Source organism: Setaria italica, chromosome V (genome assembly GCF_000263155.2).
Source record: "Setaria italica strain Yugu1 chromosome V, Setaria_italica_v2.0, whole genome shotgun sequence".
Taxonomy (NCBI): Eukaryota; Viridiplantae; Streptophyta; class Magnoliopsida; order Poales; family Poaceae; genus Setaria; species Setaria italica.
The window spans coordinates 16,080,813-16,207,642 of record NC_028454.1 but is presented as its reverse complement, the minus strand read 5'-3'; the positions used below and the strand labels follow the sequence as shown (position 1 = coordinate 16,207,642).

Sequence of the window (126,830 nt, the reverse complement as noted above, 5' to 3'; positions counted from 1 at the left end):
GGTAATAAGCAATTAATTAAGATGATGAAAGCATATATGCGAAACCATGAAAAGGATGATTTACCGGCAGGAAGACCACCTAACAAAATAAGAAAGAATGTGAAAATATCTTCTATATTTTTCCCTTAAACATTGATCTGTATCCAGAAAGTGTCCAAAGTTCGGTGTGTGTTAAATGTTGGGTGGCATTTTCATTCTAAAGTGGGACATGATAATGCGATGGTAAAATGTTCTTCTCTCGCAAAAAGGGCTAAAAACAAAAAAGCCTGTTTATAGTTCTATATTTTGGGAACGTGATGAATAAGCAAGAGTCCAATTCATTTCAGTTAACTACTGTTTACTGACTATCCTAGTCCCAGACAGTGGCATTCACAAGCAAGCAAGCAAGCAATCCATCCATCTAACTCAGCTGGGATTTTTCTTCCTCCATGCTTGGATTTGGATTATAATGGATCAAATAAAAACAGAGAAAAGGAGCGCAGTAACAAAGTTTATGCAGGGTTTTAACTCTAAAAATTGCAGCGAGATTTATTTCAGTTAATTCCATTTCAAAAAAAAGATTTATTTCAGCTAATGTACTCCCCATCTTTCTCTTATCATTGATTGGATACTGAACTGAAGAAAGAACAGAAGAATGGTACGAATAGAGAAGGTACCTTGAAGTTGGACGAGGCGGCTACCGAGCAGTCGGCGACCGCGAGGATCTCGGAGGCGTTCCCCCTGACGACGGCGGGGCGGAGCGCGAGGAGCTCGAGGCAGGCCTCCATCCGGAACCCGGAGGCGGCGGCGGCGACGGGGTCGAGCACCCAGGGCCGGCCGGACGAGGCCGCGGCGCGCATCGAGGGGAGCCAGTCCTCGGAGAGCGTGCCGACGTTGACGTACACGGCGTCGCAGCGCGGGGTGAAGTCGGGCACCTCGCGGAGGGAGTGGACCATCGCCGGGGACGCCCCCGCGGCAAGGAGCGCGTTGGCGGCGATGTCCATGGAGACGAGGTTGGTGATGCACTGCACCAGCGGCGCCCGCGCGCGGACGGCCGAGAGGAGCGACCACGCGCGGCGGCCCCACCACGCTGGGTCCCTCTCCGCCTTCGCGGCGTCGTCCATGGCGGCGGTCGCCGGCGGCAAGGGAGGCCGTTTTGTTTTGTTTTTTCTCGCTTTCGATTTCGGGCGGATCGGGAAGACCGAAGATACTCGTACAAAGGACGATGGACGCGCGCGGGCCGCGCGTTGAAATCCGGGACCTGGCTTGGCCGCTGGCGCTAGGTGATCCGTCCGATCGTCTCACTCCTCGGCAGTACTATTGAGTATTCCCTCCGTTCCGAATCGCAGTTCGTTCCAACTTTTTTTTTTTCAAATCTTTTTATATTTATCAAAATTATAGAGAATATTATAAAATTTTTAGCACCAAATAAATATATATTTAATAAAGAATCTAATAATATTTATTTTGTATATTATATAAATTTGGTCAAATTTGAAATGTTTTAACTTTACATGAAAGTTGTAATGACTTCTAATTTGGAACAGAGGGAATATTCACTAAGCCGACCTTCATTATCTACCCTAACGTCTTGCAATAATGTTAGTGTCGGATTTAGTGACCGGCAGTCCACCAGGGTTACCCAGGCAGTAGATTTGTAGGCGGGGAAATCATGAGACCAAGAACTCGAGTGGTAACATAGGGGCGCAAGGTTTAGACAGATTCGAACCTCCGAAGAGTAATACCCTTACGTCATGTGGATTGATTGCTCATCGCACGTGGGATGAGTTACCCTTGGGGGCACCCCTAGGCTGACAGCCTAGGGTTACAATCGGATAGGATCTAATCCTAGTCGGTTATTACATGGAAAGCAATCTGAGTCGGTTTACAACAAGTATCCCATAATATCCGGGTAGAGTCCATTTGTTCGGCCTCCAGACTTGTGCTCCACATATCTTTATACCTTGACCTACATGGCATGGTCAGGCGGGCCCACTTGTCAGGGCCGACCAGTATCTTGGTCGGTGGGGATCCATGGGTACCCTTATCCACAGTTAGGATTTTCCACTTTCACATACAACAAACATATTTATTCTTTCAATTAACTTATATTAGGCTAAAATTGTGCTACTATTCACTTTGCCTACAATCATGCATTTGATCTTAGCTTGTAGAAGCACTTATGCTCACAGAAGTAGTACCATTTTATGATAGGCTCTTGGCAATATTCTCGAAATAAACTTTGAATCAAACTTTGAATCAGGATTTTTCATTGAGTTTTATGTTTCTTATAATAATACTGAAAGTACGAGAGTACGAGGTTATGAGAGCGTTATACCATTTCATGATAGGCTCTTGGCAATGTTCTCGAAATAAACTTTGAATCAAAATTTTTCATTGAGTTATATGTTTCTTATAATAATACTAAAAGTATGAGAGTATGAGGTTATAAGAGCGTCTTCAGCGTATCCCCGTTCCCAATCCAACCATCATGTTAGGAGAATTGATGAAAAAATAGTGCACATGCATACTCCCTTACATTTCCCTTTTCCCAATAATTATCGGGACAAACTAATAATTCACCTCAACTCTCCCTAAATAGGAGAGAAGTTGTGACTCTCCCAATATGATAGTTGGATTGGAATGGGATTATTAGAAAACTGCAAAAGCAACTCTTCCAATGACAATCAAATGAATATTAGGATATCCTTACTAACTAGTTATTTAAAAATATTTATTAGGGGATGGCTGGAGATGCTCTAATATGATTTCTCAAAATAGTATTAACATACTATGATGCACTTGCTTGGGGAGAGGTGGATAAACTTGAAGTCGAACTTCCTCACGTCCTTGGTGAAACACCCGGGTTCTCTAGTGATGTGAGGCTTGGGTTGGGGATTTCTTGAGGTTCTTTTCCTTCCTCTATTTTAGTTCTTTGCTTAGGGTTGAGAGAGGTACTGAGATGAGAGTGAGCCCCGTTTAGGTGGGCTTAGGTGGGCTGATTGAACGGCTTGTACAAAGGGCTAGGACCATGAAAGCCCTCTTAAAATTTAAAATTTCAACCAGGGATGCATTTATGTAAAGAGCTAGGGGTTGAAGAAGATGAGCCTAGCGGGCCCCTGCGCTTTGGTTCTGGATCCGCCAGTGGAGCTAAGGTATATTTCATCTTTTTTTTTCTGGATCTGCCAGGGGAGCTAAGGTATATTTCATCTTTTTTTTCTATGAGTATTTTATAGATCTTATGATTTACAACTAGCAAAACCTTGAGAAAAAGGTGATTTAGTGAACAATGCAAGACCCTCTGTTTGTAATGTCAAATACATTGGCTTTAGAATCAATGAATACTTTTCTTTTTTTCATTTGGCCTTTGTCCCTTTCTGTGTCGTCATAGTGGAACTCCGAAGATCAATTTGTTATGTAGACTTATTATGTGCGATGATGATAAGCTAAAGTGGAGAAACGTGATTAGACTAAGGGAATGAGGGGAGAATGGAAGGTGAGATTGTAGTCCACCAAAGTAGTGGATGGTAGTCAATGGTAGATAGAGAGAGGTAGAAGAAAAGGTGAAGTTGCACCTCCAACAAACAATCGTATCGTGGCAAACTTCAATACCATGCTGTGTAGTCTAGTGTGGTTCTATTACAATAAGGACCCGTTTGTTCCGCAGGAATTGAAACCCATTCTAGGAATTACATTCTAGACATTGAATTCCATAAAAAATGAATTACTCAGAATTTCTCAGAATTTGATTCAATTCAATTTTTTTAATTTGGGTGTTGATGGAATTCTTCTCTATGAATTAAATTCCATATCCTGTTTGGATAACCCAGATATCTGATGGTGCCTGAGACACCTCACGCACGAAGTCCGATCCGATAATTGGCACTAAACTGCCAAATCGCGTGGCTTTTGCTGTCTCCCTGAGCTCTGCAAGCCTCATCTTCCCGCAACCATAAAATTAAATCAAATCGCCAGAATAAATTCCCACTTATACCTAACCAATCACAAAACGCACGAACAATCCAAGCCCAGTAGTACAACACCAGATCCAGATCAACAATGGAATACTATCGTCATTTTAGGCCTGGAATTGTGTCGCAGGTAAGGAAATTAGCTCGTAGAAATTGCTAGAACGACGATTTCCAATTCCATGCAGAGCCAAACAGGTCGGCCCAGGAAAACAATTTCAATTCAGCCTAATTCCTGCCAAACAAACGGACCCTAAGAGTAATTACTAACGGTGAAATGGTAAAATTTAGGTAATAATATGGTACTGTGTGTAGTCTAGTGTGGTTCTATTACAATAAGAGTAATTACTACAAACGGTGAAATGGTAAAATTTAGGTAATAATATGCTACTGAATATTAAGCAGAGAGAGAGCTATTTAATTAAATGACCTTTTTAGTATTTTTAATCTTATATTATATGAGTTGAATAAACAATATGATAATTATAGTACGTTCTCCAATACTTATAATTGCCACAGCTTGTTCCGTGCTTGGAAGTATAGTACATGCTTCACAATTATGTAGCGGCTAAGACTATTCCCAGTACAAAGTTTCAACGTGTGATTACTAAGAGTGACTCATTATTAAAAGAGTTTTGAAACCATGAATGAAACAAGACGTTCCAATGCTAAGTTTCATTTCATAGCTTTATAGATGAGCCATTATATTTAATTAATATGAACTTAATTGGATGAAATTGGATGAGATGAAACTTTCTACCTTCAATGCTAATTTCAACAAGTTTCTAAGTCTTTTTTTTTTAAGGGAACAAGTTTCTAAGTCTTGGAAACAATGTAACCCAAGTTTCATCTAGATGAAACATATTCCTTCTCTCTTTTTATGAATTGTTTACCATGTCATCAATTTTGTTTACGTGCTACCTTATTTGATAAGATTGAAACCTCTATAAAAACTTCCACTGGGATTAGTGTAAATGTGTCGTGCGTGCGTGGTATCATGGTGCATGGTTCACTACGTGTTTTGCTACTGTATTATTGTAATTTTAATTTTGGGCTTCCGTCACGATGCATGAACAATAATATGATAATAAGCTAAACATAAATAAAGCGGGAAAAAGAAAATATAAAGCTAAAGAAAGACACGGAAATATAGCAAGGAATAAACATCCGCCGCCGCCGCGACCGACCACCGACCGATTCCTCGCATTTTCGCCTGCGCTTCCTTTCTTGCCGTGCCCCCTACTCCCCTCGACTCGAGTCCTCCCTCTTCCCGTCTCACGGTTCTTCACCCACTCCCCCACTTCCCTCCGCCTTAAACCCACGCAATCCATCGGAGGAATCCATCTCCGCCCCCGGCGACGCCTCCCAAACCCTAGCCACCCCGCCGGCTCCGCCACCGCGCGCCAATGCCCCACCCCCGAACCCTAGCAACAATATCGTCCTCCTAGCTCTTCCACAGCCGTCGCCGAACAGTATTTGCCCGAAGATGGCGGCCGACCCCGCCGCTGCGGCCGCTGCCTCGGCGGCGGCTGCGATCTCCGCCGTGATGGACTGGCGCTCCACCCCAGACGCCCGCGCCGCCGCCTTCGCCTACCTCGAATCGGTCCGTGCTCCTCCGTTCCCCCCGACCGTCACCCTCCTCATCCTCTTTGGGCCTCGCCCCCCGTGTCTGCTTTTGGTTTGCTCTCGCCGCGGTACCGCGGTGCGGTGCGGAGCGCTTGGTTGGTTGATGCCCGCTTGTCGTGGCTGGATTTTTGCCTAATCCATGAACTGTTGTTTCACGGGCTTTTTGGTTCGATATGCAAATGTTGAAGTGGATGTGACACTAGTGCGCATTTGGTTCTACCTAGTTATTTCTGTGTTGCTGTTCATCACTTGAGTTAGTGCCTAATGGCGAATGCCGCTCCAACTAGAAAAGATCGTTCTCATTATGTGTGCACATGCCTGCTGCTATAAAAAAAATCCCATGATGCCCCATTTCTCCTAAATGCAATGTGGATGGTGTGCTGACAAGGCTCGCTAATTGCAGGTTAAGAGCGGAGACGTCCGAGCTTTGGCAAGCACATCATTTCTCTTGGTACGGAAGGATCAGACATCAGAGATCCGCTTGCATGGGTTCAAGATGTTGCAGGTGAAGCTTGAACCTTATCTCTGTCTTGTGATTTTATTGATCAGTATTGTGCTGATTGCTTTAGCAAGTAGTAGCATCTAATTTTTGAACTCTCCAGTTGTTCTTTGCTGCAGCGTTAGTTTAGGTGCACTAATTTCCGTTGAGGTCCATTCTCAATTTCACAAAGCTCCATTAGCTATAACAAATTTGAGGAACTTCTGTTGCTTCAAGTAAATAGTGGACATCTTAGCATTCATTTTTTCCTTAGTGGAGGCAAAGCATTCCATTCTCTTTCCGTATTGAATTTGTCGAACACCACCATGTTGTTTTCTTTCCAAGTGATTAATATAGTTGTTAGAGGAAAAGAGCATGGCACGGTGCTTTGATTTTATCTGGCTGCTTTTTGATAAGTTATCTTGTATAAAGTGAGAATGAAAAATCAGGAAGATGCAAACAGTTTTGCTGAAAACTGTATAATGACAAGTTTAGATTCAAAATGACCTTATATATACTGGAGTCCTGGAAATTTCTTTAATATGCAAGAGCATAGCTATTGTTAACTTTCAGTGTTATCAAATAACATATTCCAATATCTCCCAATAGTTTCCAATGGCATACTTTATTAGCTTTTTATTGTAATTTCTGATGGTGTATTGCGAATGCCTTTATTGCTATCCTGCTACGTATTTGGCAACTATAGCTTCTTACTTACCTTGCCAAATATTACCTCTGCTGGTCAAGTTATGTTGATCACTAGATAATGGTGTTTATGTTGATTAATGTGATCTTTACTGTCATGTTACATTGATTACTGTTGTTTTTTCAGGAAAATATATTTTCTTTATCTGTAGCTATCACTGTATTGTACTCCTTCCATAGGCTGTTGCCTATGTTGCTGTGCTCACTGTATCTCACCATAGCCTACCCTTCCATCTATCACTCGGATTACAATTTTTGCACACATGGAGTCGACTCCCTGGAATTCGAGTTGGCTTAATTCTAACTAACTGGGTTACAACAGGAAATAGGCACCGATCTATTACACCCAAAAAATATCAAGAAGTATTTTCGAATGATCAGCTCAGTAGTGGAGTGTGAGGGAAAAATAAAAGAGGACCACTGGAGCAAACCAAAAGCAGTAGCAACAAGTCAACAACAATTTTATTCCCAAATAAGTTGGGGGTAGGATAAAGATGAATCCCAACACGTGCAACAAAAAAAAAAGGAAATAAGTAAACTAACAGTTGGTAAAAAGGGAAAAAAAAGAGGTATTAGTAATAGTAATAATAATGATGAATTGGGACTGGCAGTCTAGGTGATAGGTCGGGCATGTGGATTGCTGTTTTCCATTCACTCCTACCCAACATTTGCTCTTTTGGTATATTCCAGTTTCCAATCTTTCTCTAAGTCTCTCTACTGCCTCCTCCCATGTCAGGTGTCAGGTTTGGCCAACTCTTGCCTCTTCTCACATTACTCATGCCTTAGGATGCCTCCATGCTTTTGTTGCCTCCGGAGACCCCTATTGAATATGTCCAAACTATCCCAACCGATGTTTCAATTGTTGCCACCCCTACTGCATCACATATATTGTTGATTCAAACTAGATTCACCCTAGTATGACCACAAATCTACTGCAACATGCGCATCTCTCCTACTGTTACTTGCCGGATACACAGCTGTTTAGTACATCAACATTCTGCGCCACAGAACATCGCAGGTCTAATTGTCGTTATTGAACTTATCCCTTAGCTTTAGTAGTCACTAAAATATCACACAGATTTTTATAGAGCTGGAACTATATCTTGTTGGCATCCATGACTCTCTTTGCTGGATCAATTGATGATTTCTTAATGATCTTTTCAGCACCTTGTGAGATTGAGGTGGGAGGAGCTCAGTGCTTCAGAGCGGAATGAATTTGCTAATTTGACCATTAATTTGATATCAGATGTTGTTGGCCCTGATGAGGTGTGGGCCTTGAAGAGTCAGACAGCTGCTTTAGTAGCAGAGGTTCATCATCTTACCTTTATTCTTTTTGCTTCTGTTGAAACTAATTAGCCGCAGGCAGTTACAACAACCTGTACTTTGAATCTTTTTCCTTAGCAGATATCTTCTCTTTGTAGGTAGTTAGAAGGGAGGGAGTTGCTTTGTGGAACACCATACTCCCATCTATTGTTTCTCTCTCTAACAGTGGTCCTATCGAGGTAATGTTTCTTATCAGCCTTGCAGATTTAAATCTGTTCTACCATCTTACAGGTTGAATTGCATTTTGGAATCCTTTTGTGTTAGGCTGAGTTAGTTGCCATGATTCTAAGGTGGCTTCCAGAGGATATCACTGTTCATAATGAAGATTTGGAGGGTAACTATCCTTTTGTTTTAATTTCTTATCTATTTCCAGGACTTACTTGAAACTGCAATAATTCCAAGTTTAAACCATAAAATTACAAGAGCAGAAAACCTTTTCTCTTCTATGAAGTTATGTTCTTACTGTTAAAGTATCTGTTTTCATCAATAGGTGATAGACGGAGATCTCTGTTACGCGGCCTTACTGAGTCACTGCCACAAATTCTGCCACTGTTGTATTCCGTAAGTTTGCCTTTACGCCTTTACTGTGCCCAAAAGACACATTGGTTTGTCTGGTTTCATGATATTCCAAAACATACTAACGTGAGCATCGTGTATGTCTTATCTTGTAGCTACTTGAGAAACATTTTGTTGCTGCTTTAAGTGAGCACTCGAAGCAGCAAATGAACTTGGCTAAACAACATGCAGGGACAGTGACAGCGGTTCTAAATGCTGTCAATGCATATGCTGAATGGGCTCCTGTGACAGATCTAGCCAAATATGGTTTAATTCATGGGTATGTTTACTGGAGTATATGGTATGCCAAGTTTTTGATGGGATTCTCTCACTTGTCTCATTAGTTATTTTGTTTGTTTTGCAGATGTGGATCCTTGCTTTCTTACAGTGATTTTCGCCTCCATGCTTGCGAGTTTTTTAAAGTAATATGTCAGAGGTACAGAGGGACTTTATGTACTTTTTAACTAAAAGTTCATTTCACTGGTAGTCTTTCCGTTTTCTGATATGTTCTTGGTTTGTGTGGTGCTCTGTCACAGAAAAAGACCTGTGGATGTTGCAGTTTCTGAGTATGATGCTGCAATGTGCAACATTTTCCAGGTGTTGATGAACATTTCACAACAATTTTTGACCAGACCTGGCATGCAGCCTAGTTCTATTGATGAAAGCGAGTATGAGTTTGCAACATGTGTTTGTGAGACAATGGTTGCTCTAGGGTCTTCTAACATGCAATGCATACTAGCTGATGGAGCTAGAACTTTCCAGTTCTTGCAACAAGTGAGCATTTCCAAATACACTTCTCATACTTTTTGAAGAGTAAATAATTGCTTGTACTGCTGGACAGCATCTTCCCTTCTAATTTGTTCTAGGGCTAGTTGGCATCAAGGGATTCAAAATAAATATCTCTGGGTTTGTTGAAATGTTGTGAAAGACTACCTTTTTTTGGTTTGATGTTAATTTCACAATTAAAACTTGAGAATATAGCCCACAAAACTGAGTTTGACAAGAAAGTGCTTCTGCTGTAGTTGCAATATCATATACTCTATGTGGTCGTGTACTCATTGTGGTGTTGTGCTTGAATTCCACATGTGCCATCCTTTTTTTTTTGCCATTTTTTATTTGGAAATGCAAAATAAGTGCAGCTGACGTAGGAATGTAGGATTCAACCCACTCCCTGACGCATGCTTAATATCTAGCCACCAGGACAGCTGTATTTGTGTGTAACTCTTTTATCATTGAGACGTTAACTCTTGAAAATATAAAATTAAAACGAATAAAACTTTCTGGTTGGTTATATCAGCACCCCAGAGAAGTCCTTTTATCACTGAATGTTTGTTCCCTGGCTCGTCAGTACGTGTAGTGGTCACTAATAAGGTGATGTCATATATCTATTGCCTGTGGGCAATGCCCGATAGCCTGTGTAACTACATGACTGTTGGATATGCTTATCGAAATTCATGCTAGTCCTAAAATTTCGCTAATGTGATGATTTCCATGTGTTAGAATTTGGTCCCTTACCTTTTACTATTCCTTGCAGATGTTGGAGTATTACAAACATTACAAAATCGCGCTTCATTTCCAGTCTTTATTATTTTGGCTGGTAATCTCCTAATCTTTGTTTGCATAGTTGAAATGCATGCCATATAATTTCGTAACTTGAGACAGTTAACCCAAACTTTGCGTAGGTGGTATTGAGAGAACCATCGAAAGCTAAGTCTGTTGCGCGTGTTTCTGGTGACAACTTTGCTGCTGGTAATTCTGCATCCACTGGTGACTTATCAACAGAAAAGGAGAAGAAAGGGGTATCAGTATTTGTTACTGATGAAATATACAGTACAATATTGGATGTTTCTTTCAAAAGAATGCTCAAGAACAGTGGAAGTGCATCTTCCGGGTTGTTAGAACTATGGAGCGAAGAACTTGAGGGGAAAAGTGACTTCTGCAACTACCGCACCAAATTGGTATGTCTTGTTTCCTCTTGACTTCTATACGCAGCAGTTGCCCTTGATCCTTGTTTATGTTTGAAGGTTATTTGTGGTTGCCCTTGTCCATCAATATATCCTGCCATCCCCAGTCTCCGTTGGTCTTGGAGTTTGATTTCATGATGCAAAGCTAAGCAAGAATAGGAGCATGGCTAGTTATTTATAGTACATTTCTTTTTCCTTGAATTGGTGATTCTTTACCTTGATTTGTACAGCATGCAGTTGCCTACTGTGTTCTCCTTTCTTGCAAGTTTTGATTGTGTGATCTATCATAGCGGTGAAACTTTTTGTGTAGTAAACAGTTGGGAGGGTATGTATATAGAAGGCTATTTACAGTACCTTTTTAGGACCAATGATGGCCTCTTTTTGTTCACAACACAGTCAACTGTGTCTTTATGCATTTACTACTTAACAACTATTTTTTAATTCTTCCTGCAGTTGGATCTAATTAAAGTCATTGCTTCGCAAAGACCTGTGATTGCTGCGGCAAGCATCGTTCAGAGAATAAATATTGTTTTTGGAGATGCTAATCAAGCAACTAAATCCCCCCAGGTTGGATTAGCTGCATATGTTTAACACATCAACTTAATGATTTCTCTTTCCATTTTGGACTTTTGGTCAAAGAAGGTTAACCTCTGCACATTAAATTTTTTATTCCAGTATCTTGATGCTATGGAAGGGGCTCAACTGGGACTTGAAGCAGTTGTCAGTGCTATATTTGATGGCTCAGTTGATTGTGGAAAGACTGATTTGGAGATGAAATCCCAACTGCACAAGATTTTTGAAGGTTTCACTCAACCTAACTTTATTTTGGACTAACTACTGTGGTCTACAGTGTGCTAAGTTCCCTTGTGCTTTTCACCAGGCTTACTTCAGCAGCTTCTTTCTTTAAAGTGGACGGAACCTAACCTTGCGGTTATTCATGGTCATTATTTGGATGCTTTGGGTCCTTTCTTGAGACATTATCCAGATGCAGTTGCCAGTGTTGTTAATAAGCTTTTTGAACTGTTGACGTCTCTCCCCATCACATTTCAGGTACATCTATCTTTTTACTTCAGTAAATACCATAGTACTGTGATTCTGTGTGAAGTAGTAAGGCTGGGGATTCATATCAGTTCAACCAATCAATTCCAGTGATGTTGCTGTTTTTTTTGGATAAAGGATGTTGTTGTGTAAGTCTCGTAATTGTTAGTTTCTTTTGTGAATGAATGCCTATCGAAGGATCCTGCCATGCCAATCATGTGCGATGGCTGCAGGCAGTAGTAGGTATGCGCAGCCATGCTGCAACTTGTTCTCTAGTTGGTTGAATGACATAGGCTGTAGTAGTGGCAGTAGTTAGAGTATGGTCTCCACTATAGCAAGTATGGCAAATACCATTTTGTACCGTGAACCATGTAGCATTCTTTGCAAAAAGTTGTAAAGAAGGGGCAGCTGTGGAGGTAATCTAGCAGTACTACATTCACCTGTGTTCATCAGTTCCCTAGAGCTCAAAATGAGCATTGGTAACAGTTGCAGAAATGAAAAACTGATGCCAATTTGAGCTGGGCATATCTTTGTATACACAATTATTCCATGCTGTTTTTTTTAATATTCTGTTCGCTGAATTTGAATTATTTGGTTGCCATATTATACAAGTTTGTGTTTACACTTGTCATTTCTACCATTTACTGTATGGTTGTCTTGGCAGGATCCATCAAACAATTCTCGCTTAGCAAGGTTACAGATATGCTCATCATTCATTCGTATATCTAGAGCTGCTGATAAAGCACTTCTGCCTCACATGAAGGTCAGGCTCAGCTCATAATTGATTGCCACTTTAATCATTTGTTGTTTCTTTTATTCTGTGGTAAAATAAAACTGTGGATTTAAACATGCCTAGAATGACCATTATTGGACCCGTCTTATCTGGAATCTCAGTTCATATTTTAAATTTAAAGTTCAGAATTTTTCGATATACATGGCTGGGGTTTGTGATTCGGTACCTTGCCAGAGTTTGCTACCCTTGTAATTGCTTTGTGGCCTTGTAAAGAATTCTAAATAGTAAATACATGCAGGTCATGTTACATTGAATCTTCTAGTCATATCCAATTACCATTCCCTTTGAACTACAAATTATGGCTATTGATTTATGAAACAAGGCAAGAAAAGCATAAATAATAAACTTTGGTTACTGGGTGTGGCAACTTGCATTCTTGAGTTGAAAAGGATCTGAATAAATCAGAATGCAGCTATGTTTTAGGGCTGGTTCTAATTTTCCATGCATCATGCTTTGATGTTTCTTTCACCATTGTTTATATGGTCATTTGGTTGCTTAAAATGCCTTTCAAATGGCACAGAACATTGCTGATACCATGGCTTACCTTCAAGGAGAGGGTCGCTTACTACGTGGTGAACATAATCATCTATGTGAAGCGTTTCTTGTGATGGCATCCTCTGCTGGGTATTTGGCCACTAAACCTTTTAGAATTTATGCCTACAGCCTTCAACAAGTATTTTTGGTGTTCTTCTATTATAATTTGTATTTTTGTTTGTTTCCATAGGATTCAACAGCAACAGGAAGTCCTTGCCTGGTTACTTGAACCTCTAAACAAACTGTGGACTCAAGTGGAATGGCAAACTGCATACTTATCTGACCCTACCGGTTTGACAAACATGTTTGCTGATAGCCAATTTATGTGGTCAATTTATCACACAGTTACATTCTTTGAAAAGGCCCTGAAGAGGAGTGGAACCAAAAAGTCTACCGCAACTCCACAAGCACCCACCACAACAGCAGCACCTGGCTATCTGCATCCAATGTCTTCACATCTAGCATGGATTCTGCCCCCTCTCTTAAGGGTATGTTTGGCAGTTCTTGATTGTCAGTTGAGATAATACTAATAAGAACTACAAGAATGGAAGTTATATGATATTACTGAATCCTGTTATAATCATTATGTTGTTACTTGTTCTGCACTGGCTAAGCTGATAAATAACTAGCGTTTTAGCTGCCCTTTATTAATCTGATTTTCAATTTTCAGCTGCTGCGATGCATACATGCCCTTTGGGCTGAGCCGTTTGCTCAGTCTCAGACGGGGGAAATCAAAGCAGCAAAAAGCATGACTGTTGCGGAGCAGGCTAGCCTTCTAGGAGAGACAGGTAAACTTACCAAAGGCCAGGTTGCTCCTGCTGATGGATTGCTGGATGTTCAAAGAGATGGAGAATCTAAGGAAAATAACATAAAAAACTGGTTGCGCGGGATCCGAGACAGCGGGTAAGAATTATGAACTGATATTGTCACTGGAGAATACTTGTGCCGAAAATGGAACCAAGCCATGGAAAATTTTCTTTTTATTGTTAGTCTAACAACATTAGCAGCAACATGGGTGATCTGTGATTAGAGTGGGATCTGATTGTGTTTGGTTGGGAGCCTCACTAGTCTCGCGAGATATTGTTAGCGCCCCAACTATTTGACTATTATCTGTATATTTACTAACTCAGCATCACCCTTGCATAGTTGGTAATAGGGCTGAGCAATACAGTTTCCACCAAACCTTCTAGATAAAATTTGTGAATGAATCTAGCAGGCAGTGAAGGAAATTAAGCAGCTGCAACTATCGAACAATTTGGACCAAAACCGTCGCAGCGCTGATGAACACCCCTTGTTGGTAATGATCCATCCTTTTGCAGCAAATTTGTGGGCAAAAGCTCATTGTGGCAAAAACCTTCATCAAGTGTTACTGTGGAATCCTTCATGTCAGATTCATTCCCATCAATCTACTCTACTGCACGGTCTTGGTTGAGTAACACAACAGAAGGTCCATGCCACACATCATACTATATTTGGTTAAGCTACAGCATAAACAAGATTAGTATAACTGATTATTCAAACAACTAACAAGCTACTGAAGCACAAACTCGGTAGAGGCGGAAAAGGTTTTATAGTAACAATGGAAAGAGTAAGTTGACAAAATTTTGGAAGCAGAACTTGTTTCTAAATCAAATGCTGCAGTACCAATTTTACCAAATACTTGGTACATGATGTGGCTATAATCCAAACGACCTTCTTTCACCTGATTTTTCCCTGGTTTTGGTGGCGGCAAAGTTTTGGTGGGGCAATTTGCGGTTCAAACCAAACATAACCTTGTTCTACACTATTCATGTCATATAAATATCTGAACCCTTGGTCAATTTGAGATATTCTTATACTCCCTGCAAGTGTATAAATGTACGTAATCGACACTTCGATGACCAGAAACAATCGTATACTGCAGTTCACAATTGTTAAGATACAATCTCTCCTGTTTGTTGTAATATTTTTTGACACAAGTAAATAATGTCATGCCACAGGTACAATGTTTTAGGATTGGCAGCTACTCTTGGGGAAGCATTCTTTCGATGTGCAGAGGCTTCCTCCGTCACCCTTGCTCTTATGGAGAATGTGCAAGTTATGGAGTTTCGACATTTGCGCCAACTTATCCACCTTGTTATTATTCCATTTGTTAAACATTGCCCTGCTGATCTATGGCAAGTGTGGCTAGTGAACCTTTTGCAGCCATTAGTTGTTCACTGTCAGCAAGCTCTTCACTATTCATGGTCCAGTCTTCTTCATGAGGGCCGGGCTAAGGTTCCAGACAACATTGGTAATCTTTCTGGGTCAGAACTGAAGGTAGAGGTCATGGAAGAGAAGTTGCTACGTGACTTGACTCGCGAAGTGTGTTCTGTGCTTTGGGCTTTAGCATCACCAGGCTTGAATAGTGGACTTCCATCCTTGGAACAACTTGGACCTTCCAACCGGATGGATTCTTTAAAGAATCTGGAGTCTTTTGCTTCAAGTTCTCTCACTGGGTAACACAAAAATTTCTAGCACCTTAAGTGATTTAGATAACATTGTATTTGAAGAATTTCCGTTTTAACGTGTTTGATGTTTTATAGCTCTTTTTACAAGAACTGGTGTCTGATAAATTGATTACTCTGACCCATTTATTTACCTTGCTTTCTTTGCTGTATCTGCATATTATAGCTGCAACCTTATACCTGCACCTCGTAGCAGTTACTAAAAGAAATAGAGTGCCATTAAAATGAGGCTTGGACAGTTTGGGAAGAAATATGCAAATTGTGGACTTTGGTCCATGGAGTTCTAAAACATCAATTTTTTAATACAGCAGATGGTGTATGATTAACATTGCAAAAGACTGTTGAGGACAAATCTAGTGCTGTTGTTTTCATATGTATTTTGATAGCCTTAACCTTAACTGTGATTACATTTTACTTCCTCCGTTTCAAATTGTAAGTCGTTTTGGCTTTTTTAGATACATATGTTTTGCTATGTATCTAGACATAACCTATATGTAGATGCATAGTAAAAGATATGTATCTAGAAAAGCCAAAACGATCTACAATTTGGGACGGAGGGACTACAAGTTTGTTCGCATGAAGTCTAAAGTATCGATAAAAAAAGTTAAGCATCTTGGAACTCATCAAATAACAAATGAAGACTTTTTTTTTTCTTTCACAGATTTCTTATGCTTCATGTTGGCACAGCCCTTCCTGCATTGAGGATATCAGTTGAAGTGTTCAGTTGGACAGATAGTGATGCTGTGACTAAAGTTATCCCCTTTTGTGGTGCACTTATTCACCTCGCTGTTGCTTCAAACCAGGCTGAGTTGAGGCAGTTTGTTGCAAAGGATTTATTTTCTTCTATAATACAGGGTTTAGCTGTTGAATCAAATTCAGTCATGAGCGCTGAACTTGTTGGGCTTTGTCGGGAGATATATGTCTATCTGTCTGATAGAGATCCTGCACCTAGGCAGGTAATTTTATGGGTATAGTTGATATGATATGATAATATACTTGCTCTGAAGTTTTATGCTATTCAGGAAAATATGTTCATGTCAATTTTGATTGCTATAAATAATTTCTTCTAGTTTAAAGTTAGAAATAACTATGCCACATGTTGGTGTAGTACTTTCTATGGACATTGATTTTTTTGAATAAAGCCTAAGGACATTGATACATTCAATGATGTGTATCATGTTAATTTTGTTTTTGGTGTGTTATTTTGAACTGTTTCTCTTTTACATGAATATTTATATCTTCAATGTTATGTACTGTTTTAGATTTTTGTATCATTGCCTAAGTGGTAATGTACTATTCCTTATTTATTTGCACTTGTTACCAAATGATTGCTGATATATTTTTTCATAACTTCGTAGCATGCTAATATTTAACTTTGGTCTTTCATGCATCGGACTCTATAATAGGCTAATAGCTGTGGTTTGTTGCTCCAAATCTCAAGTTGCACACACGAGCAAGTTTGACTCTAGTATGTGGTTCATTCATGACCACATTATTTGTAGCACTTGTTGCAATAATCTCTAGGCCTATTAGTGATCCACTTTTTTGTCTACATATCAATTTTTCATTAACTTTGGATAGTGTTATCATTTTTGCCATTGTTGTTTCATCATAATCATAATGATCATCACCATTTTAACTTTTGCTAGTTTCTTTATGTTTTTTTAGAAATAGTTAATATTGGTAGATTTTTCATATGTAAAAGGGCCATGTTTTAGCTACTCACCACATGTTGATACTGAAGTTTCAAGGACTATAAGTATGCAAGTGAACAAATGCTTGGGCAAAGTTTCCGCATCGTTATATGAAATATCATTACCAGAGTCAATAGAGATAATTGACAAGCACAACCTCCACTGATTGCTATTTTAGCAGTAGGATGCAAATCTTAGACATAATTCTTTGACCTGGTCAGTTATGTGCACATGGACTAAATTTGAAGTGCTTCACTTGTAGGTTCTTCTTTCCCTCCCACACATCAAGCAGGAAGATTTGCTAGCGTTTGATGACTCGTTGAGTAAAACTGCTAGTCCTAAAGAGCAAAAGCAACATATGCGAAGCTTACTTCTGCTGGCTACAGGGAACAAATTAAGAGCTCTTGCTGCTCAGAAAACAACTAATGTGATTACTAATGTTACAAGTGAGCAAACTGCCTCTCTTTTTGCCCTTTTATTTTCATTATTGTGTATTGTACCATCAGGTCCATGAAAGCTGGGTCTAAATGCACATGGTTACATTCTTCCACACACTAGATTTATTTTTCGTAGCTTCTATTGAGTTTAATCTGTTGCTCGCCATAAAGATGGTTGTTTTCGTGTCAAACTAAAATCTGTTCCCTTCGGCCAACTTTGGGCGTTGATACAATGTCTGACACATAGTTAACTCTTACAAGTCTAATTGCTTCCGTATATTGTTTTTAAAGCTTAAAATTTGTTTGAGTCGTTCTAGGACATGTAAAATGGGGTGGCAGTAGTACGAGGACTAGGGGTTTTTGTTTCCGCTGATAATCTTGTGACTTGCATGTTTATTTCCATGTAGATTGAAGCTTCAAATGCAGTGTTAAGATATTGAATGATCAATGCTGATTTGAAGTTTTACAATATCCCACATTAACACACATTGCTTCTTTTACTTGCAGCTCGAAATAGGAGCTCTGCTGCACACCATGGATCAATTGCCGAAGAAGATGGCCAAATTGGATTGGCCGCACTATCATCAACATGACCTGCTAAAGTTTTTGGGCGTGTAAAAAAGGTAGCAGAATATAGAAATGAATCCTAATGTGGTAACTATTGGAGGATGACAGATTCTTGCAGCGTCATTATGTGAGGATGAATGCATGATGAGATGTACGGCTATACCCTATACCCTTCCGTCATGAGCAACTGACCGATTCTTTGGTTTTGACGGTTTTGTTTTCGTATGTAACCTTGCATCTGCGTGTGGGTTTGGGGAGATGGTGAAAGTGTATATGTAATTACTTGTAGTTCACAGTTATTACATACTAATAGTAATATCCTTGCCCTGTGGTGTATCAGCCTGCGTTAATTTTCAGGCTCATCAGGCTGCACCGATCTTGTTACAGACATGGTTGGTACCCGTAGATATAATTAAGCATTCTTTGCATCCAAGAATTTTTCATAGGAGTTTATGGGAATTTTTATTCTCTAGAAACAAAGGAATTTGGTAGACACTTGTAGAGAATTGGCCTTTAATTCCGGATGGTAGGGTGCATATCTCCTGAAAATTCATCCAGGATAAACCAATCGGGATAAACGTGGGGGGTCTTTAGTCCCGGGTCTTTCAACCGCGGGTCTTTCAATCGGGAGTAAAGGTTACCCTTTTCCGGTTGGTGTCACCAATCGGGATTAAAGGGCCTGCCACGTCAGGTGCGGGACAGGTCCTTTACTCCCGGTTGGTAAAAGCAATCGGGAGTAAAGGGTGCTCTTTTCAATCCCGGTTGGGTTTCCCAACTGGGAGTAAAGGGTTACCCTTTAGTCCTGGTTGGATTTCCCAACCGGGACTAAATGGTGCCCTGCATGGCACCCTGCCTGTCGCCTGAAATTTTTATGCATGCATCACGTACGTAGTACCGCGGTTCTTTTGTTAACCTTTAGTAGTTGAGATTGTTTTAGAATGAAATCAACTAGTATTTAAACGAATGAAATTTGTAATTATACAATTACTATATATATACACAATTCATATACACAATTCAACTAGTAAAAATCGATCATAATTAGCGCCTATTATATATACAAATAAATCAAAGTATATATCTACAATCTTCCCGTCGAGGTGTTGCTGATCGGAGCGTCTAATTGTCGTCCATCGTAATAAAATTCTCCTTTTGGATTTACCACCCCGTCCATTAGGAATCCAATGAGATCTTCACATATTGCCGCTACTCTTTCTTCCTTCAAGAGTCCTTGTTGAATATTTAACATCTATAATTTGGAAATTTATGAATGTTACACGAACAAATAAATATAAGGAGCTAGAAAATAATTAACTACTAATAGTTTTATTTTACGTACTTTAAAGTTGTGCGGCGTCATCTTTAGTCCCTTGGGTCCCATAAAACTGTATATGTGCTCACAGATGTAGTAGCCACATAGATTATTCCCGGGTTCCTGTCTTAAGCACTGAAGTGCGGAAAAAAATAAGTTATGAAATATTCGTGTTATACAATGTAATAAATGTGCAGACTTCATACGTACCGGGAAGTCTGTGTTCCATGTAAGTTTTTCTTTGAATGGACCTTTGTGTGTCCTTATGAATTGTTTCCATGCGCTGCAGATTAGAATAATGAATGATATAGTGTAACAGGGACAAAATTTAGGAGACAAACTTTTGCATAGAGATAAAGGTCCAGAATTATTACAAGCCTAGCATGTCTTGGTACTCCACCGGATCTTTCCTCAACGAATCGAAGACAGTGACGTGGCTTCTTTCAGGCTCAATTATAATAAGGATCCAGTGGAAGCTGCGTACGTAAAATGTTCATGCATATCAGAGCTAACTAACATGTAGAGATAAGAAAAAAGACAACGAAAGTAGACGGTATACACACACTTACTTGAAGTTGTATGGAAGTAGTATGAAATCCTTGAATGTTTGTTTGTCTAGAAAATTGTATACTTCCACCAAGGTTTGTTCCGACGCTAATTGTATCTGTTTTTGGTTAACTACAGATGGATCCATGAAGCCTATATGTAGGTACGCCTCTCGTCGGCACGTCTGAATTAGCATCCTACATAAAATGGAAGACGAAGTTAGTACGGTGACGCACGCCAAAATTTACATGTAGAGATAAACGGACACTTGCAGAACCCAAGCGCTGATCAGAGAGACATCCAGGGCATCATGATGGTACACTTCGTATATATCCTTGAAGTCTAGCCACAACACTTTCTCGCCTTCGCCGTAAAAATCTATCGATTTTACCTTCAGGCCGAGCATCTCCCTCGAGTCGGCGGATGCCATCATGTACCATTGATGGAATGCGTACATCTTTGTTGATAGCTTCCGTACCAGATTGGGCCTTACAAGAGGTTTGCCTAGCTCATAAGGCCATCTCGGCTCAGGGGTGGTGCAGTTGACGTCTCAACTTGCCCTAAGCATTCATCAAGTCCCAGACCTGTTTCTTGCATGAATTTCAATACTTGTGCTTGTTGATCCAAGGGCATTGTTTCTACCCTTTGAGCGTCTTTTTTTGATAAATGGCTAAGGTCGGGGACAGCACCACTGGAAGATGACTTTCCTTTCCTTTTGTCCTTTTCACTAGCCTTTACTAAAGCCCGTTCATAGTTTGATAAGAGTGGTATCCTTTTCTTGGCTCCTTCTTCCATCTTGATAAAAAAGTTTAAATCTCTTCGATTTACTAGAGGTGGCTCCATCTCCCTTGCTTTTTTTTTTCTTCGGCTTGTTTCTTGAACCACTCACTGGCCTCTCATTGGATTTCTGCCCACTGTTCCACATGAGTCATTGCCTCCCAGCGTTCCTTATGAGTCACTTCAGGCTCCTTTGTTTTCTTCTTTCTCTGTCTTTGCTTGGGAGGCGGTGCTCGTGACTTCTTTAGTAGTGCTGCAGGTTCCTTCATGGGGGCGGCTCTTGGTGCCGGCGACGGTGATCGGGGAGGGGGTGTTGTTATTGTCGTCATCGCTCCCACCACCAGGATGTGGTCGAGATGGAGACCTTGATATAGCAGGAAGCGACGGTCCTAGAGCAGGTTGTGCAGGAGATGACGGTCTTGAGCTATGAGGAGAAGGTCGCTGCTGGGGATCTACGGGGAGCGGTCTTGAGCTCTGAGGAGATGGCTCCGTGCCGGGAATAATGATGTAGCGTTTTCGCCATAGAATGATCCCATGAAATGCATCTGCCAGTGTCTTTTCCCCGTCACCTCCCGGGAGGTCGAGCTCTAGGCCTTCATATTGGCTATCAACAATTTGCTCTAAGCGGACGTTGGCGTAGCCAGGTGGAATCTCCATGCCATGACTGCTCTGCCCCACCAGGGTTGCTAACGCACTCCCGTACGCTACCTGTACATATAGCAGAAGTAAACATGTTATTAAACTCCGATCACGAGGCATGGATCAATTGATAAGATTGCATAAATATTATGTATAAGTATATCTTAATAGTGAGGTTGCCGACCGGTGCATGCAGCTCACATGTGGTGCGTTGCGTGATGGCATCCACGGGGAACCGTTGCTCCTCCACGGGTAACCTGGGCGTCTGCACATCGGGGACCCCTGTAGAAGCACAACTGCTCAAGAGGCGTTGAGAAGGGTGGGCGTAGTTTGGATTCGGCAATGCTCCAGATTGGGCCAACTCCACAACTGCGTGGGCCACTCCACGATTGATTTCCTCCAACATTCTTTGTTCTTGTGCTTGCACTTTGGATTCTAGCATCTGCCGCCAGCTCTCCTCGGTCTGTTCCTTTCTTTACTTGCGGCTTCTGTACGATGCGCTGTTGCCTCGGAAAGCAAACTTCCACGGAATGACCCCGAACCCTCGGCAACGTCCTGGGTGCTCGGGATTACCGAGGGCCAATGTGAGCTCATCATTCTCTCGATCCACCTTCAACCTCCCAGCCTTAGAATCTTTAATGTTCTTCATAAGACGTTCAGCCTTCTCACGTATTGTGTCATTGAAAATCAACGTACCATCCTCTTGGCTCAGGGAGCCTCCATGAGCGTAATACCAATTTTTTGATCATTCAGGCCATTCAATAGTTGTAGGTATGATTCCCCGTTCGATCAGATCTTGTTCCATCTTCCTCCATTTTGGAATTGCTGTGCCATAACCACCTCGCCCCAGATGATGATGGTAGCCCTTCTGACTAGCATTTGTAGTGTTGGTCAGGATCTTTTTCACACCGTCTTCACTCCTCTTATATTCAACAAATGCCTCCCAGTGGTCCCTCAACTTTGGCCACGTGTTGAAGTCTGGAGTTCGGCCCTTCTTAATGTAGTGGGCATCCAGCATCTTCTTGAATGTCTGGAATTGTGTAGCCATCTTCTTCAGCGTCCACGCTTTCACATCCTTTTCAAAATATACTTTGGGGAATGTGAAATGTCTCTTGAGGTCTTCCCACAACATATTCTTTTCTATCTCCGGGAGGGCGTACGGATTAGTGCTTCTGCCCTTCCATTCTCTGATGCTGATAGGCACGTTGTCCTGGACGATTGCCCCGATCTGACTCACGTACTTCTTTGCTACTTTCTTGGGAGCAACTGGCCTGCCCTCTTCTATCACTTCCGTGATGGCAAGCCTCCCTTCCATCACCTTTGTACGACCTCGGGTCTTCTGCCCTTGCGTCGATCCAGAGGGCTAACAGTTCAAGATTCGTTAATTAGTACGTAGTAGTAATGGTGGTGTGAAATAATACAAGATTTGTTATATATACCTCGCCGGAACCTTCCGCCACGGCAAGGTGTTGCTTGGGCTCATGCTCTTCATTCCCATCGGCGGACATGTTGAGGAACATGTCCGCCTGGGTGCCCTCTTCATCGGTGTACGATAGTGGAAGGTTGTCGCCACTACCATCACCAACGATTATCTGCTCCATGAGATACCTTGCGGTCTCGTCGTCTGCCATTTCAACTATTGATTGAAACATACATGGAATCATACATGACAGTCATAGAAATCGCCTTAGTTATATATACATAAGAGTATATACATGAAATCATAAAATAACATGAATCCCACAAAGTCTGGAATGTTTATACAAATTTCAACAAACTAGTAGTACTTTGTACGAATTTCTACCAAATTTCTACTAATTTATACATATTTATTGGAATTTCTAGCAAATTGCTACTAATTCCTACTAATTTTACAACAACATGAATCCCACAAAGTCTGGAATGTTTATACAAATTTCAACAAATTAGTAGTACTTTGTACGAATTTCTACCAAATTTCTACTAATTTATACATATTTATTGGAATTTCTAGCAAATTACTACTAATTCCTACTAATTTTACAATAATATGAATCCCACAAAGTCCGGAATGTTTATTACAAATTTCAACAAATTAGTAGTACTTTGTACGAATTTCTACCAAATTTCTACTAATTTATAGATATTTATTGGAATTTCTAGCAAATTACTACTAATTATTACTAATTCCTACTAATTTGATTTTCTAACTAATTACTACTAATTCGTTCCCGGCGACGTGCCGGCGGACCTCGCGCGGTCGACGGTGCCTAGGTTGGGATGGCGGCGGCCGGGGCGGCGGGATGGCGGAGGCGGGGACGGAGCGAAGCAAACGCCGGGCAGAGGCGGCCGACGACGAGGGGCGACGAGGCGGCGACAAGGGCGGAGGCGGCGACGAGGCCCCGCGATGGAGGTGGTCGGCGGCAACGAGGTCAAGGGGTCGGGGCACGACGGAGGAGGATCGAGGCGGGCTGGGGCGATGGAGGAGGAGGCTGCTGGGCGCGGGCGAGGCGGTTGGGCGGCGGGACGACAATGGCTGGGGCAATGAGGGACGACGACGGCGGCGGCCGGCGAGGGAGGCGGACGGGCGGCGACAGAGCAGAGCGCGGGATCTTGGTGAAATTTTGGCTAAGTGTAACTGGCATGGGGGGTAGAAGAGGCTACAGTGCCTTTTATCCCCCCTTTTATCCCGGTTCGTAATGGCACCCGGGACTAAAGGACCTTTTGTCCCGGGTCCCATTACCAACCGGGATAAAGGGGGGGGGCCTTTTATCCCGGTTGGTGATGGGACCCAGGACAAAAGGGTACGTTCACCAAGCGGGACTGGGAGCGTACCCTTTTATCCCGGGTGCCACCACCAACCAGGATAAAAGGGGTGGCCCTTTTATCCCGGTTGCCAAACCCTTTTATCCCGGTTGCAGTTTGCAACTGGGATAGGGGGGGGGGGCTTTTGTCCCGGTTGCTGTTGGCACCCGGGACAAAAGGGCCTTTTCCCATTTTTCGTCTCCCACCTGCTTTTTGGAAATGGATTTTATTTATGTTTTCATTGCATTTCAGGATGAAAAACAAAACCTTCACATATTTTGTACATGCAAAAATATATTTAATTAGTGAGTATATTGACAATAAGTATGATTTAGTCATTAATTCTATACCAGTTCATTGAGCCTCTAAAATATTTATTTTACTGCATCGCTGTGATCAAGAAATTATTCAATTAAATAATTTCAACGCGCAAAAAAATCCATGTATGTACGTGGTTAACATTGTTCATGTTTATCTAATAAATCTTCACCTAACAAATTTAAGAACACATGAAATCATACATAGGGTAAATTAAAAATTGTATCAAGTATTACACAAAGGTCATGTAAATTTAGCGCATTACAATACAACGTTGTAAAATTTCTTCTTTATGAAAGTTCCTTGATTATGATCGCGGCGTAAGTACGGAGTCTCTTCTTTGGTTAACAGGATGCTTGGATCAACTTCAACTGCGAATGGAGGCATGCCATCAAACTGATCATAATCATCTGATTGGTCTGTTTTATCCTCGACTCCCACGATTTTTCTTTTACCTGGATGAACTATGTGGCACTTTGGCTCCCATGTCTCTTTTGGATTTCTCTTGAGTTTGCTACACATGTCCTTCACATAGAACACCTGATGCACATCATTGGTAAGTACGAATGGGTCATCACTGTATCCAGTCTTGCTCAGATCTACTATTGTCATTCTGTACTGATCTTTGGTTACGGCAGTTAGCTTCACCCAATTGCAAAGAAATAGAGGGATGTACAGCAGTCCGTATTCGAGTTCCCATATCTCCTGTATGAAACCATAATACGACTCCTTACTATTATTTCTATCCATGGCATCTATGCGGACACCACTATTCTGGTTCGTGCTTTTCTGGTCCCGGGCTCTCGTGTAAAATGTATAACCATTTATCTCATAGCCTTGGAATTTCACGATTGTACCCAGGCAAGCTGTGGGTGAATCTTCGAGTTAACCATAAGTTGTTGGCGCAACCAGGAGAGAAAAGTTTTCATGTGATGACGGGTAAGCCAAGCATCGAATTTGGTCGGGTTTTTGGAAACTACCATCTGCCTGTGCTGCTCGATATACGGAGACACAAAGGATGACTGTTGTAGAACAGTGTAGTGTGCCTTGTCGAATAAATCAGTATCATTGCTGAAACTTGATTTCCTTCCAAGGGTGCCCATTCCTCAGAGCCTCCCCTCATGGCGTGAAGTTGGAACACCAATCGAGTCAATTGAATCAATAAAATCAACACAAAACTCGATCACCTCCTCTGTTCCATATCCCTTGGCGATGCTTCCTTCTGGACGGGCACGATTAAGAACATAGTTTTTTAGGACTGCAATGAACCTCTCAAAAGGCCACATATTCTACAGGTATACAGGTCCAAGAATACCAATCTCTTTTACTAGGTGAACCAGTAAGTGCGTCATAATATTGAAGAAGGATGGTGGAAATAACAACTCAAAACTGACAAGACATTGCACCATATCATTCTGTAGCTTTGATAGCTTGGATGGATTGATTGTCTTCTACGAAATCGCATTGAGAAACGCGTATAGCTTTATGAGCGGCAACCGGACATTTTCTGGTAGAACACCCCTCAGTGCAACCGGAAGCAATTGGGTCATCAACATGTGGCAATCATGGGCCTTGAGATTTGTAAACTTCTTTTGTTTCATATTTATTATTCCCTTTATATTCGAGGAGTACCCAGACGGGACCTTCATACTATCAAGCATTCAAACATGGTATCCTTCTCTTCCTTACTAAGAGTGTAACTGGCAGGACGTAAGTAGTGCTGTCCATTATCTCTCTTTTCCGAATGTAGGTCATCTCGTTGCCCCATGACTTTCAGGTCCTGCCATGCTTCCAATGTATCTTTCGAGGTCCAATAAACAACCATGAAGCCTAGCACATTCACGCAAAGATTCTTCGTCAGGTGCATCACGTCTATTGCGTTGCGAACCTCTGGGATTTCCCAATAAGGTACCTCCCAAAATATTGACTTTTTCTTCCACATGGGTGCACGTCCATTATCATCATTCAGAACAGGTTGGCTACCATGACCCTTTCCAAAGACTACATTTACATCCTGTCGTTGTCAAGATCAGCGGATCAAGACTTAGACTAGTAAATTTCTTTTATGCGCGTGAGCCTCAGATGGTGGCGTGGGAGACACAGATTTAGACTGGTTCGGGCAAAGGAAGCCCTACGTCCAGTATCGAGGATGCTCGTGTTGCCCACGCGGGGGTTCTGTAGTAGGGGGTTACAGATTGGCGAGAGAGGGACAGGTCCCAAGTCTCTTTGGTTTTTGCGCTCTCAGGGAGAGTTGTAGTGTACTATGGTGTGTGGGAGAAGAAGCTGAATGAGCGATCCTCCGATCTCCCCGTCTGTTTTTCGATCTCCCGATCCCTTTTCCCCGGTCTTGGGTTCCTCCTTTTATATCGCAAGGGGATGGCCGGAGTTACAATTGGGATCGGGTAAAGAGGATGGTAAAGAGTAAAGCGTAGAAAGGTAAAAGGTATGGCAGGAAGGAGGGGCCAGATCCTAGGCGTTCGTTGCCTCTGCCGGCCCTTGACGAGTGTTGGCGTGCATGCCGGAGGAGGAATTCGCCCTGTGCCAAGTGTTGTTACCCCCTGCATATAGCTACTTCGATGCTCGTAGGTAGCAGGCCATGATGAGGGTGCTCCGTCGTTACCCCAGCGTCTGTTAGGGAGGACGGTGGATGCCGCTGCTCAGGCGATGGCTGCTGAGAGGGAGAGCGTCACATCTGCGCTGCTGGGTGCGCGGGTCCCTAGGGTGTGCGGGACCCGAGGACAGGCCGCTCTCTCCTTTGCCCCGGTCGGCGCAGGCCATGAGTACCCTGCGGCGAATGGGAGCCGGCCACCGGCACTGTAGCCTGCACGGGACGGTCGTGCACGGGTACTTGCGCCAGGTTGCGTGAGGGGCGCGGTCGCCCTGTCTTCTGCCAAATCTGCGGCGCATTTATGGCAAGGCCGACGGGGGAACCCGCAAGATTTGTCTGTCTTGCCCATGTGGACCGCATCCGAGGGGGTTCCCGGCCCCGTGGGCCCCAGTGCGCCCGACCCCTCCACTTGGGGTCGGTCGAGGCGGAAACCTTGAGGAGGGAGGTCGGGCGCCCCCGACCCTGGGGTCGTGGTCGGGCGAGGCGGAAACCTTGCGGAGGGGGGTCGGGCGCTCCCGATCCTGGCGCCTAGGTCGGGCGAGGCGGAGATTTGATCATGCTTAGGTGGTCCTGGGCCTTCATGTTTGCTTCTTTAAGCAGTGTGTTAGGGGATCGTTGATATTTCCCCCCAACAGTAGCCCCCGAGCCTGTGGTGGAGCAGGAGTGCTCCTCCGGAGGCTCCTTTCGCTGTTTGCCGCGGGTTCTGTGTTATGGCGCGCTTGTTTTATCTCAGCCATGCTCGAGAGAACCTGCAAGTTGTGACCACACGCGTGGTAGTTGGTTGCGAGGCTAGCCCCCAAGCTCCCGCTCGTTGCAGGAAACCGATCGGGAGGCTAGGTCGACTTTTTGATCGTTGCCCCTCAAGCGTCCGTTCGCTAGGACGGAGGGGTTGAGCCGGGCCACGTTATCCGCGTTGGACGAACCGTGGTGCTCGTTTGAGCTGCAAACGGGTAAGTTCGAGTGGAGTCCCGGTCCCCGTTCGGGGGGGTCCGGCTCGGGCCAAGCTGGTGGCGTACTCCAATTTCCCGCCGGTCAGTTCATATAGTTCCCGGACCCGTTCGACCGGGTCTGAGGGCTCGTTGCCTTTCCCCGTGGAAAAACCATGAACTTTACACCGAGCGGGACTCGAACGTGAGGTTGGGGCGTCCTTGGCGTTCGCTCGCCTGGGTGTTGGCCGCTAGCGGGCCCGTCCCTTCTCACCCCTTGCTCGGGGATGTCCTGAGGCAGCTGTCGAACCCGTGTTGGGCCAGCTTTCGAACCCCTGGACCGTATTGGGCCGTAGGGGCGTTTTCAGCCCCGTATCCCTTTCTTACCTCCCTGTGGGCCTTGGACCGGAGCGGAGCGATTGGTGTGCCTGGGCCGAACGTGGGGGGCATCGTGGGCGCGGTACCTAGGAAGTGGAGTTATGGAAGCGTCGTCCCGCGAATCGAGGAAGATAGGATGTTTTCGCGGCCGATCATGCGCGCGGTTTTTGAAAAGGAAACGGGCGTGGCAGGGGCGTACCTGGCGCCACATTTATGGTGGCCTGGGCGTCGATTTGGCTTCCCCGGTACTTTTCCTATAAAAGCAGGAGCTCACCGTGCCGGTTCCTCTCTCCTTTCGCACTCAAGCCTCCTTGCCTTCCTCTTATTTCACCTGCGCTCGCCTCGCTTGCCTCGTTCCCGTCGCTTCACGCCGCGCGTTTTCATCTTCCACCTCCGTCGATCTCCTCCCTTTCCCGGCGATGGCCTCCTGGGGAGTTTCCCACTTTACCTCCAATCGCGCCGAGGGCCTGGTGCGAAAGGGGCTCCTCTGCGAGAGGACAGAGGCGGACGAGTGGAGGCTGCCGGGGCCGGAGCAGGTTCCGTCACCTCCCGCCGGCTATGTCGTCTCCTTCGCCCACTTCCACGAGCGGGGATTTGCCTCCCCCCCAAGCCGCTTCTTCCGCGGGCTCCTCCACCACTACGGGCTCGAGCTCCAGCACCTCAACCCCAACGGGATCCAGCTCCAGCACATCGCGGCGTTCATCGCGCTGTGCGAGGGATTCCTGGGCATTGAGCCCCACTTCGAGCTGTGGAAGTATTTCTTCACAGTGAGCCTGTATCAGAAGGCGGGGAAGGCCGGGAGCCAGCAGCGGTCGCCTCCGGTGCCGATTGGGTGCGCCGGGATCCATCTCCGTCATACTGGCTCCAAGGAGTACATGACGGTGAAGACCTCGGTGTCCCACAAGGGGTGGCATAATCAGTGGTTCTACGTGAAGAACTACCCGAACTCCCCCCTGCCGGTCTTCACCGGCCGCACCATCGACGCGGCGCCCGAGGTATGGGCGTACGGGCCGGTGGAAAAGGAGAAGAAGAAGATCTCTGACTTGCTGCAGGCCATTGGGCAGCTGAAGCGGAATGGGCTCACCGGTGCCGGGGTCATCGGCGCGTACCACGCCCGGCGGGTGGCGCCGCTGATGCTCCGGGCCCGGCCGCTTGGCGCCATGTCCCCCGACGCGCCGTCCGAGGGCATCGCCCTGGCGACGGGTGCGCTCGCCGCCTCCGAGATCCGGCAACGGCTCCGGGAGGCGCTGGAGGACAAGGACGTCGACTACCCGATCCCCGGGCATCCGCCGATGCGCCCGGAACCGGGCTTCGTAGACCTGGTAAGGAGTTGGGGCTCCGTTTCTCTTTCCTTGCGTCCCGCTGCTTTGTCGTTCTGACGCTGATCTGCTTTACGTTTGCAGGGCATGCTGACCCGGGTCGCGGACTCCCTCCCGCCGGTGCTGGAAGATGCCGAGCGGAGGGCTCGCAACCGTCTCCGGGCCGAGGAGCAGAAGCGCCGCAAGGACTAGGAGACGGAGAGGCGGCGGAAGAAGGCCGCCAAGGAGCTCCTGCGGTGGCGGAGGGGGGCGGTCGTGTTCCACGACGACAATGACGAGGTGGAAGAAGAAGAAGAAGAAGAAGAAGAAGAAGAAGAAGAAGAAGAAGAAGAAGAAGAAGAAGAAGAGGAAGAGGAAGAGCTGGAAGAGCTGGATGCCCCCCGATTGGGGGCTTTGGTGATCCGCGATGCGCCACCGCAAACGGCTACGGGGGGTGTAGCGGCGGGAGTGTCCGCCCGGGGTCCGGCTCCCCCGGGCCCTGGGGCTGTGCCTCAGGGGCCAACACAGCGCGTGCCCCTGGAGCCGGCGCGGACCGCCCCTCAGGGGTTGGCGCAGCGCGCGCCCCAGGAGCCGGCGCGGACTGCTCCTCAAGGGGCGGCGCAGGACGTCCCCCGGGAGCAGGTGCGGGACGCTCCCCGGGGATCGGCGCAGGGCCTCCCCCAGGAACGGGCGCGGGGCGCCCCCTCGGGGTCGGCTCAGGGCGTCCCCCAGGAGCGGGCGCGGGACGCTCCCTCGGGGTCGGCAAAGGATGCCACCTCGGTGTCGACACGGAGCGCCCCTCAGGGGCCTTCAGTGCCTGCTCCTGCCGCCGCCTTGGGTCCGGCGCGGGGCGCTCCCCAGGAGCCCGCTCGGGGCGCTCCTCGGGGATCCGTGGGGACTGCCTCCGCCGCCGTGCCTGTTGGTGGAGGGCAACGAGGTGGCGACAAGCGGCCACTGCCAGATGCCCCGGGGTCGGCGTCCGGCTCCGGGTCGAAACGCGCGCGCCGCCTCTGCGCTTCGAGGGCGTAAGTTGACTTTCCCTATGTGTTATCCTTCTTCCCTTTTTCCGTTCGTTTCTGCTGACGCCTGGCCGTTGATGTGCAGCACTTCTCCCCGCGGCCTCTCTCTGCAGCTGGCGCCCAAGAAGGCGCTGCTGACATCGTCCTCCTCCGGGGGGCGGGCCGCGGCCCCGCCAGCGGCGAGTGGCGGGGTTCCTGGTGTGGCCGCAGATCCCCCCGCGGGGGTGGCCCCTGCGGAGTCAGCTGTCGGAGCGGCGGCGGCATCAGCCGCAGGAGAGGGGCGGACTCCACTCCGCCCGCGGCCCCGCCGATCGCCCCCTTGGCCCAGGGCGTGATCCCCCCGGGCCCGCAGGTCGGGGAGGTGATCGACCTCGACACCGACGAGGCGGAGGAGGCGGTGATGACACGAGGCAGGGCGGATGCCCCCGCTGCCATGGCGGGATCAGAGGCAGAGGGAGCGCTTGCTCCCGAGGACGCGGCGGCGGCAGAGGCAGCGGTGCCGGAGGCCCCGCCCCGGTCGCTCCCGCGGGAGTGACTCTGGCGGCTGAGACGGAGGTGCCCACAGGGGTGCCGTTGGCGGCCTCGGCGGCGATGAGCGTGCAGTCGCCGGGGCCGTCGGTGGATCCAGTGGTTTCCGGCGTCTTGATGCCGGCCTCGACGGCGACGTCAGAGTCGGCCTCTGTCCCACCCTCGGCTTCCTCCATCCCGGGGGCGTGGAGAGGGCTCGTCCTCTGCTGGACATCCCGCGACGACTCGCCGAGGCGCCTCTACGCGCTGGATGACGCCGCCGAGTGGCATAGGTGGCAGGCGATGCACGGCGGCGTCGCCCAAGTTCAGGCGGCTCTGACCTCGGCGCTGGGAGTTTTGGCCAACGCCGTGGTCCCTGGCAGCCAGGTATGTTATTCTTGCCGCTTGGCGATGAGCACCTCCTCCTTGCGTTTTTGCTTTAACGGCATGTTGCTTTGCAGGCTCTCCAAGAGGGCAGCCGGGAGAAATCTGATTTCCTCCGGCGGCAGCGGAACCTCTGGGAGCACTACAACACCGAGAGGGAGCGCACCAGGGATCTGACCCTGCAGCTTGGCGCCGCCCAGGGGGCCGTCCGCGACCTGGAGGGGCGTGAGCAGGCGGCGTTAGAGGGGGCGCGGCGTGCCGAGGCCAGGCTCCAGGCCGTCGCCGAGAAGGCCCGCCTCGACCTCGAGGAGTTCCAGGCTGCCATGGACAGGGCCCGCCGCGATGCTGAGGGGCTCAAAGCCGCTGCTGCTGAGAGGGCCCGCCGCGATGCCGAGGAGCTGGCGCGGCTGAGGGGGGAGGGTGGAGCCCTTCGCGCGGAGAACGATCAACTCCGTTTGCAGGTGCAGGGGCTCCAGTCCGCCTTGTCCCGCAGCGCCGACCGGGAGCGCGAGATGAAGATCCGGGCCGACGGTGAGGCTTTTTCCGCTCCTGCGTTTTTGTGTCATTTGTGTTTTGCTTCTTTTGACTCGGTGGGATTTTTTGGAGTGGCTTCTGCAGGTGAGATTGCCAATTTGCGGGTCCTGCTCGATGAGGAGCGAGGCGAGCATGGCGCCCTGCAAGATGCGGTCCGCGTCGTCTGCGAGGACTTCGGTGTAGCTCCGGAGGAGGGGTCGAGCTCTCTGCCGGCTCGTGTCCTCGAGGTGCGCCGTCGCCGTCGCGAGATCACCGTGGACGCGCTTCGCCTTGGTGTGCGGCGCGCCTTCGGGGTCTTCGGCTCTCACTATGCCGACATTAATTTTGTCGGGATGAGTGAAGGGTACTGCGCCGGCTACACCGAAGGCGAGCTGGACGAGATCGACGCCGGGGTGGCCGCGCCGGCGGAGGCCCTCGCGAAGCTCTTGGAGGATGAAGCCGTCCCCCCTGCCGACCCTGAGGCCGCTCCTGCCGACCCTGAGGCCGCCGCTGCTGCCGACCCTGAGGCCGCCGCTCCAGCCGATCCTGAAGCCGCTGCTTCAGCCGACCCCGAAACCACTGCTCCAGCGGACCCTCTTGCGAATTAGTTGTACCGGGCTCGCTCCCGAAAAAAGTTTGTACTTATGTTAGTCTTTTGAACTTGTTTCGTGTTTGGCCGTATGGGTTTGTTCTTACGACTCTTCGTTTGCATGAAAGAAACCGATTCCCTTTGTTATTCCTTCGGTCTTGAAAGCTTTAGGATGCGTTGCCGGGTGCGTCAGTAAGTTTTTTGATGAGCGAAGGTACCGTAGCCGCTGGGGCGTAGGCTTTTTCGCAGTCCGATCGCAACTTGCCTGAGTACCGTTCACGCATCCTTATCTTTTTGCATCCAAAGGTTTTCGAAAGGGAGTGTTCGGTTTTGAAAAAAGAAAAAACATTTTCTTTTTAGGCGGTGCCCAGCGGCTGGGGTCGGGACCCCTGATAGCCCCCGAGGGGTGTGCGATCCTGGAGCCAGGCCAGGGTCGGATACCCCTGAGTTTAAAAGAAAAGGCCTTCTTTTTTCGTAGAAGAACAAAACTGGTAGCCCCCGAGGGGTATGCGACCCTGGAACGAGGCCAGGGTCGGATACCCCTGAGCTTAAACGAAAGGACCTGAGCCAAGGTGGCTCAGGGTTTCTTTTTTCGCAGAAGAACAAAACTGGTAGCCCCCGAGGGGTATGCGACCCTGGAACGAGGCCAGGGTCGGATACCCCTGAGCTTAAACGAAAGGACCTAAGCCAAGGTGGCTCAGGGTTTCTTTTTTCGCAGAAGAATAAAATTAGTAGCCCCCGAGGGGTATGCGACCCTGGAATGAGGCCAGGGTCGGATGCCCCTGAGCTTAAACGAAAGAACGGAAGAGACGGCAAGACTATGCATAACTTGGAAATGAAAGCTATGGGTAGAAGCGCCTTAGCTGTTCTATGTTCCAGGCGTTGCTGAAGATTTGCCCGTCGGGAGTTGCCATCTTGTAGGTGCCTGGTCGTAGCGCTTGTGCGACGATGAACGGGCCTTCCCATGGGGGAGTCAACTTGTGCCGACCCCTGTTATCTTGGACGAGGCGGAGCACTAGATCTCCGACGTTGAAGGCGCGACCTTGTATCTTGCGGCTATGGTAACGCCGTAGGGCCTGCTGGTACTTAGCTGAGTGTAGTAGGGCTACATCTCGCGCCTCGTCGAGTTGATCTTGTGCGTCCTCGAGTGATGCCTGGTTTCCCTATTCGTCGTATGCTTTCACCCTCGGCGACCCATACTCCAAGTCGGTGGGCAAGATGGCCTCTGACCCGTAAACCATGAAGAACGGGGTGAACCCTGTCGCCCAGCTGGGGGTCATCCTCAAGCTCCAAAGGACTGCTGGGAGCTCCGCAACCCATCGTCCGCCGAACTTTTTAAGGCGGTCGAAGATCCGTGGCTTGAGACCCTGAAGTATCATGCCAATTGCTCGCTCGACTTGCCCATTCGTGCGGGGGTGCGCCACTGCCGCCCAATCCACTCGAATGTGGTGGTCGTCGCAGAACTGGAGGAATCTCTTCCCGGTGAACTGTGTACCGTTGTCGGTGATGATGGAGTTTGGGATCCCGAAGCAGTGGATGATGTCGGTGAAGAACTGTACCACTTGCTCGGACCTGATTTGCGCCACAGGCCTTGCTTCGATCCATTTGGAAAACTTGTCGACAGCGACGAGTAGATGGGTGAAGCCCCCGGGCGCCCTTTTGAAGGGTCTGACGAGATCCAGCCCCCAGACCGCGAACGGCCACGTGATGGGGATGGTTTGTAACGCCTGCGCGGGCAGGTGGGTTTGGCGGGCAAAGAATTGGCATCCCTCGCAGGTACGGACTACCTGGGTAGCATCCGCGACCGCGGTTGGCCAGTAGAAACCCTGTCGGAAGGCGTTGCCAACAAGTGTCCTTGGCGCAGCGTGGTGACCACAAGCTCCGGCATGGATATCCTGGATCAGCGCCTTTCCCTGCTCGATCGGGATGCAGCGCTGGAGGATCCCCGTGTGACTTCGCTTGTAGAGCTCCCGGTCGATGATGGTGAAGGATTTCGCACGGCGCGCGATCCTGCGGGTTTCGGTTTTGTCTGCCGGGAGCGCGTCGTGGACAAGGTAGTCGAGGTACGGGGCTCTCCAGTCGGTCGGGGGGTCGGCCCCCGCCCCGGGGCCCGCCTCGATTTCCAAAACCACGGGGTCGGATGGTTTGGCTTCCAGGGCCGAGTCGGGTGGGGCAGCGTTGATTCCCTTGGGGTCGGTGCTCGGGTCCAGGACAGGTGGCGCGCTGCCGACCTCCCCTGGCTCGGGTCCCGACCCCAGAGCTGGGCATGCCTCGCCGACCCCTGCTGGCTCCAGATAACGGATCGAAGGCTTCAGCTGGTCGCTAACGAAAACGCCATCAGGGACGGGCATCCGGCCGGACACCGCCTTCGCTAGCTCGTCAGCGGCTTCGTTGAAGCGCCTTGCAACGTGGTTGAGCTCCAACCCGTCGAACTTGTCCTCGAGCTTACGGACCTCGTTGCAGTAGGCGGCCATTTTAGGGTCATGGCAGCTCCATTCCTTCATGACTTGCTCAACGACCAACTGGGAATCGCCTCGGACGTCTAGCCGACGGATGCCAAGCTCGATGGCGATGTGGAGCCCGTTGAGCAGGGCTTCATACTCAGCGACATTATTGGATGCAGGAAAATGGAGGTGGATCATGTACCTGATGCGTACGCCCAACGGAGAGAAGAAGACGAGGCCTGCTCCGGCGCGGGCCCTCATCAGTGACACGTCAAAGTACATCGTCCAGTACTCCTGCTCCTCTGTCGCCGACGGTGCTTGTACCTCTGTCCACTCGGCCACGAAATCGGCAAGTACCTGGGACTTGATGGCGGTGCGGGGGACGTAGGTGATACCCTGATCCATAAGCTCAAGCGCCCACTTCGCGATCCTTCCTGTTGCATTTGGGTTCCGGATTACTTCACCAAGCGGGAATGAAGAGACGACCGTTATCGGATGGGAGGTGAAGTAGTGACGCAGCTTCCTCTTCGTGATGAGGACGGCGTAGACAAGCTTCTGGATCTGCGGATATCGTGCCTTGGACTCGGACAATACTTCGCTGATGAAGTACACCGGGCGTTGCACCTTAAGAGCGTGCCCCTCCTCCTCCCGCTCCACTACTAGGGCCGCGCTGACCACCTGGGTGGTTGCCGCGACGTAGAGCAGAAGGGTCTCGCCGTCGGCCGGCGGAACTAGAATCGGGGCCTTCGTCAGGAGGTCCTTGAGTCGGTCAAGTGCCTCCTGTGCCTCGCTGGTCCACTCGAAGTGGTCGGATTTCTTCAGGAGCCGGTAGAGAGGAAGTCCTCGCTCGCCGAGGCGCGAGATGAAGCGGCTTAGGGATGCTAAGCACCCCATGACGTGCTGTACTCCCTTTATGTTCCGGATCGGCCCTATGTCGCTGATGGCCGCTATCTTCTCCTGGTTCGCCTCGATGCCGCGCACGGAGACGATGGAGCCTAACAGCATGCCCCTTGGGATGCCAAACACACATTTCTCGGGGTTAAGCTTAATACGCTTATCCCTCAGCCTTTCGAAGGCTAGCTCCAGGTCGGGAACGAGCTGATCGCCCTTCCTGGATTTGACAACGATGTCGTCGACGTAGGCCTCAATGGTCCGCCCGATGAGGTCTCCGAAGCACTTAAGCATACATCGTTGGAAGGTAGCCCCCGCGTTTTTGAGGCCGAACGGCATCTTAACGTAGCAGTAGGGGCCAAAGGGGGTGATGAAGGAGGTAGCGAGCTGGTCGGCCTCTTTCATCGTGATCTGGTGGTAACCGGAGTATGCGTCGAGGAAGCTGAGAGTTTCGCACCCGGCGGTTGAGTCGACTATTTGATCTATGCGTGGCAAAGGAAACGGATCCTTTGGACACGCTTTGTTGAGACCGGTATAATCGACACACATCCTCCATTTCCCGTTCTTTTTCGGTACAAGAACAGGATTAGCCAACCACTCGGGGTGGTGTACTTCCTTGATGAACCCGGCCGCCAGGAGCTTCTGGAGCTCTTCACCAATGGCTCTGCGCCTTTCTTCGTCGAAACGGCGCAAGCCTTGCTTCACTGGTTTAGAGCCGGCCCTGATGTTCAAGGAATGCTCGGCGACTTCTCTCGGGATGCCTGGCATATCCGAGGGCTTCCACGCGAAGACGTCGCTGTTCGCGCGTAGGAAGTCGACGAGCGCGCTTTCCTATTTGGGGGATAGGGCCGCGCTGATCCGCACGACTCCACCACTGGAACTGCTGTAATAGTTGCCATTTGAAATATCAAAGTAACTATGGGAAATTGGAAAGAAATCCAAAAGAAAAAGAAAAACAATTGGCAAAAAGATCAAATTCGGCCAAATTTTGACCGAAATTTGAAATTCAAATTTGAAATTCAGCAAATTTGTCAAATATGTGGAATACAAGTGTAAGAGTATTTAGAATTAAGGGATCAGAAAGTTGGAACCAGATTAGTGCTAATTATCACAAAAGAATTAGAGAAAGAAAAAGAAAAAGAAGAATTGCTGTTTACTGTTCACCGTCCGAAAACAGCAGTTCAGAAAAACAGCCGCAGAGTCTGTTTTCAAAATTCATTTCTGGAGAATTTTGCAACTAAGTGCACCATGACAACTATACCATATTGAAGTGTGAACTTTGGACTACAAGATTTGGGTGTTGTTGGCCAAGATCAGTAACAGGAAGGAGGTCAAATTCCAGCCCAAAGTCAGCACAAAACCATAAGTTGACTGAAACTCTGAATTTTTACTAAGTCTGAATGACAGCCAAGCATCGACTTGGAGCTCAAATTCAGAGCAAAGTGGATCAAGAAAGGTACTTGTTCATGAGCAAAATGGAACATTGGGACATAGTAGAACATGTTTGGGTAGAAGTTGGATTGGAAAAACAAGGTTTAGGCCACTGAATTGGATTGACAAGTGAGATCGACACTACTGTCGATAACTGACGAACTGAACATCTGATTCAGTCGATTTCAGAACCAACTCGAGCAACATCTCCAAATTTCCACTGGTTTGATGATTATCTCGGGATGGAGCCAAAACAAAAGATGGAGAATTTGAGTTTATCTGTAACTTTCTTTGAGCATCGGTGTGCCGTTGGATAAAAGATCAACCACGATGCGGCTCTGAAGGTCACGGGCGGTGACAGAGCTCCAGACGTGTCACCGCCGCCGTCGTCGGTCGACCGCCAGGGCAACTAGCTAGGCCACCTCCTCACCACGCAAGCCTACGGGTAGGCCACGATGTCGTCCATGCGAGGGGTTAAACGCTTGAATGTTTACTGTTCCCGCGCCACCGTTTCACTGCCTCCCCTTTTCACCGCCGCCCGCTCCCCTCTGTCAAGCTTCACCGCCAAGCAAAATTCCGCCGCCACAACTCGTCTCCCGTCAATTCCTCTCGCCCACTCCTCCACAGACACCCCAGCTACACCCTGAGCCAGTCGTTGTCCCACATCCTTGCCGGGATAGCCGTGCTCACCGCCGCTTCTGTCCGCCGCCGTCGCGCCGCCCGCTCATGGTAAGAACCAGCCTTGCACTATATCTCTTTCTTCCTGAGTAGTTGTAGTCGCGTCCTTAGGGTCCTAGGACGGAGTAGAAGTAGTCGTTTGAGTTGGTTAAGTCGAGGTCGCGAAAAGCCACGGCCGGCCGAGGGGGTCGCCGCCTGTCGCCGTGGAGGGGATGGCTCCGGCCATCTCTCGGGGAGCTGTTGCCGCGCACGAGGTCGTGTAGGTCTAGGGTTGGAGTCGTGATCTAGCCCCGCCGCCGGGAGGGCGCCGGTCGGCGAGCCGCCCCGCCCCCTGTCGCGGGTGTGTCTTGGCGGGAGGAAGAAGAAAGCGCTAGGCGCTTGGGCCCGCGCGTCAGAGGAGGAGGGGGAAAGGCAGGCCGGTGCGACGCAAGCGGTGGCTGGGCCGCGGCGCGTCGTAGAGGCCCAGTAGCGCGCGGGTCAGCTGAGCGGAAGGAGGCCGGAACGGCGCAGTCGCCGATTGGGCCGGCGCATGGAGGCCCGTAGCAGCGCGTGATCGGCGGGAATCGGAGAAAAAGGCCGGAGGCCCAAGGCAGTAGCAGGCCGGTGTCGCGGAGAAAAAGAAGGAAAAAGAAAAGAGGCCGTGGGCCGGTGCTGGGCTGCCAAAGAAGAAAGAAAAGAAAAATCGGCCCGCGGGGGCCCGTCAGGGGGAAGAGAAGAGCCGGCGGGTAGAAATGAATAGGAAGGTGGGGTCCGCGCCGTGGGGCCCAGCGTGCGTGAGAGAGGGTAGAGCGTGGGTGAGTAAGAAAAGTTTTTCGGGCAATTTTCGGAAAAAAATTAGATTTCCTTTAGTAATTTAATCCGTTTAAATTCGTTTTACACCATTTTAATCACAGAAATTTGTAGGAGTGTCCAAAATTAGTGAAACCAATTTTGTTAGGCTTGTTTTATTTTCCTTTATGCATTAAAATTTTTACACCCTAGGAAAATAATAAAAATTCAGGTATTTATTTAATGCCTTCCTTTTAAGGTAATTAAATAAATACTTATTATTTATAAAATGTATAAAAAAATATGAATAATGCTTTATCAATCACAAATAATTCTTAAACCATAGGAGAGTAGATTTTTCAAGTTAGAAAATATTTACCACTTTATCAAAAATTAAAAGAAAAAGCTATAGGAAGGGTTAAATGAGAAAAATAAAAATATAGGTTAATCTTTTTAGATTTTTGTGTGTTGACTTACAACTTTATCATGATAAGTCGTATAGTCCTTGTTGGCTTGCAACTTTATCATGAAGGAAAGTTGTATAGTCTGATATTTAAAAAGTTTGCATTCTAACCCCTGCATATATTGTGCCGTAGATCCAGAAGCACCAGAAGAGGATTACTGGGAATTTTCAGAAGGACCCTTGGAGTCCGACGAAGTGTTTGAATTTGTTCCCTGTGAAGCAAATCCGTCGGCTTCTACTAATCTTTTTAACGATCAAGGCAAGCCCCGGTGCATTTATACCTATCTATTTTGGAGTCGTTATTTTATGTGACTAGTCATAGGTTATTTGCTTATTGTATGCACTAAGTCTAGGAATTGATTGAAACCTATTATTGCGTATGATCATGCCTTGATTTAAGGACATCTTTGCCACTTGTTCAAATCCTAGAAACTACCCAAGTGTAGAATTGCTTACTTGCTTACATGATTGGTTTACCAACCTTAAGGAAAACTCTTAAGTCATACATGTTGCTTATGAAGGATAATCTGGAATATGAAAACGGACAGAAGCTAGAGATGTAGTTCTGTCTGCTAGATTAATCTGGTTAAGGCCCGATTCGTGTCTTAACCGTTGATCAAGTGATAAACATCTGATCACTTACTGGGTATGGGACCAGTAAAGCCCAGTAGGTTAGTAAATTCTATGATCAGGAATGCTTCGTACCCGCGCTTGACGTGCTGGAGATTGGCAGGGGTGTAGCCTGAAACTCACATGGAGATCAGGCCAGACGTGGGGTCCCATGTGGGGGTGCATCCCTGGGTCCGGGTAGTTGTATTCCTAATCATTGACTTTGCTAATCGAGAGGTTGTTAGTACGACCTGGACAGTCGTATAATGCTGGTGATCGGGGTACTCTCCTGCAGGATGTAATTAGATCCGGATCGCCGCAATTCTCGGTTATGAATGCACTTGATCACTGTTGAGCATCGTAGTATAAACTCATGCGATATAAAATCTCCTGTTGCCAAGTACTGTATGATTTAACAGTTATGATTGTTTTACTTCTGTTATCAGCTAGAAGGGTTAGGTAATGACTTAACTAAAATAAAAGATAAAACTAAGGCCTCACTCGTAGTAAGCTTTTTCGGCAAAATTGTATCAACCAAGCACACCCAAAGGCTGACATGCATTCCAAAGAAAAATTATTATATTGGTTAGTCGGGTAAGACTTGCTGAGTACCCCGTACTCAGGGTTTTCCCCTTGTGGTTATCTTTCAGAAGCTCCACAGGAGGCTACCGAGGAGGAGACCCCGAAGACCTAGAGTATTGACCTGAGTCTCACAATACTCTAGAAAACAGTTTATCGACGCATCCTCTCCTGAACTATTTATGTTTAATCTTAGAGCTTGTCTAACACTGCATCACTAAGTTTGCCTCAACTTATGTCTTGTAATAACTCGTACCTCTTAATTATGTATGTAAAAATGTAATGTTTGTTGATATTATCCCATCGCGGATATTATCCTGATGTATGGTTATGAGACACGCCGTGGATCCTTCGAGGAGTCCTAGGGACACTCGACGGACTACCGGACTTACGCTGTTTTAGGTGCGTTTCGGATAATTGCTGTTCCGACAGCGATTAGCCGCACTTAAACCAGCTTAAGTTGGGCGGTTCCGCCACAGCTGGTATCAGAGCCGTAGGTTGGGATAATCAACAAATATTACCTTTTACAACACTGAGACTCTATTTTAAAATAATAAAAACAAGAGTCATAGGTGGCTGTAGTATTAACTGGTGGATTGTTTTGCAGATACTAACTGTTTGCTGCGTGTCGCTTATATTCGATAGTTTATTAATTGGGGAGAGATTATGATGCCACCAATTTTCTTACGAGTGTGTATATGAGTCTGAAAGTACGTAGGAATCGTTGCATCATAATTGCATTGCATGTTTAAAACTTTTGGGTTTGGTGAGTGCCGCTAGACCTGACCTCGTTTCTTTTATAGGATGTTCAAAGAAGGTTACACAGATAGGGATGGGTGGACCCGTGGTCGTTATCTAGACAAACCAGGGTTCATGCAGTTACTCTGGAAGACACTACAAGAGTTGGGTTTTCATAGTCCCTTAGAGTACTATTGGAGAAAGGAAGATACCGGCCATAAGCAATATTGCACGGTGTATGTGCATATCCCAGATGATGATACCCGATCTAATTGGCGTTTGGAGGAAGTAATGGAATCAGGTTTTGAATTCAATGATAGTATAGAAAGGGCAGCCATGACAGCTCTTACTGAGCTGTGTGAGAATCATAAGGTAGAAATAGGGTCGAGCTCTGCTCGATTCTATCCAATCAAGCATCAAGATGACGGGGTATGGAAGCGGAGGATTAAAGCCTTGAAGAACACATCTCGTGTGGAGCACGATGTGTTGGTAGCTGCTGCTTCTGACTACATGACCGCTATGTACAACTTACATCAAGCTTGTATCCGGGAGTATTATAATCAAAGGCAGAAGAATGAAGATACTAGAATGGAAGTGATGGGTGCCCGGTATGACAAGGAAATGTACAAGAAGGCGGCAATGGCAAGGGAGCATGAGATGGAAAAGGCAATGCGAGAGCAGTCCAGGCGGATTGAAGATTATGAAGAGAAACTTCGGGCAATGCAAGGGTTTATCGAAGCAAGTCGAATTATGGCGGATAGAGCAAGAGAAGAAGCTGAATCCAATGTCCATAGGCTGGAGGCGGAAAGATTTCAGCAGCTAGACGAGATTCTATCACTTCGTCTAGCCCTGGAAGAAATGCAAGCTCAAGCACCTGCGCAAAATATTGTCAATGTTCCACCACCTCCCCCACCAGAAGAGCCTCAACCACAGAACCCGGAGGAAGCGGATCAACTAGTACCTGTGATAGAAATGGAGGAAGATCCAGTGCCACCGGCAGATCCTGAGATAGATTTATATGCTCACGAGAATCTGGAAGGCTTTGATGTGGACATGGAAGATGACCAGGGCGAAATCCCTGCGGGCAATCAACAGTTTGCGTGGGCCAATGACAATGCCGATGGACTAGATCCTCAGGGCTATGGTCCCATGCAGCAGTGGGGAGAAGAAGAACAGGAAGGCGAAGAAGAAGAGGAGCCAGAAGAAATGGAAGGAAATTCTGGAATTAGCACCTCTGATACTTCCCGCACTTGGAGTGACTACGGACCGGAGTCCGGGAGTGAGAATTCTGTCAATCAAGCTCCACCTGTTGCCCCCCCAGGGCAAACTTTGATGACCGTGGACCAAGACGTCCTGCAAGAAGCCATGGCATGATTGGGATTAAATGCCGAAGAACTGGGCATTTTCCCTTATGAAGGTTGAAATGAACTTGGTTTGAAAATGTTGTAATATATTCTTGTAAGATATGGGTGATGGACAAGTGGCACTAAGGGGGTTTTGTAAATATTAACTCCTAGGCATGTAATATAAATAAGTATGTACATAAGTATGGTTTGTGTGTGAGCATGCTGTGATGGGTGATATGTTAGTATGCAGAGAGTTGCTGATAAAAATGCACCGTAGATATTAATATTTTGTTACTCTTGGCAGCATGACGGATCCCAGAGAACCCCGAGCTTCAGGTTCCGGAGGACAGGAAGAGGATTTACCCAGAGCACCTACATTGGCTGACGCGATAGCCAGTTTGATGAATTCTGGGGCAGAGCAAGCCCGATTACTTCAGATGATAGTACAGAACACCGGCAATGGTGGACGTAGGAGAGAGCCGGAGCAGGGGGTGTCCTATACCCAATTTCTGGAAACACGTCCCCCAGTGTTCTTGAAGGCTGAGCATCCATTGGAAGCTAACGAGTGGCTTCAGGCCATGGAACAAAAATTTCGAGTAATCCCCCAATGTACTGCCGTTCAGAAGGCCGAATTTGCGGGGCTTCAGCTTCAAGGTCCCGCAGCAACTTGGTGGACTAGTCATCTGGCCAGGCAGCCAGTAGGAAGGGAAGTCACATGGGAAGATTTCAAGGAAGCCTTTCGGACGCAGTTTATACCGGAAGGTGTCATGAGAATGAAACTGGAACAATTCTTGGGACTGCAACAAGGAACTCGCAGTATTCTGGCATATACCAGTGAGTTCGATCATCTAGCCCAGTATGCACCAGAGCATGTTAACACTGAAACCAGAAAGAGGGATTGTTATCTCCGAGGACTTAATACAAGAATGCAGGAAAAGTTATCCACCTGCACTTTCGCTGATTACAGTTCCGCGGTAAGTACAGCCATTACCGCAGAAGAAAAGATGAAAGCATTGGATGAAACATTGAAGAAAGAAGAAGCATTAAAGAGGAAGGCTGTTCCTTCTGGAAATTATGGAAATGCTCCTCAGAGGATGAGGATGGTATATAGAGGTCCTCCCCGACCCATGTATCGTCCTTCATTCCAGCAACGGCCTTTCCAGTCCTGGAATGCCAGAGCTCCCAGTGCTGCCCCTCGTCCTGGAACTGCACCATCTTTCGGGTTTCGTAACCCTACTCCTTCGGGAACCCCACAGGTTTGTTTCAACTGTGGGAAGCCAGGACATTTCACCCGAGACTGTCGTTTTCCCAAAATTGGGGGAAACGCGAACTTAAACGCTCAGACATCGGGCCAAGGCACTGGACAAAAGTTTGTCCGTCGCAAGTTTGTCAACACCAAGACAGGACAGGCTCACTATATGACTGTAGAAGAAATTCCAGAAGGAGAGCCAATCCTAGCAGGTATGTACCTTGTTAACAATTATCCTGCTATGGTTTTGTTTGATTCCGGTGCATCGCATACTTTTATAAGTAAAAAGTTTGTTACACAACATCAACTAGAAGTTCATACCTTAGATGTCAAATATGCTATTCAAGCTACTGGTGCCACACAGAATACCAATCAAGTAGCTCGCAATGTGATTTTAAACCTAGAAGGAAATAAAGTGGGAGCTTATCCTTTAATTCTGGAAGATCAAGGAATAGATATTATTTTGGGGGTAAATTGGATGAAAGCACATGAAGTTCAAATTAATATGGTTACACGGGTCGTTAGCCTGAAAGATGACCAAGGCCACTCTTTCGAACTCCAATTACCCGTTCAACCTTGTTTGGACCAAATGGTCAAAAAGACTAGAGCAGTGACTCTAGAATCTATTCCTGTCGTTAATGAGTTCCTAGATGTATTTCCAGAGGATTTGCCTGGGCTACCGCCTGACAGAGCGGTAGAATTCACTATTGAATTAGAACCCGGCACCGCTCCTATCTCTAGAAGACCATATCGAATGCCACCTAAAGAGCTAGCAGAATTAAAAACACAACTCCAAGAATTGTTGGATAAGGGTTTCGTCCGACCCAGTACTTCACCATGGGGCTGCCCAGCTCTCTTTGTTAAAAAGAAAGATGGTACATTAAGGTTATGTGTGGATTACTGCCCTTTGAATGCGGTAACCATCAAAAACAAGTATCCGCTGCCACGGATTGACTTGTTGTTCGACCAGTTGTCCGGAGCTAAGGTCTTTTCAAAAATCGACCTTCGGTCAGGGTACCACCAGATTAAGATAAAACCCGAAGACATACCAAAAACAGCTTTTTCAACCCGATATGGACTATATGAGTATTTGGTTATGTCTTTCGGATTGACAAATGCCCCAGCGCATTTTATGTATCTCATGAATTCAGTATTCATGCCAGAACTGGATAAATTTGTGGTCGTCTTTATAGACGATATCCTTGTCTTTTCTAAAAATGAAGAGGAACATGCGCAACACCTGCGCATTGTTCTAAATAGACTCCGGGAACACCAGTTATATGCCAAATTTAGTAAATGTGAATTTTGGTTAAAGAAGGTTCCATTCCTTGGGCACATACTGTCCGAAAAAGGAATTGAAGTAGATCCCGGAAAAGTCAAGGATATACTGGATTGGAAATCGCCAACTTCTGTTCATGAAGTAAGAAGCTTCTTGGGAATGGCTGGCTATTACCGTAGATTCATTCCCAATTTCTCTAAGGTTTCTAAGCCAATCACCGAGTTATTAAAGAAGGACACGAAATTTGAATGGAAACCTGAGTGTGAAGAATCATTCCAAATCTTGAAGAAATTATTGACTACAGCCCCAGTACTAGCTCAACCTGACATAGAAAAACCCTTTGATGTATACTGCGATGCCTCAGGAACAGGCATCGGGTGTGTTCTAATGCAACAAGGCAGGGTTATTGCTTATGCTTCTCGTCAGTTGAAGCGTCATGAAGAGCATTACCCTACTCATGACTTAGAGCTTGCTGCCGTAGTACATGCACTAAAGATATGGCGACACTATCTTTTAGGTAGTGAATGTCTATCTTTACTGACCACAAGAGCTTGAAGTATATCTTCACTCAGATGGACTTAAACATGAGGCAAAGGCGGTGGCTAGAACTGATTAAAGACTATAAACTAGAGATTCATTACCATCCTGGTAAAGCTAATGTGGTGGCCGACGCCTTGAGCAGAAAGGCCCAATGCCATTGCACTACCGTCCAGTCTAACCTGAAGACCCTGTGCGAAGAAATGGGAGAATTAAGTTTGGAAATAGTAAAACAAGGCACCCTCCAGAATATTATGGTTCAAGATACCCTAAAAGAAAGAATCATAACAGCCCAAAAAGAAGACCCGTGGATTAAAGCACTTTATCAGCAAAAAGCCGACGGAAAGATTCCTGAACTTAATCAAGAAGAAGACGGAGGGCTACATTTCAAGAACAGGATAGTAGTCCCAGAAGATGAGAACCTAAGGAGATTAATCCTAGAAGAAGCACATTCGTCCAAGTTCTCCATTCATCCCGGAACCAATAAAATGTACCAAGATTTAAAGCAACGATTTTGGTGGGCCAAAATGAAACCTGAAATTGCAAAATATGTGTCAGAATGTGACACTTGCCAAAGAGTTAAACCCATACTACAGAAATCAGCAGGTTTGTTACAACCCTCAGAAATTCCTGTCTAGAAATGGGAAGATATTTCTATGGATTTCATAGTAGGATTACCTACCACTTCTAAGGGGTATGATTCCATCTGGGTTATTGTCGACCGCCTTACTAAGTTAGCTCACTTTATTCCAGTCAAGACTACTTACCACGTGTCGACATATGCCAAACTCTATATAGCCCGGATTGTATCCTTGCACGGAGTGCCAAAAACCATTATCTCCGATCGAGGTTCCCAGTTTGTTTCTAGATTCTGGGAACGATTACAAAAAGACATGGGTACTACCCTCATTAGAAGTTCTGCTTATCATCCTCAAACTGGAGGACAGACAAAGAGGGTCAATCAAATTTTAGAAGACATGTTAAGAGCATGTGTCCTTACCTTCTCTAAGCTATGGGATGAATGTTTACCCCTAGCCGAGTTCTCCTATAATAATAGCTATCAAGCTAGCATTAAAATGGCACCTTTCGAAGCCTTGTATGGTCGAAGATGCCGAACTCCTCTAAATTGGTCAGGAGTAGGAGAAAGGACACACCTGGGATCGGACTTGGTTATGGAAACCGAGGAAAAGGTCCAGAAAATTCGCAAGCACTTAGAAGTAGCTCAGTCCCAGCAAAAGAGTTATTCAGACAAAAGAAGACGGTTCTTGGAATTTTATGCTGGAGATTTTGTATACTTAAAGGTATCCCCAATGAAAGGCGTACAGCGCTTTGGAGTAAAAGGTAAGCTAGCCCCGAGATATATTGGTCCCTATGAAATTCTGGAACAAAAAGGTCCCGTGGCATATAAGCTGTCATTGCCAGACCAACTTGCTTCTATACATGATGTATTTCATGTATCTCAGCTTAAGAAGTGCCTAAGAGTCCCAGAAGAAATTTTAGAGGATCCAGAAATTGAGCTCGAACTGGATCTAACATATGAAGAGAAACCTATTAAAATTCTGGATCAAAAGACACGCGATACCCGAACTCGAAGTATCACGTTTTATAAAGTGCAATGGAAAAATCATACTCCGGACGAAGCTACTTGGGAAAAAGCGGAAGACCTAGAGTCTAAGTATCTGGAATTATTTGAAACCGTCAGGAATAGATAAACAAGGACCACCACCCCACTATCCTTGTACAGAAAAAGAAGGAGTAAATGACCTGACGTAGTTTCCTTTCCATTCCAAAAACCAAGGATTTAACCTCGGGAATCTCGGGACGAGATTCTGTTAAGGGGGAGAGGCTGTAATAGTTGCCATTTGAAATATCAAAGTAACTATGGGAAATTGGAAAGAAATCCAAAAGAAAAAGAAAAACAATTGGCAAAAAGATCAAATTCGGCCAAATTTTGACCGAAATTTGAAATTCAAATTTGAAATTCAGCAAATTTGTCAAATATGTGGAATACAAGTGTAAGAGTATTTAGAATTAAGGGATCAGAAAGTTGGAACCAGATTAGTGCTAATTATCACAAAAGAATTAGAGAAAGAAAAAGAAAAAGAAGAATTGCTGTTTACTGTTCACCGTCCGAAAACAGTAGTTCAGAAAAACAGCCGCAATGTCTGTTTTCAAAATTCATTTCTGGAGAATTTTGCAACTAAGTGCACCATGACAACTATACCATATTGAAGTGTGAACTTTGGACTACAAGATTTGGGTGTTGTTGTCCAAGATCAGTAACAGGAAGGAGGTCAAATTCCAGCCCAAAGTCAGCACAAAACCATAAGTTGACTGAAACTCTGAATTTTTACTAAGTCTGAATGACAGCCAAGCATCGACTTGGAGCTCAAATTCAGAGCAAAGTGGATCAAGAAAGGTACTTGTTCATGAGCAAAATGGAACATTGGGACATAGTAGAACATGTTTGGGTAGAAGTTGGATTGGAAAAACAAGGTTTAGGCCACTGAATTGGATTGACAAGTGAGATCGACACTACTGTCGATAACTGACGACCTGAACATCTGATTCAGTCGATTTCAGAACCAACTCGAGCAACATCTCCAAATTTCCACTGGTTTGATGATTATCTCGGGATGGAGCCAAAACAAAAGATGGAGAATTTGAGTTTATCTGTAACTTTCTTTGAGCATCGGTGTGCCGTTGGATCAAAGATCAACCACGACGCGGCTCTGAAGGTCACGGGCGGTGACAGAGCTCCGGACGTGTCGTCGCCGCCGTCGTCGGTCGACCGCCAGGGCAACTAGCTAGGCCACCTCCTCACCATGCAAGCCTACGGGTAGGCCATGATGTCGTCCATGCGAGGGGTTAAACGCTTGAATGTTTACTGTTCCCGCGCCACCGTTTCACTGCCTCCCCTTTTTACCGCCGCCCGCTCCCCTCTGTCAAGCTTCACCGCCAAGCAAAATTCCGCCGCCACAACTCGTCTCCCGTCAATTCCTCTCGCCCACTCCTCCACAGACACCCCAGCTACACCCTGAGCCAGTCGTTGTCCCACATCCTTGCCGGGATAGCCGTGCTCACCGCCGCTTCTGTCCGCCACCGTCGCGCCGCCCGCTCATGGTGAGAACCACCTTGCGCTATATCTCTTTCTTCCTGAGTAGTTGTAGTCGCGTCCTTAGGGTCCTAGGACGGAGTAGAAGTAGTCGTTTGAGTTGGTTAAGTTGATGTCGCGAAAAGCCACGGCCGGCCGAGGGGGTCGCCGCCTGTCGCCGTGGAGGGGATGGCTCCGGCCATCTCCCGGGGAGCTGTTGCCGCGCACGAGGTCATGTAGGTCTAGGGTTGGAGTCGTGATCTAGCCCCGCCGCCGGGAGGGCGCCGGCCGGCGAGCCGCGCCGCCCCCTGTCGCGGGTGTGTCTTGGCGGGAGGAAGAAGAAAGCGCTAGGCGCTTGGGCCCGCGCATCAGAGGAGGAGGGGGAAAGGCAGGCCGGTGCGACGCAAGCGGTGGCTGGGCCGCGGTGCGTCGTAGAGGCCCAGTAGCGCGCGGGTCAGCTGAGCGGAAGGAGGCCGGAACGGCGCAGTCGCCGATTGGGCCGGCGCATGGAGGCCCGTAGCAGCGCGTGATCGGCGGGAATCGGAGAAAAAGGCCGGAGGCCCAAGGCAGTAGCAGGCCGGTGTCGCGGAGAAAAAGAAGGAAAAAGAAAAGAGGCCGTGGGCCGGTGCTGGGCTGCCAAAGAAGAAAGAAAAGAAAAATCGGCCCGCGGGGGCCCGTCAGGGGGAAGAGAAGAGCCGGCGGGTAGAAATGAATAGGAAGGTGGGGTCCGCGCCGTGGGGCCCAGCGTGCGTGAGAGAGGGTAGAGCGTGGGTGAGTAAGAAAAGTTTTTCGGGCAATTTTCGGAAAAAAATTAGATTTCCTTTAGTAATTTAATCCGTTTAAATTCGTTTTACACCATTTTAATCACAGAAATTTGTAGGTGTCCAAAATTAGTGAAACCAATTTTGTTAGGCTTGTTTTATTTTCCTTTATGCATTAAAATTTTTACACCCTAGGAAAATAATAAAAATTCAGGTATTTATTTAATGCCTTCCTTTTAAGGTAATTAAATAAATACTTATTATTTATAAAATGTATAAAAAAATATGAATAATGCTTTATCAATCACAAATAATTCTTAAACCATAGGAGAGTAGATTTTTCAAGTTAGAAAATATTTACCACTTTATCAAAAATTAAAAGAAAAAGCTATAGGAAGGGTTAAATGAGAAAAATAAAAATATAGGTTAATCTTTTTAGATTTTTGTGTGTTGACTTACAACTTTATCATGATAAGTCGTATAGTCCTTGTTGGTTTGCAACTTTATCATGAAGGAAAGTTGTATAGTCTGATATTTAAAAAGTTTGCATTCTAACCCCTGCATATATTGTGCCGTAGATCCAGAAGCACCAGAAGAGGATTACTGGGAATTTTCAGAAGGACCCTTGGAGTCCGACGAAGTGTTTGAATTTGTTCCCTGTGAAGCAAATCCGTCGGCTTCTACTAATCTTTTTAACGATCAAGGCAAGCCCCGGTGCATTTATACCTATCTATTTTGGAGTCGTTATTTTATGTGACTAGTCATAGGTTATTTGCTTATTGTATGCACTAAGTCTAGGAATTGATTGAAACCTATTATTGCGTATGATCATGCCTTGATTTAAGGACATCTTTGCCACTTGTTCAAATCCTAGAAACTACCCAAGTGTAGAATTGCTTACTTGCTTACATGATTGGTTTACCAACCTTAAGGAAAACTCTTAAGTCATACATGTTGCTTATGAAGGATAATCTGGAATATGAAAACGGACAGAAGCTAGAGATGTAGTTCTGTCTGCTAGATTAATCTGGTTAAGGCCCGATTCGTGTCTTAACCGTTGATCAAGTGATAAACATCTGATCACTTACTGGGTATGGGACCAGTAAAGCCCAGTAGGTTAGTAAATTCTATGATCAGGAATGCTTCGTACCCGCGCTTGACGTGCTGGAGATTGGCAGGGGTGTAGCCTGAAACTCACATGGAGATCAGGCCAGACGTGGGGTCCCATGTGGGGGTGCATCCCTGGGTCCGGGTAGTTGTATTCCTAATCATTGACTTTGCTAATCGAGAGGTTGTTAGTACGACCTGGACAGTCGTATAATGCTGGTGATCGGGGTACTCTCCTGCAGGATGTAATTAGATCCGGATCGCCGCAATTCTCGGTTACGAATGCACTTGATCACTGTTGAGCATCGTAGTATAAACTCATGCGATATAAAATCTCCTGTTGCCAAGTACTGTATGATTTAACAGTTATGATTGTTTTACTTCTGTTATCAGCTAGAAGGGTTAGGTAATGACTTAACTAAAATAAAAGATAAAACTAAGGCCTCACTCGTAGTAAGCTTTTTCGGCAAAATTGTATCAACCAAGCACACCCAAAGGCTGACATGCATTCCAAAGAAAAATTATTATATTGGTTAGTCGGGTAAGACTTGCTGAGTACCCCGTACTCAGGGTTTTCCCCTTGTGGTTATCTTTCAGAAGCTCCACAGGAGGCTACCGAGGAGGAGACCCCGAAGACCTAGAGTATTGACCTGAGTCTCACAATACTCTAGAAAACAGTTTATCGACGCATCCTCTCCTGAACTATTTATGTTTAATCTTAGAGCTTGTCTAACACTGCATCACTAAGTTTGCCTCAACTTATGTCTTGTAATAACTCGTACCTCTTAATTATGTATGTAAAAATGTAATGTTTGTTGATATTATCCCATCGCGGATATTATCCTGATGTATAGTTATGAGACACGCCGTGGATCCTTCGAGGAGTCCTAGGGACACTCGACGGACTACCGGACTTACGCTGTTTTAGGTGCGTTTCGGATAATTGCTGTTCCGACAGCGATTAGCCGCACTTAAACCAGCTTAAGTTGGGCGGTTCCGCCACAACTGCCGGGGTCAAGAGGGACTTCCTTGACACCTTCGGTGGGCTCAAAGGATGTACCTGACTGCGTAGCGTCGAGCCGGTCCTCGATCCTCTCCTCAAGCTGGACCGCCACGTCGCCCGAGACGGTGATGGCCGCGGCGTACTCGCAGCATTCGACGTCGCACTCGTACGCCTTCTGGAAGGTTGTGCCGACGGTGATGACCTCGTTGGGCCCTGGCAGCTTGAGCTTGAGGTAGGTGTAGTTGGGGATTGCCATGAACTTCGCGTAGCATGGCCGTCCCAAGATGGCATGGTAGGTTCCGCGAAACCCTACCACCTCGAAGGTGAGGACCTCCTTCCTATAGTTGGAAGGGGTCCCAAATGTGACGGGCAGGTCGATCTGCCCGAGAGGCGTTGCTTGCTTCCCTGGCACGACGCCATGGAAGGGTGCCTTGCTAGGACGGAGACGGGAGTGATGGATCCCCATGGCGTCGAGGGTCTCAGCGTAGAGGAGGTTGAGGCTGCTACCCCCATCCATGAGCACCTTGGTAAGACGCGTCGTGCCGACGATGGGGTCGACGACGAGAGGGTAGCGCCCTGGATGCCGGACGCGTCCAGGGTGGTCGGACCTATCGAAGGTGATGGCCGATCCGGACCAATCGAGGAAGGCTGGAGTCGCAGGCTCGGCCGCGTAGACCTCCCGGCGCTCCAGCTTTTGCTGGCGCTTGGTGTCGTACGCCGCAGAGCCCCCGAAGATCATGAAGCAGCCGTCGACCTTAGGAAAGCCGTCTTCCTTCTCTTCGTCGCCCTTCTTTTCTTCGTCGGGCTTCCGTTTCCGGTCTCCTTTCACCGGATTGCCCACAAAGAACCTCTTCATGAGGTTACAGTCTTTGTAGGCATGCTTGACGGGGAACTCGTGGTTCGGGCACGGTCCCTCGAGCAGCTTGTCGAAGAAGCCGAGAGCGCCTTCGGGGGGTGGCTGCCCCCGCTTGCGTTCGACCGCGGCCATGAGGGGGGCCTCGCGCCGCTGCTTGCCCTTCTTCTTCTGCTGCTGGCGGTTGGAGGTGCCTTCGTCGGCGTCCTCCTCCCGTTTCGCCTTGCCCTTGGAACGATCGAAGATCGCTCCGACAGCCTCTTCGCCAGAGGCGTAGCTAGTGGCGATGTTGAGGAGCTCTTCCGTGGTTCGCGGGCCTTGGCGCCCTAGCTCGTGGACGAGGGGCCGGCAAGAGGTCCCTGCTAGGAAGGCTCCTATGATGTCGGCGTTGGCGACGTTGGAGAGCTCGGTGCGCTTTCTGGAGAAGCGTCGGATGTAGTCCCGGAGGGACTCGTCCGCCCCCTGGCGGCAGCTCCGGAGATCCCAGGAGTTGCCAGGGCGTGTGTACGTCCCTTGGAAGTTTCCTACGAAAACTTCTTTCAGGTCGTTCCAGTTGCGGATGCGTCCTGAAGGGATATGTTCCAGCCAGGCTCGCGTGGAGTCTGCCAGAAAAAGGGGTAAGTTGCGGATGATGAACAGGTCGTCGTCCGCCCCGCCGGCTTGACATGCAAGCCGGTAATCGCTGAGCCATACTCCAGGATTGGTCTCCCCCGAGTATTTGGCCACGCTCGTGGGTTGCCTGAAGCGCGGCGGAAAGGGCGCATTTAGGATGCGCGTGGAGAAGGCCCAAGGTCCGGCCGCTCCGGGGCTCGGACTGCGGTCTTCCCCGCTGTCGTAGCGCCCGCCACGGTGAACGTGGTAGCCTCGATCTGCCCCGTCCCCCCTGTCCGCGCGGGAGCGTCTCCGCGCGTTCAGGGTGTCGCGGGCGTCACGGACGAGACCGACGCGTTGGTGGACGGACCGGCCTCGCCTACCGCGGGTGGCGGTGTTCGTCGGGCGGTTGCAGCCGGATTCGCCCCCGGAGGGGGTTGATGGACAGATTCCCCCCGCCGTTCCGGGGGCGCGCCTTGCGTCGCCCGACTAGCGTTCTGGCCGCGTCGTCGAGACGCTGAACTTTCCGCCTGCTGGACGGCGGCGCACTTGAGCAGGTTGCGCATCTCTTGGCGTGCCCGTCGCTCCTCGGGCGTCGCTGGCTCGGGGAGCTGTTGGAGTAACACCGCCGCGGTGGCGACGTTCTGGCTAGCGCGGGCAAAGAGCGGCGGACGTTCTCCATCCGCACAGATGCGTTCCTGGACGTCGCGCGCCCGTTGTCGCGCTCCCCCCTCGTGGTGGGGGTGCTCTACTTCTTGGCGAGCGCCCACGTGCGCTTCCGGTTGCCAAGAGCACTCTGGGGCCCTAGGTAAGGCCCCAGTTGTAGCTGCTGCGTGCGAGGGGGGAGCGCGTTGCCTCCCCTCGGCACCATCGCCATTGGACCCCTTGGAGTGCGCGTCAACCATAAGGCACTCGCGCGAGGGGCGGGAACTCTTGTTACTGGAGCCAGTGTCGGAGATTGTCCTTGCCGCGCCCACGAGCTCGTTGCTTGCGGGCGACGTGGTCAAGGTCCGCGCTAGGAGGCGACCGTGAGCCCCCGTGGCGTTGCGTAGCCCGAAGAGCCATCCTTCTAGTGAGGTCCTTCTGGCGGGCGACCAGCCGCTCGCCGCCGTCCTGGCGGCGGGGCTGAGGGCAGCGGGACGAGCGGGCAGGACGTGGACAGGGATCAGCTCGATCCCTTTCCCGGTGGCCAGGAAGTCCAGGCTCCCGAAACGGATCAGGGAGCCCAGAGCAAAGCCGCTATCGTGATTGGCCATCTGGGGCTGGAGATGCACGCGCAAAGGTCCCCTACCTAGCGCGCCAACTGTCGTTGTCAAGATCAGCGGATCAAGACTTAGACTAGTAAATTTCTTTTATGCGCGTGAGCCTCAGATGGTGGCGTGGGAGACACAGATTTAGACTGGTTCGGGCAAAGGAAGCCCTACGTCCAGTATCAAGGATGCTCGTGTTGCCCACGCGGGGGTTCTGTAGTAGGGGGTTACAGATTGGCGAGAGAGGGACAGGTCCCAAGTCTCTTTGGTTTTTGCGCTCTCAGGGAGAGTTGTAGTGTACTATGGTGTGTGGGAGAAGAAGCTGAATGAGCGATCCTCCGATCTCCCCGTCTGTTTTTCGATCTCCCGATCCCTTTTCCCCGGTCTTGGGTTCCTCCTTTTATATCGCAAGGGGATGGCCGGAGTTACAATTGGGATCGGGTAAAGAGGATGGTAAAGAGTAAAGCGTAGAAAGGTAAAAGGTATGGCAGGAAGGAGGGGCCAGATCCTAGGCGTCCGTTGCCTCTGCCGGCCCTTGACGAGTGTTGGCGTGCATGCCGGAGGAGGAATTCGCCCTGTGCCAAGTGTTGTTACCCCCTGCATATAGCTACTTCGATGCTCGTAGGTAGCAAGCCATGATGAGGGTGCTCCGTCGTTACCCCAGCGTCTGTTAGGGAGGACGGTGGATGCCGCTGCTCAGGCGATGTCTGCTGAGAGGGAGAGCGTCACATCTGCGCTGCTGGGTGCGCGGGTCCCGAGGGTGTGTGGGACCCGAGGACAGGCCGCTCTCTCCTTTGCCCCGGTCGGCGCAGGCCATGAGTACCCTGCGGCGAATGGGAGCCGGCTGCCGGCACTGTAGCCTGCACGGGATGGTCGTGCACGGGTACTTGCGCCAGGTTGCGTGAGGGGCGCGGTCGCCCTGCCTTCTGCCAAATCTGTGGCGCATTTATGGCGAGGCCAACGGGGGGACCCGCAAGATTTGTCTGTCTTGCCCATGTGGACCGCATCCGAGGGGGTTCCCGACCTCGTGGGCCCCAGTGCGCCTGACCCCTCCACTTGGGGTCGGTCGAGGCGGAAACCTTGCGAAGGGAGGTCGGGCGCCCCCGACCCTGGGGTCGTGGTCGGGTGAGGCGGAAACCTTGCGGAGGGGGGTCGGGCGCTCCCGATCCTGGCACCTAGGTCGGGCGAGGCGGAGATTTGATCATGCTTAGGTGGGCCTGGGCCTTCATGTTTGCTTCTTTAAGCAGTGTGTTAGGGGATCGTTGATATTTCCCCCCAACACATCCTTTATCATCTCGAAGACATGCTTTCCATTACGGTGTGCAGATTTTTTACGATGGTCTGACGCCCCTTTGAAATGCATCCCGCTCTTTCTCAGCTGGTAGTGAGCAGGGAGAAATCGACGATGACCCATATAGACGGCCTTCTTACGGTGCTTCAAATACATGCTGTCTATGTCGTCTAAACAGTGGGTGCAGGCTCGATATCCCTTATTTGTCTATCCCGAAAGGTTACTCAGTGCAGGCCAATCATTGATGGTTACGAACAACAATGCTCGTAGATTAAAGATCTCTTGTCTATCCTCATCCCACACATGTACACCTTCTTCCTTCCAGAGCTGTAAAAAGTCATCAACCAACGGTCTTAGGTACACATCAATGTCATTGCCGGGTTGTTTTGGGCCTTGGATAAGCGCCAGCATCATAATGAACTTCCGCTTCATGCACAATCAAGGAGGAAGGTTGAACATACATAGGGTCACAGGCCAAGTACTATGGCCACTACTCAACTCACCGAATAGATTGAATCCATCCGTACTTAAACCAAACCTTATGTTCCTTGCTTTACTTTCAAAGTCCGGGAATGCTCTATCAATTGATCTCCACTGGGCCCCATCTGCGGGGTGTCGCAACATCTCATCTTCCATACATTCTTCTTTGTGCCATCGCATCAACTTAGCATTCGCCTTGTTCCTGAACAAGCGCTTCAAGCGTGGTATTATAGGGAAATATCACATCACCTTCGCGGGAACTCTCTTCTTGGGAAGACTGCCCCTCAACATCACCAGGATCATCTCGCCTGATCTTATACCGCAGCGCTTCGCAGACAGGACAATCATCCAATTTCTCGTATTCATCACCACAATAGAGGATATAGTCATTAGGGCATGCGTGTATCTTTTGAACATCCAATCCGAGAGGGCAAATAATTTCTTTAGCTTCATATGTTGTGGATGGTAATTCATTATTCTCGGGAAAAATCTTCTTGACAATGTTCAACATCCCCTGAAATGCCTTATCGGACACACCATTTTTTGCCTTCCATTGCACAAATTCTAGTGTCATACCTAGTTTTTTATGGCCCTGCTGGCAACCTGGGTACAACAATTTTTGGTGATCATCTATCATGCGCTGCAACTTTGCTGCTTCTTTCTCAGTTTCGCAATCTCTATGTGCATCTCGTATCACCTGACCAAGGTCATCAGTAGGGCCATTTTCTACAAACTCATCTTCATTAGCCTCGCCCATTGTAGTACCTGCAAAAGCTTGGCCTGCAACCCAGTCCGGAATGGTGTCATCTTCCTCCTTCTCCTTGCTATCTTCCATTACGACTTCTCGTTCACCGTGCTTGGTCCAAACCAAATAGTTAGGGATGAAACCGTATTTAAACAAGTGGCTGTGAATAGTCCCCCAGGAATCCTTTGAATACTCCTTCTTGTTATTGCATTGGAAGCATGGACAGCATACGAACCCATTCTCTGGCTTGTTCGCTTTGGCCACTTCGAGAAAATAATGCAAGCCATCAATAAACAGCTTGCTCCGCCTGTCTGCATTATACATTCATTGCCGGTCCATTTGCATCGTATTACGCATGAAAATGGATTACACTTGACAATGGATTACGCGTGAAAATTGATTAAAAATCCAAACAACATGGTACAATACAACAACATGAAGATCCAAATACACATATTTAAATTAAAGATCCAAACAACATGAGACAATACAACAAGCCATCCACTGGTTATTATCTATGAGAACTTTAAGCATCCTTGGGCGGTGAAGACGAAGGTTCCGCTGACCCAGCCTCATCCTTAGGTTTATTTGTGCTGCCTAAAATGGTAGTACTACGTGGACGTGAAACACCCGGGACTAAGGGTGGAGCATAACGACCACCAAAAGTAGGTTCCTGACCCACGGCAATAGCTTCTTCATGACGTTGCTGCAAATAACGAAGCATTGCTTTTTCCAGTGCGCTGTTTTTCTTCGGCTTATGCTGAGGGCCAACTATGATTTTCCCCTTGCCGAAAGAGGAACCACGATCGCCCCCATCATCGCCACTTCCTCCAGTAGCAGAAGCCATCTATGTACAAAAATTATTACCTTAACACTGCATAAGTTGTTGAACTTGAAGATCATGATCATCTCACGAGCATGTCCTCAACTGAGCGGCACCGCAGTTCATCATGAAAGAGGTTCGATGCTACGGAAAAGGGGACACGGTCACGATGTCCGTATCCACTCTTTCTCGTAGAATTGAACCTTCTTCTTGACATACGTTGCTGCTCGGCGGAGAACATCATCGCAGAGATGAACACGGTATGCAAGTTCAAAAAGTATGGATTTGAAAAACCTTATTGAATTTGATAAGTTCAACAAGTAGCAGAAGCCATCTATGTACAAAAATTCTTATCTTAGCACTGCAGAAGTTGTTGAACTTGAAGACCGTGATCATCTCGTGAGCATGTCCTCAACTAGGCGGCACCGCACTTCGTCATGAAAGAGGTTCGATGCTACGAAAAAGGAGACACAATCACGATGTCCGTATCCACTCTTTCTCGTAGAATCGAACCTCTACGTTGCTGCTCGGCGGAGAACATCCTCGCCGAGATGAACACGGTATGCAAGTTCAACAAGTATGGATTTGAAAAACCTTATTGAATTTGATAAGATAAACCGTCTAGATAAGGTAGCATCATTCTTAAACCAGTACAAGAATGCATACTATATATGACACATCAATCTCCCTCATATTCTAGCTCAAAATACCTCTTCATTTTCTACTTCATCACATTCTAGCAAATAATCTTTCCATCTCCAAAGCATAAATCAAAGCATAACACGAGGATGAAGTAGCAAACCTTCACAACACTTGTGTTGGCTGAGTGAAATTCCCACGAAAATGAGGGAAAAAACTTCGGGCAGCACCTCCCTTGCTTCGGCACCACCGGAGAGTAGGTGAAGCTCAGCTCTCTGTCAATGTGCTGGACTGGCTCGGGCTGGAGGAGGAAAAAAGGTCTCTGTCCTGGTATATAATGGGGATGAGTTTTTATCCCGGTTAAAAACTCCAACAGAGATAAAAAGGAACACCTTTTATCCCGGTTGAAAGTTTAGTCCCGGTTGGCAACCGGGACTAAACTTTTTATCCTGGGTGGAGGCTTCAACCGGGACAAAAGGTCCACCCTTTTATCCCGGTTGGAGCCTCCAACCGGGACAAAAGGGTCCCACCACCGACGTCCCGGAACTAGCTGTTGCAACCAGGACTAAAGTGGGGCCTTTAGTCCCGGTTGCAATTACCAACCGAGACTAGTTCTCCCCTCCATTTTTGCCTACCGTGGCGCACCCCCTTTTGTCCCGAGCCAACTTTAAATCGGGACAAAAGGGGGCGTATCGAAAGTCAATTCTCTACTAGTGAGAGAAGATTTTTCATATTCTACCAAACCTCTCCAATGCAACTCTTCTATCTGCATTTTTTTCTTATGGTGTTTTGAAGTCATGCACTGTGGAATCCTATAAGGGCATGTTTGGAGGTGAGGAAGTGGAGGTGGGTAACCATGGCTGCTATGAACGGAAGCTTTGGGAGGATCGAAGAAGCTCGGGAAGATAGAAGAGAGAACTGGGAGTCCGGGACAGCATTGCGCGTGCGCCGCACTCGATCAGGGACTAGTTGTCGACGACACGTACAACGGGAGAACAGGCGGCGATATGATTCGGAGCATGGGCTGTGGCCGTTGTCTCGCGAGACGATGACAAGATTTTCTTTCCTCATTTATATCTGTACACGTGGGATGCTTACGCTGACGTGGAGGTATACAGACGGCTCGAGGACTCCCGTTGTTCGTGCCCTAACGAGGCATTCCAATTACATGCGTTTGCCTAGTGCTACGTTGTAAAGAGGCGCGGAAAAGTTCATTTTGAGCACAATATCCGACAAAGAGCTCTAGTTGTTTTAGTATACCACCATTGTTTGTTTCTTAGCTTATGGGTAGGCATGTCATTTTCACGATCAATTATCTTTCAAGTTTTATTTGGATAAGGGCTTACATGTTTGAATGTGACAGTGCCTGAGCCTAAATCGCGACCTATCTTGCGTCGACTTGCTATTACTACTAATTAGACATAGTCTCAAGACTTGACAAATTGATTGACGATTATGTGGTGAGAGAGAGGAGGAAAGACATAGTCTCGAGACTCAGCACGGGGGAAGAAAGGAAGGTCGAGGAGTGCTGCAGGCTTGGTTTGCTGGATAGGACGTGGGCCGTTTGGAATTTCCGGGCTTTAATGCTGGAAGTGAGACAAAAAAAGAACGTGGCATGGCTGAAATATGCACATCTAAATACATAAGACTCCATCACAAGAAACAAGTGACACAAACAATTGGCATTTATTGAATGATTTCTTGGTACAACAATGGCAAATTACACATGTGAAAACATACCACCCGAAAACAGCAATAAAACACAATTGCAATCTGTTTCTGCACACTTTTTACCGAAGGCAAAACGAGAATGAAACACGAGACACCCAGAAAAGCAAAGATGGAGCTACCACGGATGACCCTTAGTGGTTGACCCTCCTGCAGTTCATTCTGATCTCGCCGGCGTGACCTGTGAGCGGCGAGATGTTGCCCATCTTGACCATGGACTTGGCGAACTGCTCGAAGAAGAGCCCCTGGTTAGCGGCGAAGCGGTGGACGAGCTCCATGGTCTCGCGGCCCTGCGTGAGCAGGATCTCGTCGGAGCTGAGCAGCCCGTTCATGGCGAGGATGTTGTGGTAGTACTGGTTGTCGAACCGAAACTGGCTCGCGGGATCCAGAGCGAACAGGTTCTGGTCGCCGCCTGACCGCGGGCACCGCCCCCTCAGCTCCGCCGCGTACGCTGGGTTCAGCGTCCGGTCCACCTGCCCGTTGTTGTTCTGTCCGTACAGCCGCTGCCGGAAGCTCACGCACCGGGAGTCGCCGATGGTGTGGCCACCGGAGAGGGCGACGAGGTCGACGACGTCGAGGCCTTGGTTGGCGAACTTGCCGATGATGGTCGGGAGCGAGTCGTTGGGAGCCGGGATGAGGTTGTTGGAGCCGCTCAGGCTCGCCGTCAGCGAGTCCCTCCTCCCCAGCGGCACCTCCCAGCCGGGTCCGCCCGTCTGCATCATCACCATCATCGGAGCAATGAAATCAGTCAAGAACGCTGCAGTAGTTACCGCTTGTTGTGTATGTTATATACTCCATCCGATACTTCCATATATATATATCGCCGTTGACTTTTTTTTCATTTGTATAAAAGACGAGTTATATCTAAAGTACATTTGACAATAGATATAATGTTACATATTTCACTTTAGTAACTCGTTTAATAGATATTAATAGTCAAAGTTGGAATAAAAAATAAACGGCATCATGTACTGAAGAACGAGAAGGAGTATATGTTAATTGCATATATCACGTACCAGGACGACGGAGTCCCTGGCGGCGACGGCGACGATGTCAGCGCAGGAGACGACGTGCGGGCACGCGTGCTCGACGGCGGCCTTGATCTCGTCGATGACCTCGTACCCGCGGAGCGAGTCCTTGTTCGGGTTGGACCGCTTCTCGGTGACGAACCGGCCGCTGCCGTCGGCGTCGAGCAGCACGGAGGCGTCGCAACCCTGCACGAAGCAGTCGTGGAAGTGCATCCGCAGCAGGGACGCCGCCATGCGCGGGTCCTCCGCGTGCGCCTTCGCCACGATGGCGCCCACGATCGCCTGCATCTGCGGGCAGCTGTGGTCGTAGAAGTGCGGCTGCAGCGGGAACCCGCCGCCGCCGTGGCCGCCCGGCACCGGGTGAGCCGAGCAGAGCACGGACAGCACGGCGAGCACCGCTGCCGCCACCGCGACGCCACCGTTGCTCCACTGACGCCGCGCCATTCCCAGCTCAGCTCACCAACGCTCGATCACTCTGCTAGCTAGCTAGCTGCTCACACTCGCAAGCAAGCTGGGTAACTTGCTTCGTGCTGATCTGACGAGATGAGAAGACGAACACGTATTTATAGGACGAACGTAACCAAGCATGAATTAAATGGAATGATAAGCATGATCTGGTAAGCTAATTTCTAAACTGATTAGTTATGAGGATTGGGCGAGGGAGCCGGTAATATGGCTGGTCTTTCCAGCTCTGATCTCACCTCCTCCATTAAGCTTTAGGCAGGGTAAGTACAACCTATACACTTGTGCATGTGGAGCTGACCAGCTCAGGTACACGTACAGAACGGACAGCACTAGGCAAAGGGTCGCGGCGCGCTTGTATAATGCTCGCACCTGCGCATTAGCTTGGCTTTGTCACCTAAAAGGCTCAGGCTTAAATAATCTCCCAACATGTTCATTTTGCAGGGGCAGTGGAGTTTTGCTTTTGTCGTGACAGCCGACCGACACACGTCGACGGTGTATGATGCAGAAGACGCTAGTCTCAAGGCCACGTTGGTAAAGGCAAAGTATTTTTTTTTTCTCTAGCGCCAAAAGCAACAATTTTGATGAAGAAATTTAAAGCTAAGTGGAGTTTAATGGAGGGCTATGAACAAAAAATTTAGACATTCAAAAGCAGAGTTTTTTTATAAAGTTATTTAGTAATGTGAGGTCCCTTTCAATTGAATGATAGTAATCGAATTCAGTTTTGGACGGCAAATGATTTGATAATGAAGCCTTTTATGCATCAATCAATATCCATCTTTGTACAATCTTAACCTATGTGTTATGTATGGTCCCTTTAAATATCTCTCATGATCAGGAGAGCATTGGTTCGAGGAGCACACTAATCTCATGGCATATAATCTTGTAGCTAAAAGTTGCTAATGTTTGATCGAATAACAAGCAAATGTATTTAGATGGAGCCAACATCAACAACGGACTCAACAGCTCAGCTGGTTAGGTTCCTTATGGTGAAGCTTGCTCACCTGTATTTAAGTCCTTGACTCGGTATGGATGCTAATATTTTTTTCTAAATTTATTCTAGGCAACATGTCATCGACAAAAACGTAAGATTGGCCAGCTCATTCTCTCCGAGGTGCATGCTCATAGGAATAGATTTTGTGTGCGTTTGTGCAAGCATCTCTGCTTTTAACTTAATGGTGTACATGAAGTATATCCACAGTTAGTCGAAATATTATTCATTATCCAAAAAAGAGATAGGGAAAATGCATAACAAACAAGAACTTTTCCTTTCCTTCACAAATAACAAGTATGAAGCATTAATTTGACAATTGATTACTAGTATGAAACACATGCAAAAATATGCCAAAATAATATTTCTAAAATCCAATTTGAAATATTTAAAGAGATATTGATGCATTGACTACACTGTGATTTTTTTAATAAATCAGTTATTTGTGATTGGAGGGATGCTAAGAAATGTGATCAGCCTCAAAGATATTGGGCTGGTCTGTGTGCCTGGCAAATGTAGTTTGGGGTTGTGCGTTTTAGGCTCCTAGCTTAGGGCCCGAGCCCACCCAAGCCCAACATAGCGTTCGGAGATCCTTGCTTTGAGCGTTCCCAACTCGGGTGTCCGGTACTCCGGTCACTGACATCAGTCCATGACCAAGTGACCTCTCGCAGACCCTCGCGGGCGATCCGGCCATGGCGAAGGCGAGGGCAGCGAGGCCGAAGCCGCCGCGGGCGTCCACCCGGCGGCTCCTCGGCTTCGGTGGGCTGGGCATCGCGGCGGCGGCGTACGTGGGCGTGGACTACCTGCGCTACCTCTCGCCGGCGTGGCACGACCGGCTGCAGCCGGCGCTCTGGGCGGCGCTGGCGCTCGCGGCGGCCGCGCGCGCCCCGTTCTACCGCCACTGGTCCGCCGAGCTGCGCGCCGCGCTGCCCTTCCTGGGATCTATCGCCTTCATGCTCGCCGCCTTCCTCTGCGAGGCCATCTCCGTCCGCTTCGTCTCCGCCGTCATGGGGCTCCAGTGGCACAGGTCGGTGCTTCTCGTTTTCTTGGGGAGCCGGGGCGCAGCCGGCGTGGCATCGTTTTGCTCACCTATTGAGTTGCTTTGGGGGCCGAGGCTCACTGGATCTCGGAGAGATTTTAGCTTTTGAGCTGCAAACTTTGTTTTGGTAGGTGGTGCTAAAACGTACGAAGTTGGAGTTATTCGTGGAAACATGGTGTGATTTTGTAGAGTTTTGCTTGTATTGGCGAGCTTTAGGGGGTTTTGTTAGTGTGTGTGGGAAATGGTTGAAGCTGCGAGGCTGAGATTTTGGCTGTTCGTTGTGTAAAAGATAAGGGGGAGAGGGTTGCAGTTTGGGGATCTTGGGGAAATTTCTTTGTAATGGTAGGAGTAAAAAACAAAGTATGTGGTTACCATGAAACGTGCTCAAAATCTTGTCTAGCTTATTGCAGCAGAAAGTAGCATTCTTGGATGGTTAAAATGGAACCTTGTTGATCCGTTGTTGCTATTGACTAGATAGATTAAGTTTCCTGATATTGTGAGTTTGTGATAATTGACTGCTTGTCCTGTTCTGATTTAACGGCAATTGGCACTCTAAAAAGATTAAAGTTGAAGTAAAGCATCAATCATCTTTGGGATATACAAGGAGCATCTAGAAGTTTAGTGGGTAAGGAAGGCATAAGCATCACTTGAGCTTGGGGCTTAGTACATTCCTTAGGAATATGCATCGCTCTCGAAATCTAATAAACATAAGTGATCTGAACCAATACGTTTTAGTCCTATGCTATCACCAATACATGCATGTAATAAATTCAGACAACTATGATTTGATGGGATTCTCACATTTACTAGTTTATTTGGGCATGATTTGCATCTAATTGTTAATTTATAATTGCATTTATGATACTTTGTGAACACAACCCGGCCTCTGTGTAGTCAAGGACCCCTCTTCCTATTTTGTTTATGGGTTACAAAATGGCTTCTTCAATAAATGGCCGTTCTTCAATAAAGTTTTGAATGCCTTTCTAGTCAGATAAGAGCTCCACTCAAGACGACAGAGCTTGGCTTCCCACTGATAAGGAGATAGTAGCAGTACTGGCTTTTTTAACTTTGACCTTCTCTAAGTAGTTTAGTTGTGTGCACTCACTCCTGGTCTACATATATACATGCTTGAATTCCAAATCTGCACAGATTCTTGTAAACTGAGGTCTTCGCTGGTTTTAACAGATCGGCTGCACCGCTTCCTGACACGGGTCAATGGCTTCTTCTATCACTGAACGAGAAGCTCCCTCAAAGCATCGTCAATCTACTCAGAGCTCATGTGATCACTCTTCACCATTATTTGATGTTGTTTATCATGCTGGGGTTCTCAGTTCTGTTTGACTGCATCAAAGCTCCTGGTCTTGGTATAGCCACAAGATATATGTTCACTATGGCAATTGGTCGTTTGCTTCGGACAATAACATTCATTGCTACTATTCTTCCATCTGCAAGACCTTGGTGTGCTGCAGCTCGTTATCGAATACCTCAGCATCCTCATCCTTGGACACAGAAATATTACGTTCCATATGCTTCTGATTCAAATGCTATTCGTAGAGTCATAACACATGATATGGCCTATGGTTAGTTCATTTGTCCTATCATATAACTTGTATATCAATTTTGTGCGGCGGTGGAGACTAAATTCTTGTTATTTATTTGTACAGCTTCTGTTCAAGCTTACCCAGATGAATATAGGCTTGACTGGGGACGTATGAGCTTCCTGGTAGACATTCTGAGGCCAACTCCTGGAGAAGGGCCTTCATGGTACCATCTGTTGAAGAAAGCTAGTGGTGGTTGCAATGACCTTATGTACAGTGGACACATGCTTGTTGCTGTTCTTACTGCAATGGCATGGACGGTATGTGCTACACTTTCCATATGTCCTGTTGTGTCAGAGACCAGACTACTGCCTTCCAAAGGCCACCAATTCATGCTAACCTGTCTATTACATTTTCCTCACTTCTAAATTGTTAGCAATGGCCAAGGTAAGCTCCCTGAGCTTACACTCACACACAGCACACTCACTCGCTTGCTAGAGGTGGAAGAAGGTGAAGTAGAGCACAGCACACAAACTCAATTTGTTGCTGCTGAACTGATTTGGAGCTGCAGCTGCTCCTCATACTATATAGCACCAAAAGTCAACATAGAGTACATAATACAATTAGTGGAACTACCAACTACTCTATCTACTACTAGTACTATACATGACAGGGCATACAACCCATCTACTCATGGCACTGCTGCCATATACGGCAGGCAGTGGCCAGGGAGCTCACCTGCTCCATTGACTTTCAGCAAAAGCAAAAGCAAAAGGGAGAGCAAGACAAGAGCTGAGCAATTACCCAACAATCCTTCCCCTAATTGTGAAGTTCTTCCTTGATCTCCTCAATCCCTATCTTCTTCCTCAACTCCTGGAGCCGAAGGCGCGCCAATGGCTTGGTGAGGATGTCCCCGAGCTGCTGAGAAGTCTCAACGTACTCGAGTTTGATGCGTCCTCCATCGACACAGTCACGGATGAAATGGAACTTGGTGTCGATATGCTTGTTGCGGTCGTGGAGGACGGGGTTCTTAGCCAATGCGACGGCGGACTTGTTGTTCACCAGAAGGACCGACGCGGGGAGCTCTTTGCCAGTGAGCTCTTGCAACAGCCTCCCTAGCCAGACCCCTTGGCAGCTTGCGGTGGCGGCCCCTATGTACTCTGCCTCGTAGGTAGATAGCGCCACCACCTTCTGCTTCTGGGACTGCTAGGAGACTGGGCACGACCCGAGGAAGAAGATGATCCCCGTCGTGCTACGCCGGCCGTCGATGTCGCCCACCATGTCGCTGTCGCTGTACCCAATCAGCTCCAGTTGCTCTCCTTCTTGCTTAGGATAGGTGATCCCAAGCTCTGTCATCCCGGCGATGTAGCGGAGGAGGTGCTTGATTGCGGTGAGGTGGTCCTCTCGCGGATCTTCCATGAAGCGGCTCACATAGCCCATAGCCCACGGCGAAGGTGATGTCCGGCCGTGTGTGCGTCAAGTACCTGAGTCCGCCCACGATGCTCCTGTACCGTGTGGCGTCGACCTTCTCTGCGGCGTTGTCCCTCAACAGCTTCAACTTCTCTTCCATGGGTGCCTGGCACGGCTTGAAGTCCGCCATGCCGTTCCGCTCAGGAGCTTCTTCGCGTATGCGCTCTGGCAGAGAGTGATGGCACCATGGCTCTGCTCTACCTCGATGCCAAGGTAGTAGCTGAGCAGGCCCAAGTCACTCATCCGGAACATCACCGTCATTTCTTCCTTGAATGTGGCGATGTCATCCTGCTCCTGCCTGGTGATGATCAGGTCGCCGACGTAGACGCCGACGATTAGGGTCTTCCCTGCCGTTCGCCGGATGTAGAGCGCGTGCTCGGAGGCGCATTTGGTGAAATGAAGAGACACCAGGCTCTCGTCCAGCTTGGTGTTCCAGGCACGCGGAGCCTGCCGCAGGCCGTAGAGCGCCTTGCGAAGGCGGAAGACCTTCCCTTTTTCTCCGGCGACGTTGAACCCCGGCGGCTGCTGCACGTACACCTCTTCTTGTAGTTCGATGCACCTCCCAGTTCCTTGTCGCCGCTAGAGCCAACAGCAGCCGGACAGACTCCATGCGCACCACCAGGGCAAAGACCTCCTCGAAGTCAATTCCCTTGCGCTGCACGAATCCTTTGGCCACCAGCCTCGCCTTGTGCTTCACGACGTTGCCCTGCTTGTCGTGCTTGACGTTGAAGACCCATTTGAGCCCAATCGGCCGTCAAATTGCTGGCGGATTGACGAGCGCCCATGTCTTGTTCTCCTCGATTGAGGCCATTTCCTCAACCATCGCCTGCCGCCACCGAGGGTCTTGCTCCGCCTCCTTGAATGTGGCCGGTTCCTCCCCGCTGCCCAGGTGCAGCTCTTGTTCTCCCAGCTCGTGTGCCGCTAAGCCAGGAGCCTCTGTGCTGCCGATGTAGTTGTCCAAGTAGCGGAACTGGACCGGCTCCCCATCGTAGCTGGCGTCGAGGTGCGGCGAGATCACAGGTGGCGGTGTGACGTACTGCACTCCCTCGGCTGGTGTCGTCGGTGTGCCACCTACTCCCGCCAGCCCTTCTGCTTCTCCTCCATCTTCCCCTTCTCCTGGAACAGGGGATCCTCCCGCCGGGGAAGGCGGCAGTGTGGCTTCCCCTGTTCCCGGGATAGGGGATGCTCCCCCTTGCTCTTCCGCCACCTCTCCTTCTCGGCTGGTGTGATGCTCCTCGTACTCAACGGTGAAATGGCTGCCTCCGCCGCCTACTTCTCCTCGTTCGCCACCGGACTCCCAGTCCCAGCTGGCTGCCTCGTTGAAGATCACATCACGCGACACCACAATCCGTCGGGCTTGCGGATCATAGAGCCTGTAGGCCTTTTTGCCCGGCTCATAGCCCAAGAATACCATTGGCCTGCTCCTGTCATCCAGCTTCAACCCAGGCCTCGTCTCCTTCACATGGCCGACGCACTCGAAGGTTCGGAGGAAGGACACATTCGGCTTGCGTCCGTGCCAGGCTTCAAATGGCATCGTCCCCTTCAGACTCTTTGTCGGCGAGCGGTTCAGGATGAACACCACCGTGCTCACCATCTCGCCCCAGAATGCCGCCGGCAGCTTCTTTGCCTTGAGCATGCTCCGCGCCATCCCCACGATGGTTTGGTTCCTCCTCTCCACCATGCCATTCTGCTGAGTGGAATATGGCGCGGTGAGATGGTGCTGGACGCTTTGTTCCGCTCAGTAGAGGCCGAACTCGATGGAGTTGAACTCGCCACCACGACCAGTCCTCAGCACACGGAGTTTCTTCCTGGACTCTGCCTCAACGCGCGCCTTGAAGTGCCGGATCGCCATCGCCGCCTCGTCCTTGCTCGCCAGGAGGTGCAGCCACATGTAGCGGCTACAGTCGTCCACCAGGAGGAGGAAGTAGCGCCCTCCGCCGTGCGTTGCCAGCGAAATTGGTCCACAAAGGTCCCCATGGACCAGCTGTAGAAGATCTTCGGCGCGGAAGTTGGTTGTCTTGGGGAAGGTGCTCCTCCTCTGTTTCCCGGCAAGGTAGCTGTCGCAGAGTTCGCTGGCGTGGTCGATCTTGGGCAGGCCGCGGACATCTCTTGGCGTGCCAGCGCGTCAAAGCTCAGGTGCCTGAAGCGGGCAAGATAGAGCCACGCCTGGTTGTTGTGGTGCGTCGCCAGGTAGATGGGCCTCCCTATCTTCAAGTCCAGCGTGTAGAGCCGGTTGGAGCTTCTCTTCACCTTGGCGAGGAGGCGATGGTCGCGGTTGCGGATTCGAAGGATACCGCCATCAATCAGTACTTGGCAGTCTCGCTCATCGAGCTGGCCAATACTGATGATGTTGTTCCGTAGGCGGGGAATGAAGTACACATCGGTGAGGGCGCGGTGCTTGTCGTTCTGGCATTTGAAGATGACCGTGCCGCGCCCCCGAATGTCCACGCGCGAGCCGTCGCCGAACTTCACGGTCCCGATGATGCCTGTGTCCAGCTCGGAGAAGACCTCGCCATCCCCGGTCATGTGGTTGCTGGTGCCGGAGTCTAGGTACCACTGCTGCCTCTCTTCTCCTCCTTCGCCGCCTTCCTTCCCGAGGTGAACCTACGCTTGAGTCTCGTCAAGTCGCACTGGAGCCCAATGCCTGAACTTGCCATGATTGTGGCACTTGTCCTTGGCAGAGGCCTGTCCGCCGCCACCTGTGCTGCTGCCGCCGCCGCACCTTCTCCTAGTTCTGCTGCGCCCACTTCCTCTTCCGCTAGAGCCGCCGCTGCCTATGACAGAGGGTCCCTCTCCTGTCTTCCGCTCCCGCACTCGCGTCGCCCGCTACTCTTCCGGGAGCAGCAGCTGTCTGCCGGCGGGCGCGTGCGCTGGCCCGTCCACGACGCGATCCTCCACCGCCTTCAATCACCTCGCGATGTCCTCAATCATGAGCTCGCTGAATTCGAGCAGAGTCTCAATGGACATCGCAATCTGGGTGAAGCGCGAGGGGACGACGCGGAGGAACTTGGCGACGGCCTCCTCCTCGGTGATGGTGTCTCCCAGCAACGCCAATTGACTCATCATCGTCGTGAGCCGAAGCGCGAAGTCCTCCACCGCCTCGCCGCCGCGGAAGACGATGGCTTCGTACTCCCGGCGGAGCTGCTGCGCCTTCGCCTTGCGGACGCGGTCGTTGCCGAGCCGCATCGTCTTCAAGCTGTCCCACACCTCCTTCGCCGTCTCCTTGGAGCCAAGCGCGACGGAGAACTCCGGCAGGACACCCTTCAAGATGGCCTCCATCGCCATCTGGTCCTCCTGCTCGTCGTTGGTGCTGATGCTCACGGACCGCCAAAGGCCCCTGGCCTTCATCATCACCTTCATCATCACCTCCCACTCAGCATAGTTGCTGCGGGTGACGAGAGGATACTGCACGCCGCCGATGTCCCGCACCGTCTTCTTCACCACGAACGTCGCCCCGTGTCGCTCCGGTGACAGAGATGGCCGACGCCCAACAGAGGCATGCCAGCGCCCTCTCCCTTGCTCAGCCATCGCTGCCTGATCGCTCAGAATGCGGCTCTGATGCCCACATGTTAGCAATGGCCAAGGTAAGCTCCCTGAGCTTATACTCACACACAGGACAATCACTCGCCTGCTAGAGGTGGAAGAAGGTGAAGTAGAGCTCAGCACACACACAAACTCAATTTGTTACTGCTGAACTGATTTGGAGCTGCAGCTGCTCCTCATGCTATATAGCACCAAAAGTCAACATAGAGTACATAATACAATGAGTGGAACTACCAACTACTCTATCTACTACTAGTTCTATACATGACAGGGCATACAGCCCATCTACTCATGGCACTGCTGCCATATACGGCAGGCAGTGGCCAGGGAGCTCACCTGCTCCATTGACTTTCAGCAAAAGCAAATACAAAAGGGAGAGCAAGACTAGAGCTGAGCAATTACCCAACATAAATTTGATGTCGTGCCATCTTAACTCGGTTTCCATCTGTTTCACCCTCGCAGGAAGCATATGGGGGCTGGATCTCCGTCGTGATATGGCTCCTCGTCCTTCATAGTGCGCAGAGGGAGATACGTGAGCGACACCACTACAGTGTGGACTGCATTGTGGCAATCTACGTAGGCGTCCTACTGTGGAGGATGACGGGCTTCATCTGGTCCGTCCGAGATGCCAACCGAGCCAGACAGCTGGCCAAGCTTGATGAGGTCCAGAGCAGGCTGGTCCATGCTGCCAAGGACTCGGACATCGACAAGATCAGGGGCCTGCTGAAAGAGGTCGAGCTGGCTGGCCAGGAAAAGCAGGGCTTCTCCCAGAGGGCTATCCTGGCCTTCGCTGCAGGGACGATCATCTTCACCTTGTCCTGCGTTCTCATTGCCTTCACAATGACCAGCGACGGTTGATTTGAAGTTTTGTTCGAAGCCCCTGAATCTCAAAGTTGGCTGATTTTTTCCTAAGCTATACTGTTGCTTTCTGTAGGTTGAGATTGCACGTCTTTGTTGATGGAAACTTATTTAAACAGAAATGTAACATGAGTTTAGTCTTACCAGAATTCATGGATATTTTGCAGCTGCACGAAAAGCTGACCATTCTCTGTACATTTCGGTGCCTGTAATCCCCAGCCAAGCGAATTTTACTTACAGAAATGTTCAAGCCTCCATTGCCTGCAAGAGCATTGTAACAAAGCTCACACTTTGTAATGACACAGTTCCAAATTCTCAGTGTGGATCCTTGCAGCTGCAGAATCAGGGCTTGAAAATTCAGGAGCGTCTGTAGGGGTATTATTTTTTATTTTAGCCATTTTTAATCTAAAATTTTAATAATACCACATATATAAATCCAAATTTCCAAGAAGTTGCCTTTTAATGACGTCAATGAGTTTGGCATGCCTCAACTTTGTTGCGTGATTGAGGCCAGTCATTCTACTTGACGTGCTGTTATTATACTATGCCTCATCCATGAACTGTTGTTTGACGGGTTTTGTGGTTCGATATGCAAATGTTGAAGTGGTTGTGACACTAATGCGCATTTGATTCTACTTAGTTATTTTTGTATTGCTGTTCATCACTTGACTTGTCGTCTAATGGCAAATGCCGCTTCAACTAGAAAAGATAGTTCTCATTATGTTTGCACATGCCTGCTGCTATAAGAAAAAATCCCATGGTGCCCCATTTCTCCTAAAACCTTTTGTGGTGCACTGATTCACCTCACTGTTGCTTCAAACCAGGCTGAGTTGAGGCAGTTTGTTGCAATGGATTTATTTTCTTCTATAATACAGGGTTGGTCTGTTGAATCAAATTCAGTCATGAGAACTGAACTTGTTGGGCTTTGTCGGGAGATATATGTCCGTCTGTCTGATAGAGATCATGCACCTAGGCAGGTAATTCTGTGGGCTACATAGTTGATATGATATAATAATATATATACTTGCTCTGAAGTTTTATGCTATTCAGGAAAATGTGTTCATGTCAATGTTTTTAAGTCATCCGACTAATCGCGATTAGTCATCCTTATTGCTCAACTCATACCGATAAGGATCACGGATCCGACTTGCCCGACTAGAAAGTTGGTCGTCCGACTAATCGTCAACTAACCGCGATTAGTCATCCGAATAGGTTATGACTAGGTTTGAGGGAGAGAAATTTGTTGGACTGAAAAACACATGGGCTTAGATTGTTTTGGACTGTCATTTGGACCTATTAGGTTTAAGATATACACCTCCACGGTAAGATTGTAAGATCCAAGAGTGTGGAATTAGGAACTGTTGTTAAGGTGGACGTTTCACAAATCAAAACTCACAACTAAGTTACCACCTAACCATCAAAATTATCTTAATCATAGCTTTATCTTATATACTTGGTACTCTAGTATATCGGTCTAGGACGACTAGACTAACGACTAGGACCGACTAGCCTCGACTAATCGGGCTGATTGACGACTAATCACGATTAGTCGTCTTATTGGTACCTAAAGATTAGGTTCGATTATACGATTTGAAAATATTGGTTCATGTTAATTTTATTGCTATAAATAATTTCTTCTAGTTTAAAGTTAGATATAAACTACGCCACATGTTGGTGCAGTACTTTCTATATGGACACTGATACATTCAATGGTGTGTATCATGTTAAGTTTGTTTTTGGCTTGTTGTTTTGAACTGTTTCTCTTTTACATGAAAATCGATATCTTCAATGTCACGTACTGTTTTAGATATTCGTATCATAGCCTAAGTAGTAATGAACTATTCCTTATTTATTTACACTTGTTACCAAATTATAGCTAATTATTTTTTTCATAACTTAGAAGCATGCTAATATTTAGCTTTGGTTTTTTATGCGTTCGGACTCTATAATAGGCTAATAACTGTGGTTGGTTGCTCCAAATCTCAAGTTGCACACACGAGCAAGTTTGACTTTAGTATGTGGTTCATGACCACATTGTAGCACTTGTCGTAATAACTCTCTAGGCATATTAGTGATCCACGTTTTTGTCTACACATCAATTTTTCATGAACTTTGGATAGTGCTATCATTTTGTTATTCTTGTTTTATAATCATAATAATCATCACCATTTTGTCTACAAGTTTGAATGTGACAGTGGCTGAGCCTAACTCGTGACCCATCTTTTTTTGCGAAACACAATACATATACATACACTCACATAAATATACGCACACTCAACCATATGAATGCATACACGCAACCGATCTATCTTGGATCGATTTGCTATTACTATTAATTAGACAGCTTCAAGAGTTGAGAAATTGATCGACCATTATGTGGTGAGCAATCATTCCATTACAATAGCCTCATCCCCCAAATAATGCAAACCCCGTCACGTGTATGTTTATAGTGCGTGTTTACTGTGGGATGAAGATGACGTGGAATTGTTCCACAGTTGACAATGCCTGGAACGCCTTAATAGAATGGGGTCTCTGAGCGGAGGAACCGAACCTTATTAGACATGGTCAGATCGATGATGAGCCAGACTAATCTTCCACTGTTCTTTTGGGGTTATGTTCTAGAAACTAAGTAAACTAAGTCTGTTGAGATGACACCATATAAGATGTGGATCGGAAAATATCCCGGATTGTCTTTCCTCAAAGTTTAGGGATGTGAGGCTTATGTCAAACGTTTGATGTTAGACAAACTCACTTCAAAGTCAGGCAAATGCTTATTTGTCGGGTATCCAAGGGAAACTAAAGGATATTATTTTTATAATAAAGCGAATGCAAAGTGTTTGTCGCTCGCAATGGTGTCTTCTTGGAGAAAGAGTTTCTCTCAAAAGGAGTTAGTGGGAGCAAGGTGCAACTTGAAGAAATTCAAGAAACACCTGAAAACGTTTCAGCACCCACTGAACCTACACAGGATGTATAAGATGTTGTGCAACCTGAACCTATTGTTGAAGCACCAGCCCTACGAAAGTTTACAAGGGCACGTCGCGCAAGTCAAAAGTTGACACTCCTAACTACGGAGCAGCGTGACGGACAATGATAAGCCCATGACCTACACGGAAGCAATAATAGGACCCGACTATGAGAAATGGCTTGGAGCCATGGAATCCGAGATAGAATCCATGCACGACAATCAAGTTTGGAACTTGGTTGATTCGATTGATGGTGTGAGACCTATCAATTGCAAATGGGTTTTGAAGAAAAAGACATACATGGATGCAAATGTTCACGACTATAAGGCACAATTGGTGGCAAAAGTATTCAAACAAATTTAAGGTGTTGATTATGATGAAACATTTTCACCCGTCGCAATGCTAAAGTCTGTTCGGATTCTCTTAGCAATTGTTGCATATTTCGATTATGAGATATGGCAAATAGATGTCAAAATGGCTTTCCTTAATGGAATAAGTGAGGATGTGAACATGGCATAGTCTAAGGGTTTTGTCGATCCTAAAAATGTTAAGAAGATATGCAAACTTCAAAAGACCATTTATGGATTGAAGCAAGCATCTCGGAGTTGGAATCTTTGTTTTGATGAAGTGGTCAAAGGGTTTGGTTTCATCAAGAACGTAGAAGAACCTTGTATTTACAAGAAGGTTAGTGGGATTGCACTTGTTTTTCTGGTCCTATATTTAGATGACATATTGCTAATTGGAAATGATGTTCCAATGCTTGAGGCTGTTAAATCTTCATTAAGAAAGAGTTTCTCAATGAAGGATTTAGGAGAGGCAGCATATATTTTGGGCATAAAGATCTATAGGGATAAATCAAAAAGGCTAATTGGATTAAGCCAAGACACATACATTGACAAGATATTGAATCGGTTCAATATGCAAGATTCTAAGAAAGGTTTCTTGTTAATGTCACATGGCATTACTCTTAGCAAGGATTAGTGTCCTACGACACCTGACAAGCAAGAGAGGATGAGAGCGATTCCTTATGCTTCGGCTATTGGATCCATCATGTATGCCATGCTATGCACGCTCCCAGATGTCTCCTATGCTCTAAGTGTTACGAGTAGGTATCAATCAGATTATGGTGAGGCTCATTGGACAGTTGTAAAGAGCATCCTAAGTACTTCAGAAGAACTAAGGATGCGTTCCTAGTGTTTGGAGGTGAAGAAGAACTCGTTGTAATAGGTTACACCGATGCTAGCTTCCAAATAGACAAGGATGATTCCAAATTGCAGTCCAATTTTGTTTTCTGCCTCCATGGAGGGGCAGTGAGCTGGAAAAGTTCCAAGCAAGAGACGGTAGCTGATTCGATTTGTAAGCTGAGTATATTGCAGCCTCTGAAGCTACAAAGGAAGCTGTTGGGATCAGAAAGTTTGTTTCTGAGTTGGGTGTTGTTCTTATTGCGTCCAGTCCGATGGATCTCTATTGTGATAATAGCGGAGCTATTGCACAAGCAAAGGAACCTAGGTCATACCAAAAGTCCAAACATATACTGCGGTGCTATCACCTCATCCGCGAGATCATTGATCGAGGTGATGTGAGGATTTGCAAGATGCACACAGATTTGAATGTTGCTGATCCATTGACGAAGCCTCTTCCACTACCAAAGCATGATGTGCACACCAGATCTATGGGTATTAGATACTTATATCAGTGATCCTAGTGTGTGTGGGAGACTTGAGTCATGACTATGTTTATGTACCATTGAATAAAGTGTTATTCATTCCTTGAGTACCTGTCATTTACATTAATTAACAAGTATGTGACTTGTTTCGTGGAACTCTTTTGTTGATTATGATGTTATTCTAAATGATCCCTAGTCTATATCATTATGCGTGGGATAATAATGACACAGACTGGCACATGTATTAATTGATGATCACGTTTCACAGATCATAGATATGGAGATATCAAATTAATAATGTGAACACATGTTAGTGAACATGGTGTTGGATTGACCCACCCCGAGACACTGCTGGGATTGTTATTCTGTATGTGCCATCAGTTGGTCTCGAGTTGTACACCTGCTAGGTCCTTAGACTTGAGATCACCATTGTTTCTCACTATGTGTAGTGGTGCACTTTGGGACTTCCAAACGCTACTTCGTAACTGGGTAGTTATAAAAGTAGTCTTCGAGTGTATCATGAAATATGGAATGGGATGTGAGCAGATCAAAATGGAATCTGCCCCTCCTAAATAACAGGAGAGATATCTTTGGGCCCCTCAAGATGGTTGGATTGGGAAGTGCATGCCCATGCCATTAAGGAGTTAATCACAATGACTAAAGGTTAGTCATGAATTAAATCCACTATTTGATCGAGTGAATGGTCGAGCTATCACAAGGGTGGCACGTATCTCACCTTGAGCTTGACTGGTATCGTGTGGCAGAGGGATTAGTATGTGGATGAATGTACCTAGGTTCGGCCGATAAAATCTTTACGTACATTCGGGAGTCAGTATGTCCTGCTAGGTACCGCTGCTGACTTGTGGTTTGGAAACGGCTTCTGGTCACGACCGTTTGCACATGAACCTAACGGGTCACACACTTAAGGGGCTGGAATGTTGAAAAAAATTGCCTATATGATTATCTCTAGTCCAAGTGGGAGATTGTTGGTGATATGCCTAAAAGGCAATCATAACAATTCGGATTAAAGGTCCAAAGGATATTGATCCATGAGGGATTAAGGTACTAATGGGTCTATAAGGTGGAAGCACATTAGCACGCTCTATATATATATGTGGGAGGGGGCTAGGGGCGCCACCACCCCATCTCGCCCAAACCCTAGCCACCCCTCCCCACTCGGCCTACACCCGAAATGTTAGCCGAGCGCGCGGTGCTAGCACACCGGCGCACGGCATTCCGTTCGTGCATGTGTGGATTCCGTGGAGGCGCTGCTGCTGTTGCTACTGTGCTGATCGGCTACGGCGGCGTGAGGTTGCTGATGGGATGAGGATGTGGATATCGGTTCGTGGGACGAGATCGACTATTTCCTCTACACCGATGCGCGACTGTGTTGGATCAGCTCTGCTCCAACTTTTCTTCCGCTGCGCTGCGCATCTAGTGGTAACGATCCATGATCCCTTTATTCACAAATTTCCTAGGTGACGTGGTAGTTGTAATGCTAGAGTAGCCTATCCATTTCCCTTCAACTGGTTCTCATATCATGACCTGAGCCTAGTTTGACCAGTTCAATTAATCCGCGCCTTAAAGCCAGCAACCTGAATCTGCATCTCTGTACAAAAAGGAACTGAGCCAATCTTCATATGAATATTCTGTACAAACTACTATTTCCTGAATTGGTCACTTCACAATTCTTTATATATATATCAGAAAGGACTCACTTTTGATGCTAACCTAACCTATCCTGTCATTCTTTTACATTTACCAACATGATTTCAGTTTTGCCCCCAAAAATGACTTCTGACATTTAGAGTAGATATATACTACAACCCAACGGGAAAATATCATTCCTAACTCATTGCAAAAACAAAAGGAAAAGAAAAGAAAGAAACATTCGTGAGGTACAATGTATAAAAGAACCTATAAAAGGAAAAAAAATACTCCGCACATGTAACATTTATAAGATACTATGTATTAAAAGAACCTATATCAAAGCACGCGTAATTGTACAAAGCATTTCATTCGCATGACTACAAGCTTGGTACTCATCAAGCCAGTTGTTTTGTTTTCAGGTCAGTTGCTAAAAGATAATTATATATATAATTATTACAGACAAAAGATTAAAGTATATCTTAGAACTTGTACATAGTATCTAACAAGCAATTAACTTAGCTCACTATTTTTTCTTTCCTTCAACACAGAGCAGACTTACTGTGGCAACACAATTTTTGAGTTGGTATGGCATCATTGCTGCTGCTCGGAGTTGCAGTCTTGTTATACCTAGCATCTATATCAGCTCAGGCTGGCCCCGGCTGCCAGATACATTGCGGAGATGTCGAGTTCCTTATCCATTTGGCATTGGCACAGGCTGTGCAATAGAAAAAGGCTTCGAAATCAATGTCCCGTGGCAAAACTCGGGTGTTGTACAACACCTCGACATATTGCTACGATCCTAACACAAGAAGAATGGAACGCGACCTGTGGTGGCTTGACTTCTCCACATGGCCGTATCGGTTCTCCAATCTTGACAACAATTTCATAGTCCTTGGCTGCAACACACTCGCATATATCTACAATAAATATAACAGGGCAGTATATACCACTGCATGTGCATCTGTGTGTGAGAGACGAAGGACCTTGACAAATGGTTCGTGCCTGGGTGTAGGCTGCTGCCAAAATACTAATGCCATACGCAAGGGTTTAAGACGCTACGATGTCTACTTCTACCAAGTATACAATGATTCAGATAGTTGGCAATTCAACCCATGCAGCTACGCTGCTCAGGGGGAAACAGAGTCATTTAGTTTCAGCAGCAACTACATAACCACTAAAAGATTTAATGAGACCTACCAGGGGCGGCAGCCAATGGTGCTTAACTGGGCAATTGGAAATGTAACATGTGAGCTGGCCAGAAACATGTCCTCTTACGCATGCCGCCATAGAAACACTGAATGTGTGGATTCAACCAATGGCCCTGGGTATCTATGCAATTGCACAAAAGGGTATGAAGGGAACCCTTCTTTGCTTTGTTGAGCATTTATCTTTAGTTCATATACAAAAATCTTGAATGCTGAATTCAGTGGTAATTTATGTAAAGGCTGTTATTAGTTTAAAACATTCAAGATTAATTATACCATCTCAAATAATCAATTATCTGGAAAGAAACAAAATAAAATTTTACGATCTTTTCTAGCTTGTTCATTATCAATTTCTACAGTACCATAGCTCAAGTCATTTCATAGTATGAGTTAATGCTTAGCTCTTCAGATCAGTTTGATATCGATTTTCAGTCACTTACTTGGGCTAAAGTAATCCGTTCGTTTTCTTTACTGCAGATGTCGATGAGTGTAAGCAAAATCCAAAAGCGTGCCCCAATGGTGCAGCTTGCGACAACATAGAAGGAGGGTACCATTGTTCATGTCCTCCAGGCAGAAAGTTGAATAAGAATACAAACTCCTGCAACCCAGATACCAACCTAGTAAACCACTGCTCACACTGTTTTTATTTAGGAGTATTTTTTAAATAAATGTTCACTTTTAGAGGGCGCACACAATTCTCAAAGCAACAATGTACCACAATTTTTTAAAGCAATTTGTTTGATCCAAAGATGATGAGGACATCACCTGTTCAGATACAACCACATTAGTAACTTTTGATTCACAGGTCAAACAATTCTTTACTATAATTATATTTTATACATTTGATGAATTGATGTTGCATCATGAGGTGTGTTTGTTGTCAATTTCAGAAATACTTACGTGGATCAAAAATAGTGTTAAACACACATGGAAGGCGTGGAGGACCAAAGAAGTAGATTGGTGGCCAAGTCCAAGTATTCCCAACGTCCTCCACCAGACCACCATGTCACTTTTGTCCCAAGGAAAGAAAGAGATCCAATCCAACACGTTTTGGGGCTGGATTCGGACTATAGCTCTGTGCCAACTTGCAACGGCCGCCACGACCTCATCCGTTCTCCGTTTTGGGCGTTCAAGTATTCTTTGGAATCCTTATGAAGTCTATTTTCATATGGATCTGGAATCATATCAATATCATTTCTGATGCGGCCGCAATGACCAAAGTACTACCAAGAGGTTTTCTATCCAAAGGTGTTGCGTCACCTTATTTTGGCCCAATGGGCTATGTATCAAGTTGGGTCTATTAGGGACACGTCCTAGGGTCGGAGGATGACCCCAACACCCCCCGATCATTCTCCTAGGTATTAATAAGGATTGGAGTCACCGTAAATAGATTGGGTTTTGTTTTAATGTAAGTTTAGCCATTGCTACTTACTTGTAGACGCGTGTGTCGACTAGACCATACGTTCTATTCAATTCAGAACCCCAACTTTGTGAGTTCAGATTGGTTTTTATCTTCATATTTGCAATTGAGTTACTTATTCTACTTGTTCTTACTTGTTCCTCGATTGCTTGCAGAAATTACCCTAGTGGTTTGGTTGATCGTGCTCCACAAGATCGCGGTGACCATTGGAGGTGGTGTATCGGTTGCTAAGGCGTAGCATCCTTGGATGGTTTGTAGTCAGGCCGTGAACATTATCTCCTTCCCCAAATCGAGTGATCCACCTCCTCTCATTGAAAGATCGGGAATCAAACCCTAGCGGGTTGCTATCAGTTGGTATCACAATGGCTAAACTTACATCTAAACAAAACCTAATCTATTTGTGGTGGCTCCAATCCTTATTAATACCTAGGACAATGACCAAGAGGTTGTTGGGGTCGTGCTCCAACCCTAGGACATGTCCCTAATGGACCCAATTTGATACTCGGCCCATTGGGCCAAAGTAAGGTGACGCAATACCTTTGGACAGAAAACCTCTCGGTAGTAATTCAGTCATTGCGGCCGCATCAGAAAAGATATGGATATAATTCCAGATCCATATGAAAATAGACTTCATAAGGATTCCAAGGAGTACTTGGATGCCCAAAATGGAGTCCGGATGATGTCATGGCGGCCGTTGCATGTTGGCATAGAGCTGCAGTCCGAATCCAACCCTAAAATATATTGGATTGGATCTCTTTCTTTCCTTGGGCCAAAAGTAACGTGGTGGCCTGGTAGAGGACGTTGGGAATACTTGGACTTGGCCCCCAATCTACTTCTTGGGTCCTCGATGCCTTCCTTATGTGTTTAACACTATTTTTGATCCACGTATGTATTTCTAAAATTGACAACGAACACACATCATGGTGCAACATCAATTCATCAAATGTATTAAATACAATCATGATAAAGAATTGTTTCACCTGTGAATCAAAAGTTACTAATGTGGTTGTATCTGAGTAGGTAATGTCCTCATCATTCTTACCTTCTTGGCTGCAAGTCATCCTCAACTTGCTCCAATGGCATTCTAAGGTGCTTGCTTTGATGTTGGAGCACGGAGCGATGACTATGCTGTACGGCCACAACCAGCAATGCTCCCCTTTTTTGGGGACCTTGTTGCATATGGGAAAAATTAGGAAAACTTTGCAATACATTATTAGTGTTAGTGCAACCTCCTATTTGATCATGGTATTGTAGCCCAAAAGGATATTTCAGATTAGAGCAAATATAAATTTTATGCACGAAATATTCTCCGTTGGTGTCGTATTTGCTAATTGCATGAAGCGAACAATGATTAAAACTTGGCAAATTAGAATCAAAATTAAGTTTCTCTTTTAGACAATTTACATTACATACAATATCAAATTCAATATAACTCAAAGTATTTAAACATAATAACAAATTCAGTTTATCTTGTGCACAAGTAATAGGATGAAAAAGCTTTTATTCAACACATTTGAATGGTTCCAAACCAAAAGTATAACACTTCTTCACTACTTGTGGCATAGGATTAAGAGAATCATCAGCACACAAATCCTCTTTATCACAAGGAACAATAAGTAAATCAATTTGTGACAAAGAAAAACCAGCAGTGGATTCCACTATTTGTTGCTCTTCATTAGCATGAAGAGTGGATAAATTTTGGGTATAATGGGTCACATCATTCTTGCAAGTAGTCACAGATAATAGAATCTCCTTTTCAGCATTGAGAGTAAGACAAAACAATTGACCAATATAGCTATAAGAATTGCTAATTAACAAGGTTCGAATTTTAGAATTGAGCCCTCTCATGAACCTACTCATAACATCTTCCATGCATTCATCTAATCCACTAAACATGATACAAATCTTAAAATCATGGTAGTATTCCTTCACAGACTTACTACCCTATGTTAGTTTGTCCAGTTTGCCAAGCAAATGATCAACATAATATGAAAGAATACATTCATCTCGAAAAAATATTTTAAAATCTTTTCTAGTTGGTGGAACTTTGTTGTGTCTACAAATATATTTACATTTAGTCAAAGCATATTTTGTTAAAGTACTTGCAACAGCTAAAATCATTTGAAGTTCAGATAAGTCATAATTATCAAATTTAGCATCTACCTTAAGCTCCCAATTAATGGATGCGTTCTGATGAGGACATCACCTGCTCAGATACAATCACATTAGTAACTTTTGATTCACAAGTGAAACAATTCTTTACCATGGTTGTATTTGATACATTTAATGAATTGATGTTGCACCATTATGTGTGTTCGTTGTCAATTTCAGAAATACATACGTGGATCAAAAATAGTGTTAAACACACATGGAAGGCATGGAGGATTATAGAAGTAGATTGTGGCCCAAGTTTAAGTATTCCCAACGTCCTTCACCAGGCCACCACATCACTTTTGGCCCAAGGAAGGAAAGAGATCCAATCCAACATGTTTTGGGGCTGGATTCGAACTGCAGCTCTATACCAATTTGCAACGGCCACCACGACCTCATCCGGACTCCGTTTTGGGCGTTCAAGTACTCCTTGGAATTCTTATGAAGTATATTTTCATATGGATCTGGAATCATATCCATATCTTTTCTGATGCAGCCGCAATGAGTGAATTACTACCAAGAGATTTTCTGTCCAAAGGTGTTGCGTCACCTTATTTTGGCCCAATGAGTCGTGTATCAAGTTGGGTCCATTAGGGACATGTCCTAGGGTTGAAGGATGACCCTAACACCCCCCGACCATTCTCCTAGGTATTAATAAGGATTGGAGCCGCCACAAACAGATTGAGTTTTGTTTAGATCAAGTTTAGCTCTCGCTACTTGCTTGTAAGCGCGCGTGCTGGATCAGCCGCCCGTCTTCTTGTCTTCGGAACCCCACCAATATTGAGATTGAGATTGAAACCTTCATATACATCTAGTAAATTCAGTACTTGTTATACTTGTTCTTTCTAGTTCTTCGATTGTTTGCAGGACGAGTGCCCTAGTGGCCGGGTGACGCGCTCCACAAGATCGCGGCAGCCATTGGAGGTGGTGTATCGGTTGCTAAGGTGTAGCTTGGAAGGCTGTAGTAGGCTCGTGAACGTTGTCTCCATCCACCAATCGAGTTACCCCACACCCTCTCATCGAAAGATCGGCCACCAATCTTAACAGGTTCCTATCAAAAGATATGGCCACTAAGGCTACTCCCATTGGCAATTTCATTCTCATTTAATAGGGAGTGCTACACTCCCAATGAAAGTTTCATTCTCATTTAGTAGGGTATCACATAAGTAACGGAGTTTACATAGTAAAACTTTAAAGAAAAGAGAAATGATGCAGCCAAATGAAAACCCATGGACCCTGTTTCCAAGTCGCAACGTATCATATGATTAAATGCAGTCAGAACATTGAAATGAAAAAACTGTGCATTTTGGAATGTAGTATCAACCACCAATTAAGTATCATTTGCTGATGTCTCACTCTAGAAACAGATTAACTGAAACTTTTCATTGGGACCGCTCTAAATACAAACCCATGGGACTGATGTTTTCAGCTGACGCTTCACTCCAACTTGCACTCATGCATGAGGTGTGCTAGACAACATGGTGTTTTTAGCTGCATGTAGAGAGAAACAAGGCAGCTAAGCTCGAATGCTCATGGTTTTTGTCCCAGGTAAAAACGCACGCCCAATGCATGCTTAAGCAATAAATGAGTCAAGTTTGGTCACTTTTTGCTACTTCATCGGTCTATTTTGCTAGAAAAATATGCACCCTCCAAGTCTGAATGGAGGGAGTAGAAGTTTGTCTGTAGTTTAAGTCCTTGATATATATCAATCTGTATTTGTATTGGCTCCATTGTTCTAGTGATTGTCATATTCTGCACACATGTGGTTTTTGAAAGACGGAAGCTGACAAATGTCAAGAAACAATATTTCCAGCAACATGGAGGGCTCCTGTTATTTGAGAAAATGAAATCGGACCAGGGGCTTGCATTTACAGTGTTTACTAAAGTAGGACTAGAACAAGAACAAGCAACAAATAAATTTGACAAAAGCCAAATTCTTGGACATGGAGGACATGGCACTGTTTACAAGGGAGTCACGAAGGACAACATACCAGTGGCAATTAAAAGATGTGCGTTAATTGATGATAGGCATAAGAAGGAGCTTGGTTTTTTTCTCGAGAATACGCAGGAGAGTTGTTAATTAATGATAGGCATAAGGAGTTTGGTTTTTTTTCGAGAATACGCAAGGGAGCTGCGTATCTTTATATTAAGAAGGAGAGAATGTTTGAAATGTTACAACGCGGGCCAACCGGGCATACGCACACGGATTGTCAGAAACACTTAGTTACTATTTGAATTGTAACAACAACCAACAAACTGAACTACAACAGCTAAAGAGCTATGTGTGCTCAAGCGATCCGACTGACACTGGCCATGCTAGAGTGGTGAGAAACTTGGCACCAGCAGCACACCAAAGGTGGGCTTCATCTGAAATTTCTTGAGCCGGTGATCTGTTGAAGACCCGGTCGTTGCATTCTTTCCAAATTCTTCACGAAATGAGCATGAAGTTGGAGTCTAGGCCTTTCTGTAGAGCAGTAGATGGGAAATACCACACACCCTAATGAGGGGGGTGACCTCTCTATATATATGGCCAATATGGCTTGGAGTACAAGGAATACATCAAGTGCACATGGAAAGAATAAATACATCCTAATATACACATATACTTCCTAATACCCGCCCACGGTCGCAGCGGGAGGATCACGGACGCAAAGACTAGACCTAAACTCAGTAAACAAAGGAGTTGGCAGGCCCTTCGTCATAATGTCCGCGAACTGGTGAGAGACAACACGTGGAGGACCCGAACCTCAACCCAATGCCACCTTCTCACAGACGAAGTGAATATCAATCTCGATGTGCTTTGTGCGCCGATGATGCATCGGGTTGGCTGTCATATAGACAACACTCACGTTGTCACAGTAGACAACAGTGGCCAAAGCAAGCGGTACATGAAGCTCTTGAAGAAGTTGGCGAAGCTAGCAACACTTCGCCACAGCATGGACCACAGCCCGGTACTCCGCCTCAGCACTGGAACGAGACACCTTGGTCTGGCGCTTGGAGGACCAAGACACCAGATTGTCACTGAGGTAGACGCAGAAGCTGGAGGTGGAGCATCGAGAGTCCGGGCAGCCAGCCCAGTTGCTGTCAGAGTAGGCAGTCAGAGACAGGACAGGGCCGGTGCCGATGGGAAGCTCGGAGGAGAGCATGCCCTTTGATCAGGGCCAGATGGGGCTCGTGCGGGTCATGCATGAAGAGGCACATCTGCTGAACCACATACGTCAATTCAGGTCTAGTTAGAGTGAGGTACTAAAGAGCCCCAGCGAGACTTCGATACTTAGAGCCATCCTAGAGCTTGGCGCTGTCGTGTGCCGAGAGCTTGGCATGAGTGTCAACGGGAGTCGTTGTAGAGTGACACTCAGCCATGCCAGCACGCTGAAGAAGATCCAGGGCGTACTGTCACTAGGACATAAACAAGCCCTGGGAGGAAGTGGTGAGGTCACCAAGATCCGTCATGGCGAACTCAGAGTGAACGCGCCCCATGATATGCCGGAGAAGGGTCGAGGACGAGGCGGTGAGGACGATTTCGTCAACGTAGAGTAGCAAGTAGGCAACGCTCGGCCCCTCTTTACAAACAAAGAGGGAGGTGTTGGAGGTGGAGGTGACGAAGCCGAGCTATCGAAGGAAGAAGGCGAACCGCTGGTACCATGCCCTCAGGGACTGCTTCAGTCCATACAAGGACTTCTACAGGAGAGACGTGATTTGGGGCGGCGGGGTCGAGGAAGCCTGGAGGCTGCTAGCAGTAGACAGTCTCCGTGAGGTGTCTGTGAAGAAACGCATTCTTCACGTCCAGCTGGTGGATCGGCCAAACACAAGAAGAGGCGATGCTGAGGACGGTCCGTATCGTCGCCAGTTTGACAACTGGAATGAAGGTCTTGTCGTAGTCGATGTCGTGACGCTGGAAGAAGCCACGAACCACCCAGTGCGCCTTGTGCTGGGAGAGGGACCCATCAATGTGGAACTTATGCTGGAAGATCCACTTGCCTGACACGACATTGGCACCGGGCGACCGAGGGACGAGACACCAGGTGTCATTGTCGAGGAGGGCCTGGAACTCGTCGACCATCGCAGCACACCAGTTGGCATCAGCTAGAGCACTGTGGTAGTTCACCGGAATCGGAGAGGGCGAAGAAGAAGTCGAGGCTGTCAAATCCGGCTGATGGCCCAGTCACAGACCGAGTGACAGGACGCGGTGGAGCAGGAGGTGGTGATGGGGCGGGCGTAGGTAGCGGCATAGCTGCAGGCGCCAGGGCCGTGGGCACGGGAGGCGGTGCCAGAGCAACGGGCACCGGGGCCGTGGGCATGGGAGGCGGCGCCAGAGCAGCGGGCACCGGGGTGCAGGAGGCGCTGGGGCAAGCACCAAGGCCGCAGGTGGCCGCTGGGTGTAGTGACGGGGTAGGGGCGCCACCAGCGGGCTGGGGGTGCTAGGCGAAGAGGAGGGCCCCTGAGGGAGGGAGCAAGGATGGCACTACCGGTGGACCTGCTGGTGAGGCCAACGGGCGAGGAAGAGGGTGGCGTCCCGCCCATGAAGGAGTCATCGTCAGTCAGTTATTTTCTACAAAACAACGGGTGAGGATCGCGGTTGCTCAACATCCGAGGACGGAGCAACCAAGGTGGGAGCAGGAGCATCGGAGGGACTCGACAAAAGGAAGTCGAGCTGCGACGGGTGGGTGGGGTGGGTGGAGAAGGGAAAAACAGACTCGTCGAAGACAACATGGAGAGAGATGATGACTCGACGGGTGGACAAGTCAAGGCAGCGATACCCCTTGTGAGATGAGGGATAACCGAGGAAGACACTGGGTGCGGAACGAGGAGCAAGTTTGTGGCGTGCCATGGATGAGAGGTTAGGGTAGCAAAGACAACCGAATACACGCAAGTGAGAGTACTCGGGAGGCTAGAAATAGAGGAGGCGGTAGGAAATGTCATTCTAAACTACAGAGTAGGGGCGCCGGTTCAGAAGATAGGTGGCAGTTGTGAGCGCCTTGGCCCAGTATGAGGTGGCCATGGAGGCGTGAATGAGTAAGGTGCGAGTCATGTTATTAAGGGTGCAGAAGACACGCTCGGCTTTCCCATTCTAGGGAGAAGTATAGGGACACGAGAGGTGCAAGTGGATACCCTGAGAAGTCAAAAAATATGTGAGAGTCTTATTGACAAACTCGATCCCGTTGTCAGCTTGGACGCTTCGAACAGGAAGACTAAACGGCGTGTGAGCATAGGTGTAGAAATCAATGATGTGTGAGGCGACTTCAGACTTGTGAACTAGAGAAAATGTGCAACAAAAATGCGAGAAGTTGTCCAAAATGACTAGGTAGTAGCGATAACCAGAAATGCTAGCTACGGGAGAAGTCCAAACATCACAGTGAACTAACTCAAAAGTAGCAGAACTGCGAGAGCTAGAATGTGAGAAAGTAACCGCACATATTTCCCTAACTGACATGAATGACATAGAGTATGACTATCTTTATTACAAGCAACAGATGAAGTCTGTCTAAGAGTTGCAATGGCGGCAGGACCATGACTAAGACAGAGATGCAAAGCTGGCGTGGCGCGCTGCAAAGCTGGCTGCTGGAGGCATAGTGTAAAGATCGTCGGCGTTATTGCAGCAAAGAATCACGCATCTGGTCAGAAAATCCTTGATAGAAAACCAAAAGTGTCAAACTCTATGGTGCAGTTATTGTCCTTAGTAAATTAACGAACAGAAATCAGAATACAAATCAGAAAAGGAACAATAAGGACATTGTTAAGACGAAAGTGGGAGGTGGGGGTGGAGTTGCCACGACACGTGACGAGAAGGGTATGACCGTTACCAACAGTAATGGAAGAGTGAGAGGGAGGGAGGCGGGAAAGAAGAATACCATCTGAGGATGACATGTGGCCGGATGCACCTGAGTCAACCACCCAGCCGCCGTTCTGCAGCGCCATCTGGTTTAGGGCGGCAACCAGATCCGCCTGGTCCCAGGTTGGCACCTGAGTGGGCACCTGAATAGGGGCGTAGGCGGCGTGGGCCTGCGGAGGGGGGTTGAGGAGGCTAGGGGCGCCGGCGCACCAGCCCCCACTGCTCGATGGGTACTGACCACCAGCCTGCTGGTAGCCCGTAGCGCCGTAGGAGCCGGCCCCCCAGACTGAAGCAGAACCACGGGCCAGTGGGCCGTGGGGGCCCGTTGCCGAGGGTGCTTGGAAGCCGCCACTGCCCTTTTTCTGCCACTTCTTCTTGCCACCGCTGCCGCCACCGCGGCCTCTGCTACTGCTGTTGCCGCGGCCGCTGCGGCTGCCGCCAGTCTGGACAGAACCAGACGGTGGGCGACACCCGCTTGTACAGCCGAAGAATGAAGACGACGAGGAGTTCCTGGCGAGGAGGGCGGTGGAGTTGGAGATCTTCTCATCGTTGGCGAGGCAAAGTTCTTTCAAGGCGAGCATGTCACGTGCCTAGGCGAAGGTTGGGAAGCCGGCAGTGGAATTGGCGATGTCATCGGCGGTGTTGGAGAAGCATGGGTTGAGGCTGCGGAGGAGATTCAGGACATGCTGGGAGTCCTGAATGGAATGGCCGACGTTGCGGAGGGCGTCAGTGAAGGTCTTCTTGCGCTGGCAGTACTCAGTGATGGAGGAGTCATTCTGCGTCATGGAGTGGAAGTCGTGGATGAGGAAGATTGCTCGAGACTGCTTGTTGGCGCTAAAGAGTCCCTTGATAGCGAGCCAGAGATCCTAGGCGGTCTGATCGTCGTTGGTCATGGCGAGGTTGAGGACGGAGTTGTCGACAGAGCCAAAGAACCAGGAGCGGACGCAGCAATTTGCTTGATCGCAGTTAGGGTCGTGGGGATGGGGTGCCACCGTGTCGTCAATGTGCGACTTGAGGCGGAACTTGCTGCACATGGACTTGAAGAAGGATGCTCACTTGGAGTAGGCGGAGGACTTCATCGTCAACGTCATGGGAACGTGAGACTTGACAGAGACGATGTCGTAGGGGTGGACGACGGGTAGCGGCGCATGAATAAGATGCAAACCGCCACCAGGAGGGGCGCCACCACCGGCGCCAGGACGGGGGCCGGGGGGTGGCACAGGAGTGCCACCGCCAGGGCCAGGAGGCGGACCAGGAGGCGGTGGCACAAGGGTGCCACCACCGGCGCCCAGAGCCACGTTAGACGGTAGCACAGGGGCACCAGCAGGGACGGTGGTGTCGCTAGAGGTCAGAGGATCCCCGCCAAATAGGGAGGAGTCGGCGGAGGAGTGGGTGGCCATGGCGCACGGTTGGGAGGGGGGGCGTGAGCGACAGGAGGAGCAGCGGAGGGGGCGGCGGCGGCATGGCAGGAGGGGCGGTGCGGGTAGGGTTTCGCGCGACAGGAGGGAGGTGCAAGGGAGAGAAGGAGAGGCCCATGATCTAATCTCATGACACCATGTATAGAAGTATGGGAAACACCACACACTCTAATGAGGGGAGGTGACCTCTCTCTCTCTCTATGGCCGATATGGCTTGGAGTACAAGGAATATATGAAGTGTACATGGAAAGAATAAATACTTCCTAATGTACACATATACTTCCTAATACTTTCCTTTTAAGCGCGTTCAATCCATTCCTCTTGTGCAGCCATCAGTCAATCAACGTTGTGTCATGTGTTGGCGTTACATTCTGAATATTCAGAGCTGTGCTGATGATGTGCCAGACCTGTTGGGTATAAGAGCATTTTGCAAAAAGATGTTCAGAGGTTTCCAACTCCTAGTCGCACAGCGCACAGGCCGCTTGATCCTGCAATCCACGGCGTTGCCTCCTCTCCGCTGTCCATAATCTGTCCTTAACCGCCAGCCACATGAAAAACTTTTACTTTGAGCGGTGCTCACGCTCGCCAGATCGGTTTCGCCGCTGCAAATTTGGCGGCGCCTTGGAAGAAGGCTTTGTAGGATGATCTAGCAGAGTAATCTCATGAGATGCCCATCTCCAAGAAACCCTGTCCTCAACTTCGTCCGCTAACTGAATCCCAGCCACCGCATGCCAAAGCTGCACATACTGCGCGATAGCGCTTACTGTAGCCCGTCCAACAATGTCGCGAATCCACTGCTTGTGCTGTAACGCTTGCGCCACTGTCCTTGTTCTTCTGATTCTCGGTCTGATCAACTTCCATAGCTCCGGAGCAATAATGCATGGGGATGATTGACCTAACCATTTGTCTGTCCAAAACAATGCCAAGTTGCCGTCCCCAAGATGTACCTTGATGGACGCCTGGGACATGTGTTGAAGGACCGAATCCTACCCAAATTCCAGTGGCAGGTGTTTCCAGGGTCTGTTGGAATCGGTCTTTTGTAGCCACAACCATCTCATTCTGAGAGCTAGCGATGCAATCCGCAAGTCAGTAATGCCAAGTCCCCCCAAATCAGTCGGTCTGCAAGCTGATGGCCAGGTGACCAGGCACTGACCGCCATGAGCTTTGTCCTTCCCTGCCCAAAGGACCCTTGGTGTCTTTTGTCAATCTCATGCACTACCCAATCAGGGATTTTCAGGAAGATGAACGTGTGAGTGCAAATGGAGCTCATGACCACCTTCACTGTTGTCAATCTACCGGCCTTGTTCATTAGGGCGCCCTCCAAGTCGGTATGCTTGCAGAAACTTTGTCGATCAAAGGCTGCAAATCTGAGGCGCCCAACAGTCAAAGGCAGACCCAAGTATTGGATAGGGAAATCAGCTACCCTTTGCAGGTAGGATGCTCCTAATCCTGTTGATCTGTCCCTCTGTGCAAGCTATAGGTGCTATTAAGCTTTCTGCAGGTTGGTATGAAGCCCTGATGCGTTCCCGAAGAACTGAAGTACCTCTCTGATTGTGATCATCTCCTGAACATGAGGAGCAGCAAAGAGTATAAGGTTGTCGGCATAAATGGAACACTGGTTGTGAATGGCCTGATCCCTAGGTGCTGTTAGCACCCCGCCCTGAACCGCCTTCTTGATCAATCTGTGCAACAGTTCCATCAGTAGGATGAACAACATGGGGGATAGCGGGTCACCCTGCCTTAACTCTCTGGCATTGTGAATGATGCGTCCAGGTGTACCGTTGAGCAGCACCCTTGTTGAAGCAGTGGAGATCAAGGCAGAAATCCAATCTCGCCATTTGACACCGAAGCCCATGGCTTGGAGTACCTGAAGAAGGAATGACCAAGATACTGAATCAAACGCCTTGGATATGTCCAATTTGAGCAGGAGCGAGGCTTTCTTCTTGCGGTGCAGCGTTCTGGCCGCCTGTTGAACGAACTTGAAATTGTCATGTATCGAACGTTGCTTGATGAACGCGCTTTGGTTTACGTCGATTAGATGATCAAGCTTGGGGGCGAGACGATTGGCCAGAAGCTTTGCAACTAGCTAAAGAAATTTGATCAAGAAGGAGTTTGGTAAAGAAATGCTGATTCTTTCCCAGATCAATCGCAAGAACATCGTTAAGCTACTGGGTTGCTGCCTTGAGGTGGAAGTACCGATGTTAGTGTACGAGTTCATCCCAAATGGGACGTTGTTTGATCTTATTCATGGCAAGAACCGCACATTGCATATCCCTTTCAGTTCTCTGCTCAGGATTGTCAACGAGGCAGCTGATGGGCTTGCCTTTTTACACTCCTATGCAAATCCACCGATCATACATGGTGACGTGAAGACCTCTAACATCCTTCTTGATGAGAATCATATGGCAAAGGTATCAGATTTTGGTGCCTCCATACTAGCACCAACTGATGAAGCCCAGTTTGTGACAATGGTTCAAGGGATATGTGGTTATCTTGATCCTGAATATATGCAAACATGCCAGTTGACAGACGAGCGATGTTTACAGCTTTGGTGTTGTCCTTTCGGAGATTCTCACTGGGCAGATGCCCTCCAAACTTGGAAGCCATGAGACACAAAGAAGCTTGTCATCAAATTTTCTATTGGCTATGAAGGAGAACAATCTTGATGCTTGTTGGACAGTCAAATAAAAGAGCATGAAAGCAGGGAGTTTCTCAGAGGACTTGGAGAGCTAGCGAAACACTGTTTGGATATGTGCAGTGACAACAGGCCCTCCATGAAGGAGGTTTCCGAGGAGCTTAGCAGACTAAGGAAACTTTCAAAACATCCATGGTTGCATCGTGACACCAAGACAGAGAACTTTCTCACTGGACAATCAATCAGCAGCTTTGATATAGAAGAAAGCACGGAATACCCAGGCAAAGTTGAGGAAATGCCCATGAACCAAAGCAGTTCGTACTATGTCAGGTGAAAAAGAAAATGTAACATGACTTTACTTTATCCTATGGTGTTCCTCGGAAGGAAAATACTACTAGTACAGGTGACATTTCATAATTTAATTTTAACTCAATAACAAATTCTATTAGATTGGGCCGATACAGACATAACATAGTTTAGGATCGATGAATGATTGTACCATGTTCGAAAAAGAAGTTACAAGGTTGGGTCTTATTCTTACCCAAAGCTAACTGGCCTGCTGTTCTTCAGTCTTCACGCAAAACTTGTGACCATCCTCTGAAAGCTTGCAGACATTCTCAAAAAAATTATTTACCTGATGTTGGAGTGAACAGAGAAGTCATTACTCATTACATTTTTTCATATGTTGCAAATGCAACTTAAGTTCAATCTTGAAAGGTGCTGTTAGGTCCAAAAAATTACCAGTATGGAAGAGGGGGATCGCATTTACCTTCCTGCCATTCTTGTTACACGTTTTCCCCAATACTATTTGACTGCCGATGTTCCTTCTTTGAAGAAATCCTGCAACATGCCGTCATTCAACGCCATCAAGCTCTATAACTGAAACTGAAAATGAAGCTGAGATGAACACTGAGAACATCATTCAGCCTGGCAAAAACTGAGGGGCGGGTTCCTGTACCTGTAATACAATAATCGAGGACCTTAACCCGGTGGATCGGCTTCGGGATGGGACACGGTGATTTCACGGAGGAGTGGAGGAGCTCGTCCGAAAGACGGTGAATTCACGACGATACGGCCGAGGTGCCAAAAATTCTCCACCGCCACCGCTGCCCGACTGATAGGTTCCACGACCACAAGTCGATCTTGGTCCCTCCGAAGAAGGGCCAAAATCGCTTTACGGCGCGTAATAAGTGGCTGCACATGATCCTTCCAAACCGCTCACGGCAGACGTGCACTGCCACCACTCACCGAGGCCATCGCTGCCAATTGTAACTTTACAAGGAAGTCGTCTCCATTGCTGATGGGATGTGGTTGCCGGGGCATAACCATTATTGTCAGCGTACTCGTCTTCGACGAGGAGGCGGCTTGGGGCTGAGTCTGGGCCTGGGCTATCCCCTGCCGAAGCGCCACCACGACGCCACGAACGAGCCCATGAGGTCTTTTCTAAACACGCCAGCCTCCACAGAAAGGCGGGCTCCCTCGACCTGGGCCCGAACTATTGTCGAGCTCGCTCGTTGACAGCCCAAACGACCCCATCGCTGCGCCGCCAAGACCACCTGCGCCGCCGGCCGTCTCGCCTACTGCCTACACCGCTCCCTTGCTGCTTCAGGCTCCATCGCTGCCGGATCCAACACCGCCGGAGCGCCCTCCACTGCGACACCTCCGGGTAAACTTCTCTCTCCCCCGATTTGGATCTCCTCTCGTTCTAGTGCTCAGTTCCCTGTGAAAGTAAGATCGGCTTCTGAGGATGTACGCTATTGTCGTTTACACCGAGAAGGGGAAACCGAGGAGATGAGGCTGGTGGGGTTGACGGGCGGGATCGCGTCCGGGAAGAGCACCGTGTCCAACCTCTTCAAGGACGCCAGCGTCCCCGTCGTCGACGCCGACGTCGTTGCTCGGGTATGCTATGCGGTCTGCCCGATCCTAAAGTTTACTGACGCTTCCCGTGTAAAGCCGACTTAGTTTTAGCCTCAAAGTTGTAAGCTTTAAGCTGCCGGCTTTTGTATGATGTTATTAAATTTGGTACACTTTAGGCCTCACTGTAAGCTTCAGACTCTTGTCAATTACGCCTCTCGTTTCCCCAACTGTGCTTTTGACCAAAATCAAGAACCAGGTCCGTACGTATTTAGTCTTTGCATCCTTTTGTTCTGAAAAACCCTTACTTGTCACATACATTCGTGGCAATTATGCTTTTGGCAAAAACAAGAGGTAGAGCCTGGTTCTCACTGTGGAGCTAAGCATTCAGTGTTGATAATTGGAGTCCACCGGTTAGCTCTTAGTGCCTATGTTATGTTCCAAGAAGAAATCCCGTTAATTTTCACATAGAGCTGTGGCATCCATCTCAAGCTTTGCAGATAAATGTAACATTCACTTTTTTTTTCCGAAAAAGGATTCCTCAACTGGTTTCAGTTTGTCATTCTTTTCTTCCTGTGGGAACTGGTTAGAACAGATCTTCAACCAATAATAACATCACAACAGGGATTTGCAACTTCTCAAACATAGTTGGTGTGGGTTGAAGGCTGTAAACTCATACAATTGTTCCTTTAATTCATGATGAATATTAAATAATAGCTTGGATACCAAATTACCAAATGGAACTGAATCAGTGCCACCATAATGCCTGGAGCAATATTTTTCTGCCCTTTTAATATACCACCTAACAACTATTGTACTTGCAAACCACAATAGCTGCTAGCAAGCATGGTTTACATGCATAACTCGCACTGCAAATCATGTCTATTAAATACTAATGGTACTTTAGACTTCTGAATTTTTTTCTTGGTGCCATGAGCATAAGCCTATGAGAAATGACAAATGTTTGTTCTATAACCGTTATACTAAATTTTGGACCTATGCATATGTAGAATGTAGTGCAGAAAGGTACTGGAGGTTGGAAGAAAATTGTAAAAGCCTTTGGGGAAGAAATTTTGTTGGACAATGGAGAAATTGACAGAGCTCGCTTGGGACAAATTGTGTTTTCTGACCCATCAAAACGCCAACTTCTTAACCGGTACAGCTTTCACTAAATTAAATATTTTACATTTTTTTTTGTGAATGCAGATTTATGAGTGGATGTACTTCTATAGTTATTACTAAAAAATAATTATATTAGGAAGAGAAACATCACATATTTCTTTTATCAAATACTCTAATATCTTTTGGTTGGCATGGAAAATGACATAGTTTTGCCATATGCTTCTATTCATACCAAACTATGTGCTGCATTAATATTGATCTTTGTTTGGTACTAATAATAAAATGTGATAAGGTGTACACGGGTACTCCTTGAATGCTGGAGAAACTAATGTTTACTGCATTGAAAGATGCTATAATAAACTGTGACACTGGTCTGCACAGTTTTTTGCACTTATATATCTCATGACTAGTCCTTAAGCATAAAAATTCCTTCACACTAACATCTTCTGGGGACTTATTCTGTTAAAATTGGCATAGTTATTCAGTTAGCCTTAATTACTAATTCATCTTTTACCAACAGTTGCCACTTTAGTGACAGCATTTCTAATTGTACACGGTTTCTTGGTCACTTTCAGTCTTCTGGCGCCACATATTTCTTCTGGCATATTCTGGGAGATGGCAAAACTGTGGATGAAGGGATGCAAGGTTGTCGTCCTCGACATCCCGCTGTTGTTTGAGACAAAGATGGATAGATGGACAAATCCAGTCATTGTTGTCTGGGTTAATCCAGAAACCCAGATCGAGAGGCTCATGTCAAGAGATGGGTGCTCTGAAGAACAAGCTCAGAACAGAATCAATGCACAGCTTGCGCTGGACTGGAAGAAGTCGGAAGCAGACATAGTGATTGACAATTCTGGGTCACTGGATGACACCAAACAACAGTTTCAGGAAGTGTTGAGGAAAGTCTCTGAGCCCTTGACATGGAAGGAGCGCTTGAGATCTAGAGATGGTCTGATCTCTGTTGTCATGTGTACAGCAGTGGGGGTATTACTTGCCCAGAAGAACCTGCTATGATCCTGATAAGGTTTAGGAGGTTAAAAACGGTGATCTGTTGTTTCAGGAGACCTGCACAAATAAGCTTGTTTGGTCTCTTAGGAGTCTTGAAATTGGATGGCAGCATTTGAAACATTTAGTGATGAAACAAAATCTGCAAGATTTACTGTTTTGATGTAGAAATTACTCAATACCAGTGCCATGTAGCCTGTTTGAGTGGAGAAAACTGCCCATCTATTTTCTCAGTTGCTTTTACCTGATTCTGGTTCAAGTCATGGAACTCTGTTTGTAGGGTTTGTTTTACTGGGCCAAATATTGCTTCAAACCATATGGATTGGCAGGATGGGCTAAGAATTAGAACTCAATTCAGCCCATCCGTGTGGATATACATTTTGTCAGGCAAACGAAGCCTTCGATGCCAATTTGTGCATGCGCATTCATGTTAGTGCGTGAAATGAAACTTAAAGTGCCCTTTTGCACTTCTGATGCGCCGTCTAACTGCATCTCATGCCACTTTAGTCTGCTTCAGGATTGGCATAAATTGCATTAGAACTTTATAGGCATCCTGCAGCTGTATGCCTATTATATCCATTTTGTAAAAACATGCTACTTAGTCTGCTTCAGGCTTGTAGGTGCTGCCTCAAAGACAGGCAATTGAAACCACATAGGTTCCTATACATTTTGATGCAGCACTCACAAGATACATGATATCCATCTGGGAGTTGTAGACATGACATGGCCTGATCTTGCATTCATTTTTATTTCCATTTTTTTTCCTGGCTGAAGTAGAAATCACAATAGTATCTTTTCTAACAGTCAGAGAAGGTGCACTAGAGGCCTGCCCAGTACCAGGCTACCAGCTGTTAGTTTCTTTGCTTCAGATTGGCGTGTATTTATATATAATATAACATGTATACAATATTATTTGTAATCCTAGTCAACCTAAAGATTAAGTGATCTGAATACTTCTTTAATGGCAGTATTATCTAGGATATGGTTAACATACTTAGTTTGCTAGCAGTCTGTGACTTGTTTATTTCTTACTGCGCATGTCTATTACCCTACTAAACTACTCGTTTATTTCCTTTTATTCTGCAGTTTTACATGTCTTCTATCTGCTTTTTAAATCAACTGATATTGTCTCCTTTTATACTATTGCGATTTTATTTGTTGTATCTAGCATTGCACAGACTAAAAGATCTGTTAGGGTCCTTCCCTTTGTCTTGGATTAATCCTTTTATAGCCTTTACTTCTGATTTTCTGGTCTGAGTAGGCTTTGTACATCATTTTCCCCTATTATTTTCGATCAAAAAAGGTTATTTGTTCCACTACAAGCACTTAGGCAATCAGGTAATATTGAAGATCAGTGGCTGCATAGAAGCACTGGAGTCTTTGACTGCCCAATCTTTCCCAAGATGACAAATGTTTAAATTGAAACTAAATTGGACCAGATAGTAGCTGTAACTATCCACTTCGAATGAATGGTATTGCAAGCCAAGATCTGTTGTATTGATCATTTAGTGTATCCTCCATGTAATTAAATTCTTGCTGTCTAACAATTCCATATATGAATTATGAAGTACTCCCTCCATCCCAAATTACTATTCGTTGTCTTTTTCAAGATTCATAGCTTTTGCTATGCACCTAGATATATGCTATGTCTAGATACGTAGCAAAAGTTATGTACCTAAAAAAGTCAAAACGAATAGTAATTTTTGGGACGGAGGGAGTAGGACATTAGGACAGTAGTGTATACAATCACAACAGTAGGACATTTGGTTAATGTGGATGTAAGGGAGGCAAGTATCAACTTTTTAACGAGTTATTAATATGAAGCTGCCTACTGATGCAGCCCACATTTCTATTTGGGGAGCATGTGAAAAGAGGTCCAGAGAAACATGACGCCACTCTGTGAAGGAACCCATCACATGATCTATGCAAGTCTTGAAACTGCTCTTCTGTTCATTTTTAATTTTTACATGTGCCTGATCAGTTCTGGCTGACATGGTATTTTGGTACGTCAAAGGCAGCATGACATTGCAATGCCGATGCAGATGCATTAACTTTGTGGGTCTTGTTCAGATTATGAAGAATCAGTTGGGACCATGGTTTATGTACCTCCTTCAAATTATTGGTCTAGCTAGTGATGTAAATACAGTTTGGAAATTTTAGATGTGCGCCGCAATTCTAGCAGCATGCTTTTGCCTCGTGCATGCGGGCACCTACAGGTATTCGATCTGCGCACTCATATTTTGCATCCTTGTTACAGCTGAGCTGGCAGTGGTGAGATCGTTAAAAAGGGCACATTAGGAAACAAGAAAGAGGAGGTGATTCTGTTCTATGATGACTGCCAGAAGGTACCGCCAGTCATGCCGTAATCAGCGTCGCTAGCTACCGAGCCTTTGTCCACAGGACTCGTGCTTTTACTTACGTTAAGGATTGGCAAGGAGGCAGTGTCCCGGACAGGCCGAGCCCTGTCCGGTGCTCAACCGGTCACCGTCGGGCCGTGCGTACCTGCATGTGCCGGTGGTTGCCGTGTCGCCGTCACCGGCCGGACGCGGAAAGCCTCCACTCGTCGTCTGGTTAATTTGGTGGCACGGCATCAACACGACCGGCCACGCTCGATCGCCGCGGCTCGCGCGGCGGTTTGATAAATCTTGTCGCCAATCTCGGCGGCCTGATCGACACGGGAATTCAGGCTTGGCGTCACATAATCTACGGAGTCCCAAGCAGCTGCTTGCATCATTGGGGTTTTAGCTGGATATGCTGCCGGTTGCATCGCTGTACTCATGTACTGCGGTTGAGAGCTAACAACAGTATTGTATATCGGTCGTCGATCTCTACTGGCCAGTGGCCACACCTACTCTGTTCCAGTTGCGTGTGTCAATTTGTGACGGCTACTGACCCCAACTGTAAACAATGCTGTTCTTGACCTTGACAGCAAATGAAAAGAGTGAGATAGTAGCTAGCGAATGAAAAGGGTTTCCAGTCCGGGCTTTCGGTGGTAGTGGCGATCGGAAACTGAGCAGTTGTTGGCGTCAAATGATGGATTGCATCGGCGATCGCATGTGTTTCGGTCAGAGTGGGATTGGAACAGCCGAACAAAGGTGGCACGAGCGGTAGGTGCCCACGACCCCAAGTAGTACAAGTGTACAGTTGGCTAGCAACGCAACAAACATACATGTGACGCGCCAACACGAAGATATCCAAACTAAAGACTTGTGCAGGCTAGATGAGCAATGATGCACACGTCTATATATTATTGTCGTCGTCGTGGCAAACTCGCAACGGCAGTAGCGACAAGCAGACTAGCGAATTAACAAAGCTCCATTAAATTTGGTCATGCTGCAAAAAGTTCGACCAGTGGCAGTTCTTTAGGATTTATAAAACAGTTCCATTGTTGCTCCATAATTTATGCTGGTCTCAGAAAACAACAAACTGAAATTGTACTTGGGTTGTTGCGACTACGGATCGGAGATGAGACCGCCGCCTAACCAACGTGCGCTATGTATATATTCTAAGTACGTTAGGTTCTCCCTAAAGAAGAAGAGGAAATATTTCTCTTCAGTAATTTACTACATGCACTTCATTTTTAAGGTGTGTTTGGTTGGACTGTGAGCTGTGAAAAAGATATTGTGAGCTGTGAAAAATCTGCTGTGGGCTGTGAATTGTCAGCTGTGAGAAAACTGAAAGCCGTTTAGTTGAAAACAGATGTGCAATTGTAGAAACCCTTTCACTGACATTTGAGCCCCACAATCAGTGACATGTTTTTCTTTTTTCTCTCTTCTTTTCCTCTCTCTTCCCTCTCGCATCTCCAGGGCGGTGTGGGTGGCGGCGTGACCAGATGGTGCGGAGGGGTGCATCCCAGGCGGTGGGGGAGGGGAGGGGCACGACCGGGCATGGCGGAAGGGCGCGTGCTAGGCCGCCGGCCGGGGGTGTGGAGGGGCATGGCCGGGCACGGGGTGTGGAGGGGCACAGCCGGGTGCGATGGAGGGGTCCTGACCAACAAGGTTTGCAATGGTGGTGGTGGTTGCCCATTCCTCCCGTCTTCCTTCCTCCCCATTCTTCTCCAACGAGCAGAGACAGGCCGCCAGCCAAATCCCTCACGCCTTGGCCAGCTCCCTCCAATCCCTCGTGCCCGCACCTCCTCAACTCCCCCCCCCCCCGGTCCGCCTCTGACCCACCTCCGACGAGCCTCGACAACCGGACCGCTGGGAATCTCGGTTCCCACAGCCGCCCATGCGCCCCGGCACCTGGAGCTCCGCCCACCGCCGACGACCTACTACTTCCGGCCGTCCTCGACCCCAAGCACCCATCAAAACCGAGCTCAGGTGAACCCCTTGTGCCCTTGCGCCTACTACCTCCCTCTCTCCGCCGCCATGCTTGCCGGAACCGACCTCCACTGCACAGGTGAGCCCACGCGGCTTCGGCTGCCATTGGAGCACCGCCCTACCGGCCTGGGAGAAAAAGAGGGGCCGTCGGCCTAGGAGGAGGAGAGTGGAGGGAGGCGGAGAGGGATGCTGGAGTGGGGAGGGGGGCATCGTCAGAGAGGGAGCAGGGGCCGCCGCGAGAGGAACGAGCTAGAGAGAGAGAGAGTTGACGTGGAAGAGAAAGAAATCGAAGGGGTATGCTCATAACCGATGGTAAGTAGGTAATTTTTTCGAAAATATCGTTTCCACAGCCGAAGAAAGCGGGGGAAAGCTGCTGTGGGTTTTGTACCAGAGAGAAAGCTGCTTTTGCCCCCAAAGCACCTATGAGTTCCTACCCCTTTGGTTGGCTTTTGGTTTTTGAGAAGCAAAACTGCTTCCAAAAGTCCAATCAAAGGCACCCTTAGTGTTAATGTTAACATACATAGTACTTCCATTTTCCCAACATACAAGAGCGAAATTTGCACGTAACGATGTCATGTCATCAGTAAAATTTTGCTCAAACGACTACCCATACGAGGTTTATAGCTCCTCTACACTGGCGCTGAGACAGCGCCAAGATTGGTGTACCTCATATTGTAGTGCGTACACAGATTTTCACCATCTAGATCAAATAAAATTTTAAAAATAACTCCTCTTATAATAATATTTTCTACTACTTGGGCCCTCTCTTACATTTGGCTGCACCGTTTGGTTGACGACTCCAAGGGACCAAGCTAAAAAAAATGATAAAATTGGGGCGGTGCCAAAATTAGGGCAACCAAAAATACAGTGGATTTGTGGCCAAGGAAATTTTTTTGCTACCCAAACTCAGGGCTTACATTTTTGCACAACCGAGTTATGACAGAATTTTATAAATGCATTATCTTCTTCTTTTTTTTGTCCCAAACAAATAGAGCCTTCGTGGGCAGGGCCAAAATATTTGCTTGGCTTACTAGGTCATAAACAGGGGTGCAAGTAGTGGCACCCCGAACAGTTTTGGGTCAGTTAGCTTGTTCATTAGTTTTTATCTCTCTTCTATTGCTTTAAAATATATATAAATTCAACTAAATGAGTGTTGGGTCGATACATTGTCCTCGAGAGAACAAAAATTGCATCCCGACCATAAACCAAACAAATCTGTATGTCTAATTTTATTACTTTTAAACATAATGATATGAGAGCGAATGGGACTCTAGTTGAGTTGGTTAGATAGAGGTTATGGGTTTGATTCTTTGTGGGAGTGAATTTCAGGCTGGGGTTAAAAAAAATTCTCTTCTCTATCACTGTAATCAAAGCATAGTTCAAGGCCCGACCCTCCTACTTGAGGTAGTTGTAGTGGTCGCCAGCCTAGTAGTAGTCTCATAAGGGTTACGGATCTTGTGTAGGTGTGGGGCTGAGGTTCGAGGGTTTTCTCGGTCTATTGAGAAAGTCTTCTCTCTTGGCAAAAGTTCGGGGACTATCTTACCCCGTATGGTAGTCTCATAAGAGTTACGGGTCCTGTGTAAGGGTGAGGCCGAGGTTCGGAAATTTTCACGACACGTAAGACCCTGCATGTCGAATTTTTTTTTATAATCATGAGACGTTTGGAACGGTTGCCTAGAGTTTGCCCAGTGGGAGAAAAAAAAAATCGATTGATGAGTGGGCAGCACAGGAATCTACTCTTCAGCACTAGACAACAGCAAATCCTTGCCTTGCCAAAGATTGGAACATCATCTTTGCATCAGCTCTCTTCCCCTTCCGTGGCTTTGGCCGGAGAGAAAAAAAAACGGCATTTTTTATTGCTTTTGGGTCCTACTACAAAATTAGCTAGCTCAAGCGAATCTCACCAGTGGAGAATATTTTTGGCACCAAACCATCACCTTGCATGGCTCATGCTTTCAATTTAAGTGTCATTCAGTGCATTCAGTTTCAGGTCAGATACTTGGTCACATGCAGTTCGAATTCCTAGGCATGAGTTCCATTTGCCATGTGATTTTGCTGCTGGGTTGTGTTTATAGTATGCAGTACCAGCTGGTTGAAGTTTACAAAGTCAAGTCAAATTGGCCGGGCATCGCCTACTCTGCGTGAACAACAAAGAAAAGCCCCGTGCGTGGCCTGGCAGAGAGCCAGAGAGCATCTTCGACTTACTTAGCAGGGCAAAGAGATGCAAATCTATCTCCTAATGGCTGTTCATTCAAAATGTATTCTTATTGAAATACTCCCGTTCAAAATAGAGAAGGTACATCTTGTATCGATGAAAGAGGGATGCGCCGCTGTACTTAGCTAAACTGTTGACGACAGATTAAATGTTTGTGGATCTAACGATCAAATTCCCAAACTGCTAAAAGAGATGGAAGGAAAACGAAAAAAAAAGAAATGAGCTCCAAACTCTTGGCTAAAAGAGATGAAAGGAATATATAGCATGGGGAAATGGGCAATGCATGCACTTGCTTGTGACAACTTGGCCAAAAAAAGTAATCTTAAATATTGGAGAACACCAGCGTGCTTGTAACGAGGGTGTTTCTTATATATTGCCATTACACAGGATGAGGCGAGAGCTTCGGCGACGCCGCGCCGCGCGCGCGATTGGTGATCGGGTTGACTAATTATGGATCCAGGTCCGGCTCTCCATATATGCTTTCACGCGCGGATCACCATGGTGCGAGGATGAGCACGGCCTTTATCGCGATCTACGCCAACGAGAACGGGAAGATTATAGATTAACTACTGTTTATGCGGATTTCAACGTTCAGGAGATGGCATCGTCGTCGGATCAAAGACGATTCCCTGCTTAGTGGGAATTAACTGTCATTTTCTTCTCTCGATCGTTGGATACAGGCCACGCACGGGGCTCCTATTGAGCGCGCACGCGTCACCAGCGAACAGTGGGACCCACCTTATCTCTTCCCCCTCTCTTCCTTCTTCCTTCCGCTTTCTTCCTCACCTCGTTCTTCTTTCTTTCTCACCTCGTTATTCTGCCGCACCACCACTGCCACCGCCAGCCTCCACCACCGCCCGCGCCCGGCGGCGACCAGCCACCGCGCCGCTCCGCCCACCTACCACCCCCATCGCGCCTCCCCGCCCTTCGCTAACTACTATCGCCGCTCGCTCCCGCCGCCGGCACCACCCACCGGGGTCCCCCACCACCCGGCCGGCGGCGCCATCGCCGCTGTCCTCGCTGCCCACAACCCGCAACCGCCGCCATGCCTGCTGCCGCCGCTGGACATTCCTTTACACCCGCCAGCCATGGAACCCTCCCCAACTCAGAAACCCAAATCCTAACCCTAAACCGCCAGCCTTCGCCACCGGCCGCTCCGCCCACCTCCCACCCCGGTAGCCTTCCCGTCCTCTTCTCTCTCTGAGTTCTCTCCTCTTTCTCTTCTTGCTGGAGGATGAAGACGATGGGTGATTGGAGCGCTTGGAGGAGAATGCGCCACGTCTCCTCGTTCGTCACTATTGTCCATCGGCGTACGTTCGCCCAATAAGATTTTCGCTCCATGCACCGACGGCGTCATCACGAAGGAAAACCACACATGAGAAAATGCGCCGCTGGTCAACATCACTTGGACGCAACAGTTACTATCGGTGCCATCTACTAAAATAGATGTGGTTCTTGTCGTGAAACTCTCCTAGCTTGATGAGTTTACGTAGTCCGATTTTTTTTCAAGAAGAAAAACTTTTTTCATCATATTTATAGTTGTAAGGAAAATGGCCTAGGCCGTAATGATTTTGGTGATTAACTACAACATAGTTATTAGGAATAATATGTTTGCAAGATGTATCTTTGTAGGTGTCTTATGAATCCCGAGGATGAATTTCAAAGCCATCAAAATGAGAAGAAAAAGAAAGACTTAGAAGAATTCTATAACATCCAAATGATTGTAAAAATCTAGGGTTATAAATGATGGTATTGAAACCGGGACAAAAGACACATGAAGATTTGAAGCGAATCCTGCTAAAGACAATGCACTGATGCAATCACCGATTCATAGGTGATGATTAGGAGAGTCACCGACATCACCGAATCAGTCGGTGATCATAGGACAGCGGTAGGGTCAAGACAAGCACGTGCACTGTGACCACCAACCCATTCAGTGTTAACAATGAGCTTTACCGAATCAGTCCGTGAGGTTTGAAGCGTATTTATCACCTCACCGATTCATACAGTGGGACCAGTAAACAAGGAGGCGGATTAGTCGGTGAAGGAAGATAGATGAAGACTGTGGCTCAGGGGTCACTGATTCATTCGTTGATGCCCAGCACATGCCACCAAATCAGTCGATGATGCATGTGGGGCTCGGGTGTCAGTTGCCCAACGGCTAGCTGAGGTGGCATGCACCAATTCATTAGTTGCTACATCCTGCACACCACTGAATCAGTCGGTGATACGCAGAAGTTGCAATGGCTAGTTTCTTGGCTTGGGATGCCGGTGCTTGTGAGAGGGAGGAGAAGCCCTTGGTATTTTGTCGAAGCTTTACCAAGTGAAGAGCGACGAGGAACATCCGGGATTGTCTAGGTGGAGACCCACTTGTTTGTGGGGAAGGTCCGTCGGCTATCCTACGGAGTTACTTGACCGTGGGGAGCTTAAGCCCTTGCGCGGACATTTCGAAATAGTGGAAAGCTTTGCTTTCCAATACTTTGGTAAAAATTGTCGTGTTGCCATGAAGGGAGTTTGCCTTCTTTACCTCATTTACCTTTCACATTTTTTATTGTACTTTATTTCCGCGTTTACCTTTCCTAGAATTGCTATGTGTAGTTTATAGAATTGGAACCTAGGCTGCAAAACTCTTTTGCAATAGAGATAGCAACACATAGAAAAACCTAGTGCACATATAGATAGAATTTGGAATAGGTTTTTACATGTATTTGGAGTCTTAATTTTTAGAACATCCAATCCACCCTATCTTAGGGTAGTCACGGTCCCTTCAACAGTAAAGGCGTATCAAAAAGTACCATCAAATTATACTGATGAACGTACCAAATTTTAGTGTTGCTTGCTAATTTTGGAACCCCATTAGTTATATTTTGGTACCTTTCAAAGGGCCATAAATCAGCCTTCATATAGTATCAAGTTCATTCGTTTCTTCTTGGATTTGTGTGGTGTGACTTTCATTTTTGATATGAACTCACTAGAATTTATTTCTGTTCTTTGGATGAGAGGCATGGGATAACTCGATTGGTGGATGGAGACGACGTTCACAGCCCAATTACAGCCTTCCAAGGATGCTACACCTTAGCAACTGATACACCACCTTCAATGGTTGCCGTGATCTTGTGGAGCGCGTCACCCGGCCACTAGGGCACTCGTCCTGCAAGCAATCGAAGAACTAGTAAGAATAAGTATAACAATGTAGATGAAGGTTTCAAACTCAATCTCAAATAAGGTGGGGTTCCGAAGACAAGAGGACAGGCGGCTGAGCCAGCACACGCGCTTACAAGCAAGTAGCGAGAGCTAAACTTGATCTAAACAAGACCCAACAATTTGGTGGTTGCTAAGGGGTATATGAAGGTGGGAGGATGACCACCAGGTGTTGGGATCGTGCTCCAACCTTAGGACGTTTCCCTAATGAACTCGACTTGATACACGGCCCATTGGGCCAAAATAAGGCGACGCGGCACCTTTGGATAAAAAATCTCTTGATAGTAATTGGGTCATTGCGGCCGCCTCATAACAGATATAGACTTGAGTCTAGATCCATATGAAAATAGACTTCCTAAGGATTCCATGAAGTACTTGAACACCCCAATCCGAGTCCGTATGTGACTGTGGTGACCATCACAATTTGGTGCTGTCCTGCAGTCCGAATCCAGCCTACGCGAATCCTTTTCCGTTTCGGTCTTCTCCCTGGTTCCTAATCAAAACAAGAGTATACGTGTCTCCATGGTATAAATATGATGGATAGGAACTCAAGAGTGAACTTACTTGATCATTAATTTGACAAGCACAGGTGCGAGTAATAGGACTAGAAACTAGTACTTGTGTCGGCGTGGATGTATCGTTGATGGTGATATCCTCATCAATTTTATTTATTGAGCTCTTTTACGGTGCACAATACTAGACTATACTAATGTTCGAAAAGGACTAGTATAAAAAACATCCGATGGTCAAGATTAATTTTATACTTTTGAAAACTTCATCTATGGTATGAGTAGTATACATATGTAGTATAGGTAGTATAAGGGTATGATGGAAAAAAAATAAAATTGACATCACTGTCATATTTTTTTGACACTAGCATAAAGTCCAAAAGATCATTCCATTTAAAACATCATTTTCTACAATATAATAGTTACTAAATTATCCATAATAATGGATGGTTAGATCTTCTATATACTATATACCACTAAATATACCAGTAAATAGTAGTATTGTGCAACGTAAAAGAGCTCTATTTATTATCAAAGTCATTTGTTCTGAATTAAGCCTTACGAATATATTTGATGACTTATTTTTAAAAAAAAACTTCTAGCCATTTCTAATGCAAGTGCAATGCCGCATTTCCTACGGCAGTGATATTAAATTAGAAAGAAGCGGAGCTGTTGCTTTGTTTTAAGTGGTAATGAGATTGACTAACATAGTCTCCATGGTCCATGTAGCGAAAGTACTCTCTCTCTCTCAAGTGAAATCAAAAGTACGCTCTCACCACCAAAGGCTTTTTGAAGTTCCAAGTTAAAGTTTCAAAAAAAAAGAAGAAGTTAACTATCATTTCAGCATGACTAGCAGCAATAAAACATATAATTTAGCACTAGGAAAAAGTGTTCATCCTACAACTGGTTAGGGGCAAGTCTTGGTTTTTAGAGCACGATAGAAAGACACGGTGTCATTGCTATAAATTACATCTTAATCGAGCCCCTGTTTTGTTGATTTCCGGCTTATATACCCAATACAATTTCTTCTCTCATATCCTACAATTAGGTAGCACTTCAGCTACCTACATTTTTGCATAAGGTGGCATTTAACGAATTTTCCTACTCACTTAGGGTTGGGACACATGAAAATGTTGTAAGGCACCATTTGGATGTCAGTATTGGAGCTCAGAATTGGTAATTGGAATTGGTAGCTCCGAATGCCAATTGTTTGGATGTCCTGGAATTTAGAATTGGAAATCAAACTCAACACCACCCGGTATTTATCCCACCCTCACCCCTTCACCCTCAAGACCCAACCCGCTCGGTATTCACTGGAATCTGTCTTTCCCCCGCCCCTTCATCTCCCTCGCACCACAGCTCCCTCCCTCCGCCCGTCATCTGGCGACGCGCGCTGCCCTCCCGGCGGGCCACCCCTGCCTCCCCTCCCTCCACCGGCAGGCTGCCACCATCTCCCCTCCCTCTACCGCCGTGCTGGAGCGGGAGGAGGCGAAGGCCACGGGGTGAGCACGGAGCCGCGCCACCCCTCCCTTGCCTCCCTCTGCTACGAACCCCGCGCCGCTCCACCTGTGAGCCGCGCGGCTCCTCCCCAGTCTCCTACCACCCTCCCGGCAGGCCACCCCTGCCTCCCATCCCTCCACTAGTGGGCCACCCTCATCTCCCCTTCCTCTGCTACCGCGCTGGAGCGAGAGGAGGCGAAGGCCGTGGGGCAAGCAAGGAGTTGCGCCACCCCTCCCTTGCCTCCCTCCGCGATGAGCCCCGCGCCCCTCCGCCAGCGAGTCGCGCGGCTCCTCGCCAGTCCCCTACCGCCATCCCGACGGGCCGCCCCTACCTCCCCTCCCTCCACCGGCGAGCCGCCCCCATCTCCTCTCCCTCTGCCGACGTGCCGGAGCGGGAGGAGGTGAAGGCTGTCGCCTCTCGCCTGGCCTCCTCCGGTGCTTTGGATTTAGGAGGGGCGCCGCCAGTCTCCTCTTCATGGGCCGGAGAACCCTTTGTGCGGCAACGGCGGCAAGGGGTTGCCGGAGTAGTGGTCGTCAGCCATGGTGGAAGAATCCGAACAAATACCAATTCTGCTTTTGTACAGCCAAACAGAAAATTGAATTGAATTCTTTGCTAAGATTCCAAACGCCAATACAATGATATCCAAACAACAGAATTGGAATTGCACCTCATTTCAATACCATAGCTGATTTGGTATTAAACCCAATTCAATTCCATGCCCTCCAATATTGACATCCAAACGAAGCCTAAATATTTTTTTTTCATGTATCACAGATTTTTTTTCTTATTATTTGTGATCATCGTGTGGGATAATAATATTATAAAACTTGTGTGTGGTCGCAGAGGCCGGGAAGTTTTCCCTTTTTACAAAAAATCCACTAAAGAGATAGATTGATCTTATAAATACTCCACATTTACCTCAACGTTCAGTAAAATAGTTCAAAGTTCAAACATTGAATTTGCCAATATCCATGAATTTGTACAAGAAATAATTATTTTGAGGGAAAAACATGAACTTGGAACATCTATCATATTTGAATTTGAACTAGCAAAATAATGACTTTTTTGGCATGCAAAAGTTTAATTTGAACTTGCAGAATGTTTTTTTACGGTCTGGATCTAATTAATAAACCTATGGCTACATCAAATAAAGTAAATTTTACTTTCAACTTTCACATCCTAATTTTTTTCAAGTATGAATAACTTCTAAGAGGTAAAAGTTTGAAAAGCTTCAAACTCAAGCTTAGGCCCTGTTTGTTTGGGCTTTGGTTTCCTTGAAAGCTGGCTTTTAGCTTTTGCTCCTAGAAGGGTGGCTTCTGAAAGCTGCCTTCTCCAAAAGCAGAGGTCGTTTGACAACCTAGCTTTTTGATAGTGAGGTGGGGTGCCTGTCATGCAGGGTATGTCACTCTGTCATCCTCTACCTTCTCTTCTCTCTCGGTCCAGCACTCCTCGGGCAACCGAGCTCCACCACGCTACTGTGCTAGTGCGTCCCCACAGCCACGCTGACTGGGAGGGAGACGCTAGCCCGGAGGGGGTCACCGGCCTTAAGACGACATCCGCACGAAGCTGCACGACATCCTTGGCTTAAAGAATCCAATCGAGCACGGCCACCTTGAAATTGAGCCTACAAATCATTTTCTCCTGTTGAACAACTTGTTGTCTTAGTTCTGCAGCTTCTTGTAGCCCTCCCAAAGAAACTTCAGATCTTGAGCTTGTAGCTGAGGCTAGCTGCACGGCCACATAATCAAGGAAGGGACTTTACTGCAAATCATGAGGACTAGAATTTTGTACTGCAACCCTAAGGATTGTTTTCAATATTTCAACCTACAAATGAAATGAGCAGAAGTCAAACTTCAATCTTAAACAAAGCAACTGAATAAAGTAAAGAATACAGGAGTAGGATAATGAGTTGTTTAGTTACATACCACGACATGTGATTGAATTTTAGCAATGTAGGAACATGATAGTAGGCCCTACACAATAAGTATTTGGTCAATTATCTTAGATATAAGGAACATAATGTACCATGACCATAGAAATGCAGATGCTATCCTTGCAAATAGATCTAGAGTAGCCAAGGTAAGAGAAGGATCTCAAATCTAACACAATACATCAAGAAATTTATTTTTCGCTAAAGAAATACTCCAGCAGCATGGGGGTCATGGCCACTTCGAGGCGTAACTAGGCTCCACTCTAGATAGAAATAAACTTGAGCAGAGTGCTCTCTGGTGAAGTAGATGTAGATCTAGAAAATTGGAGGGAACTACAGAAAAAAGAAATGAGATTCTCACTTGTGCAGCTCGAAGGTGCAGTGGCTCATGGTTGGATGGGGTAGCCAGTTCTTGCGCGACATCCTCGATCAACTGCTCAGTTGCACAAGCATGGGTGCCACCGCCACAAGGATGCTGAGATGTTCCTCCAAGAGTGCCGTGGACCATGCCGCACCTTGATACTCGACGCCTGTGGAGCTTGCCACCACCGCTGAGGTACCCCGCTACCGCCAAGGTCAGCCACCATCGTAGATCTAGTTGGACTTTACGGTCATCAGAGAGGAGAGTACTGATTTTGGAAATACAAGGCGGAAATTTGGAGGGGCACTGCGGTAGCCATGTTTTTATTATTTTTTAGGGGGGAGGCGAGGGAATACAGAATTTGAAGATCCCACTTTCATGTTCCTGGGTGCGAAATGAAACTTTGGTAAGCTGCACTTGCTACGGGGTCATCGACAAGATTGTGCGCTCTTATCGAACCCATTTGTCAGCAAAGCTAGGTGCATTTCATCTTGCATACAACACAGGCAGGAGATGAATATCTGGAAGAGGCCCACGCTTTAGTGAACATGGGTGTGTTTCCAGTCGCTAACCGACTGTTTTCTCCAACTATAATGCCTATGTGTCTATTTTTATAACTCATGTGGATGTGAGGATTTTCCTTCTTTTTATCCTGACCAAAGCGCACTCGTGTACCCACCGAATATTTTGCATGCCTACCCGTGAATGAAAGCTTGCATATTCTCTCTATTCTTGTGGCAGGATTCCTGATCTGTGTAGGCCTGCATATTCCGAGCATCCCACGTATTTTCATGGCTATTGTAATCCCGTGAGGTGTGAGCTGGGAGAAGGTGCATTGCGTTGTTGATCGGTCATGATGCTTCAATAAATAGGCATGCCTCCAAGGTCTTTTCTCATTGGCTCTTCATCTTACACGCATTGTTAGTGGTTGTTCTAGGCGACCTACTTGGTTCTGCACCCTGTGAGAGGTGAGCTCATAGCTTCCGCATCTTGTTTATAGGTTACCATCATTGCTTGTGGTCATTGCTTATCATTTTTAGTTCTGTTGGTAAGTGTCTATAGGAGGATGGCTGGTCAAACGAACGGAGCAGGCAACTTCAATGCTGTGCCACCTCTGCAGCAGCTAGGCTTCGTTGATCCATATGATTTGTACGACATGGAAGAAGTGGATGACGATGAAACAGAGGAGCTGAAGAAATCTGAGTTCGCTTGGCTACAGGACCACGGTTACACTCGTGTGCTTCGCAATGGTCACTTTGTATGCCCTACCGCTTTCTTGCCCACTGAACGTGGTGTATTCGTGACATCCTGCAACATGTTTCTGGTATTGGTCGCTCGAGTCATGTTACCCTGGACTCGAGGGCTAGGCATCGTGCATTGGAGGACTATCTTCGCGACGAACCTCGTTTTGCTGCATTCCGTGCTGCCGCAAATATGCCAGAATAAGCTTATGCCATCTCCATCTCCATGAATGTGTCTGTTGTCTCCTCATTGCCATGTTCGTGTCCAATGCATTGCATCTGCGTGTTATGACACTTTCGTGTAACAGAGATGACTTTATTTGTATCGTCTGGATCAGTGGTTTTAACCTGTCGGTGCCTAGTGATAGTACACCAGTTTAATATTTAAAATTTGTATGGTTTCGTTGTTGTGTGTGTGTGTGCACCTGTGCCACTGTACGAGTGTGATCTGTGGGGATGTATCATGTATGTGTACTTAAGAATGCGATCTAATAAGAATGGTCATGGTTTGTTCATTACTATTTCAGAACAAAGGAACTTATGTTGTGTATCTTCTTATATAAGCTGACAGTCCTCTATACTCTGCTTCCTATTTAAGGCACAAAAGAAATCCCCTATTGTTCACTGCCTCTGCTCTCTTCCTTGCATCTTTCCAATCTCCACCACCGCCCGACGAGCTGCTCATCCTTATGCCCAAATCCACCAGCATGGCTCAGGGCCAGACAAGCTTCTCAGAGTGCACCAACACACTCTTCTCCTTGACAAAAGACCTCCCCTAGGAGTTTAGCACCCACGTCACCGTCGACGCATTTTGCCCCACCGACGAGCCCAAAGCCTACGGAGAACCCACTATCGATTCCATCATCTGCACCTACCTCCCCGAGATCCATAGCTGCTCCAGCTTGTTCTGAAACGGTGGGGGAGGCTGCCGCTAGGGTTGACGGAATGAAGTGGGAGGTGGAGGAGACCACTTTCCTGGTCGAGGCGGAAAGGGCACGTCAGGCTGCCGCATGGTTGAAGATCTTGGCGGCTTGGTGGGAGGTGGACATGGAAGCTCTTGGGGCGGACGAGCTGCCGGTGTTCTTCAGGGTGTTGGAGGTTCTAAGGACCAACGTCCAACACCACCTCGACGCAATGGAATCATTCCAAAAGGAGAAGATGCAGCCTTAAGCCTTTTTCTGTTAGTGCTCTCTCTGCAAGATAAATCATGAAGAAGTTATGTGAACTTTTATGCTACCTTAATCCTATTGTAATCCATGCAAGAAAGATTTGTACGTTCTTCTTATGCATTATATTAGCATCAATCAGACGTATGATTCGTTCTCGAAAAATTGAATAGATCGGACTAACATTTGCGATCCTTTATTGGGAAAAAGACGCTTGGTTTGAATTTTGGCAAGGTGAGCAAGGATTTCCTTGCTTTTGAGTGATAGCCAAATAGAATCACATTTTTTTGTTCATAATCCTTCCATATTGATTTTCGATCTCTCAAAAAATAGATTCACTATTCCAACTACATTCTCATTAAATGAAACATAAAATTTGATCCATCTTGGTTTCTATGAGCATGTGAGTAGGAGAACGATCCATTGGGAATTAAATAAGGGAATAGTATAAATTGGTCTCAAGTAACCATGCCTACACGAGAACCAAGGAAGACTGGCTGCGTGGACGTGGAGGATGTGACATAACATGGTGCTGGAATGTGGACGGTTGCCACATTAATCCTCGGGTACAAATTAGAATGAATTCTAATTTTTGGGAAAAATATGTACAGATGTGTGATCCGTTAGAGGAAAAGTGAGTAGGATGGACCAAAATGTTTGATCCTTTGTTGGAAAAATGGTTTGAATTTTGGCAAGGTGAGCAAAGATTTCCTTAGTTTTGAGAGAGAGTCAAATATAATTACATTATTTGTTAATGTTTGTCTCATATTGATTTTCAACCTTCAAAAAAACTTGATGCACTATTCTAACTACAATCACATTAAATGAAACATAAAATTCGATCCATTTTGGCCTCTCGAGCTATGTGAGTAGGAGAACAGCATAGCAAAGATAAACAATCGAATTAATCTCCCTAGCGAAAGCTTGGAACTCTTGGAAAAAGCAAAATGAAATCATGCAATTCAATTGGCAAAGTGACGATACATAATCAGTACAATGATCAAAAATAGCAATTCTTGGCGAGGTACGGAAGTATTATCCGTTGTTAGAAAAGTAAATAGGATGGACTAAACTTTTCGTCACATATTGATTTTCAACCACTCAAAAAATCGATGAGGGAAGATAGTCATTTGTTTCTAAATACACAAGACAAGATAGTTGTTGTTGCTAGTACACAGTACAAGAGACTCTGTTCATGAATATTCAACGAGAAACATTGACTTTTTTTGCAGCAATGCAGTGCGGTGGGATAAGAATAAAAAAATCACATGACAAGACATGGTATGGCAAGCTATGATGCAGCATCATGACCAGGGAAAACCAAAGCACCAAGGAAGGTGAACAGATTCTTGTCGATGTCCCATCACAGAGCAAATAGAACAGAAAAATAGGAGATTGATCTTCGGACTAGAAAATAGGGAATTTCCCTACTAGATTCACAGAGCAGGAAAACAGGGGATTGATCTTTCCGTCCAAAAGAAAACAATCCATTAATCTTTCCATCCAAAAGAACACCTATGTACATGCAAAAAAAAAACCACAAATCGGAGTAATCTACGATGACCCCTCCGAGGAGATCCCTGATGACTCTAGCGCGAGATTGATAATGGCGGGAGCCACGGGGCTGGCATTGGTGGGCCCAGCATTGGAGGGACCAGCGCCGACGTCGAAGTCCACCCTCCTCCTCTTCTTTACCATCTCCGAGTCCACCTCCTTCTCCCCCCTTCTCTTCTTGGCAGCGTGCTTCTTGGCCCTCTTCTCCTCCCTTCTCTTCTTGGCAACCCGCACCTTGGCGTTCTCCTCCTTCACAACCTCCACTAATGCTGCTTCCGTCGCCCGTGCCACAGTCGCCTTTGCCCGCTTCCTCTTCTTGGCCTCCCATTCCACATGGAAGGCCGCTGCCTCCTCGTCCTCCTCGTCCGAGTTCTCCTCAACGTAGGGTGGAGGGGCAAACGGAGGAGGCGAGGGCCGAGGAGGAGACAGATCACTTCATGGCGTCAGGTGGGCTGCTAGGGTGAGGTGCGCGCGTTAGGGATGAGATGATAGTGGAACTAGCAATGACACCGATGGTTGGGAAAATGGTGATTAAATAAGGAGTTCCTTGCCTTCCATGGGAAGTTGCATCAGCTTCCCAGGGAAGCTAGGCAACCGGTGCATCTCGAGGATGGCAGCTGGCTCCTTGAAGAATGCGTAGGAACAAGAACCGGTACAGCAACTGCCGGAGGCCGTGGCATCGAATATTTGATCTGAATGCAATTGGTTATGATTCTTGGAGAATTTAGAAGGAAATTCCATTGTCGGAAAAGTAAATATGCCGGACTAAAATATTATGAGTGTGGAGTTAGTCGAAAACATTTGAGTAGCACAGTGGTGGAAAATTTTTGTTCGCTTATTATCTGATTGTTCGAAACTGTGCGACAGGGTAATTTTTGAGTGTTCGAAACCGTGCAACAGCAAAATTTTGATCGCTTATTATGTGTGGGCTCCACCATTACACATGGCAACGGAAATTATTTGCTCTCCCCACCTATCAAGGATTGCCTTACCTAGTCTTGTAAACAACAAAATGAAATCATGCAATGAGATTGGCAAGATTGACAGTACATCATTGGCGCAATGTTCAGAAACATAAGGCAACATAACCAAAGTGACACTTGCTATTCTTGGCGAGGTGTGCAAACATATGATCCGTTGTCGGAAAAGTAAATAGGACGGACTAAAATTTTCTATCCTTTGTCGGAAAGGGTGAGGGAGAGGAAACAGAGCAAACAAAGCACGAAAACAGGGGATTGATCTTCCATCCAAAAGGAAATAGACCAAAATGTTTGATCCTTTGTGGGAAAAATGGTATGAATTTTGGCAAGGTGGGCAAGGATTTCCTTGGTTTTGAGAGAGAGCCTAATAGAATTACATTATTTGTTAATATTCATCCCACATTGATTTTCAACCTCTAAAAAAATAGATGCACTATTACAAATATAATCACAAACATAAAATAGAGTAGAAAAAGGGGATTGATCCTCCATCCAAAGGAAACTGTCCATTGATCTTACAAACAAAAGATAACATCATAGCAAAGATGGCTAGGGTTCCAACAAAATCTAAAGTTACTAATTAACAACATAGCAAAGATAAACATATGGCAACATAACTAAAGTGACACTTGCTATTCTTGGCGAGGTGTATATAGGATTATGGAGCCATCCAATATGGTCCATTGATGATCATGGGCGGCGCCGGTCCATCGAGCAGGAACAAGTCCAGTAGGACCCCCTTGCTCACTAGGACAGTCGATGCGACGGGCTCACTTAACATCAAAGATCGAGTGGCCGGCCATGGGACCCACTTGTGGCCGGCCTAGCCTATAGGGCACTCCACCCACTGCACACCAGCTTCAGGTGGGAACAACGCCTGGTGGGAGATGGGGGTCGTGGTATTCTGGCGGCGGTGGCGGGGCTTCCCCCACCACTCCCTAGCTGACCAGCGATGACCCCCGCACATGCTGTAGAGCGTGCGGGGCCCCATCGGGCCCATCCTCCACTGTGATGCCTTTAACGCACCGCAGTCGTTGCATCTCCCCGCTGTCACGGTGGTTGGCGGGGACGGTGGGAGTGTGAGCATCAAGGATGGCCATTGTGTCACTTCGGCTCGGACGAGAGAGCTGCAAGGAACGGCGCCGTTCATTGGGGGAGATGTTGGCAAAGGCAACGAACAGGCAATAGGAGCCGCGTGACATCAAAGAGGGAATAGTGAGGTTCAGAAGCCAATTAAATAAGGATTTTTTCGCCTTCCATGGGAAGTTGAGTCGGCTTCCCTGGGAAGCTAGGCAACCAGCGCCTCTCGATCTGAATGCAATTGGTTATAATTTTTGGCAAAACTAGACATAAATTGCGTTGTCGGAAAAGTGAATAGACTGAACTAAAATGTTATGAGTGTGGAGTTAGTCGAAAATATTTGAGTAGCGCGGTGGTGGATAGCAACTACCACACAATAAGGATTGCCTTGCCAAGTCTTAGCAAGCAAGGCTAGTGGGCAAGACAACCAAGTAGACCTAGAGTTTCATCCATTGTTTCATTTTGTTGATGTCACACTCTTAGAACAACAAAATAAAATCATGCAATGAGATTGGCAAAAATGACAGTATATTATTGGCACAATGTTCAAAAATATAAGGCAACATAACCAAAGTGACACTTGCAAAATACATCATTAGAAAAATGTTTAGAAACATAAGGCAATCCTATGGTACTTTCGCTCTAAGTACCATTAGCTACCAAAATATAAGAGCACCATCTCACCTCTGAACCATCTACTTAATTGGCCTTGCCACCAAGCATCAATCCCGCGACAACCACAAATAAAGCAAGAAGCACGTGCGCGAGTTTGACACGGTGCCTATAATTCCCAATTGACTTCAGCTCAGTAGTAGCCTTCTGAAGTTGTTGCCGCACCGTCTTGAGCTCATTCCTAATCTCTCTAAGCTCACAATTAGCTTTTCCCCATTCTTGCTCCCACTTCTTTGCATCCTCTTTAGATTGCACCTTCTTCTCCATGAGCTTCACCAGAACACCAAAAGACCTATCATCCTATTCTGGATCAACCCAGATCATGTAACCACATTGTTTTTTTCTTCTTGCAAATTAAATGCCCCTTTACAAATAGCCGTTGACAACAGTAACATGAAACCACAGAACCAAAATCTCTATGAAGCAGGTAGTTATTACCTTTGGGCACCAAGCAAACTGACGGTCAGGGTTGAGAAAGGTCCAATAATACTTCACCAAAGTTCTCAACCTGTGATCGCACTTGTTTTCAGGATGCCAATGGTTAGTGTTGCAGGAAGATGTCTCCGAGCAGTAGCTACAAACGGAAGAAGATGATGGAATACTCGGATGCTTCATAAAGTCATTGTAACTTGAAATTAATGTTTAGTTTTGCACTTCATAAACTATATCCTATCAACTTCTAACACTAATTGGAATACAAACCTAAGGGTAGGACAAAATCGGAATCTACTACCTTCAACCGAAATCCCCAATTCTAGAAATCCCCTTCCCTTTGACGAAAGGGGAAAGTAGCAGCACAAAATAGGGGACTGACCTGACCGTAGCTCCTACTCCTCCCTTCGCTACTAGGATGCGCCATTTCCACCGCCCGTTGCAGATCTGCACACCGACGCCTCTTGCCATAGCCAATAGGAGCATGCCGGCAAGTCCCTTGTAGTGTACGCCATTGCAGATATACCCGTTGCTTTGGACTGCAATTAGGAGGTGGACCACACTTATTAGAACTATAATATAAAGAAGCTGCCTTGTTCAAAAACCATAAAGTGCATTATGTCATAGTGGTAGTGCTGACTCTTCAGAAACAAGAGGTCTTCACAGGTTCGATCCCTGCTGTGGACACTATTACCTTTTCATTTTTCTTCCTTTTTTATCTTGGACTGAGTTGTAGGACCCTACCAGATTCTATTATCTCAGCCGCCAGTTGTATTATTAGACAACGCATTTGTATATATCTACCAATATCTATATTATTAGTGTTCCTCAATTATGTAGCGTATCTAAATTTTGAATGGTAAATATGCTGCAATCAAATTGAAAGTAGATTAAACCAAAGCGGCATAATCAAATTGCATGTCATAGCCATTCATCACTACAAAGTTCATAATCATTGTTATTACTTATCCTAATTTGCCAGATAGTACATCATAGCAACAACGATTGCTTGACTTTCTTCACGACATTGGTGGCATGTTCCAGGTGTCCCTTCACCTTCTATAGCTCAGCGGCAGTCGCTTCAAGCTTCATGTTAGTCTTTGCACATTCTTCCTTTTGTGACTTTGCTTCCCCTTCAGCTTTTGCCTTCCTCTTCATCAGCTTCATCAGAATAACTTTAGTCCTAGCATCCCATTCTTCATCAGCTTCATCAAAATACCTTTAGTCCTAGCATCCCATTTAGGATCAACCCACATAAAACGCCGCACATTTCAGCCCTTCACACTGCAGACACCAATTACATTCATACAATTCTCCATTTACAACACTAACATCAAGAGTACAAGCAAGGTTTATTACAATTGAAATAATTTATCATTTACCTCGCTGCAGGATGCATACCGATGCCCATGGTTGTTAAATGTCCAATTATACCTCACAAGGAGAGCATACCCGTGCTCGCAGTTGTTTACATGATCCACAATGATAAGATCCTCCCATAGCCAGGAGGTGGCGCAATCATCCTCCCATCGCCGCTAGGATGCGCCATTCCCGCCGCGGGCCGTTGCAGATATGTGCAGCAAATGTCTTTGCGAAGCTAGCGAAGCCGAAGCGTGATGATGGCCATTTGATTGGTAAAGAGTCACCTGAAACTTACATTTGGGACCTGGTCACGTTAAAGACTTCCCATTCGATTGGTAACAGGTTCGACCCACGGGAGGAGCACATTTTTCTTTTTATTTTACCACCCTATTTATCAGCTTAAACTTACATATGGGACCCTGGTTGGTTTATGACATTTTCGCGGAGCTTATATCTTCACAAAACCATCATGTAACATCTAGTGACAATTTCTTTTTGGCTGTCACTAAATTTACTCAGATGTGAAACTTTGTGACGTTTTCAGCCAGAAACGTCATAGATCTATGACGGAAACAAATGTGTCATAAAAGTTTTGTCATAGATCACTACATTTCTTGTAGTGTAGTATCTATATTTGAGTGAGATCAGTTCTCTTACTCACGGGTTCATCGCTCAGTATTTATACAGACTGTTGTAGTCTGCTACGGGGATCCTAACATAGTTAAGTTGTTGTAGTAATCAATAGCGTAGATGTGATGTCTAGACTAAGGGTTATCCTTCGTTGGTCGTATATCCCACGGGCCGCAGAGGTAGGCCGTAGATGGTGATAACCCTATTGTCCTTTGTAATCCTCCATGTTCGGATATATGGTGAAGCTGTTGGCTGGAGGTGCCTGACTCATTCAGGATAAGTCGGTACCTGAAGCGAGTATTCTGACCTGAGAGATCGACCTTTAGCTCACCTATAGTACTATCTTAGGAATCCTCTCTACCCTTGTCACCTATCTTTGTGTGTTGTTGGACAGACTAGAATAGAAGTTAGTACACACGTTCCCTTGGATTCGATACTCTTGGAATACTGTGAGGTGAAAGCTACAACGGTATCCTTGCGCTTGTAGATTTATTCACATTCGTTAATTATAACAACATATTTCTAGCACTAACATACATCATGCTGAGTATAGCTATACTAAGTTGAGTTTCCAAGATTTCCACAAGTCAGTCTTGAGTTGGAGGGGCTCCACATTTATCACTATTCTAGATTCCATATCTTTTCAAACCTGCTAGTACTTCTTTGTTCAACGTTTGTAACTAGTGTCATCTCTACCACCAAACTACAACAGTACAAGGGGGTGTTTGTTTCCACGAACTCAAGTTTAATCCCTGTCACATCGAATGTTTAGATACTAATTAGGAGGACTAAACATGAGCTAATTATAAAACCAATTGCACAGATGGAGGCTAATTCGCGAGACGAATCTATTAAGCCTAATTGATTCTATCTGTGCAATTAGTTTGTAATTAGTTTATGTTTAATACTCCTCATTAGTATCTAAATATTCGATGGGGCAGTGACTAAACTTAGTTCGTGGAACCAAATACCCCTTAATACCTAAATACATGTTTCAATCAGATGCGAGGAACACGCAATAAAGCAGCAATTATGCTCTGGTAGCCTAGGGTCCCCATACATTGCACATGTGGTAGATCACTCACACTAACCTATTACTCTAGAAACCTGAAACCTCCTCTGGGACCAGCTAGTAGATGATAAACTATACATAAAACTAGTGGTGCAGTTACAATCCTACAGGTTGTTATCTCACCACACACGCAACTGCAGGCGGATGCAGCTATCAGAGCTTAGTGTCCTTTGACTAATTTTCTATTGAAAACTGACGGAAGGTATGCAAAAAGTGTATACAAAGAAACATTACATGCTGAAATAGCTATGGGTATCTGTATGAATATTGAATTATTCGCACGTTGGAAATCGGATAATGGTTTGTCCTTTTCTCTTTTCATTTTCTTGTTTTAGAACCAAAATAGCCATATTGATCCCTAACTTTGCTCTCAAAGGTTCGTTTAGTCCCTGAAATATCAAAAGGGTCAATCGGGTCCCTGAAGTATAGTTTCTGGTCCAATCAAGTTCTTTGCCTGATGTGGCAATCCACGTTGGCGTGCCACGTCAATTGATCGGTGTGCTGACATGCGAAATGTCAAGATTATCCTTCCTCTTTTCCCTCTCCCTCTCGCTTCCAAGCAGGTCCCACATGTCATGATCATCCTCTACCTCCGGTCATCCCATGGTGCATTCGTCTCGAAGTCGGTCGTTCATCTTGTGAGCCAGGAAGTAGGCCGCTAGCTCGCAGTTGGGCTCACACAATTGCACTTGCAACGTGTTGGTGCTTGCAAATCACAGACGCGCGCCGCCGCTGCCTCGGTTGCCACTGCCGGTCATGTCTGTCCCACCCATCCCCCCTGCAGCAGATGGAACAACAAGAGAGGCCCTATATGCATATACGGAATGGAACCACAAATGCAATGCAAGACAGTAAGGTGAGAGGAGGGTTACGGCTTCATGTTATTCTAGGTTGCTCACAGTAAGAGTTCGCAGAACAACTTATACAAACCATTATTTCAGGGAACAGCCACTAGCCCACTACAAATTCTGATTCAGTATATAATCATCAAAGAGTATAATGGCCATGCCAACACAACAAAACCAAGAAAAATAAATAAGGAAACCAATCGGCAATTTTGATGTGTTTCAGCAAACCACTTAGCAACATGTAATCATGTATTGAGTCCTGCTTCACCGCACTAAAGTTGAATCATGTAGGTGTCACTACATGTCTACTTTGCCACCACCTGTCCTGCCCCTATGGGATACAATGACCAGAGGTAGGGGATGACCATGACAAGTGGGACCCACCTGGAAGCTAGAGGGAGAGGGGAAAAGAGAAAGGGCAATCTGGACATTTCACTATATGGGCATACCGATCAGCTGATGTGGCGCGCTAATGTGGCATGTCACCTAAGACTAAGGATTAGATAGGACCAGAAAAAACAGTTCAGGAACCAAATTGGCCCTTTTGGAAGTTGCACTAAAATGACCTTTTCAGCAAAATTGGAGGGACTAATATGGCTATTTTTCCTTTTAGGAAGCATATAATATCTAGAGTTCAGCATTCTAGAGACCAAAGAACAATGTGAAGTGGATATAAGGTGATTTAAGCGAATTGAATGTGGATTTCTCACTACTACAAAAATGATTTGTAGGGGCGCCCCTTTTTTCTAAGGGCGGGCGAAATTACCACCTGCACCTACAAAAAGGAGGCAGTACCGTAGCATGTGGTTCGCCCCTGAAGAACCATTTGCAGGGACGGGTGACCCCACCCCTGGAGAACTATTTGTAGGGGCGGGTGACGTCATCACCCGTCCCTGCAAATGGTTCTTCAGGGGCGGGCCACGGAATGACTCGTCCCCAAAAATGGGCAACAAAACAGCCAACTGGGCTTCTTCGTCCTCCCGACAACACAGTCACTGCTCGGGGGAGGTGCTGCCTGAAAATCAAAACAAGCAAAAAAGGTAGAGGAAGGTTTTCAACGTTGTTTCCTTGGAGTTGGGGATTATAGGAGGTAAGTTGATGTTAATTCCTTATCTTTTTGAAGCTTATTGCATAGGTTTTAGGCTCAAATGGAGTTCCATATACCTCTAGATAGATCTAGATGTCCAAGGTGTGGATTAGCCATTTGGAGCTCCATTTACCTCAAACTTTTGGATGAAGTTAGGTTATTTAGGTAGGAGAACAAGATTATCTAATCATTTGTACTCAACTTTGATGTTTTAGCCTCATTCATGAATGATGAATTTCCTAGATATCCATGGAGGAGAGAGAAGAAGATTTGGTTTTTTCTATATTGACCCATGCATGATATAATTTTCATTTTTTCCTAAGATTTTGTGGGACAAAACAAGTTGACATGGATGATGAATAATTGTTTTTCATTTTTTCCAAGATTTCTATATTTTTATTTGTTTATTAGGAAATACTACATGTGTGTAATTATATATATATATATATATATATATGGTGTAATTTTTTTTGTTGTTCAGATAGATGGATAGGACATGGATGTACCAAGCACGAAGAATGGACGCCTATTTCCATAGAGAACTTAACAAACTCATTAAAGGTGCGGAGAATAATGCAATGGTTCTAAAGATAAAGATGGTGGCTTGTTCGTGCAAAACCTCCAAGAACATGAGAGTATTCGGGGAGACAACTACAGTAAGATCGCATGTAATAGTTCGAGGTTTCATTGAACACTACATGATCTGGACATATCATGGTGAGAAAGCACCCCCTCAGAATCCACTCGATGAAATCATGGAAGATGTCGAGTTTGATAAAATATTTGATGCTTACGATTGTTTTGATGAGGGTGGCGGCGATGATGATGGTGATGGCTCCGATGGAGATGATGGTGTTGACGAGGGTGGCGATGGTGGTGGTGGTGACAATGGTGGTTATGATAGTAGTGGCGATAACGAACTTGATGATAGTGATTTCCTAAGCTAGTTGTTGCATCACACCAAAGCAGAACTATTGGTTGGTAGTGCAAAGGCGTTAGGAAACTTCAAGACGGTGAAAAAATCGGTGGAGGAGAATGTGTACGAGGGTTCAAAGGGATGTCCAAAACACTGGACCATGCTTCGTTTCATACTTGAGCTATTGATTCTAATAGCTAAGCATGGCTGGTCCGACGGTAGTTTCAATGATCTGCTGTGTATCTTAGCTTGGTTGCTTCTAAAGCCAAGTAGAGTGCCTGCCAACACATATCGAGCAAACAAGCTTGTCAGTCCGTTCCTGATGGGTGTGGAAAGAATTCATGCATGTCCAAACCATTGTATTTTGTACCGCGGGGATACTTTCAAAGGCTTGGAAAAATGTCCTGTATGTTCTGCAAGTCGGTACAAAAACAATTCCAGGTTATTGTGATGACGACAGGCAAGGTCCAACCGATGTGAATAAAAGAAAGAGGAAGGGTGCAAGGAATAGTGTTGCCACTATTGAGCCAGAAGATACTATTTAGGCATTTTTGGGAAGAAGAGTAGAATTCCTGCCTTGGTCATGTGGTATCTCCCTGTTGTCGATCGCCTTAGGCATTCCTTCTTAAACCCAAAGGACGCTGAACTAATGCGATTGTGGGATTCATATAAGCGGAGGAAGGGTGATGGAAAACTTCGACATCCATCTAATGATTGCTAGTGGAAGATGTTCGATGAGCGGTATCCACAATTTGGAAACGATCCAAAAAATGTTCGATTTGCACTAAGTATATATGGAATGAATCCGTTCGGTGAAAAAACCAACACTCACAGCACATGGCCAGTGATATTGACGATGTACAACATGCCAACATGGTTGTTGCAAAAGAGAAAGTACCTTTTGCTATCCATCCTTATACAAGGACCAAAGCATCCTAGCATCGATATAGATGTTTTTATTGAGCCTTTGATGCAAGATATGGAAACTTTATGGAAGATTGGTATCGACATCATCGAGAGTTTTACACGACAGTAATTTAATCTAAGAGCCATTATCTTCGTCACCATCAATGATTACCAAGCGTTGTTTGTCTTGTCAGGACAGGTGAAAGGTAAGACAGGATGCATGGTGTGCATTGATGACACCGTATGGTCTTTCCTAGAAGGTTCTAGAGAGGTACTTTACCTTGGAGACTGGCACTTCTTGGTGGAAGGACATAGGTATCGAAGTAAAAAGTTCTATAATTTTTTTGCTAGAATTTTCTTTAGAAAAATGAGATGGGCACTATGTTTTCAACATGGTCTGGACCATCCAGGTTCTTTATGGAAAGATGACAAAAGATGGGAAGAAGAGAAATAGAGATAAGCCACCAATCGATGGCGTGCCATTCAAGAAGTTGTCGATATTCTACAAGTACTTGCTATATTGACCGGATCTTGAGGTCCGCCATGCCATTCATGGTATGCACCCAAAGAAGAATGTGTTTGGGAACACAATTGGTCTCTTCCTGGAGACATCGCCAAGACAAAGGATACCCTGAAGTCACAACAAGACTGGGTAGTCATGAAGATAAGACAAGACCTTCACCCTCTCGATTAGGGGAATGGAAGATATGAATTACCCCTGGCTAGCTACAACTTGACACTAGATGAGAAGAAGGTAGTGTGCCAGTCATTACGGGGGATTAGAGTACCAAGTCAATTCTCATCCAACATCAGGAAACCAGTCTCGATGAAAGATCTCTCGCATGCGGCTACAACTGTCATGATTATCATGTGATGCTGATGTTGTTCCTTCCAATTGTAATTAGAGTGATCAAGCCTGTATATGTGAAGATGGTTATCACTCGGTTGTGTTAGTTCTTCAATAAAATTTTTCAAAAGGTTATCGATGAAGATGAAACACTTCCAAGAATTTATTGGGGAGACCATGGTGTAGTTGGAGGTGTGCTTCCCTCCGGGATTTTTCAATATTACGGAACATCTCATGATTCACATGGTCGATCAGATACGGGCACTGGGTCCACTTTACCTACACGAAATGTGGACGTATGAGCATTTTATGTTAGTTCTCAACTGGTACATTCTGAATCGTGGTTATCCCGAGAGATCTATGATAGAGGGATACAATACAGAGAAAATCATCAAGTCTTGCCTAGGTTACCTAAAGGGTAAAGTACAAATTGGTTTGCTTGTTCCACGATTTATGAGGAAGTTGGAATGGATCGGAATAGTAGGGAGGAAAACCTTCATCGACAACAACTTCAAAGATGTGCAACAAGCCCATTATAGCATCATGCAACACCTCACAATAATGTCATCTTTAGTCTGTCAACACTCGAGTGTGATTTGTGCTCAAAGTAAGGGCCGCTCAGAAGATTGGATCATGAGGGAGCACAAGCGTCGTTTGACCGCATGGTTGAAGGACCTAAATCTACCAAATGGGGAAACCATGGAAGATCAAACGATCAAAAGATTGGTAGTTGGCCCGTCTAGCTAGGTCACGTCATGGCAAGGTTATGACATTAATGGATATTTATTTTATACTGCCACGAATAAGAAGACTGTGTCTCAGAATAATGGTATTCATTTTAAGGCCTCAGACGAGAGAACCGGCCAAAGTACCAAATATTATGGCGTCATAGAGTGATATATGAGAAGTCCAATATGGTTCCAATATATAGATCCCGGTCTTTTAGTGCCATTAGGTCAAACACCCAAAAGGTGTTGAAGTGGATAGCTATGGGCTCACAATTGTTAACCTCAACAATGTTGGTTACAAAGATGACCTGTGGCGGATCCACTTCGGATTTGCTTGGTTAAACATGATTTAGCCGCATGACACGCGACGCTCATGCCTAAACCGAGTAAACACGAAGTGCCGTCGGATTTCATCCAATTTAACCACTTGAACAGGACCGAATAGCAAACCCACACGAAGGTGAGCGGTTCCAGAGAATACAACAAGTCCACTGAGTTAACAAATTAACCATTTAGTTTGGCCATAAAAACAACATCAGAGTTTTACAAGGTTCAGCAGAAAAACAACATCAAAAAGGTAAAACAACTAGTGGAAGCTAACTCGTCGGGGTCGGACATCCCTGGTGAGGCCAACCGGGACATCAGTGATCCCGCTCCTCGCCGTCCGAGGAGGGATCCCACTCAACCGTCCAACCCGGAGGGAGTTGGGGCGGCCAAGTGCCAGCAGAAGGAGGCTCAGAGGCAGCAACTTCACCTGAAAGAGAAGAGCCACAACAAGGCTGAGCTACTAAGCTCAACAAGACTTAACCGACAGGGAGCGCGCTAAACTACCTCTTCTAGACATGCAAGGCTTTTTGGCTGAGGGGTTTGTTTGCCAAAAACGCTAGGTGTATCCCTACTTTCAAGTTTTAGCTCCGGTTCTAAGTTCATTATCCGGTCTAAGTTTGCAACCTATTCTAAGCAACCAAGAACCAAAACAAAGGTATATACATCCTCAACAAGACCATGTCATCAACAGATTCCTTATTTACTCAGGGTGACATAGCGATCAAGCAGTCTCAAACTGTGAGAGGCAGACGAATCGATTCGAGTTTCTTAACCATGCATGGCGAACCTAATCTCACGACATCCGTGCGCCACAAAGGCCGCTTCCTGTGTCGGTCATCCCCATCAATTCCCAAGCGCGTGTCAGGTCCAAACTTCCCTTGGCATGCAATGCTCCACAGTCCCGACCTCTGCCGTACTGTGACCGCACTTGCACCCACATGATGCACCATGGGAACCTCGTTCCAGGGACAGCA

General features: G+C 46.7%; 5 protein-coding genes and 2 pseudogenes across 5 annotated transcripts in view; 4 read left to right on the top strand and 3 right to left on the bottom strand.

The window, feature by feature from the left end:
- Positions 1-1,193, bottom strand: part of LOC101786742 (hydroxyethylthiazole kinase) — a 3,339-nt gene extending 2,146 nt beyond the window's left edge. The window contains exon 1 of the mRNA XM_004968674.3: positions 657-1,193. Coding sequence (XP_004968731.1) covers positions 657-1,103 — 447 coding nt within the window. The 5' untranslated portion in view covers positions 1,104-1,193. The remainder of the gene's footprint in view (positions 1-656) is intronic.
- Positions 1,194-5,136: 3,943 nt separating this feature from the next.
- Positions 5,137-18,486, top strand: LOC101786356 (protein HASTY 1). The gene is made up of 22 exons (XM_004968673.2): positions 5,137-5,550; positions 5,977-6,078; positions 7,921-8,064; positions 8,178-8,258; positions 8,344-8,413; positions 8,570-8,640; positions 8,751-8,914; positions 8,999-9,070; positions 9,171-9,408; positions 10,169-10,231; positions 10,317-10,592; positions 11,052-11,165; positions 11,274-11,400; positions 11,479-11,648; positions 12,301-12,399; positions 12,950-13,053; positions 13,154-13,451; positions 13,634-13,866; positions 14,943-15,440; positions 16,111-16,405; positions 17,406-17,589; positions 18,088-18,486. Exons 1-22 carry the CDS (start codon positions 5,434-5,436, stop codon positions 18,171-18,173), a joined length of 3,606 nt encoding a protein of 1,201 aa, XP_004968730.1. The 5' UTR covers positions 5,137-5,433; the 3' UTR covers positions 18,174-18,486.
- A 6,322-nt stretch (positions 18,487-24,808) lies between these two features.
- Positions 24,809-57,256, bottom strand: LOC111257286 (annotated as a pseudogene).
- A 2,805-nt stretch (positions 57,257-60,061) lies between these two features.
- On the bottom strand, positions 60,062-61,755 carry LOC101785533 (peroxidase 72). Its single transcript, XM_004968672.2, has 2 exons — positions 61,139-61,755; positions 60,062-60,835 (listed from the first exon to the last, which is right to left on the bottom strand). Exons 1-2 carry the CDS (start codon positions 61,592-61,594, stop codon positions 60,257-60,259), a joined length of 1,035 nt encoding a protein of 344 aa, XP_004968729.1. The 5' UTR covers positions 61,595-61,755; the 3' UTR covers positions 60,062-60,256.
- Positions 61,756-63,221: 1,466 nt separating this feature from the next.
- LOC101785138 lies at positions 63,222-71,396 on the top strand. Its single transcript, XM_004968671.2, has 4 exons — positions 63,222-63,630; positions 64,828-65,222; positions 65,307-65,500; positions 70,656-71,396. The coding sequence occupies exons 1-4, from the start codon at positions 63,296-63,298 to the stop codon at positions 71,049-71,051; spliced, it is 1,320 nt and encodes a 439-aa protein (XP_004968728.1). The 5' UTR covers positions 63,222-63,295; the 3' UTR covers positions 71,052-71,396.
- A 12,430-nt stretch (positions 71,397-83,826) lies between these two features.
- Positions 83,827-92,326, top strand: LOC101776788 (annotated as a pseudogene).
- A 1,149-nt stretch (positions 92,327-93,475) lies between these two features.
- LOC101784470 (dephospho-CoA kinase) lies at positions 93,476-96,289 on the top strand. The gene is made up of 4 exons (XM_004968670.4): positions 93,476-93,658; positions 93,770-93,891; positions 94,857-95,002; positions 95,544-96,289. Exons 2-4 carry the CDS (start codon positions 93,784-93,786, stop codon positions 95,980-95,982), a joined length of 693 nt encoding a protein of 230 aa, XP_004968727.1. The 5' UTR covers positions 93,476-93,658; positions 93,770-93,783; the 3' UTR covers positions 95,983-96,289.
- Positions 96,290-126,830: the final 30,541 nt, after the last annotated feature.

Bases quoted from the DNA above. Each gene is read 5' to 3' on its own strand.
- LOC101786356 (XM_004968673.2), top strand. From the start codon at position 5,434: ATGGCGGCCGACCCCGCCGCTGCGGCCGCTGCCTCGGCGGCGGCTGCG. The intron at 8,414-8,569 runs GTAACTATCCTT...TTTCATCAATAG, and splicing joins TCATAATGAAGATTTGGAGG to GTGATAGACGGAGATCTCTG. The intron at 13,452-13,633 runs GTATGTTTGGCA...TTCAATTTTCAG, and splicing joins TTCTGCCCCCTCTCTTAAGG to CTGCTGCGATGCATACATGC.
- LOC101785533 (XM_004968672.2), bottom strand. From the start codon at position 61,594: ATGGCGCGGCGTCAGTGGAGCAACGGTGGCGTCGCGGTGGCGGCAGCG. The intron at 60,836-61,138 runs GTACGTGATATA...GTGATGATGCAG, and splicing joins CCAGGGACTCCGTCGTCCTG to ACGGGCGGACCCGGCTGGGA.
- LOC101785138 (XM_004968671.2), top strand. From the start codon at position 63,296: ATGGCGAAGGCGAGGGCAGCGAGGCCGAAGCCGCCGCGGGCGTCCACC. The intron at 65,223-65,306 runs GTTAGTTCATTT...TTATTTGTACAG, and splicing joins AACACATGATATGGCCTATG to CTTCTGTTCAAGCTTACCCA. The intron at 65,501-70,655 runs GTATGTGCTACA...TCACCCTCGCAG, and splicing joins TTACTGCAATGGCATGGACG to GAAGCATATGGGGGCTGGAT.
- LOC101784470 (XM_004968670.4), top strand. From the start codon at position 93,784: ATGAGGCTGGTGGGGTTGACGGGCGGGATCGCGTCCGGGAAGAGCACC. The intron at 93,892-94,856 runs GTATGCTATGCG...ATGCATATGTAG, and splicing joins ACGCCGACGTCGTTGCTCGG to AATGTAGTGCAGAAAGGTAC. The intron at 95,003-95,543 runs GTACAGCTTTCA...GGTCACTTTCAG, and splicing joins AAACGCCAACTTCTTAACCG to TCTTCTGGCGCCACATATTT.